At 33.6% G+C, this 144,179-nt stretch overlaps 3 protein-coding genes and 5 long non-coding RNA genes across 18 annotated transcripts; 6 read left to right on the plus strand and 2 right to left on the minus strand.

Annotated features, from left to right (window-relative positions):
• The first annotated feature begins 18 nt into the window (after nucleotides 1-18).
• On the plus strand, nucleotides 19-2,663 carry LOC105666664. The gene is made up of 2 exons (XR_001099483.3): nucleotides 19-383; nucleotides 1,526-2,663. It is a non-coding gene; the product is annotated as an uncharacterized LOC105666664 (long non-coding RNA).
• Nucleotides 2,664-10,190: 7,527 nt separating this feature from the next.
• On the plus strand, nucleotides 10,191-13,059 carry LOC125386753. Of its 2 annotated transcripts, none has more exons than XR_007227162.1 (3): nucleotides 10,191-10,882; nucleotides 11,112-11,268; nucleotides 12,547-13,059. It is a non-coding gene; the product is annotated as an uncharacterized LOC125386753 (long non-coding RNA). The 2 variants fall into 2 exon arrangements; XR_007227163.1 differs by having other exon boundaries at nucleotides 10,191-10,760.
• Nucleotides 11,262-42,678, minus strand: LOC100647323. Of its 5 annotated transcripts, none has more exons than XM_048413873.1 (3): nucleotides 17,863-18,206; nucleotides 16,892-17,728; nucleotides 11,262-15,287 (listed from the first exon to the last, which is right to left on the minus strand). In XM_048413873.1, exons 2-3 carry the CDS (start codon nucleotides 16,919-16,921, stop codon nucleotides 13,545-13,547), a joined length of 1,773 nt encoding a protein of 590 aa, XP_048269830.1. In that variant the 5' UTR covers nucleotides 16,922-17,728; nucleotides 17,863-18,206; the 3' UTR covers nucleotides 11,262-13,544. The 5 variants fall into 5 exon arrangements, with proteins under 5 accessions (XP_048269830.1, XP_048269829.1, XP_012173590.2 ...); XM_048413872.1 differs by having other exon boundaries at nucleotides 16,892-17,349; nucleotides 17,434-18,206; XM_012318200.3 differs by lacking the exons at nucleotides 16,892-17,728; nucleotides 17,863-18,206 and adding an exon at nucleotides 42,438-42,678.
• LOC125386754 lies at nucleotides 23,333-27,952 on the plus strand. Its single transcript, XR_007227164.1, has 3 exons — nucleotides 23,333-23,488; nucleotides 23,558-23,643; nucleotides 23,734-27,952. It is a non-coding gene; the product is annotated as an uncharacterized LOC125386754 (long non-coding RNA).
• A 159-nt stretch (nucleotides 42,679-42,837) lies between the features above and the next one.
• Nucleotides 42,838-67,933, minus strand: LOC100652263 (G-protein coupled receptor dmsr-1). Of its 4 annotated transcripts, none has more exons than XR_007227157.1 (5): nucleotides 66,467-67,933; nucleotides 62,988-63,234; nucleotides 51,230-51,619; nucleotides 44,371-45,461; nucleotides 42,838-44,246 (listed from the first exon to the last, which is right to left on the minus strand). XR_007227157.1 is itself a non-coding variant. In XM_048413876.1 (4 exons), the coding sequence occupies exons 1-4, from the start codon at nucleotides 66,788-66,790 to the stop codon at nucleotides 45,256-45,258; spliced, it is 1,167 nt and encodes a 388-aa protein (XP_048269833.1). In that variant the 5' UTR covers nucleotides 66,791-67,933; the 3' UTR covers nucleotides 42,838-45,255. The 4 variants fall into 4 exon arrangements, 2 of the variants coding, with proteins under 2 accessions (XP_048269833.1, XP_048269834.1); XR_007227158.1 differs by having other exon boundaries at nucleotides 42,838-44,295; XM_048413876.1 differs by having other exon boundaries at nucleotides 42,838-45,461.
• LOC110120024 lies at nucleotides 64,321-65,316 on the plus strand. Its single transcript, XR_002308576.2, has 2 exons — nucleotides 64,321-64,522; nucleotides 64,603-65,316. It is a non-coding gene; the product is annotated as an uncharacterized LOC110120024 (long non-coding RNA).
• A 63,112-nt stretch (nucleotides 67,934-131,045) lies between the features above and the next one.
• On the plus strand, nucleotides 131,046-134,549 carry LOC125386659. Its single transcript, XR_007227009.1, has 3 exons — nucleotides 131,046-131,207; nucleotides 131,341-131,459; nucleotides 131,548-134,549. It is a non-coding gene; the product is annotated as an uncharacterized LOC125386659 (long non-coding RNA).
• Nucleotides 134,550-135,372: 823 nt separating this feature from the next.
• LOC100647204 (elongation of very long chain fatty acids protein 6) lies at nucleotides 135,373-138,318 on the plus strand. Of its 3 annotated transcripts, XM_012318196.3 has the most exons (4): nucleotides 135,373-135,672; nucleotides 135,906-135,952; nucleotides 136,202-136,556; nucleotides 137,006-138,318. In XM_012318196.3, exons 3-4 carry the CDS (start codon nucleotides 136,231-136,233, stop codon nucleotides 137,511-137,513), a joined length of 834 nt encoding a protein of 277 aa, XP_012173586.1. In that variant the 5' UTR covers nucleotides 135,373-135,672; nucleotides 135,906-135,952; nucleotides 136,202-136,230; the 3' UTR covers nucleotides 137,514-138,318. The 3 variants fall into 3 exon arrangements, with proteins under 3 accessions (XP_012173586.1, XP_012173585.1, XP_003402069.1); XM_012318195.3 differs by lacking the exon at nucleotides 135,906-135,952 and having other exon boundaries at nucleotides 136,151-136,556; XM_003402021.4 differs by lacking the exon at nucleotides 135,906-135,952.
• The last annotated feature ends 5,861 nt before the right edge of the window (nucleotides 138,319-144,179 follow it).

Below are 144,179 nucleotides of genomic sequence, written 5' to 3' on the forward strand. Positions count from 1 at the left end.
CATTCCAATCCGCGTGGTTCCCCCATCCTTACCTCGGAACTTCTAACGAATCTTGGGAAAAACACATTTTACGCAGATTTACTCGTCTGCCGTCAACCGCACATAACCGAACCAAATGTTTGTCGAATACAAAACAATAGCTCATAGACTATATAGACGTATTTATGTTTTACTGAATTTTTACACGTTTTGGGCCTTTTCCCTCTTAATTTTAATTTTAGTACTTCGAATTCCCCGAATGCTGCGAAACGTGCGGAGAATGCTTCGGTGAGAAAATGTTTACGTCTACATCGAATGTAACAACAGTCGACATCGAGAATATCACCTGTATCACTTTCCGAAAGAAGACAATGCCCTTCATAAAGAATAAACTTGAAAGGGTGGTAAGTACATAGTATTCGTACTGTGCGTACGTGTGTTTTGTCTCTGTTAATGTTTTACATTGACACATTCGCGGCTGGTATTTTTTTGGTTAAATCTCGTTTCTGGCCACCATCCTTCCTAATCCTTTTGACATTTACCGGTAGTACTCATATGAACAGAGAACAGACTCAACATATGAATGTTTCTAATACATGAAACCAATGGTTCAAAAGCTTTGCTTTTTTAAAGTTTGGTATTTTTAGTCTACTGTGCTTACCTTTACGTGATAGCCATTTAAACGGTAAATTTTATTATTTATTCATACACATATTGTGTTCAGAATAGCGGAATGTCGCTTTGCGATCAATATTGTGAGATCGTTCCGATTAAAATGTGTTAGCAAATATGCTCCGAACTATGTAGTGTTAGATTTCATTTTAATCATAAGACTGTAATTAACGTGTTGATAAAAGTTTGATCACAAATCAAGAATAAAAAAATATAAATTTTGTATTGAACTACTCAGCTTCTCACAGGTCGTTCATATTTGTTGATTCTCAGTCCGTCCTTGTATTTCACTCGTATTGTCCCTTTCTATGTTCGACACGTCTAGAACCACAGTTTCGACATTTAGAATAGTTTATATATCTCCATTATCGCAATAGTTCGATCCCGATTTTCGTACAATTACAAAATGTCAAAACATCAAAAAACGCAATAACAGTTGAGAAAGAGTTGTGCCTGCAGACGAAGTTTAGCCAGTTCTTCAATTAAAATACATACACAGTAGGAACATTTTAGCATTTTGATGATATCCTGAGATTTACAATAAAACAATTATATAGCTTTTCTTTATTAAACATCTACTATTGACTATAGAAATAGTGGCAGGTAGTATTACTCGATCCGAGACCTAATATCGACGAGGCAACAATACAACAATAAAACATCTTTTTACCTAAAATGCAAATACATTGTAATTTTTTTTTATCTCAAATGGAAGTAAATGCCAAATAAAGTATTATATGAGATCTGTATCTGGTTTCCTTTCAGTCAGGCAATTTTAATATACGAGATACCTTGTCTCTTGAGATCAATGTACTATACTCGTTTTATCTATGTTACTTTCGCTTATTATTTATATGAAATATTCTTTTAACAGGTAACCACTTCCTAAAATATTATGCCAACGCCATTTTAAGAAGCATGGATGTCCGTGTCGATCATTATTTACCCGAAATCATCAAACAAAACCATACAAATATTCGAATAGATGGAGAAGCATACTGTATCCCAACAACCAACAACTTTATTACAAAATAAAAGAGAAAGAAAAGATGTACAAGAAAGACAGCACGTTATCGAAAAACAGTTGATCAGAGAAGGAGGGCAAGAGCAAGAAGAACGACATCAATGCAGCTACTGGCATTACCAACAATAGCAAGAAGCGGATGAAGGAGGGATAAAATAAGAAGAAGAAAATGAATTATTTGTTAATGTACCAATGCTAGACTATACAAGCGTAACATCATGATTCGCTGACAACGAGGATTCAATTGAAAGGACAACAATTGAATCACGGACAAACTGCGACTTTTAAATTGAGGAAAGCCTAGGGAGGACTTTCCGAGAAATAGAATTGCAAGATGAACATGCTCAGCTGTTGAAAGAAAATAAAAATTTGGAAGCACGAATAAAATATGTCAAATAAAATCTCAAAAGAACCGAAATGTCCAGAAATCAATTGCGTGTAAAGTTGAAGGGATTGCATGCCTTGAGGTGGAATCGTTTATGTAAGGTCAAAATACATGCTCAAGTTCGGAAAAGAAAAAGTTGCAAAAAGATGGACCAAGAGACAGAAACAAAAAAATATACTGCACCAGTAAAAATTGTACAATTACAAAATTCCTTGAAGATGAATCACGACATTTTCCTCCAAAAAGAGGACGCTTCGTCGTAGAGAGTGAAGGTGCGCTTTCTTGCTGGCCCCGGAAACTCCTTTATTCGTAAGATAAAGCAAAACGATCACTATGAAGCCAGCCTATGAAACAACCGTTTTCCGAATTCCATAGTTTCTGCAGAATCGATTCCTTCAATGATTCTAGGAACATTCAAAAAATAACATTTCGTTACAGCGGAGGAAGGTTCGCGGCTGAGAAGATATCAAGAAAGAAAGACGCAGGTCTCAAAAATCAAAAGAAAAGGTGTAGAGGAGTTCGGATTTCTTCGAAGACAGAAATCTACACTCATATAATACCCGTCTTTGACTGAATCATTTTGGATGATTTCCCTTTATAGAATAGTCTATTTGTGTAGAGATATATATATACATATTAGATATGTCCAATATTTTTAAATGTATTATGTATGTTCTTGGTCTCTTATTTTAAATTATTATATTGACAATTTGTACTATTTTTAACTCTAATTTATATATACCATCGTTCAAAAATATTATAAACGGTTAACTTCTCTTTCTTAGGCACCGTACGATTAAGTAGGTTCCGTAGTGTTAAACTTAACCGGTTCTTGTTTATGTTAATGTGCAACCAAACAGGGTAGATTGGGGTTAGGTTTAAGCTTAAATACATAGGTTTTTGTACATGGTAAATCACGACGAAACAGCGTAGATCTTTAATTTTATATATTCTTTTGTGCATTAATTTCAATTGAACTCCAATTTCATCTCTGTTCGTAACCATGGACTACACATGTAGCGACACGATACCATTCGTACGATGAACGAACAGCTTATTCGCGACACAGTACCATTTGTATATTGTTACGGAAAATGTTATCCTCCGACACAATATTCGTACTACACCATAGTTAAGGTGTCCCGTGAGTCTGTTTCTTTATTATAGCTTTATTATAATATATAAATGCACAAGATATCTGGTCCATGATGTATGTGACTGTGAACGATATTGTAGCGTAATCACGAAATGATTCAGTCACAATATCGTACCAACAATATCGCATCGTAATATGTCCTGTCCATGGTTAAAAGTAAATTAACGCTAACATTACCAGGCCCAGTCAAATGATCGTTTTCAAATTTTAATTTAAAATTGTATATTCATTGTTATTTATTTCATTCATCCAACTTTTACAAACATTCTTATATTAACACAAATTGAGAAATTGTTTGATCAGATAATATAAGAATGTACATAAAACGAAATGAACAAAAGAAGTCACAATGAACGTAAAACTTTAGATTAAACATTGAACAGATTTTTAAAAAGGATTGAAATCGGACAATGTAAACTTATGAATCAATATTTTTCAAAATTGTCGTAATTGGGTTTGTTTTCATATTTGTATTTAAATCCGGACAAATTTTACCAGGGACGAAAGGGAGATCATTTTACTTTTTATAAGAACACGTTTGTATTATAAAAAATGTAACAATTACGGTAATATTATAAATATAAGAATTAATAAAATTCATTATCGTAAACCTAAATAAATGAATAATTATGCTGACAATTATTAAGAGCATTTAATCATTTAACACTAAACCTACCGACACTTCGTGTACACCTATCTTACCGTGTGCGGTCAAAATTTTTTTTTTTTTTATTTTATTTATTAGAATATTTACAATCAATTCTCGTTGAGAATTTTCAGTAACTTCATTTGGCGTGATACAATGACATGGTTTATAATAGTTTTATATTGTTGGTTCTAGTAGGATCTAAGGATTTAATCTAAAGGGTATTTTCTTTTTAGTCTGCGGATCTGGTCCGTGGTGTCAAGTAGTTGGGTGACTAATGGGTTGTGGTGGTTGTTGACTCTTGTGTTGTTATATCTGCTTCTGGACTTGTGTATTTCATCTTTGACTGTAGGTATCTTGAGATCGGGGTGGATTGTTTCGTTGGTAACATACCAGGGTGCGTCTATTAGGGATCTTAGCGTTTTCGATTGGAAGGGTTGGAGTATTTCAATGTTGGAATTACTTGCAGTTCCCCATAGTTGAATTCCGTAGGTCCAGACAGGTTTTATTACGGTCTTATAAAAAAATGTGCAGGTATTCACCCCACTGATCAGTGCACCAAATCTCCAGAAATCCTTGCGAAGTGCATCCTCTGTCAAGGAGAGCATCCTGCGAACTATAAAGGTTGCTCAACCTACAAGATCCTGTCGTACATTCCCGTTACGATTGTAATAATTGACATCACGAATACTTCGATCCCTTTATTTCGGTTAGGATAATAGGGGTGGTTGTTATAGTATAACACTGCGATTCACAGGGTTATAAGAAATGTATATTTCCAACACTTTGTACAATCACACAAATTAGTAACGCCGTTGATTAAGATACAGGTGACGAAGAAAAGGATTATGAGAGAATCCGTGTATATATTGACCCTCCTGATGGCGTAGAAGCCGTAGAAGAAGTAGGAGCATTCGGAGCAGTAGGAGCAGTGAGAGCCGTAGAAACTCTCGGAACTATAGGCACTGTGAGAGCTGTAGGAACTCTCTGTGATTACGGAGAAAAGCTCGGTGTGGGTGTGCCCTTTGAACGAAGAACGCGGATTCGTTGCTTACATTTTTGGTTAGGAAAGTGAGGGCAATGAACCGCGATGCCGATTGGTTATGACCAATGTTGGGAATGAAGATAGAGGGAAGAAGCCTCCTACCAACGTGGTTCATGAGCGACATCCACAAAGGATATAACCCAGTATACGCAAGAATGATACCCCGCTGGGGGTAGCCACCTACATGATAATATAACTACTAAAAAATTCGACCTAATGTTCAAAATGGACAAATCGTGAATATTAAGAAATAAATTAAAAAAAAGAAAAAAAAAAAAATGGGCGACATTGTTTATGGAAAAATCTGGATTTTCCGTTAGGTAAATCTCCGCTTTTTGTATTAAGCCACCACCCGCTTTCTCCGTAATTCTTAAGAGGGCGTGATAAACCCAAGGACCTTTCCAAAAACCAGCCGAAAACGTTTCTAGAATTAGAAAGTCTTTTTCCGAAAACAGATTGACTTAAGCCACGTGTACGAACAATGCAGTTAGGAGATCAAATTTATGGTGGATCCTTGGGTCTTTGAGGGTTCGAAGGACGGCACGTAGACCGTTGGCTGTCAAGCCGCGCAGGATAGAATGCAGATGTCTTGCGCGACGAAACACTCACAATCAACAGCATTTCTGTAGCTTTGGAATGGTATACGATGGTGGGGTAGCGTTTGTCTTCTGGCAGACAATGCTATAAAACAAATTTTATTATTAAGATATCAAAAGCATAGGATTAAAAAAATTTTTTTATATAAAATAGCGACTTTTTGTGTAAAAATATAGCCATCTGCAATTTTTCCAGACTTTACGTGTTTTGAAGGCTAATTGAATTAGTCAGTTGCAATTTTAAGGTAACCAATAGACGTGAGCGTTCACCTTCTTCTTCCATCAATTCTTTCTCATCCAATGAATTTGCAAACATTTCAAACCGCGTGCTACCCCCATCCTTATCTCGGAACTTCTAACGAATCTTGGGAAAAACACATTTTACGCAGATTTACTCGTCTGTCGTCTACCGCATATAACCGAAAATAATGTTTGTCTTACATAGATCATTAACAATTGCCTTCTGTAAATTTGCTAATATTATAATTTATTCTGTTCATATTATCTGTTTCCACGTCATTACGTTTTTGCAACGTCATATTTCCGGATACCTGCATTTATTATTGTAGTTTGCTTCAGGTTTTTATATGATAAACAACAGAGATTGGTTCGGTGAGAAAATATTTACGTCTACATCGAATTTAACGACATCGAGAATATCATCTGTATCACTTTCCAAAAGAAGACAATGCCCTTCATAAAGAATGAATTTGAAAAGTTGGTAAGTACAAAGTATTCGTACTGTGCATACGTGTGTTTTATATCTGTTAATGTTTTATATTAACACATTAGCAGCTGGTATTTCTTCGGTTAAATCTCGTTTCTGACCTCCATCCTGTCTGACCTTTTTGACATTTTCTGATAGCACTGATATGAACAGAGAACGGAGACAACATATGAATGTTTCTAATATAAGGAACGAGTGGTTCAAACGCTTTGCTTTTTTAAAGTTTGGTATTTTTAATCTACTGTGCTTATTTTTGCGTAATAATCATTTAAACGGTTAATTTAATTATTTATTCAAACACATATTATGTTCAGAATAGCTGAATGTCGCTTTGCGATCAATATTGTGAGATCGTTCCGATTAAAATGTGTTAGCAAATATGCTCCGAACTATGTAGTGTTAGATTTCATTTTAATCATAAGACTGTAATTAACGTGTTGATAAAAGTTTGATCACAAATCAAGAATAAGAAAATTTAAATTTTGAGTTGAACTACTCAGCTTATCACAGGTCGCTCATATTTGTTGATTCTCAGTCCCCCCTTGTCTTTCACTCGTATTGTCCCTTTCTATGTTCGACACGTCTAGAACCACAGTTTCGACATTTGGAATAGTTTATGTATCTCCACTATCGCAACACTTGGATTACGATGTTCGTACAATTACAAAATATCAAAACATCAAAAAACGCAATAACAGTTGAGAAAGAGTTGTGCCTGCAGACGAAGTTTAGCCAGTTCATCAATTAAAATATATACACAGTAGGAACATTTTAGCATTTTGATGATACTCTGGGATTTACAATAAAACAATTATATAGCTTTTCTTTATTAATCATCTACTACTGACTATAGAAATAGTGGCAGGTAGTATTACTCGATCCGAGACCTAATATCGACCAGGCAACAATACAAGAATAAAACATCTTCGATGTTTGTCTAAAATGCAAATACATTGTAATATTTTTTTATCTCAAATGGGAGTAAATGCCAAATAAAGTACTATACCAAGGGTTTATCTGGTTTCCTCTCAGTCAGGCAATTTTAATATACGAAATACCTTGTCTCTTGACATCCATGTGCTATACTCGTTTTATCTATGTTACTTTCGCTTATTATTTATATGAAATATTCTTTTAGCAGGTAATCATTTCCTAAAATATTATGCCAGCGCCATTTTAAGAAGCATGGATGTCCGTGTCCATACAAACCATATAAACCATATAAAAATACGAATAGATGAAGAAGCGTACTGTATCCCAACAACCAACAACTTTATTACAAAATAAAAGAGAAAGAGAAGATGTACAAGAAAGTCAGCACGTTATCGAAAAACAGCTGATCAGAAAAGGTGGGCAAGTGCAAGAAGAACAACATGAATGCAGCTACTAGCATTACCAACAATAGCAAGAAGCGAATGAAGGAGGGATAAAATAAGAAGAAGAAGAAGAAGAAGAAAATGAATTGTTTGTTAATATTCCAATGCTAGACTATACAAGAGTAACATCATGATTCACTGACAACGAGGATTCAATTGTACGGCCAGCAATTGAATCACAGCCAAGTGGCGTCTTTCGAATAGAGGAAACCCTAGGTAGGACTTTCCGAGAAATACAGTTTCAAAATGAACATGCTCAGCTGTTGAAAGAAAATAAAACGTTGCAGGCACAAATAAAATATGTCAAATATATCCTCGAAAGAACCCAATTGCTCAGAGATCAATTACGTGTAAAGTTGAAGAGATTAGATGCTTGAGGTAGGAACAGTTACATAAGGTCAAAATACATGCTCAAGTGCGGAGAAGGAAATGTTGCAAAAAGATGGGCTAAGAGATAGAAACTAAATAATATACTGCAGGAAGACAATCACTACGAAATCAGCCTATGAAACAATCGTTTTCCGAATTCTATAGTTTATGAAGAATCGATTCCTTCAATGATTCTAGGAGCATTCAAAGAATAACGTTTCGTTACAGCGGAGGAAGGTCCGCGGCTGAGAAGATATAAAGAAAGAAAGGCGCAGGTCTCAAAAGTCAAAAGAAAAGGCGAAAATGAGTTGGGATTTCCTCGAAGATAGAAATCTACACTCATATAATACAAGCTTTGGCTGAATCATTTTGGATGATTTCTCTTTATAGAATAGTCTATTGGTGTAGAGATATACATACATATTGGACATGTCCAATATTTGTAAATGTATTATTGATTTTCTTTTTTTTCTTGTCACTAAATTATTATATTGAAATTTTGTACTATTTTTAACTCTACTTTATACGTATCGTGCTCCAAAAATATAATAAATGATGATTGTCTGTTTCTAAGCCAACGTACAATTTATTAATTAATTTCATTCTTGCTCCATTTTGTTATTTTCATATTTGTCTATCTCGGAGAGAAAAGTAGATATGAACTTTTTTGTAAAACCTTTTCTGTAGGATTAAAAGGGTTTCCATAGTGTGAAACCCAACAGGTTCTTGTTTATGTTAATGTACAACCAAATAGGGTAGATCCCTAACTTTCAGCTTAAATACATAGGTTCTTGTATATGCTAAATTACGACCAAGCGGCGCAGATCTTTAACTTTATAGATCCTTTCGTACGTTAATTTCAGTTGAACTTAGCACTTGGCCGCACGATGGAGCACTAGTACGGGAATAAGCAGACCATAAGTGCGAGCACTCCAATTTCCTTTCTGTTCGTAACCATAGACGACATATGTAGCGGCACGATACCATTCGCGCGATGACACGAACAGTTTATTCTCTACACAATACCGTTTGTACATTGTTACGGAAGATGTTATCCCCCGATACAATATTCGTACTGCAACATCGTTAAGATGTCTATTTTTCTGTAATTACAATTCTTGCTTTAATAAGCAAACGTATAAGATATCTTATCCGTGACGTAGTATAACTATGAACGATTTCTATCACAATCGCGAATTGTCTCGTTTGTAGTTGCGAAATAGTTAAAAGCATATTAAGGAAGTTTAAAAACTCATTGTTCTTTCATGTTCTCAACTAAAGTTAATTATTAGTGAATCTAAAATAAATTGCATTACAAAAAAAATGCGAGAAAGGTTTCGGATAAAGGGTAGTGTCCAAACTGCAAAATTTGTTACCTGAGCGATTCTTAGAACGATAGTAAATGCACCATGGTACGTTAGAAATGAGGAAATACAGAGGGACCTGGCAATCCCAACGATCAAGGAAACAATTAGCAGCTACGCTGAAAGATACAAGGCAAGAATAGAAACACACCCAAATCGGCTAGCAGCAGGAACGATAAACACCTTAAATATGAAAAGAAGGCTAAAGGAAAACACCCAGCAAACCTCACAAAGGATATAACCTAGCAAACGCGAGAATGGTACCCCGCTGGGGGTAGCCACCCAATACCGCTAAAAAATTCGACCAAATGTCCAAATTAGACAAATTGTGAATATAAATAAATAAATAAAAAAGAACTGAATGTGCCGTTTCGGAGGTACCTTAGATCGCTAAAGCCGAAACTGCGGATCATTTTTCACGGAAATGAACAGTTCGGAATATTCGAACTTATTAATATTTGGTGATCAAAGGTCATAACTGTAAAAATTTGCGTAAGATCGTGATTACATAAAGAGGCAAAATAAATGATGACACAACCAACGACGACGTTCCAAATGCTGAAATGCGTACAGGATAATCTATGTTCCAATCTATGTATCTAAAGTTAAAGGTACTAAATTTTCGAAAAAAGTATATCGTTGAAATCTATGAGTACGTCACACGTGACCAGGTTGGCGAAAATTTTATACGCGTTATTTTGTTGAAAACCGACCCTTATTTTCGACCGGAACAACTTCAAAATCTCCAATTTTTTTCATTAAAAAGTCTCAAGGTCATTTTTACATATTTCCTTAAATATGCATAATTATTTCTATCAGTTGTGGATAACGTTGAGAAAAATTCAGTAATAACAAATCAGCTTATCTTTTTTTTAATAATTTGCTTACATCATTCCGAAACGAAATAAGGCTTTTTATTAAACGTGCAAAATCATCTCGCTACTTAACTCAGGAGCAATGTCATCAATCAACACGCTCGTTTGCATTTTGTGTTCATGTATGTATATATATACTTGTTGTACACATATACAGCCATCTTAGTTCTGGTGACAGATCACGCATAAAGACTCGACGTTATCATCGTGACATGATTAGCAGTATTGACTTCTGAGTTGACTAGTGAGAGAATGAATACTTTGTGACTAAATGTATTATAAGGATTAAGCACACTTGTCATACACTTGTTTATAGCATGTGATTATATTATTATCGAACATCTAATAAGCATTCTCCAATTGCATGCCACCTTCGGTATAGACACGACGTAGTATTCTAAATGTTCTAATTCGTTCATTAAGTTCGGATGCGTAAAAGCAAATAAACATTGGACCACTATATAGTTCTGCATTTATCTAACTTCAAAGTTCTTCGATTATGTTAATGTGTGTTTTGTAAACGGCTGATTATAAATATCCTGACAAGTATGTAAATCGTTAACATCGACATAAATAATTGTCACACTGGCAAGTTGACAAGTATATACACAATTATTATAAACAGGAAATGTGATTACTATTTCAGCCAGAAAGTATCACCGAATTACGTTCGTATTTAACTTACGCATTTGTAAGAAATTATTTGATTACATTTCCAAGCAGGTTATTTAAAAGAAGCAACTTAACCTGATACATATTGCTGAACCTATACGTATTGACGTCTTAATATTGTCTATATTTTATTGGAACAAATTTTTTAGCAGCTTTTTTACGTTACAGTCAATTGTCATTACGATATTCTGATTAACTTTTACTTAAAATATCTTTTTCTTTCAGATTATTAGATAAAAAAATCATGGAGGTTAACACCAAATATCTTATACATATATTTATAATAAATTAATGGAAAAATGGATTTATCGTTTAATAAAATAATGATATTAAAAAAAATTTTGAAGGGGAAGTATAAATAATATTTCATGAATGTTTCATGGTAATAAATAATTCTTTAATAATTTAACTCATGTCACACTATACATTGTTATAATCGCAATATAAAACACATCGTAGGATTCGTTGAGTGGCAGTTTTCAACAACAAACATACTCTGTCGAATCAACTTTTAGAATCAGGAAAATCGAAATTAACTAACCCTTCGCAATCTTGCTACGTAATAACGCAAACATCGCATAATATTAGTAGCTACCACTTCATCGTCAATAAGAATTAAATATTCTACAGAATGTCTCGTATTTATGTAGTACTATGTACAGTTTAGGTAACTGTAAATTAATTTTACTTTGTCAACGACAATTCATGAAATACATATTAAGATAAGTATAATTGGCGGTTAATACGAAAAGTGATTCTTTTATGCTAGATTCTTTTTCCGAAATGGTCTACGAAGGGTAGATATATCGACAGATTAAAAGCATATCTCTAATATAGAGACAATGAACAAGAATTCCTATATTAATTTATACAGGGTGTTCCATCGAAAGATTATTAGTTATACGGAAAAATGCAGAAAGAGTTTCAAAACGATGCAATTCCTTTTAATAATTTTATCTAAAGAGGCACAGTTTTGGAAACATCCCGTATAATATTTTACATTAGAAAAATTGTGTCTGCTTTGAAATGGTCGCCGATTCTTACTTTAGAAAAATATATCAGTTATGTTTTTGAGTAACAATCGACATTCAAATCGCGTTTCCTATTATTCGTACATATACAAATTCATTTTACATACATTCACACATATGCGCGCGCACGCGTACCATATACATTCATTGAAACTCGCTAGTAAACGAAAATTAAATTAATTTAGCGTTTGATTCTCCTGCAAAGTTCAACTCTTCGTTTCAAATATTACTATTTTATAGATCGTCTCATTTTACATGCAACAAGGGTATCATCTCTAGTATTACATTCAATAATACATTAATAAGTCATAATATCGAAAATGACGTTACTCTTATTACTGCTAATTACCCTTTGAATATTACAGCATACATTGCATTCTATTAAAAGCTTCAAGTTCGCGGTAAGAAATCATAGTAAATGACTTTATCACGATAGAAAATCAATTTGCAAATCAATGGTATATTCATTGGCAATGAACTGTTTTAGAATTCTAGTACTATTGAAGAACGAAGAGTCAAATCGACGCTTTTTAAAATCTAATACTGCCTTACGATTTCTTCATTGAAGCCGATTTAATATCATTCTTGCTATTCTTAATCAGTTTTAAATTTGAAACAATGATTTCCAGGTTTCCAAAAGTCTACAAATTTGCCTCTATTAAAGAACGCTGTCAATCATTGTTCAAAAAATATCAAAACCGACCGAGTTCTATGTATATACAATTTAACAATCAATGTCTGAAAAATCTGTAAGACATTTTCAAAGCATTAAAAAGGCTATCATAATTACAAGAATATGGTTCTTAAATTATAACAGGTTGGTTACAATTGGTTACAATATTATAATAAAATTATCAAATTTAATTCATCTTCCTAATACGTCTTTTTAATGCTCCAAAAACTACTTATCAAGACTTACGATCAAATGGGGTTTCAGATCCAAGAAAAACTTAAAAACAAATAGTTTTATCGATTACTTATGAAGCGGAAACTCGTCAAAGACTGATTGGTCCGAGCAGGGTATGTAAATGGTACCCTGTCTTTCAAGAAAATTTTAAATAAGGAGAAACTCGGTCGAATAATCAATCTTACAATATTATGCTCTTTACTGACTATGAACAAAATTATACGCTTTCATCTAACTTTCGAATTCGTTGATTATTTCAACAATTCAATTTCATGAACCCTTTTAATAAAATAATAGGAGCTGCTTTTAATTTATAAAAGTGTAAGTTCTAGTATCTCACTAGTTAAACACTATATTTCATATTACTCCACAAATTCTGATATAAATCGTCTTAAAATGTATAAAAATAATATTTTGGAGTTTTTCTGACTTTTGGAACTAATACAATAAAATTTCTATTACTTTATATTGTACTATAAAGCTGAAATAAGATATTTGAATTAAACTATTTTATTAAATATTTTTATTTGTTGCTACAAATTAATAGAAATTGAGAGAGGAATTTTACTGGAATACATTTAAATTTATCAGTTCATAAATATTCGTCTTATATATTTATCTAAAATTAATTTATTAATTAATTTAGTACATAAATTTAAAAATTGTATGAAATACTGACAAAGAAAATCCAGAAATCAGAAAAACGTTATGCATCATTTTTCAGAGACTGTATGGATATTCTGCTAGATAATTTCTAATTAATGGTGGCAAGTGTTCTGTGGGTAATTTGTTCCTATTAACAACTAACCTGGCCAAATGACTAAGAGACCTAACTTCTTTAACTAAAGGCTTCGTCAAATAAATTTCACTATACAGTTGTCCACTATAATCTACCCAAACTTCCTTTCTATGTTCATCAACACTTTTTGAATATTCCACATAATATTCCAGCATCTTAATTGGACAATCAAAAAGAGGAATCGCAAAAGCAAGCCTAGGTTCAGCATCTAATCGAAATTGTCCCACAAAATAGTGAACTCTAACAGAGGTAGGTCCTCTAGCAGTCTGTACAGACACAGCAAACATATATCTGCTATCTGAACTATCTCTCATCAGCCATCTACCAATCGCAGCATTCTTTAATAAATTTTCACTCTGTTGCCAACTAAGACCTTCGTGGTACCAACCACAAATTTGTAAAAGTCTTTTAACTTCGCTCAGTCTAGCTGCATCCCTGTTCATCGTATAATTGTCAAAACTCCAGGGACATGGCATTAACCAAGAGACTGGTGTAGTTGGAGTTCTGTCTCTTCTTTCATCAAAATTTTCTTCGTTATTTTGAGTCTCATTTTTCTGCACTAAACCTCCACCATTAAAATTGTTTCTAGTTCTTGAAGTTATACCTGCCAAAGATTCAGGCGAATTTGTAGTAGTTGCAGTTATATTTACTGTACATTGTCCTAAACTTGCAGGAAGCTGTACAGTTGCATTTACTTGAATCTGTACTCCTGGATTAGAATTTAAAACCATGGAGTTACTATTTTCAGAAACTTGAAAGTTATTTGATTTAACATGATAAAGTTTCTGAACATTATTACAACAACAATTAAAATTTCGATCTTGATCTAATTCTTGACCATTTCCTTTCGAACTTTTAGCTTGTTGAAATTGCATGACCGGCACATTAGTCACTTGAAAATTTGACAAAACCGATTTTGCTTCACAATTTTCAAATGAAGTTCCCCCTTCTGCTTTTTGCGGTAGGATATTTCTTCGAGTCCCTGGTAATTCCTGACAACCACTTGGGGGTATTAAAAACATCCTTTTATCGTGAATCACACTTTCTTGTTGATTCCTTTGTTCATGAAATACACTAGAGGCTTCTTGATTTTCAGTTGATAATGTCTTTTGCACGAAACATCCACCACCAGACAATTTTGGACGGATTTCCATATGTGGTGCTTGCATAAGAGTTCCAGAATCTGTACTCTGAATTAAACAGCCTCCGGATTGTATACTTGGTGTTGTAATTGTTACACTTCCTCCAGTTAAATCACAACTTGTGGTGATTTGACATCCAGAACCATTTTTTTGGATTTCTTCATTAATTAACGGAAATCCAAGAACTTGTGTATTTTTTTCAAATTTTTGGAGGAAACCTTCCTTTTGTTTATCGATTCTTGGTTTTTCCAAATCAAGTGTCATTGATGGAAAGTTGAAGGAATTGATAACAGGTTGTATAATAGTTGGTGCATTTATAAAACAACCACCACCACTATTATAGCCTTCAGGAACTAACAGGCCACCATAATAACAGGTTGTTGGATGAATTACAGTATTATCTTTATCCATATTTTGAGCTCTGCAACAACCTGGAGCTGGAAATCGGTGACGACAGTTTGGGCACATTACTGTCAACATTTTTTGTAAAACTACTTTGTTTTCAGCATAACAGTCTTGTATCTGTAAACAGAAAAAACAAAGATCATTTTAATATTTTGATGAAACTAGAAACATGTACAGTATAAAAATATTCTAAAATATAAAGCATATAAAATATTATAAATATTCAATCTGAATATATAAGAAATATTTCTTTAATAACATTTGATTTATAATTATTAAATTATACAAAAGTCAGATTTAATAATAGCAAAAATCAATTTAAAATACGATAAAAACAAATTATTATAATTAGGAAAACACACATAATTATTTAGTAATATTATTTGAGCGAAATCATCTAGATTTAAGGTATATTATTATAAATTAAAAAAAGTTATTACTTCTTATAGTTATATTAATAAAATGGATTACATTCTTAATAAAAATTTATTAATTGTAAATATATTGTACTCTTATAGTATAGCTTAATATAATATTCAGAAGCACCATACATTACTTATATAATTTTTATAGAAGCATATTTTATAAAATATTGATTTATTTAAATTAATAAGATAAAAATGTTAATATGAATATAAATGAAAAAATATTAGAAGAAAATAAAGCTAATTGCCTTAAAATGCATTAAAATTTTTATAAAATTATACGGCAATGCTTTATAATCATTTGCTATACGCGATTATTTATAAGTGACTGGCATAATTTACGTAATTGACCGCATTGCGTAAGATATTTTCCATGAAAATCTGTTCCAACTAAAAATACTAACATGCCTCAGTAATTTTGTTTTTGTCTTCATTTTACTTCAACGCAGTAAATCTTGATTATATTAAATTTTAAATAGTATCTTGAACATTGGTTTTCGACGTTTTTAATTTACATGTTACTTTTATTTCAGCCGGATTAATTAATTTAAATTCTTAATTTTTAGGTTACGATGCTATTGCATACATGATTAAGTAAATTTAAACGTATTTCCAATGAGTCATGACTTACATAAAAAAATAATTTATTTTTAATTATAGAGCTATTTCATTCTACAAAGCCCTAGAGTCTTTTACAATCAAAATTTGATCTTTTTTAACAATGAAAAAGGAAAGAAGAGAAAGAGAAAGATTACGTTACTTTAATTCCACCTTACTTTATTAGCACATTATAATCAAGTCATAAAATAATTATACACCACTTGCAGCTGTTTCTTGTTCTAAGAATAAAACGTTTCACGTTCAACCCGTGTTCTTGCAAGGTTGATCAACAGATGTAAAAAAAAAACAGTGAATAATTGTACATTGCGTAGTAAACAAAGGAATTCGAACGGAATCAGATTATTCCCATTCTTCTGGATCTTCTTAATTACTAATATTTTAAACATTGCGTGGAAATCGTTTCTAAGATTGATGAATTTGTCCATGAGTTTGAGCAAGAAAAAGAAAATGAAATTTCTATAAAAACGATAAAATTATGCAATCCCGTTAATTGGTAATCTCTGTTCACTTCGTCAGGGATGAATGCATCTCTGTTACCATTCGATCAATACACACGATCGTAACGTCGTTATAAAATCAAACAAAGTACTAAGAAATAGTCATGAAACGCAAAATGAGAAATACAAAGAATTTGTCTAATGAATTTAAATCGATTTCTCATGCATATCCCCCTACCAACAGATCGGTCGAGTCACTCGTTGACATAAGAGTCCGTTAACCTTGTCAGTGTCTCACTGAGGTTATTTAAATAATCGACGAAACGTCAGGCGCAACTTCCACGTACGGCTTTACGATTCATAGTTTTAAGACCAGGTGTCGCATTCTCCCGTGATCCCGGCAGGAATAGAGACGCATCTTTCGACATCGTTCGCGCGCACCGCAGCTGCCTTCTTTTCCCATTGTGTTTTAATGGGCCACGTGGCAGAGAGATGTCCGAGTGTTAGTAAAGCGGCACGGAGCCGCTTTTCCACGAACGTGTCGCAACGCTAGAAGGCCAAGCCCCCATTTAGAAGTTGTTCTTGGCCTCTCCAACTCCCCACCACTGTACACCCTCTCTTTGCCCCACCACTGGCGCCGACCAACTGACAATACCCCTCTCCTCTCCTAACCTCGCAGCGACACTACTGGTTTCCCTATATCAATCATATTCAGAACTTTTACCAAATATTTGCTCGTTTCGTGCGAGATAAACTTCATGTTTGCAATTTAAAACAAACCTTGAATGATAATAACAACATACGCGTCGGTATTTGATTAAATTTGAAAAGCAAACACACAAGATCGCTAGGAATATTTTCAATTTTCAAATATCACCAACTGCGGTATTCGAGCTCGAACAAGCGTTTAATCGAAATACCACTAAATAGCATTCTAGTAATAGCCGGTGTTCTCGTTTTTTCCTCTCCATTTGTACCAAGAAAATGAGAATTATTCGCGTGGTAATGGTCCGATCATTCCGTGCCTCTTACGCTGGCTTCAAAATAGCCGATCGTTTCTTAAAAACAAAGGTATCTACGAACAATATCGATGAACGTTATAGCGAGCGTCGTAAACGCCGCGAAAAAAGAATCAATGTTTTTCTTGTAACGCAATATTCCAGCGAACAGAACACTTTCGCCAGAATCGTCGTGTCACGATTAACAAACCTGCAGTTACAATAAATATTCATCGTTGCGAATATAAGGAATGAGTGCCAGTGCCGATTTCGAGAAACGATTTCACATCACGTCATCGACGAATTGGTATTATCCGGAACCCCATAATCGGTTCCACCAAAAGGCTCTTCACATGTTTACAACCCCTTTTTTCCAGTCATCGATAAGTCAGGTTACAATGTGCTATCGGTATCGGTAAAGGTAATTACCAAGATAACATTTTCCACGAATGTACAATTCTAGATACAAAATCAATCGAATATAATATCCCTATAATGCATCCTGGGGAATAATAAGAAATATAAGTATGTGCACGTACGTGTTATCTATCAGACATGATATTAAAATTACTTGTTTCATTTATTTAAGATACTAGCGAGATATTTCAATAATATCATATACCGCTTTTTACAAATAAAAATTCATTCTATTTTTTTAACAAGAAATGTATTATCTTCGAATTATTTTCGAATGTTGTAACTAGAATCGTTCGAAGTTTGTGAGATTCATAGAGAATTCGATACCTCTAATACGAATCTTTTTTACACCGTTTAACGCGAACATTTTTATTTTTATTTTTTAAACAATAACACCAAATGTTTAGAAACATTTTCACCTGAATTTTATCTAATCTTTCCTCCATTCTAGAAGATAGCAATTCGAGGTTTTAGTTTCATCAAACTTTGAGTTTACAATTTGCCCAAATATTATCTATGGTTACAGGTTTGTCAAGTAGATATATGGAATGATCAAACAATTATTCTGTTTCATGACGCAAACTCACTTCCTTATCGAGTATTCCTTGAAGTAATAGTCGTCAATTGCTGACACGTACACGATATCGAAATTATGTGGTATTGAAATATATGTACAGTACCTTTATGAAAGTGGCTACTACGCATTCAAGCGTTGTCGTTCGCAACTTATTTTGGAATTCTAAGATTCCATGCTATTTGCCCGAAGAATGTTAATTAAAAAATCACTTCTGTTGAATCGCTTATCGCCGCTTAAATCGCTTCCTTTTTTTCATTTTTTTCTACGTAGCTTAACGCAGCTTTGCTCGCTCGCGTGAGAAATTATTTCTCTAAAATATTCGTTTCTTTCGCGAAATAATCCTTCGATCGTAGAATTTTCTAGCGATGCACTTCTCTTAAGAAAGAAGGGGGAAAAGAAGCAAGAAAGAATAGAAATTTGTTCAAAGTGAAAAAGATTGAAAACAAGATCTTATCTATCAATTAGTACCCATTACGCAGATTTGCTCCAGGTAATGTATAATTACATAAGATGTTATATGCGTTTAGCGATGCAATTTAAAGCTACTTTTCTTCGAGAATAATAATCAAAGAATGGAAAGCCGCGACACCGATATTTTATCTAACCGAACGAAGAAATCTACGAAAAGAATAATTAGGGCTCGTAATACTTCAATAGAGCGGCAGTAATTAAAAATTTTAATTTCCGTTTTCCCAAATTCCATCGTTTAGATTCTATTTGAATTTTTATCAATATAATGTACAGTAAGTAACAAGTAAAATAATATCTCGAATTTGTGTAGATTTTTTTAACGTCCGCCAGTAAGAAGAAGAAGGTGACCTTTAAACGAAACATCTACACACGCTTTGGAACATAATTAAATTATATTTTTTTTTTCTACTTTTTCGTTCTTCTGTGGAAGATTATCAAAGTACTTTGTATCTGAAAATATTTAATTTAAAAGATATTTCAACGTTAATTAGATCAAATCGAGTGTACGAAAGACAAGGAAAACATAAACATAAAAACAGCGAATTATCTTTCCTTGTCCTTCAGACGATAAGTTTTACAAGATTATGGCACTTTTAATTGAACTAATCATTTCTCGGTCCAAGTATCTTCAGACTATTTTTGTAGAAAATTAAAAAGTGCATCGAACGATGCATAGTCCCGTTTAAAGAAGCAAAGGTCACCTTGAGATCCCGAACACACATCCACCTAGACGAGATTTCCGACCGTCGCGAAGCGTCCCCCTCGAAACAAAGCGAGTTTCGTTTGAAACACTATTTCCAGTAAATGTATAATTTAGCAGATGTTTCGCACGGATCGATTAGAATGAGACAGCCTGTATTTCAAACGCACATAAGTGCGAAATACACGTACAAATAGTTGTTTAAGTGTATGAATAACGAGTTTGATAGTAGACGTGTAATTACGTGTTCTTAGAATATGCGCAAAAACACTGAACTCTAGTTTAAAAGGTTTCGGGAAAAAATGTATTTCAATATTCATAGAGTACATATTATGATTTTTTATTTATGTCTATTTTAATTTACTGCTTCAATAACATCGAGTTTTCCTCGGTACTGCTTTATAGTTTACATACATGCTTCTTGTATTTATATGTTCAATGATTGTTATATCACATCCATTTGCATCTAGTACAATAGCACTGCACATTTCGTTCCGCCTATAATTTCGAAGATTTTCTTCGTTTCTAATAAAATCCTGGCGGATTATTTTTATAAGGTTGCGAGTATTTAAATAGAAAAAAAAAAAAGAAAGAAAGAAGAGAAATAAAAAGAATGCAATAACATAAGAATCGAATTTGTGGATTCTGTAAAACAGAAATACGGCCATGTTTTGTTCATTAATTTCGATTTTTTACTATTCACAGTAGCCCTGATCTTTATTCTTCCTCGACCATCTGTTCTCTCCTGTCGTTGGAATGCTAAGGGGAGTGGAAACGGCCGAAGGAGAGAGAAGGAGAGAAAAATCTTTCTTCGAGCAACGAGGACTTCGCAGAATCGGACGTCGTAGTTTTATTTGAGGAAACAGAACGAGACTCTGATGGAGGGCCACAAAATTAGAAGAAATCTAAGAGAATATATTTTTTGTTCTATCACCGAGAGATTTAGGACGTAAAAATGCACCAGCAGGAATATTTATAAGAAGAAATAATTTCTTTCTTTTTTCCTTGTCATTCTCACTTATTAACCACATACCTGTTTATTACGACATGACATTTATCATTTCTGTAGTTATCGTTTTATTATTCGAACGTAGATGTTCCAAATATGTGCGAACGAATTAGTTAAAGATATAAGTAGATTACGTTGCACAATGTGCATAATAATAATTCGTTATTCGCGGTTTTTAACGTAAACGTAACTGGTGACTGTGTAATAAAGAATGTACAACACAAAATTGCTTAAAAGAGGTTAGGAAATACACATCGTTGTATAGGGCCGTTGTCGAATAAAAAGAAAGTTACTATAGTAAAAGAAAATTGAAATAATAAAGAAGCGGCAATAAAAAATTAAAGGATAAACGAATAAACAGCAAGAAACGATTATTACGTTCACGTGTGTAAGGATAAACGAAGAATGGCGGAGTGCATAAATTTGGCGAAGAAAAAGCAACGAACGAGTTTTACGATGCACGTTCGAAGTCATAAGGTGGTTCGAAGGCATCATAAATCGAGAGAAGGGTTTGGGATCTACCCTGTTTTCAAGGGGTCTGGCTAGAAATTCGTCTTCTTGGAAAACGACGAACTGGGCTGATGACCTATACGCCGGCGAAATACAGTTCGTCGTAGCGAATGCTAATTTTACTGGTCAACTTCATCGATGCCTCTACGGTCCTTTCGTTATACAGCACTTTTCAGAAACGGCGGCCGACGTTCGTGAATATCACAATGTAATTTACTTCTCAATTTTTTTTTTTATCTTAAAGTAATTATTTACGAACTACAGATAGCTGAATTGGGAGCGTAAAATATTCGATATGCAGCGCCAAAGAACGTAAATATACAGGATGAGAAAGTTTTAGTTCATTTCTTTTTTTTTTTTCTTTTTTATTATTATTATTATTAATAAAAATCTTCTATAGTGTCGAATAATAAACAAAGTCAATTTTTTTCAACCTTCTGCGGAACAATTTTAATTTTCAAAATCTTACTAGAGCTACGTGCACCAATCGGGATTTGAATTTGTAAATGACGAGAGTAAAAGACAATTCTAGGGAATTTCGCAGCTAATTGAGCAATCACCATTTATGAATGATACTGTAGCTGGCCTCGTTATCGGCAAGATTTCCAGCAAGTATAAATGAGAAGAGGTTCCTCGAATGAGTGGCAACACGGATTTTATCACTTACAGATAAGCGTGAATTTTATTTTACAAGCCTTCGCGGAAATAAACCTGCTTCCGTGAAAGAATCGGCTTTTGTTGTTGCAAGTATTTAGAGCATTACCCTCGGGCTATTAATCAATTAATAATTTCTTTTTCCTCCGAACTAATTTGAATTTTCCATAAAACCATTTTAAAGCAACCGTTACATTGATCTAATGACGAAATTAACGTTGGAAACTTTTCCCACGAAGTACGAAATTTGCAAAACCAATTATTCCATTTCTTACATTGCGAATTTGTTAAATATTAACGTTCGCAATGTTATTCGAATGCGCAGTGCCAATAGGTCAGTAAAACGATTTTACAATGATAAATTATAAATATCGAAACATTGCATGTGGTCGAATTTTTATTACAAACTGGTTCATTTCTTAACCTCTTAATGCTAGAACATCGTGCAATGCGTTGATAGAACACGAATTCTTCTATTTACTGCGGTTTTCTGTATTCCTTTTTCCTCCGTTTGTTCGAGTCATTTTCTGCGCGAAAGGAGGCCGAAAGGAACAAAAACTGATGGGAAATGTCATTCGTCTTATTGGCTAATAAAGCTTGAGATATATTTGTCAATCTTTTATGTTAAACAGAAGGAAATATTCCGGATTTCGAGTAAAAGAGCGTTGACAGTGTCCGAAGCAAACAATGAACTTGCAAGGAAAGGCCGAAAACGTAAAGCAAAGTTTCAGCCGCGGACCGCATTAAAATTCATAGGCCGACAGTTAAAACGGATGTAAATGTATCCAGAACGATGCTGGAAGGTGAAAAAATTAGCATGGAACGGTCGAGTTCTCGGTAAACGAGCGATAGAAATTGTAGAACGTCTAAAAGCGTAACTTACTGGAATATTTTAGTAATTCGGTGACAGCGAAGAAGAAGAAATCCCCCACGAAACTTTCTCCGAAAAGGCACTTCCACTTTCACCTCGCGTCTCTCGAAAATAAACCCGTAGCACTGCTAAAAATATTTCTCGTTCAATGCATGCGATAGAAACTGGCGAATTGTTTCGATTTCCCTTAAGGATCGGCAACAGTGAAATATTCGATAGAACTTCGATAATAAATAATACAGTTGTCTGGCGAATACGCGGTGTCTACTTTTCAAAGATTGCCGAAGCGTAATGCCGAGAACAGCTACCAGACCAACCGACCCAACGTAAAAGTCGGGATAGCACTGGCGCTGCTACTCACTGAATGAATCTATAATTGCTTTTGTACAGGAACATGGTGGGGGCGAGCACGTGATCCAGGGCCGAGTGGTGGGGCAGATCGTGGAAGACTCGTCGAGGGAGCATTAAGAACTCTATTTTAGCGATGGCTACGATACGGAAACGACTAACGAACCAATCCATTCAAACTTCGACTAATAGCTAGCGAATGACGCGGAATTTCAGCCTACGATTTGGTATCGTAACAGGCTATTCCACGACTATTCCACGAACGAGATGAATGAAAACGGTAAGGAAGAAATGGCAAAAATTGTTGGCCTAGACTATCGTCTTCTATGTTGTGTGTTTATCACCTTAGTTATATAAACATACAGCTACAAAAACATACAAGATCGAATAGAAGATACGTATCTAGCGGATGAATATTCTGTGTATTACGTAAAAGTAAGTTGAGCAACTGTTTCTTGGAATTTCATTTTTTTTTTTTTTTTTTTTTGTTATGCTAGTTCCTAAACTTGGAAACAAACGTTGCAGGGTACGATGAAAACAAACAAATTATGAAAAAATTTATAAAAGGAGCCTCCATGTATGCTTGTTGGAATCTGATGAACGAACACACTGATTACATGTGTATATTTTAGTAGTACACTATGTGCTATGTTAACGTAACACGGAGAACAGACTTGCAACGAATTTCGTGGTACATGCGCAGTTGCGAATCCAGCCCGCGGAAGATCTTCCGAAGAAGGATCTTAGGAGCGTGAATTTAGTTCTTAATTGATAGAAAACGCGAGTTCCGACTGGACTTTGAATCGTTAGTTTATTAGTAATTTATTGAATAGGGTGTTTTGAACGATGCCAATAATGAAAACTCGGAGTTGGAATAAGGATTCGGTACTAGTACATAAATGGTTGGTTATCTAACAGGTTATTAGATATTGTAAAATACGTCGGATTCTCGGTAGGTTTTCCTCTACGGTAAAGCATAATAAACGACCAAATTTTGTCTCCCACGTTTCGCTTCGAGATATTCTGACGGTTTGTTTGTAGCCATTCCAAATACATTAACACTAATGTATTTTGTATGTAACAAGTAACGTTGCACAACGTGTAACTCGCACTATATAAGTTAACTGCTAAATCGTTTTCTTGGTAATTCTTTAAATTAGATGCAATTCATAGAACCTGTTTATCGTTCCGATCATATCAATCAAATATTTTAGGATGGCATTCGTCCGAGAATAATCGTTCGCGTGTCACGCGCTATTGAACAATTTTAATTAAAACAAATTTAAAAATTCATAATAACAACGATCCGTACCATGCTTAAAGCAAATCTCCATTAAATCGTTGCCAATGACAATCTTTCTAAATTAGATGCAATTCATCGAATTTGATTTGCTAATTCTATTTATAGAACATTACCAGGAAGATAAATGTTACTCGTAACAATTGTTGAACAAGTTGGATAAAAATAAATATTAGCAAGGATTGATCGAAGCTGTCGCTATTGCATGTGCGACAGAGCACATGGCTCGCGGAAAAATGGATTCCTTTTAACTGGTTTACGTGCGATCTCGCCTCTGCTATCGCGTCATCGTTCTCGCTTACGAGTTCGTATTTCCGTGGGCCTCCCGTCGAAACGTCACGAATTCCGACGATTTGACGCCGTACACTTACGATGTTGGCTGCCAATCGATCGCCGCTGCCAGACTAGCTACCCCCTCCCCGCCGATATTCTCGACATTGGCAAACATTTCACGAACTGTTATACGATCAGAGGTTCGTAAAACTTGACAATTTTTACAAAATCGCGATACCGTAGAAATACATTCCAATCGAACGAGCGCTGTAACAATTTAATCGCCTCACGCAAATATTTACTGAACTATATATTATTGGGAAAAGTGTATCAAATGAAACTTGTTCTGTTTCAAGGGGGCCGTCTTACGATGACCATCGAATTTATCTGATCTGGGTGCACGCGTTTTCCAGGTCTCGAGCTATCGTTGTTCTTTTAAATGGAACTATACAATTCTTTTTATAGATTTTTATATAATTTTTTTTTTTCATGAAGTTCTTAATTCTTTACAGAGAAAGTATTAAAGTGCTTGTATGAAGAAATGTTTAATTTGAAAAACATTTGCACGTTAACGAAATCGAGCGTATGAACAAGGAAAACGTAAACATAAAAGCACTGCGTTATCTTTCCTTGTCCTTCATACGATAAGTCTTGCAAGATTAAAGTTGAAGTATCTTTTAAACTAGCCATTTTTCGATCGAAGTACCTTAACGACTTTTTGCAAAGAATTAAAAAATGCATTGCATGGTCTCTAGAAAAATGTATATTTTTATCTTATAAAAGCAAGATATTGTAACTGTTATAGAACAAATTTTTAAGGTTATGGTATAAGAGTTAATTAATTAATTTTTCATTACGAATAATCATTATCGATGGACAGAATTTGATTTTGGCTATAAATAACCGTTCAAACTAAATACTATCTTTGATAACCAGTAATCGTTACCTATCGAGGACAGGAATTTTATTTTGGTTATGATTAGTCATTATCGATGACGGAAAATTAATTTTGGTTACGAATAATTATTATCGGGAATAAAAAAGTTTTCTGTTTATATTTGGCTATTGTTAATTGTTGGTAGCATCACTGAGAATTAGCGCATATTTATTGGCAACATAAAAAAAGCTGATTATAAAATTTATTATATTTTTAAAAACAGCTCGAAAATATGTGAAACAGAGAATAAAATGAAAATATTGTACTACCATAACTTTTATCTCATTCGTTGTTTCACACATTTTCATACAGTTTCTTTACTTAATAAATAAATCTTATAATTAAGTTCTTTTATGCTGTCAGTGAATAGTAATTATCAGTAATATTAATGACAAATTGACAATAGTCGAATGTAATCAAAAAATAATGTTTTCGCAGCTGACATTGATTAGCGATAATAAAACAAATTTTTCGGTATCGATCATAGTTAATCAGGTGTAATTAGGTTAACCAAATTATAGTTAACCAAAAAGCTTCTGTTTCATTAATATTAATATTATTTAAATATTAAATTTCTGTCATCGATAATAGTTACTGGTAAAAAATATTTTAATCGATATAAGTTTCATTTGAAACATTATTTCGAGTAATGTATAGCGTGTGAGATATTTACATGGATCGATTAAAATGAGACACCCTGTATAACACCTAGCAACTGGAATTGTTCACTCAAATAAGAATTTCAAATTTTACGAAATATTACTTTTTTATTAAAAAAGTTCTATCTCTTCCATTAGTCATAACAATAAGTCGATGCTTGGAAAATAACACTTATCGTGTGCCATTGATATTTAATGATAAATCACTAGATGTTTTATGTATGTACTAAGATTGTCGACGTGGATAATATTAATTGATTTTCGCGGAAAGCTACGTAACTGTTACACTTTTCGCTAGCTTTTATTGCGCCTTCCATTTTCCTTTTTTCCTTTATATTTTTCTTAAAAACTGTCCACGTGGAGATAAACGAGATTGGGAAATATTACACATTTGTATGATTTACAAATAACGTATTTATTTTGGTTCTCTGCTTCGTCTCCATTGTATATTTGAAAAAGATAATGGCGAACGACACTAGTTCCAAAAAACGTCGAAAAACCAAAGAAACCGCAAACTAGCGAAGATACGATGATATATTGTGGTACTGAGATATATCATAATATGCTTATTTTAACATTAAGTATACTATGATAGAAAAATGTTGAAGTTATTGAAAATATTATAAATATAATATAAATATAAATATACTATAATACAGTAATAGAACACTTAGCGTATAGGTTATAAAAATTACATTGGCGACACTGCAATACAGATACATGTAGGTAACATGCTAAGAAGCAAGTGAAATTCTACTAAACGCGCACTTGTGTAAATGAAGATATACGTACTAGTCATTAAGACTCACTGCAATAAATAACATACATACATATTTAAAAAAGACAAAAAAAAAAAAAAAAGAAAAATAATGCAGGTAATAGTCGTACGTTGTATCTGACGATTGACGAAGAATTCTGGTAAAGGAAGGGACAAAAAAAGAGAAGAAAAAGACACGGACAGGAATCGAGAGGAAGAGAGGAGGGTAGAGAAAGAAAGAAAGCGAGCGAGCAGGCAAAACCCCACGGAGAAAGAGGAGGCGAGAGAGAGAGAGAGAGAGTTGCGCGTACCTAAGACACGTTATTCTTGTTCATTTCCAAGAATAAATCCGTAAGAATCCAGCTGGTCGCACAATACGAGTTTCTCTTAACAAAATACGCTGCTCCCTGCGTCCCTCTCCCTGTCAAACATTTTGCAAGCTTTCCGATTCACTCTAGGTCCAATATACCTGGCGAGCATTTGTTTCAAGGAAATTTTCACTGGAAACCGTGAAATCTTATCTGAGGACTCAATCTTCCTTACAGAATTCTACAATATTTATCGTGAAGATTTTTCACTGCCAATATGCTACAGACATGTATATACATTAGTAAAAGGAACTTTGCCATCTTTGATGGATCAAATTTTAATACTAATGTCCTAAACTTTTTGTACATTATGCTAAACTATTTTTATGAGAAGTCGTACGTTTTAAACGAACCTCGACTCGATTTTGTTTTGAATAAATCTTTGAAAAAGTTTATCAATATTCATACTGAATATACGTATTTTATGGAAGTACAAGTATCATTGAATAATCGGACGTTGAATAATGTACATCGCTTATATTACACATATATAATAATATGTGTATTAATGATGTATATGTATATATATACATATATATTAATAATCATTGAACTGCAAATTTTTATGAATTTTTATATTTCTATGAATATAACTAAAAAAAGAGAAGAAAAAAACAGAACGTGAATAGAAATTCGTTCCAAGTAAACTAAATATTATAAGTACTCTAGTTTGAATATTTTTACATAATTTTACATATCATATGAATTATGTGTGTAGTTTTGCGCTTTCAAATTTCCTAGAAATACAAATCACGCATCTAATAAAATATTGAAATGAGAAGAAATTAATTACTGTTTATACCACGATCATGATTCCTACTAACGAAATTGTTCTGTCCTGGAAATAAATATGTCATACTTTTATCTTCGACGATTACTGTGACATGAAAGTTTAAGCAATAACGACTACGCGTTACGTAATTCGAGCATGTGCATTCGTGGAAACTGCTATTCCAAAAACGTGTTGAAATCGAGCAAACTCACTGAACTCATAAATTTTATGAAACCTTTACCCATCATAAAAGTGTTCCCTACTGATGATACACGAAGTACAAAAGAGGAACACCTGGTCGTGAGTCACAATTCTGAGACCTATATCCTACCAGACCATGTGACGTTTCTTTCACAGTCATTCGTATCCTCTGACCGACGGATTCCGTCCGAGAACCTTTTATATAGTCCATTAAGTAGTTAGTTTGTTATTTATTTCTCTTTTGGAATACTTTGGTATAGAGTTTGCATGAACATAACCTATTCGCAAAAGATGGCGCTTGGAAGGGAAAGTCCCCTCTTATCGCCCAATGAATATTCCATTAGTTCGTTAAGTATTATATTATTAACCGTTTGATAATGTTCTAGGAGGTACTTTACGGTAATAAATTGTTTGCCAATTGTTCTTCGCGATATTTCTTCTTTTATGTGGAACTATACATTTTTTATACGTCGTTCGATTTAGTTCTTTAATTTTTGTAATTCCCTAGAATTACAAAATTAGGTGCTTGTATCTGGAAATGATTGATTTTAGAAAATATCTCAACGTTAATTTAGCTTCGTTAAGTTAAATTAGCTATCCTTGTCTTTTATACGATAAGTCTTGCAAGATTAAAATTAAGATAATTTTTTTAAATTAAAACTCTTTAACTAACCTTTAAACCAATATCTTTTTGTAGAGAATTAAAAAGCGTATCGAACAGTGTACGGAAAAATATAGTTTCATTTAAGAAAGCCACGTATCGTAACTGTTACAAGAATTCTAGAGGTTATGGTATAAAAGTTGATATATTTACTTTAAAAAATTTGGTTACGAATAACAACCATTGTAAATGATGAAACTTTTTCGGATTACGAGCAATCATTACCCACGACGAGAATTTTATTTTGGTTACGAATAACTATTATCGATAATGGAAATTTAATTGTATTTAGCAGTAACCAATCTAGATGAGCGGAAATTCTTTTTCCGTTACTAGTAATCATTATCGATGACAGGAATTTAATTTCGCTTACCAATAACCATTATCGATGACCCGAATTTTACTTTGGTTACGAATTACCTTCATAAAGAATTAACGACTTATCGATTATCGATAATCATTATCGACGACAGAAATTGTACTTTGGTTACAGATAACCATTACAAACGATTACAATTTTAGGGTTCCCTCTCTTTGTTCAACGAATCTTCGAATAGTCCATTATGTGTCATGAACTATCTAATAGTGCTAGGAAGTACTTTAACGAATTTCTAGGACTTTTCTGGCCTTCCTTACGAAGTATCTACATAATCTTTCGTGTTTGGATTTTACATATACAAGGGGTTCTTAACTGGAACCACCTCGGTTTCTGCGTAAGCAAGGACTTTCCTGAAAAATGTTTCGGGTAAGAGTCGTGTGATGTCGAGGAAGATAATTTGACGCGATTAGCTGTTTTATAGGAGGATATGCAGAGAACATACAAAACCTCGAAATCTCTTTAGAAAAATTAACATGAGAAAAAGTCCTTTCCAGTATTATACGTGCCTTTTGAAATAGTTCGTCCCGAGAAGTTCTTTCATACAATGAAATGAACAAGCCAGATATTTGAATGATCTCATTTAGCTGAGACAGCCTGTACATTCTATCTTGCTGTCCCTGCTTTTGGGCCCAGTAACGCAAGCCAATTTCACTTCCTTCCTGCTCTTTTACCTGAGATTCTAATCGTGTATCTAAAATCTAACACCTAATCTTGCATCTCTCTTTCGAATTTATATTTTTCTTCCTTCTTTTAAATATTACAGGTGCTTGTTTGCGAAACTAATAATTCTGATGTATAGTCCTTCGCCCACCATAGATACTTGATATTTTCAAATTCGTAAAGTATTTGTAAAGTATCGTAGAAAAATTATAAAAAATTTACTTGCAAGTTTACAAGCATTCTGCATGTGGTAGGCGATACGAAAAACTTTCTGTCCTCAAATCTGCAGCTATATCTCTGCCGCAGGAGTTTCCAGTCCTGTGTATACGACCGTGATACGCACGCTTCGTTGTTCTCAATTGTTTCGAAATTTCCTTGTTTACACGATAACGGTAAACACAGACAGCGAGAAGTTAAAAAATCATGCTTCCTTACTTTACAGTGGCAAATGCAGCAGAACGCATTTGTACGCGGAAAAGCTGCTGTTAGAAAGAGGACAGCAGGAAAATGGTTTTAACGGTTCAAGGAAGGAAATGATTCGTTAGATGACGTGCCGCGTTCAGGACGTCCGTCTGTCGTCGAAAATGAGGAATTGGATGAATATATGCGTTCAAACTCAGGAAAGAGGTCAGTTCAGTTGTGGAATTAAAACGGCGATTACATCATTGAAGAAAATTACCTTTTGAAAAAGATATTTAAATTTTCCTCGAAAAATTCTAAAGCGTTCCCGGTATTTGATGTCTCACGATTTATTGATTTTATAGACACCGTACCCTGATGTTTTATTGCGCGGAACGTTCGAAAGAGCCAGTTAGCGATAAGAAATATACCGATCGCTCGAAGAATAGGAATTTTGCTTTATACGAAACTGGACAAATACTGCTTTGTTCCGTGCGGAACTTCTGCCGTTTTCTTTAATACGTCGATTCTTGGAAACATTCTGTCTAGCAGAGCATGAAGACGCAATGTCAACAAGGTCGATAATTCGTGAGATATTTCAGATTTTTATATCAAGTATCTTCCCTTTCAACTTAAAATATCTCACGAATTGTTGATTTTTTTTTTTGATATCGTATCTTATTATCTTTTGACGTAAAATGTTTCCAAAAATCGATATGTGTAGAAAAAAGGAAAAAAAAGTTCCATTTAAAAGAATGAAATTGACCTTCATACGACCTACATTCTCCCATAAAAAAAACTAATCACGTCAAATCGCGTCCCTTTCGAAATCATCCAACTCTTATCTGAAATACTTTTCGTCAAAATCATGACTTTCGTAGTAATCGAGGTGGTTCCAGTTACGGGTCTCACCTTGCACATTTATCTATGTTCCTGTAATATTTACACATTTTTTTAAAAGAGAAATAAGATTGGTAACAAACTGAAATCTCAGTCACACTGTTAAAAAGAGATCTCTGCAGCAGATAAATACAGACACCGCAAATATATATATTTCAGAATTAAAAATATTTTTTTCTTCACTATGTTGCATTTATTTTCTTCTTTTTTTTTTTTTTTGCAAAGTCAGACAGTCCAAATTTAAAGGGCCGTCATTTTTTTTCTTTATATATATATATACATACATTTGTGGTGTCTGTGCTTATTTGCTACATATATACAAAGATATAAAAAGAAAGAAAAATGGCGGCCCTTTAAAGTTTGACTGTCTTTGCAAAAAAAAAAAAGGAAAATAAATACGAGTTAAAAGAAGAAGAACAATATTTTTAATCCTGACCAAGATAACAACACACGCATTGAAGGTGTAGGGGAAAATTTGAAGCTAATCAGTTGAACAGATTTCAAGATGTTATGGAAGCCGTTCCAGATAACACGGTTTTAAAAAAATTCCATCTAAATAACATGTGTCACGAGTCACCCTCAGAATTCCTAATTTTCCAGATGTATTTTTGAAATTATAAATCTATGCATTTTAAGAAAATGCAAAAAGGAAAAACAAAGAAAGAAAGACCAACCAATAACCAATTTGTAGATTTTTATGTCAAGAGGATGGTTGGTACGTGAGGTTTAATGACGAGATTGCTCGTTGTTGAAACAGTCGAATATATTTAAAATAATAAATTAATGTACAGCCGTATATGTGAGTCGTTAGTACAAATAGCAAAATAAAATCGCGGAATAAATACTTGTTAATGCTCGTCGCGTAACTCGTGAGATACTCGATATGTACTGTTCGATACTACGTGATTAAAAAAAAAAAAAAAGAGAAACGAATTTTTTCGCAAATCTGCAGTGAACAAACGCCTTTAACGATACCTAACGCTCTAAACGATCAAAAAGAAGAGAGAAAATTGGCAACATTGGCGCGTTTGAAAATATCACGTATTAGGTTATGTTGGATCTCTAGTGGGCAAAAAATCAAGTCAGAATTGTTAGTTTCGCAAAGAAGCACTTATAACATCTACAGAGCAATGCAAAATTAGTTATTAGATTTTGAATATATTATTATTATTATTATTATTATGCTTATATCAGCGTATTTCGTTTTGACCAAAATTTGACTCCTATGCCCTTAACAGACGCTAAGTTGCCTGAAGTTTGCTAAATAGCTTTGTTGGAGACATTGAGAACTAAGTCAACAAACACGAAAAATTACAGTTCTATTTACACAGTGAGCTATAGGTATTTATTCATAACAATAGCCTTGAATCGATTACGAAAGAAAACAATATTTCTGAAGTGTTTGTTATTTTATATTTTATGTTTATTATATTTATTATTCTTCGTCGAATGATTGAAAAATCGTGCGTATCGTTAAGAGTGTTCATCCTGCATGGAAGTTATTCGAGTTTATACCCGTCTGTAGCTACTCTTTTAAGTTTAACCGCTTTTACGTAAGCAAAGAAGATAATATCTGCGGAAAACGTTACAGGGATACTTGTACTCGAGCAATAATTTGAAAAATAAAAAATATTGAAAAATAGGAATTCAAAATTTGCAAAGGTTTTGCTAATTGTTTGCTACGTCGGTGAAGCATAAAAGAGGCTATTCATAGACGTTTATCTATTTTTGAATTCAGACGATACAATAATAGCAGCATCACATTGGCAGAAAATCGAAATTATGCATAGAAAATTGATTAATAGATAGATATATGTTTCTGCATGATAATTCTCAGCCTCACGCATCAAAAATAACTACAGCAAAATTACCTGAATATATATATATATCGCCAAGATCAATTTTGGTTGAAACTTTATTTATCTATTAAACAATAAATAGCGAATTAAACAATATTTTTATTCCGAATAAGAATTAAATTTATATAGAATTTATATATAATTAAATATTCATTATCTCTTACTTGCAAATAATATTTTATTTTTTATTTGCATTTATTTGGAAAACAAATGATAATATATAAATAAATATATAAATAATATGGTTATATAATATATAATAATAATATATAAATAAATAAATGGTATAAATATAAATATAATAATGGTATAATATATAAATAATATATAAATAAATGGTTTTTGGCGTTGTCCTATCTGTTCCATTTTGTACAACATGAAATAATCGTCAAATTAATATGTTTACTTTTCAATGGATAGATCGCAGTTCACGCTTGCGTTTAAAACTAATTGCTATTTGATTTTGGCACATTCATCAAAGCCAACAAACATTATTAAACATTACAAATTGTAATTTACGGTAATCTCTTTGATTGAAACGTTACATTTGTGTAAAAATAAATTTGCTCTACGACCGATAAATAATAAGTAAAAAATAAATTTGTATTTCTAAATAACAATCAACTTCGCTATTGTAGATACTTCACTCGTTTAGATAATAAATGATATGTTTCTGTTTTTTTATTCGAACTTCAGTTAACAAATGACTCTCTACTTGAACAATTATTTAAAGAAAAATTTAGACAATAACGCCCAACATTGCCATTACCTTTGGCTACATTAGCTACATTGGCTACGCCTTTCTCCAATAAACTAGAATTTCCTTTCACCTAACATCACTTAAAACTGTTTCTAAAGAATAAAAGACTTCCTATACGAAAAATACTAATTGCATTACTAAAGAAATTTCTACAGAAATAAAAATAAAAAAAGATATATATTAATATATTTAATAAGAAAATTAGTTATATTATAATTATATTTAATAAGTATATAAAACTGTTCCTAAAGAATAAAAAACTTTCTATACGAAAAATACTAATTGCATTACTAAAGAAATTTCTACAGAAATAAAAATAAAAAAAGATATATATTAATATATTTGATAAGAAAATTAGTTATATTATAATTATATTTAATAAGTATATAAAACTGTTTCTAAAGAATAAAACACTTCCTATACGAAAAATACTAATTGCATTACTAAAGAAATTTCTACAGAAATAACAATAAAAAAAGATATATATTAATATATTTGATAAGAAAATTAGTTATATTATAATTATATTTAATAAGTATATAAAACTGTTTCTAAAGAATTTTTTCTAAAAAAAAAAATATATATATATATATATATTAACATATTTAATAATAAAATTATTTATATTATAATTATATTTAATAAATTTAGTATATATATATTTATTATTTATTTATAACTATATATACATATCAATTGATATTCCGCCAAGATAAAATGATAAGCGATTCCACTGATTGGGTTAGATAAAGAATATATGTATCGGTTTGAAGATTACTAAAAATGGTACTGTCATCTGATTTTAAGATAAACGATATATCATACATAGTATACAGATGATTACAATTAAACAGATACGATGAAAATACATGTAACAAATATATGCATAATATATAATAATATTTTTACTTCAATGAAAGTCGATATTGATTTTATCAAAAAATTTACCTTCGTGTTTTTAATAATGGTAAACGTAACAACTTAGAATCTAATTGGTCAATTTAGTAGTAACGAAGTGATTACCAGGATGTTAAGTACTTTCATATATAATATTTAAACACGTTACACTCCTATCCTCGTGACATTTATTTCGGTAATAAAAAATGTGATGGTCGACAATGTTGGAAACGTGTCGTCGTAGATCGCACGTTTCCAGAAAGCTTTTATGTTTCCTGAACAATGGGTGGAGGCCGATTCCGTTATTAGGAATACAATGCGTCCCATTGTGTATTTACGGAGACCCTAGTGGGGGAGATTTCGTGGTAAATTGCCGGGTTTTGTAGAAATCGTTCTTTTCGAGGTTGAACCGTTCCAACGTATTCTTCAAACATTGATATACCTAGCTTTTTACATACACCACGTTCCAAAAAGTTTGAGCAAGTATATGAGTATTATTTATATATGTATAATATAAACATATTTGTAAAATACGTTTTTATTAAAATGTACTTTCTCCTGCTAAATACCTGATTTAAATATTCTATATGTTTGAGCACGTTATGTGCACCCGGTAGATTCTCGGAATTCTGAATTTCCTAGAAATGCCTGAATATGTATGTCTATGTATGTAAGCTTCGCGTCTCTAATCGAGTAAAAAAAATTAAAGTGTGTATGTTCATAACATTATTAGGATATTAATGGCAAAAAAGTAAACTCAAAGTAGGTGTTAAAGTATCCTCTGTAAAACTCGTGGCGTGCATAGACATAAATAGTCTCGCCATAAATTGTCGGACTCGTTTAAAAGCGACAGGATTACGTTACGTTAATATATTTAAACATACCATAAAAGTAACGATAATGTCTGTGAACCATAAACATTGTTAGATTAACTCTTTTCTCTCCCGTTCTAATTCGTCAAACGAACGTTCAAAATTTTCGCCAGGCTTTTTGAAACGCCCTCTACACTGTAGATAAATAATAGAATTTATTAAAGCAGCGAGTTCTATATTTAACTTTCCCGTGATTGTAAACGAGAATACCAGCGTGTGTCCTCTATTCATTTTTATTGAGTTTTTACTCTCTCGTGAAAGTTAAATAGACCCCTGGTAACAACCTGCTTCGTTTCAATAACAGAACAACGGGAAATAAATAACATATCCGCATTATGGCATTATGGAGTACCAATTATCGCTAACAATAAATACGCCTCTGCAACAATGCACTGGCAATAATTGAAGCAGCGATAGATCCATTGGAACGATTTCCTTGAAACGATACGAGGCCTGAGCACGATCGCAATTTCAACTCGAACGTTGAATTACGAAAGTATCGAACTACTGTCTAATCCGTATCCCACGGACGAAAATCTCACGTGTCCGCGCGTTTCAGTTTCCGCGGAGCGTGTCGATGTAATTTGTTACGATTAAACCGTAGTTTCACAGGAACGCAAATGATTTTATAATACGCGGCGCGTTACCGGGCGCAATCAAATTAGAAAGCCTAGCAAAGCGTAGGAATAGCAGTACGGGCTAGAATGATAAAGGTTACTAGAAACGAGCTGGCCGTTCATCGAGGTGGATCGAGGACTATTTCAGAGAGGATTCCAGGAACGTTTCGAACGGAGAAATCGAGAGACACGCTATGCTCCCATTTCAACTGGTCGCGTATATGGGCCTCATAGTGGCTGTTATCGTGTCTGTTACCTTGTGGTAGAGCCAGGCATCTTATCGCAAACAAACAAACTTCTTTATGGCGATTACACTCGGTTCTCTCGAATCGACCTTTCCTCGAATCGGCTGTCCAAGGGCGCGCCTTCCGATTAAGGTCGAGTCAGCGATTGTCCGAAATATACTTCACGCGACGCTAATACTGTTTTACATATCTCTGCCTCCTCTCTTTTTTCCTTTTCTTTTTCCTTTTTTTATTATGTTTACACTACACACTCGTGTCGCGTTCGATTATCACGCTTGTTAACACTTTACGATTAGAATTTTATGTACATGCCTCTCAGGGTAATAACGATACCACACAGACGTTTATCAACTTTTAGATGACAACGAAGAACTATGACTAGCTATTTCGAATTTTTTGTCCGTGAGAGGTAAATAGTATATACAGTTTGCCGAGTGTCTTTGACTTCTTTCAAACTGTAATATGTTGAAATGGATTATTAAGGTTAAACCTAACCTAAAGGTAACTATAAAAATAATGAAATTTATACAAATATTATAAACGAAAATTAAGTGACAGGAAGCAAATAGAAAACAGTCACGGAAAAAGTTTGATCTAACGTTTATTGGTAATAAATTCAATCAAAACTAACAAAGATTGAATAACAAGAATGAAACTTAGTAATCATCTGGGTCGCTATCAGTATCTAGTTCATGGCTAGTGCTGGTTAGCTTTTCAATTTCTGTATTATGATTGTACATCTCTTAACTTATGGCTTTAAATATGTTTTAGATTCTTATTTTCCTAGATTGAGGTTAGGTTCAGGTTTAGTTCTAAAGTAAGAAAGTTTGAAAAAATCGAAAATGTTCACCAAATTATATTACTAGATTGCAGATTTTCATGCAATTTTTATACAAATTTGTATTTTTATGGATACAATAAAAAAGTAGGACCTATTTAAATGGTTGTTTTTAATAAAATTGCTTACCAAATTGTATGCTATTACTATACAATCAACAGAATGGGATCTAAACAGAAATTTGCCTTACCTATTAAATATTATAAAAGGTACTACATTTTGACAAATGCATTCTATGTATTTCTCTTTAAATTTCTCACAGTTGTATAAAAATCCGCAATCTAACCATTACCTTTCTCAGAGAAGAAATTCTAAATAATTCTAGTTCTTCGTTGCCATCTAAAAATTGATAAATTATGGTATTACTGTAAGTAATATAAATAAATATAAAAAAATATAAATAAGTAGTAACTACTCATAACATGGAATACCTGATTTTAAAACCTTCCCAAGAAGAGAAATATACTTTCGTCAATCAAACTGACGTTAACGTACGGCGAAATTAGTAGACAGGGATCGAAATAAACAAATAAACTTCCGTTTTCAAAAATATTCTCTTCAAACTTAGGTGTTTCGTTTAAAACAATATCTGTTCTTATGGAATTTTTATGGAAAGAAATGTTACCCTTGGGAATTTCTTTAAAAAATGTTCTCGTGGAACAGGTATTTTAAAGTCTGTGTAATAAAAGTTCCATAAAAACGAGTTATTTTGAAACGTGTATTCCATAAGGTGACTAAAAGTATCGACCTATTAGTACTATTTTTATTCAATTTTACTTAACAATATAATATCATATCATTGATATGTTTATTGAATAAAAAATATGAAAATCATAATATAAGTGATTAATAGTTTTATAAGAAATATTTAACAGAAAAGAGTTTGTTAAAAATAATAAATAAACAAAATCTTGCATAGTTTAAATAAATTGAAATACATTCTACAGTATAATATATAGATAACGTTCTTATCTTCCTAAATGTACATTTTAAACAGAAACACAAAGAAACTTTCAACTACGAATCATCTACTTACATAAATATTACAAATAAATAACGTATTCAGAATATGAATTCAACTGTAATAATTCTTTAGTATTGTTGCAATTCTAACACCATTCATCCAACAGTATTCGGTATTTGCAATAGAGCTTTTTTATTGTTAATGTACAAAATACTTGTTCCTGTTATAGAAACATTTTTATTTTTATATTTCATAAGTTCTACCCGAAGTAAAACTTTTCTTTATATGTTCTCATAACGAGAACTTATAACGCGAGGACGTTTTCTAAAAAAAGTTCCACGGCACGTGTTTGAAATAGAACCTATTAAAAAGTTCCATAGCCCTATCGATCCCTATTAATAGATATTCGTATGTCACTAGTTAACTGTGTTCAAAGCTTGAGTGTCCTGAGGTCATGGTAAAGAAAGTTAAACGCTGATTCGTTTATGCAGACTTTTTTATGTTTTTGTGTCTTAAAAAATCCTCCCAAAATTTTTGAACGCTACTTCAAGTTTCTAGAATATTATCCAATAGTTTTCACATGTTAAGTTAATTTTTTTAAGTAGAGCAAAATTTAAACAAAAAGAAAGACGTCAAACTACTTGAAATTACTTTGAAAAATTACTTGAAAAATTTTCATGTGCAGTGAATAGCTCATACGGAATATCTAATATCAAAGAACTTTACTTTTACTATGAAAAATTAACATTCGTTTAAATAAGAAGAAAAAAACGATACTCCTATTTCTTTAACATATATTATACTAATTTCCTTTGTCTCGTACACGTTGAGCATGTGAATGACGCGTTTGAAGCACATCTTTGTGATCTCAATGAAAGCAGCGAATACATTACATACATTTTTCGCTATTGTTGTCTCTCATGTAATTGCTGCCACAAAATAAATATAGCTCTGTATCACCATCATCATTATCAGTAGCAGCTTCATTCACATGTTCCATATTAAGCACACTCAACGTGTTGCATATTGAATACATACGTACTTCGACAGACAAATAGTGATTACATTAACAAGGAAATGGCAAGCATTGTGAAATCTCGAATGAGTTGATTGTATGTGCATTCGATGCTTCATATTGACGATAAAACAATTCCAAAGAAATTTGAGTGCATTTGATTTCGACAAATTAATCTTCTAAAAAAAATTCTTGCTGTAGCTGTTTCTTCTTGCAAATTATTTTTATTTCAATTTCCACACGCAAAATGATAGAACTATGCAGGAGCACCATAATAAATAAAAATGATGAAAAATTTATCAAAATAAATCGGAAGTATTTAATATTTAAAAAAGTATAATATCAATATCTAAAAATGTATAAAGTAAGATGTAGAAAAAAATTTATTAGTTTCTGGAAAATAAACAGCCGCACAGGCAAATCCTTTTAGGGCTGTTTCAACACCAACCTAATACCTAAAGCATCGAATGCACATATAGCCAACTTGTTTGAAATTTCCTGTTATCTGCTTGAAAGAAAAAACTAAATTTAACGGTAAATTTCTTCTGAATACTCGGGAACAAGCGTGTATAATGATAAGTTGTGGAAGAATGGTATTTTTTAACTTGCTAAAAAATTTCACTGTTTGACTGGTCTGTCAAATTATGCGCATTCAAACACAACAGTCAACAACATTCAACGACAGATTTCCAAGTAAAGCTGAAACGTGAATATGCTTGTCTTTTGCCTTTTACGAAATATTTTACACTGTTGCCAACTGATTTTGTTAGTTACTTCCGGGATATTGCAGAGTTCCCTATTAAGTGCAATTATCCTAAATAAAAATGAACTTTCCATAGCGTTCTTAGATTTGCTCTGAAGAGCTTCACCGAGCACCAAACTTCACTTCTACATATCCGTCCCCATTTTTTATTGCTATGAATTAAAAATAAAATTCTCTCCTTAATAATTAGCTTAAATTTCTAACAGATACTGAAGTAGAGATGTTAGCAAAATTATATTAAGTTTGTATAGAATTTTTTGAAAGTATAGAACACTAAAAAAAGTTTAGGTGGACTCAAGGTTGCAGATACTATAAATAAAAAGATCCAAGCACTAATAGAAATATGGGATAATATGGTAGATGAAAGAAATAGATAAGTGGATGAGTATGTTACTGTATGTTACTTACAATGTACAGTTATAAAGGACTAACAAAGTTGATTACTGACATCTGTTTGTACAAAGATCTTACAAGAACAGATGTAACAGAAGTTATGAAAATTTCAACATAATTTTTATTTTCATCCTAATGTTAAACTGTATGTTATTGTTACAACAATTGTGTGTATAATAACGTTTATTAAATCATTTTTATCAGTGTCATAGTATTAAAATTATGATCAACCTTCTAAATAAGTAAGTAAAAATAAGTAAAGGATAAATTAAAAAATAGAAAATTAAGGTGAGTTTAATATTTATAGGACCAACTTCAATTATTCCTTAAAAGATTATTTCACAATGTAAACCACAATGGAATATATGTTATATGAAATAAGACGTACATTATTGCAGAGCATTACGCCCTCAAGGAAACATTTTCAAGCTCGTAAATTTTAATTTTGTAAGCTCATAATCTTCTATAAAGAGAACACGCCACTACTAAGTTTACATCCTGTAAATATAAAACGAAAATGTGCTAAATTAGAAATGAGGAGATTTGGCGCAAAGACTTTTTCTTAGAAAATGTTGTTTCGTAAATATTTGCAGTTGAGAGCGAAAAACATCACAGATCAAACAGAACGCTTATTCTGTGCGCTTTTCAGCATGACGAAAACTTGAAATAAAACTAATGTAATTACCAGTATCTCTCCTAAATAATTCCCCGTGCACAAAATATAATGTATTTTACGGGAAATTATAATTATATTATATATTAAAAGGGTTTTAAAGTTACAATATATTAATTTAAAAATTATTAATTGCAAGTAAAATTGCAATTTTTTAATATTTTTGCATGTAAACAAATAGCATTATCTCTCTGATACTTTCCTTTAACTCATATGTCGTTTAACATCTTCTATTGTAAAGATAAATTGCTACTGAATGCTACTGATTTATCTGTGCACTTTAGATTAGGTTCCCTATCGGATCTTGCAAGTATCATTAAATAGATAGTTAAGATAAAGGAGATAATTTATACGGTGAACAAACAGTAGTAAACAATTTACGAATTTTGCGATAAATACCTTTTTACTTTTTTTAACGATGATTATCATCACAATATAGTGCTAATAATATGTGTTGTACTAATATAATATCTTAGAAACGATAGAGATACATTGAGAAATTGGAAAACTTCCACGTGTAATTCTTAAATATACGATTGACAATTTAAACATTCGTGATACTAAAAGTAATGATAATATCGTTAAAAGTTAAGTTACATACTCAAACATAGAATTAATATGGCAAAAGATTGCGAACGGTTATTTCTTAAATTACAAAATATACATATGTATCTATTTGTAAAACTTCTAATGACATTAGCAATATATTCACCAAGTATATAAGTTTCTGTGTTCTGTACAATAAAATAATAGTAATTAATAAAGTAATAAGCAGTGAGAAGATTTTTAACAATTACAACATAATATATTATATAAGATCATATTCATATAAAATCAATGTCAATTTGGAACTTGTATTTTAATTAATTTAAAGAAATATCAACCGAAAAAAATATAATTGAAGAAGCATTACGCCATTCCTTTACGAATATTCTCCCTATTTAGAATTTTCGATTATATAAATTTATGCTATTTTAAGTAATCTACTTCCGGAAAGAGAAGTAACTATCGAGAAATTAGAAATTTGTATAAAAATAAACATTTAAAAAGGATAAAGGTGAACGTACCTTCTACATTCGTTCTCGAAGCGTCCTCCTTCGTGTATATACAGTTACGGTTGCACAGTATAGATTTCAATTTTAAGGGAACTCTGAAAGGTTTTTCACTAATCAAACTACGAATTTGGAAGGCTATCACTACTTAACTTCACTTATTCTACATTTGTAATAGAATTTGTGCAGAGATTTCGTTTCGGCAAATATGTTTTAGCGTCCCAAACGAGCTAGCTCCGCCATTGGCATTATTAGTTCTAAGAATCGACCACAGGGGGTGCTCAAAATCAGCAATAGAATTACCTCCAAAATTTAAATTGTTAATTTTACTCATTCAACAGTAGGAAGAGAATTAATAGATGAAATATGTTTTAAGAAGTAAAATTATATAACGAAAAATGGATACAACGTGATATACTACGTACAATTTATATTTCATATTTTATATTGTTATAGTCGTTGCTATAAATTACGGATATTTATCTATACATATACGTATGTCTCCGTAAAAATATTGATATTTACAATTTGTACAGTTATTTAGAACTAAGAAATATCATGATCACATTACATCATTACTGTTATGTTATTAATAGCAATAGAAAGCATTTACATTACGATTTATGATTAATATATATTAACTTAGCTTTAATAAATAAATGTATGCCTCTAACATGAAATTCGTATTTCATATTTTTTTAATTTCTTAATGTATAAATTTTTCGTTGAAATCACAGCAATATTTATTGAAATTCTCAAAGGAATTAAATAACGCATAAGTAAATTTTGATGAATTTAGGAATACCGAGTAGGCGTTTATCTTTTCACGTTTCTTTGATGAAATATCACTGCGTTATGCGTATGTAATAAGATTATTCGTCAGCTTCATTTTGACAGTAGTCTTTTACGGTCAAATATTCCTAAATTCATAAAAGTTTCAATCGTAACTAAATTATATCAGAGAAAGTATCTTCAGCGCCATCTATTAATGTAGTAGACAATATCTGATAGAAATTGCTTTCTCATAAGATAAAGTTTAAAATGTACGTAACTTTTCGTAAGAATAAATAAAGAACATTGTCAATATTAAATTCTACTAATTCACTAGGATATTCATAGATATTTCATTCTAGTTCCTTCCGCAAGACGATGCCGGCATATTTGTTTTATTTGAAAAAAGTACTTTCTGAATACAACAAAATTGATTTAATGTATTTCCTAAATTCGTACGGCTGGGTTGATCTCAGCAACAGTTTAAGGAGAACTAGACTAATCTAATCGGAAATAAAAGAAAATTTCGAATGCAAAAATCGATCGTTCGCACAGTGTTCGAGCGTCAACTAAAAAATATTACGTACGAAAAGAGACTTCTTACTTCATATAAGCGGAAGTATATACCTTGTGGTATGTTTTGTAATTCTTCTCTTAACAATATTCTACGAGGGGAAATAAGGGAAAAATATCATAAACATAAGTTCAAAAATGCTTTAGTAAAAAATTATAACAAAAATGCGGAATAACAGCGGACTAATTCTCGTTCGATGCAGTATAAGAACAGATTGGCGCTATTTACCTACATTGGTTCCTTTTGAAGCGTCATCTGTTCTTATAATTATTGGACTAACATCCATAAAAGATTTAAATTATTACATTCCAAATTGATTTCTTTCAATTTCGGTGAATTGTAGAACAAATTCTTTGATATTAATTTCTCATGTGTATTAACTTTTATCTGGTAAACCTTTTCTTTTAATGTTGTTAAAAATCCAGTGACATGATGTCTGGTGATTTTGAAAACCAATGAATTGATTCTCCTCGGTTTATCTATGATTAAAGATAATTCTCATTTAATTATTATCATTATTTTATATTTCTGAAATAACATTTTTGTAAAGTATTATTATATTTTATTATTGTATTGTATTATTGTATGATATTTTTCTCTTACCTTTAGTTTTTTCTCGTAGAATATGCTGGCACAGCTTTGTGGAAAAGACATTTTGTACGTAAAAACTAACTATTAAGATCCCTACACACTTTCAAACGTGCCGTGATGCACGCAGCGACACTTAGATTTCAAGAAATCTGTATCGGTTTCGATTTATCTCCACATTACCGATTGTTCTCAGTTTATGGTGAAACATCAATGCCGAAACACATATGTCAAAATGTTTGGTTATTTTTCAATTCCAATATCAGTATTAATATAATAGACGGTATGTTCACAATAAAAAAATAATGATTTAAGGCTTAAAAGAAATGGGCAAGAACATGGTTAATTGGTAGAAACAGATTTTCCAATTCCGCGTTATTAAAAGAATTAAAAACGAATGAACTGAGTGATTATAGATATTTGCGTATGGATATTTCTGCTTTTTAATATCTATTGGATAAAGTACGCCTAAAGATTGAAAAACAAAATAAAACGATGAGAGTCTGCTGTACATTATATTTGTTATCGGTGCCGCCCTCTACACTTTGAAACTTGCACCTCAACCGGATCTTGCTCACCTACTAACGCAGGATTATGATTTCTGCATCGATAAAAGCTGCTTCTGATGCCGATTCTTCGATACCGAACTACATTGCAAGATGTATCATGAAACCTAGGTGTCAATGCATGTCACAATATGTTTCAATGTGCATAGAGGCCTTTATATCACGTTAATGTCTATTTATATTTGCTTGTGGCCATATTGGCGAAACACAAAAGAACGAGTAAACACTAATTTTATTGTTAAATTATTTTACTTATTTGAAAATCACAATCATCAGATGTTCGTTTGGTAGACGAGAGCATCGCAAAAGGAGGAGTCCACCACCTCCTTCTTAACTATACTTGTGTTACTTGCGTCACTGTGTGGTTTGTGCCTGTATTTCCATTATTTTCTATACAAATCTGTTTTGCAGTGCTTCTGGGGATTTTACAGTTTTTGCAGAAAAGTTCGTTAAACGTTTTCCTGAATTGTCGACTCATCGTGCAATATAGTATGAAGTTGATAGCTGAGTTTACAAGCGTCAACATATCTATAACATCACCTGAAAATTGACAAATTCTTCTGTTAATATTTCTTACAATATTAGTAAATTCTTATATATATTATATATATCTTATATTACAAAAAATATTTTTCACGTTTTTCATACGATGTGTCCATTTTAGCTGAAAACATGTACAATTCATGAAATTTTAGTTACTTGAAATTTATGTTTCTCGCTTTGGTCTACTTCGAGCCAATAAAACTAGTAGGAACAGAATATCGTTGTCAATATCATTTGTTTCTGATTGTTCGTGCCTCCACTGTTTAGACAGGTTATAGGTTACAGAAAATGGACTTACACCACTTTCAAAATAAACCATTATGCAATTCCATTTTTTAAATTGAAATTTCATTGTTGATTGGAACAAACGAATGTTTTAAGTTTTAAATTATAAATTGTTTATAAATAAAAAGATCATGTTAAAGTATGTGTTTGTTGTTTTCTCAACTTGATCAAAACATGGACTGTCATCACTTCTAAAATGAACGATCTATGCTGTTACTGATACATTATGAGTCAGTATTTTATTAATTTTAAAGGAACGTTATTATTAATGAAACTTTATTTATGTTGTAAATGTCGTTATTAATAAAAATTCAGCAATCAACGATAATCGTGAATCCCTTAATAAAGCTGCCAAAATTTTTCACTTTCATTTGTTTTTCTGTTGAAGGTTATCTAGTGAATATTTCAGGCGCTTTTAAATTTTTCCTAACTGCATGGCGCTGTTAGTGCTGATACAATGGTCTATACTCCTTTGTGTCAAAGTGACGATAACTCTCTTTCATAGAGGTAGAAAATCAATTTTTGTGTAAAAAAAATTCTTTTTTTCTCTTCGACTATATATTATTTTGCTTTTCTATCCGACATAATGTTGATAAGAAAATTAATTACTAAGAAATTCCAGGTAATCGCCAAGAAAATATCTGAGTTAATTACGAAGTTAATTACTAAGAAAGTATTAAACAAATGTAGGGTAATGAATATCGCAAATTTATTCTTTGGATATTATAATTTGATAATATTGTATGATCTTCATTCGGTTAATAATAAATAATAATATTGAATTGCCCAAATGTTTATTTCGTTTTATAAGGATATAGTAGATACACAATATTTTTTGTTTCATGTTATTTTATTGAATTATGTATGATCCATTTTGTTCTATTGGAACAACAAAATTATATAAAATAATTCAATAAAACAATATACAGCAGAAAATGTTGTGCATCCATTGTTTCTCTATAAAACGAAAGAAACTTTTGGGGCAACCTAATAATTATTCCGATTTGTAGAAATAAATTCTGTACTAATTTAAGGAGAATAACATGTGTTTAATTTGTTAATGTGCAAAACTTAGATTCTCCTTACCATGCAGGTAATTAAAATGACTTTTGTATTTTAATTATTTTACATTCGTTGAAGTGAAAATAAATCTTCCTTATAGAAATAATTTTTAACCTATACATAGTATAATACTTTCATAAAAATAACTTCTCATGTACTTATACTGGGTGTAAAAAGTATTCGCACACTCTTTAGGACGTAATAGCTTTGTTTAAGATTTCATCAAACGACTTGAGATTTTTTCGAGGTTAGAATTTGTTCACTAAACCACGTATAAAAAATTTTTCAAGAAAATTGCGATTGGTCGAAGCGGCGAAGGGCACAGTAAAAGTCACTTTTTACAACCTTTCTATCTGAGCCTGAAACGAAAGCTTGAAAAGGACATTTTGTGGATTTATGTAAGTCACATGCAACTTGAAAATTTCATCGAAAAGTCTTTACATTTATTACAGTAATAAACTGTATATGTATAACAGACATAAATCTGTGAAACGTACTTCCTAAATTTTCATTCTACAGGTTCGGATCAAAATGTTGTGAAATGTCATCTTCGCCATTTTTATCGTCACTCCGACCAATCACAATTTCTCAAAATTTTTTTTGCATACTATCTAGTAAGCTAATTCTTCTAAATTACCAACTTCTCAAAGTAGCTCAAGTCCAGCTTTGTTCCAACGTTAAAAAAGATATTCTATTTTAAATATGTATTAAATATATATACAAATGTATAAATAGTTTTCTAATAGCTTTTGCGAATTGAAAATTATTGCATAATTCATTTGGTTATGTCTTTCTTATAATTCTTCTGAACGTCGTTTTAAATTACATTTTTTATATAATACGATATAAAGTGTGCTCTCAGAACATTTATTAATTAGAATAGTAGGTAATACAATAAAGTAATCTAGAATTTCATAATACTATTATCATAAGGCGTATCGAATACATTCAACATTTTAAAAGGTCGTATTTCTTTCAATTATACCTACAGATATTAAATTATAGTATTAATTGTATATACGCTTTTGAAGTAAAATACAACTTCCAGGATTCATTTCACTTTGTTTATCTCTTTGAACGCGTATTCAAATATTACTATAGATAATCCCATAAAAATATATGAAATTAATTTTTGCATAATTTAATTAATTATATTTTCTTCATAATTCTTTTCGACGTCATTTGAAAGCATTTTTTTTTAAATAATATGACATAATAGGTGCACGACATTTTTTGTTTTATATTATTTTGTTGAATTATGTATGATCCATTTAGTTGTATTATTACAAAATGGATTGTTTCTAACCTCAAAATGACTTTATAAGGAAATAATAGATGCACATTTTTTGTTTTACGTTATTTTATTGAATTATATATTTTGTAGTAATAGAACAAAATGGATCATACATAATTAAAAAAAAATAATTCAACAAAAAATGTTGTGCATCGATTATTCCTTGTATTTCCATGTACTTTGTAGTAATAGAACCTGGTAGGTCTATATTTCAGCTTTTTATTCTGAATAAATTATATGCACAAAATGTTATTTGTTATTATAGTCGATAAAGCACTTTTTTGTAATGACTATACTTTTTTGTACTTCTCCAATTTATGCATTGGTTTTACTGTTGTACATTTTTTGCGTATCGTACATTTGAATTAACTGCGGAGTTTAGTTTCAAAAATCCCTTACGAGGTGCGTAGTTAAAATGAAATTTTATTGGAAACAAAAACAAGCGCAGGGCAAATGCTGCTATTATAAATTTCACGAAGTAAATAAAGCAAAACGATGAAGGATTACATTTTTATTCGACAAAAAATGAGCAATTCGTTGTTGAAAAAGGTATTGTTATTAAAAACTTAGAAACTGCCAAGAAATAATAAAATAAATCACTCAAAACGATTCTGGGAATAGCTGATATACGTAGGAAAATACACAAATGGGGATGCATTGGGGAAAATAATCAACTGAATTTAGAAAAATCAACACACTATACGGAACATAACCGATATACCAAAGAGAATAATAAAAAAAATTAAATTTTTTTTAATAAAATACATAATAGTTTTACTGGAAGTATAAAGAAAACATAAAACTAAATATCATTTATATTACTTTTTACTAAAATTTCAAATTTTTATAGTAAAAGGTAATCTTTTATTTTACACGACGAGAATATACGTCAACCGCATTGAAATAAAGTTTTGCTTTGATATATATACCCGTCGAATGCAGTTATAACTGGTTAACTATCTTATGATTAAATGACTATAGTTTACTTAATGTGATAGCAATTAAGATATTTTAATGTTTCCTTAACACTTTCCATGTTTGTCAGCCATCCTGGTTGGTAGACTTATGGTGGACTGTATGGTGTAGATTAACTATAGGCATAACCAATTTTAACACTTTACTGACCGTTAGCGGATCAACAGCATACGCACGTCCGACCGGCAGCTCAGGCGTAGATTCTCCCTGTCGCCGGCTCTGTTTCGGTTTAGACTCTCCAATACGATTCTTTTCGTTCATCGCGAATGGTAAGTTTTTCAAATTGGTATAAAACTGTGGGAGCTTACAAAGCAACGCAACTGACGCAACTGAGCAAGGTACCTTAGTACTAAATAACAAATTACTGCTCAAATAATGAGAAAGATTGTCGACGACATAAAGTCAATTAATAGGTTATCAGTCGGTAAGTGTTGGCGAGAAAAAACCGATTAATCGGCTATCGGTAGGTAAAGTGTTAAGAAAATGTTATTAGCCCTCATCCTAATGGTAATAAAATTCCACAATGTCAACAAAAATTGTTTTGTTATAAAATACCTATCAACGAACATTTTCTCACAGTTTAATAATAAACTAGGAACCTTTTTCAACGAATCAAAGATAACCTATAATCTATCTACCTACTCGCCAGACATGAATTCCCTGGAGTTACCGTTCGAGGATTCCCGAGGCGGCGGTTTGCTTTAAGCCGTACAAATCGGTGGAGTCGCTAAAGCGTCATTTGATGAAGACATGGAAGCAAATTGATCAAAGTACGGTGCGTGCCTCTATAGATCAATGGAACGTCTCAAGGCTTGCAGCGACGCAAACGAAGGAATTTTCAAAAACAATTTCATCTAACTAACATTCTATGGTATTCTGATTGTTAATATGTGTTTTCTCATTTTTCTTTGATAAGATTTAGATATAAACAACTCTATCGCGACGTTGCCAAATTTGCAGTTTTTACGCTGTATATACGTGCCATTCAAAGTGCTGAATATTTCCACTCGTATAGTCGTGACAAGGAAGATTTAACTTATCACGAAGAACAAATTCTTAAGATTATACAGGGTGTGTGGTAACTGATAGTACAACTGATGATTCTGTTTCATTTTTTTTTTTAGAAAATCAAGTTTGAACATCCTTTCTATACACGTGCACTCAAACAAGTCTCGATTCAGTGAACAGTGTTTGCTGTTGGAGGCAATGACGAAGATCATCGGATCACCAGTCCATAGAAATTTAATTAAAAGAGCACGATTACGTATGCAAAAGCATGCACATCATCTGCATCAGTTTTTGAATGAATAAAATAAATAAAATTGTTGACGATGAAGCACTTTCTTTTATTCTGTGTTCTGGTGGTCATTCGAGTCATTTGGAATTGCCAACTATCGGTAAGGACGTTTACCGATACGAACTTAAATGACAAGATTTTATTCTTTCTTCCGATTTACTTTTTCACGTAGAATCGACGCCTGACCAATTGCACTATCACTTACCAGACACCCTGTATAAGGAAATATTCGCGTACTTGGGTTTTTAACTTGAACTGGATAAACATAAATCCAATTACTCTGGAATTTGCTATATAATGTTACATACGAAATTTTATAATTAATCGTATCTGAATTTGTAATTAGACTGTAAAATTGCAGGTAAAATAGAGCATACTGGTCGTTGAGAAATTGATAGTTACTAAAGTTATATTGGATATCTAGTTTGCCAGATGTGCAATCAATATCTGCGTTCATATATATTTACACAGCTACTAAAGATAAACAATTAATTTAATGAGAAATTATCATCGTTACAATATGGAAATTACATCCTCTTTATCGAATATTTTAACATCCAATACGAAAGTACTTTCCTGGCTAAATTGTTTCTCATTCTGGCCATAGAAAACTTTGATGCTGTGACATATAAAAATCTCCAAAATAAACGAATGTAAAATTCTCTGCAAATTTGACTAAAAAATAAAGCTAAATTTTATAGTGAAGCTAGAAAATAAAGCTAATAGAGTTAAATTTCAAAATGTGTATCCTCGATTGTACAGTCAGAGGATTCAACTTCCAGCCAGACTTTCTGTTGATCTTTTACTTAGAGCGATAGAAAATAAATATTCCACAAGTTTTGGCATACTGACCTAACATCAAGTAGCAAGTGGAGAAGAATCCTGGACCGAGAAGCACGCTGAAAAGCCCGAGTATTCCCTGTGGCAATTCTGTGAGTAGAAAAAGCAGCAAGACTGCTAGCAACATCATCGTAGTTCTATCTGTTTGTCGCTCTTTGTCCCCTCTTCGGCAACTTTTCTTTTTTTCCAGCTGTTGTTCTTGAATATTGGTTAACTTTCGCCTCCTTCGTTTTGCTTCCAATAGAACTTGCAGAAGCTTTAAGCTGACGACCGTTAGGACGAGGCAAGGCAGAAGTTTTATTACCACGCTATAAATCCAGAAATTTAGTTCCTTCAAAATGTCATGATTTTCTGCCATTTCCGTCAATCGAACAAAGTAAAGGGTAGTGTTCGTTGTATTTCCTATTGACAAATATAAAAACATTTTTCGTTGATCGAACCAAGTAAATCCAGCAGTACATACATCGATTTAAATGTTGGTTAAATCGGCGTTGAAAGTGATTATGTTATACATTTTAATGGCTATGATAAATTTCAAAATATCTCACACTCTCGTCCCTCATTAGTAGGCTGCGGATTTTTATGCATTTATGTGAAATACGAAGACACAAAACTATACAAAATGCGTATAATATGCAAAACTACATGAAGCAGCCGAGGTAGGTAGAGTTACAGTTTTTAATAGGAAAACCAAATTTCTGTTTAAATTCTGCTTCGTCAGTTTTGTTTATCTATAATCTCGTACGTAAAAGGAAAAAGTGACTGACACGCTCATTAACGCCCACGCTAAACTCCTGTATCTAGAAACGTGAAACTTGAACAGTATATTCCTTTTATAACGTAGGCATAGTATTTTTGGAAATACGAACCCTAAAAGGCTGAAAGGAGATAACATTTCTTTTTTTAATGTGATATCCATATTTCACGCGTTGTTTCAGTTGGGAACACGAATTTCGGCGTATCAACCTCACGTTAAAAATAAACAAACAAGTCTTTGAGCGTTTTTCGAAATACATACAGGGTGGACAATATACGCGTAACTGAGTCATTTAAAAGTCCCGCCATTCTGGAACGATGCGATATCTTTTGGCAATTGTTCTATGAATATGAATTGCAAAAAGGAAAATTGTTTGAACACTTTATCGAAGTAATTCTTTATTGAAGTAAAGTCGATAACGATGACCTTGACAATATCATCCGATTTAACTGCGCTAGACATCTTCTTATGAGATTTCTTTAGAGATAAAGTGTATGCCAATAGACCAAATACAATGGAGCCGCTAACAGACGGTTTTCGAGAAAATATAGGAAACATAGTTTTCGAAATGTGATATGTAATGGAAAATACGATTGGTCGTATTTTTCTGATGTTGTGTTCCATACATAATTCCCAAGTATTATTAAATGACTTGTATTAAAAAGACTGTTGATTTTTTATTCTGTTTAAACATAATTGACAATTGTAAATTGTTCACCTTGTATGTATATCTTTTTTTCTCGGTATCCTAGAGTCTTTTTATTTATTTATTAGAGTCTTTTTATTTATTTTTTTTATTTGGTCAAGAAGGATATTCGGTACGTCATAACAGGATAGAAGTATGTTCAATGAACGTGTCTGTCACTTTGGATGACGTTTGTACAAAATTACGTTTACGTGTAAGTATGTTTCACTGATAACTTTTTGTCAATACTAATGAAAATCAGTCAGCTGGGGAAGAGTCGTGTAGTACCGAACAATCTCTAAGTTATTTGTTACGTCTTAGGCTAGAGTGGGTAAAAGTCAAAATTTAAAAAAATGATTTTACAGTATAAATAGAGCTTGGTGGAAAAAAAGAAATTAATTTTGTGAAATTCAATGATAATAATTGAAATTTTGCACAAGTGAAAATGTTGTAATTTGTGGGAAACGAAAAATTGTCGTCCAGTACCGACCGATTATTTGATTAGTAGATGTTCCGGCCTAAATGATTAATAACGTTAAAAAAATGACATTTGGAGGTTAGAAGACACGTTTTTATTCAAATCGTATTCTTACGTATAGTGTGTCTGGCTTATCTCGAAACACATAAATATCTGGAAGAATATGAATCGTACGAAAAAATGTTTCAGACAGAAAATCCATAGCATGGAGGAGCACGTACTATACACTTGTGTATTTGACCTTGCGGTGACTTCCTGTGAAAGCTATGTTACAGTTTTTAGGTGAACACCTCCGTCAGGTATTACAATTTCTTGTAGCTGACATTCGGACGTTTTCAAAATACTACGAAGTCGTATATTTTGCACTATCCGCTATCAACTTAAAAAACAAATTCGGCGGACAAATACGAGGAACCGCCTAACCTAAAAACGATTGCTCGAAACTGACTGGTTGTTTTGAAAACGTTAGAAAACTGCGACCTTGTGTTTCGGCAACGCCATTTCAGTCGCAGCGTTAGGAAAAGCGCCTTTACGTAACTCTGTAATGTACATTGAGTAGCGCTAATACCGGCGAATAGATCGAATTTTAAAGTTCATATCTCCGTAACGAATGATGCAAAAGACGCGAGTTTGTATTATTTTGAAAATATCCGAACGTCGAAGGTAAGAATATGTAATAAAAAATGGAGATATCCATTTAAAAATTTTAACGTGGCCTTCGCAGGAGGATTCGAGGTCACTGCAAGGTCAAGTACGCAAGAACATAGTACATTCTTATCGATATCGTGCAATTTTTTTGTGTTATTTATGTTTCTCGAAATATTTGTGTGATTCAAGATAAATCGGACACATTGTATGTCACATTGGACATATGATCAGTCATAGCGTTTGTCATTTTTGGAATACTGAAAGCCTTAGTAGCCTGCTCTGGGTCATTTTATCCCTGAGAATTAGCTTCAAAGCCGCATCCACTCTCTCCTCAGACTATTTTTCTTTTTTCTCCTTTGGATTTTTAGATATTTTTCTGCGTGTAATGGTACAAGAAAGAAAAAACCAACATCTTCTAATTTAATTTCACCTGTCAACAGATTGAACTTTCGGATAAAAAGAATGTGGTCCGTACTGGGCGACATCTGATCGGCCGGTAATGGACGACAGTTAAACGCTTGGTATTTGACTACAAATACGTGGAAATATTTTTGATTGTATTAGGTTAGCTCAAAAGTCCCTTTCGTTTTATAAAGAAATAAAAGACTCACATTTTTTGTTTGAATGCAAAACGATAGCCAAAGGTTGACTGAAGATAAAGACGACAACATTTGGCACATTAAGTTTTACGTTTGAATAAACATTATCAGATAAAGCAGCTGCGTGCAGATAGCGAAAGACACTTTTAGGACAACCTAATATATAATATACAAATAAGATTGCAGAACTATTTTATGGTTGGTAATTACATTCTGCTAGATTACATATAGTATACACAGTGGAAAAAGACCATTTACTTACCTGGACAATAAAATATCAGCTCTAGAAAATAACTTCTAATATTAGAAATATCAACTTATACGCGTAACGTGTCAGAACAGCGAAAACGTTGAAATAAGCGTTAAAACTACGAAACATGTTACACAGAATTGTTATATCCATCTGTTCGTTCAAATAAAGTGGTAATATCTTGTGAAAAATGTCAGAAATAATTTTAGTCGATATTGTATAGCAGTCGGTACTGCAGGACTCTGTCCTAGACATATATATTGTTCATGCTGGATATATTTCATAACTCACGTAGGAGTGAAAAACGGGTACGTTTTCTTCTTCAATGATAACCGTATCTCCATATCGGCTAAAGCTGTAAATTCGCCAGTCGACGAACAAACTCAGCTTATTAAAAATAAACCATCACGTGCTCGAGCGTGTTCACACAGAGGTTGATAAACATAAATCACTAGGGAAACAAATAGTGCGCTAGCGAAGCTGCGGCGGACAGCTGGTAAAGATATAAATCTGCATAAAGATCTGCAATCTGATAAGAAGGAACGAAAGCAAGAAGTTGACTATTTTAATACATGTCTTAGCCATTAATACATGACGTAATAAATAGTTACGATTATAATACACATATTGTTGCGTGGTGTGGATAGTGGCGCGACTGAAGAAATGTAAATTTTAGAAGAGAGATTTCTTTTTAAATTTACAAAGAAGTCTTCGTGATTCATTTCAACAACATCATAAGACTGACTTAACGCAAGACAGCGGTTAAGATTGATAGCGGTATAAGTGGTAATTCCTTCGTCTGACGTGAAACTGATGGAATTATAAATATATCGTTTTGCATAGTAAAAATAGAACTACAGTGTAGATCTTCTATTCAATAGAAGCAAGATTGAAATATTTTTAGCTGTGCCATTGTCAATGCCACGCAGCCATATTAGCATTCTAATAGTTTAGATACGTAGGAAACAAACTAACTTATCGACGTCGTAAAGTTCCATTTCCTTAGCCTTTTAAAGTTCTAGGTAATATACCGGGTGTATGTGCTGTTTTCTATTTTTTTTTTCTTTCTCAACTATTGAACTAGCGACTCTGAACGAAACGATAATCGTTACTTTTCGGTTTTAACGCAAATTCTTAGTTAAAGCTGAAAACTGTGATCGGAGACGATCACAGCATCTTTGGTCAGAGCCGAATGTAGCGCTACGATCGATCCTAACCACAATGTGGTTTATCCCTTAATTACAGACTACTTGTCCCTGAGAGAAATTTGAGATCGTATTTCGTTGATAAAATCTGACTGAGTTTGCAAGTTTCAGCATTTCAGTAAACCGTAGAAATCCATAATAAACAGATCGTATATATCGGTAAAGAAAATCTGTTATGTTCGATTCATTTTTCTGGCACAGTGACGATAAATTAAATTTCCGAGTAATTTAAGGAACGAATAGTTTAAACTGTGTGCTATCAAAAAAGTTTTTGATAATTTTCATTGACTCGTAATTCGTTTAATTCGTTTTTAATTGACCCGGAATAATTTGCAAGTAATTTCACTTATTGCTTTTGGCTTTTTATTAATTATTTTGCTTATAAACATCAATATTATATATTTTCATGCGTCGTAATTCGGCCAAATAAAACGTACTCTGAGTATTTGAAATTACAACTGTGTTGCTTGTGTTCCTACTTTTCATTGGATTGAATTTTCGTATATTTATTTATTTATTCGTAAGCATAAATGTTTCATTCGCATTTACTGTGATTTAGCTGAGCAAATATTACGATTTTTGAAATTTATAATCGTGTTGTTTCTCTTTCTACTTTTGATTGAATTCGATCTTCGTGTATTCGATTATTTATTTGAAAATACAAATATTTCAATCTCATTTACCGTAATTCAACTGAATAAATATTATCATTTTTCAAAATTACAATTGCGTCACTCTTGTTCCTACTTTTCATTCGATTGAATCTTCATATCTTACTTCTGGTAAAGCAAAACATTTTTCCGAGTTTAACGATGTTCCGGATATGCAATAAATGTTTGGAGTATTAATCATTTTTGTAAATTGCATTCCAAAGGCAAATAGCCATTTTCGATCTCGGTTCACTTTACTGAAGAAACAAGGGAAGAAAACAACAGAGTTGAACAAAAACACAAAAATCTATGTAAAAATATTATTATAAATAAATATTATTAAAATTATTATTATTAACTCTGCAACGGTGCTCGAATTCCTACATTTGATTTACGCGATCGTTTTACGAACGCGTCTTCAACAAAATCTTTGGCAAAGAATTGAAATGAAAAATTGCACTTTTACGAACGTAAGAAATTTATTAACGAATTAGAAAAATACTATCGAAACGAAAACGACTCGAAGAATATAACAGGGCTAATTTTAATAGTTATTGATGAATAACCTTACCCTCTGTACATTAAAAATTTTATTTAAATATACATCCAATTTTTTTTCTTTTTTTAGTTTTAATTTTCGTGATAGCAAAGAAACATAATGAATATTCAACAAGTTCGTTAAACTAAATTTTTACGTCATTCTATCTTTTTTTTTTATCTTTCCTCCCTGACTTTTTAAATTGTTTTCGGAGACCTTTAGCTATTAGCTTATCGCTAAGCACGAAAGCGATCGTTTTACATCGCCATATTGGTTACCATATTCGATATGCAATATCGTAATAGTAGGAAACGTTCAACATGCAAAGTGTCTCAAGTAAATACGTAACGTACAACGAATTATTTACATATGCGAGAATTTGTTATCAATGATAGTAAAATCTTTGATCCTTTGAGGCTCGACAGCTTTCTTCATGCAGATGTAAACTCGCTGCTAGCTACTTCGAACGAGGAAATAATAGCCCCTTTCCTTTTCTACAGATACGTAGCATCGATTCAAGCAACTTTAAATAGATCTCATACTGCCATTTATAACGCTCGTTTCGAGCGTATAAGTAAAATATATAAACGTTTAAATGTGATAGGCAGAGACGTACAGTGGCGGCTAAGTTTCTGTGCTGTAATCACTATACTGTACTATACTGTAGGTAGTCTTGACAAGGGTCAAATTTGAAAGAAAGTAATTTGCGGTGCAAACGATGTTCGATAAACGGGGATAAATATGGTTTCCTTGAAATTTGATCGTAAAGATTAATCATAAACGAAAAAGATCAAGAAGCTCATAATTCGCAGCGAACGAAAAATTGTTGGCGAATTTTTTAGTTAGCAGATTTTAAGATCTAAGTATTAATTGCCAACGTGTAAATTGGTAAAAAACATTTAAACAGAATAGGATTTATTTTTAAGCGCGTCTACCAATGTCGCAAGTAAAACGATCAACACTTTCTTGGTATTTCGCTCTATGTGAACATAACCTATAAATCTGACGCACTGCGTTCAATCTTCGTGGAATGATTTCTTGCAAACGGTGCACTCAGCGATTTATTCATTGAAGTTTAGTTTCCTCCTTGGCGAGCTATTCTTTTCTTTTTCGAGCTTGTTCCCTCTGTCGGAGGCTTTGGTTATACGAAAAGATCTAACAAAATCGCTACTGGGCGATTAAAATGTGGTGGCCACTGTATGACAAGCATATGGGAAGGTGTCAGATTTGACGTGTAAAGTAAACAGCAAAAAACCGAGGAATTTATGTATACCCGGTAGTCTAAAAATAATGTACGTAATATGACAAAATTATTTAATTACCTGGAAAATAAAAAGTCAGCTAAGACAAATTAGAACGTCTTAGACTCCTGGTAATACAGAAATAATAAGGAAATCTCGGAACATTTTGTTTTTCCCATCTACAGTGCAGTTAATTAACGATAAGGCGAAAACAAGCTTTAGCCGCTACTGTACAACTCTCCTTTAAATGTACAGTACTTCATTTGCAGTATGTTAATTCATATTTTTATCTACTACAAATACTCGTTTTATTCTTATCTTCAGTTAAGAGTCTTTTACAATGTTATTAATTGGAAAAATTATGAAAATGTTTTAGAATCTCTTTGCCATGAGACAGGACAATAAAGTTTCATATAAGACACTTTGCATAATTGGTTACACGATATTTTCCTACTAAGCGAAAACGAGCTATTAGGATCAAACTTTAATAGCAGAAATTGCTCATAAACGTTAAAAAGCTTTCAATTGTAGAATACATAAGTATCATTAACGTTATTAATTTGTACTAATGTAAACATCTTTTTCATAAGATTAATAACATTAATAATAAGCGTAATAAGAAAAGAAAGAAATAAAGACGTTAGAAGAATGAAATGCTTTCATGCTACCTGTTTCTGTAGCATGTTTCTTCAAGTGCAACGTACTGATTAAGCAACTGGTATGAATACAAATAAGGCGTTCGTGATACTACTTTTATGATCGTCGGTGAAATGGAACAAAAATCTCTTAGCCACTTTCTGGTGTACAATGATATACTTTTAATAAGAATATTCAAATGTAACGTAAATTATGGATTTTTTGATATTGATACAAATTCAGAAGATTTAGGCATTAAAGGACTATATACATAATAGTTACTGTATACAGAGATACGTACAACAGTCTGATTGGAAAGAAACATACAATTCTACTTTGTTAATTTACATCTTCAAAAAAAAAATTAGGTTCTATGGAAATTGACATAATGAGATTATTCAACTTTTTCTGTATCATTTATTAACACAGTTAACCTTGCAAGGAATACACTTCTGGATAAAAAGATAATATCGAATGATATATAGTAGAACCTCGATTATCCGAACTCCTGTTATCCGAATTTTCTACTATCCGAACGATCCATTATTGAAACACGTTGCGTGTGTAAAAAGTTCAATCCTCTGCAAGAATTTTTGTTAACGATCAAACAATTTAAAGAACTGCTGTTATGTAGTGGTATACGCTCGCTTAGGCATGAAATGTGTGATACTAAGAGGAGCACGAAGCAAATTAGCTACACTGAGGACACCACACAGGAAAAAGTGGAAGATTATATCATAACAGACGTAGAAGAAACTCTATATCGAATACAATACCAGGGTTCGGTAATTGTGACGACGCCGACATAATAGAATGCTTTCAATGTGATGAATCGTCTTCAATTGACCGTGATAATGATGTAATGTGCTCTTCGAGGAATATATTGAAACATGAATAGAATGGTAATGACGATATTCCTCAACGTTTTCAAGTATTTGAGGCTTTAGAAATAGAGCTAAGATGGCAAGTGAGAAAAAAGAAATGTAACTGGTAATCTGGTAAAGAAATTCGGTCATTTATATTACTATTAATATTTTTTTTTTATTTACTATTTTGCTATTAATATTTATGTTCCTTTTCAAAATACATATATGACGACGAACATCAGGAAAGTAACTGTTCCATTATTCAAAAATTTCCTTATACGAACACCTGTGTCCCCCAACTATTTCGGATAATTGAGGTTCTACTGTATAAATTTCGGGTACCATTGAAATACCCGATATACATTTCACCGACAACTATTCATCGACACCAGACTTGACCTACATGCTTGACTGACACCAGACTTGATCCACATCATGCTTGATTGACATCAGACTTGATTGACATCAGAATTGACTGATACCACATTTGATTGACATCGGAATTGACTGATAATAGACTTGACCAATAAGAAACTTGACCGACAGCAGACTTGATTGACACCAAACTTGACAAATAGCAGACTTGACCGACACCAAATTTGATCATCATACTGGATTGACATCAGAACTGACCGGTATCAGACTTGATTGACATCAGACTTGATTGACATCAGAATTGACTGATGCCACATTTGATTGACATCGGAATTGACTGATAATAGACTTGACCAATAAGAAACTTGACCGACACGAGACTTGATTGACACCAAACTTGACAAATAGTAGACTTGACCGACACCAAACTTGATCATCATACTGGATTGACATCAGAACTGACCGGTATCAGACTTGATTGACATTAGAATTGACCGATAGTAGACTTGACCAACATCAGATTGAGCGATACCAGATTTGATTGACACTAGACGTGACAAGTGGCAAACTTGACAAACAGCAGATTTGACTGACACCAGACTTGACCAATAGTAGACTTGATCGATAAGAAACTTGACCAACACCACATTTCACCGACAGTAGCCTTGGCCAACAACAGCTTTGACTGGCAATTTTGACTAACAACAACTTTGAAGGGTAACAGCTTTAATTGACTGGCAGAAAATTGATAGGATTAAAAAAGTTGACCTAAACCTAATACCGTGCATAAGTTGGCTAGCAATTAAATATTTTGGTTTGATTTCAATTAATTTATGGTAAGTTTGAGTGTAATTTTAACACAAATCAATATGAAATTCATGGTCTGCATTAGGTTTGTCTTTGGTCTAGTCTTTTTAATCCGACCACCGTAAGGCAGCCGGCCATTAATTATCCGCAGTAATAAATCTACGTGAATAAGTAAAAATCCTCTTTCATTTCCCTGTGCTAATACTGCCAGTCGGTTAAAGCTGTCGTCGGTGAAATCTGGTGCCGGTGAATAGCTGTCGGTGAAATTCCTGTCGGTGAAAAGATAATTTCAATGGAACGCATAAATTTCATCTTTTCATGTAATAATACATACTGTGTATAGTTATAAATTTGGTTTCTGTAATTTGTATCTCAACTTATTGAAACAATTCAACTAGATCTATAAAAACATCAAGATGTCTATTTAGGAACGAAAATGGAGATTAGAATGTAACTGTGACTCGTAATAATGCAGTTTTTAACAAAACCTCCATTGTTTCTAATTACTGTAGTCGTTAGCAAAGAATTATTTCAGACGCTAGATTATCTTTCCTTGAGTAGCTATTTCAATCCATTAACATGTATAAAACAGCGTTGCTTTGTAAACATTTTGCCTTTACAAACAATTTACCTAAGTCATTCTCAACAATTATTTATAAAAACATTTACAAATCTGAGGGGCTAATACAAGGGTATATTTTCGTGTGGAAAATATGCTTCAACGATCTTGTCACTACGCTATTAAAATCACTTGCTTTCAACTTTGCGCTGCTGCATATTAGATCAAGACATTTAGTGTAATAAATTTAATTTCAAATAAATGCAACAATAATCGTTTCGTAATTGTCGTTGCTCATTCAGTTCATGATGCTACTTTATAAATCTGTGTGACGACGTATCTTTGCTACCATCTCTTTGTATACACGAAGATGACAATTTAATAACCAAAATTATGGAGACAATGATATGTAAACTATATTAGTATGTAATTTTCAAATTTATTTCTCCTATAATGCTTTATATCTACTCTACGTGTTTCTTAATTTTGTTTTTTGTAAAGAGCAGAAGATTGCGTTTATATAGCTTTTTTAAAACATTTATTGTCTCTAAATATCTATAGCACACAAGGTGTCTCATTTTAATCGACCCACGCAAATATCTCCTAGATAACACGTTATTTGAAAAATTGCTTCACGTAAAACTTGTTCTGCTTGAAGGGGAACATTTTAGGATGATCACCAGATTTGCCTAAGTGTTTCTTTAAATGAACTATACATTTTTTTGGTACACCGTTTGATACAATTTTCAATTCTCTATGAGAAAGGCATTAAGGTACTTGTATCTGAAAACTAGCTTAGTTTAAGAGATATCACAATGTTAATTTCGTATCGAGCATATGAACGACAAGGAAAGCATCGCGCCATCTTTCCTTTTATACCATAAGTGTTACAAGATCAGAGTCGAAATATTTTTTAAAATAAGCATATTTCCATCCAAGTACTTTAAGAAGAAGAAAACGTGTATAAAGACAACAAATGGCCTGAAATTGCTTTAATGCTTTCTTAATGTCTAGATTAATCGAATACCAGAGAAGGTTATTATTAAAAATCACAGTTGCAATTTCATTTTTGTTCCTAAATAGATATTCGACTGTTTCATCGTTTCGTCTGCTCTTCCTCGCGAATTATTTCGACAAATTAGTGCTAGTGGTACTACATCGAAGATATTAATTTAAAAGATAACAATCATACTTCGTTCCTTCAACGTAAGAAATCACACGAATATATTGTTAAGAATCGAATGATAACATAAGTGCGCTATCTCTTTATCCGTGATTGTAAATCATGTTAATCAAACGATCCATCCTATATAAAATATCTTATTACGTGTAAATCTAATTTGAATTTTTCTTTTCAAAGGCGTTCGATAATCGATCGTATTTAAACAGCGTTGAGAAAATATTAACGATAATTAGTCGTTGATGTTTCGCCGAATAATACAAATTCGTAAGTGACATGCATAAAGTGCTACTTACCGATCAAACTTTCATTTCGAGACTTTATGCTCATTCCATTGGAATCCAAAACTTCTACTTGCTGTCTTACTTCTGTTGTGATATACACGGGTATACAAAGCACAGGACAGAAAATATACGCGATCGAAATCGCAAAAATAGTTCTCTTGTAACTACACCACTCTCTGTTTTGTTGCGGCCTTGCTACTGCCACGTATCTCCACACAGCCAGTATCAAAGTTAAACAAATTGAAATGGTGTGACAAACCTGTGGATATTACATTGGAATTCTGTGAATTGATCTGCATTGTTGCTCCTTTTTGTTAAATCGATATTTTCCAATTACGAATCGTATGCTTATTTCCTCGATTGATTTATGTTGAAGAGAAAAATGTTTATGACAATAACATTCGCTATAAATACCGAGCAAACTTCCACGAGTTCTACTTTTTTCCACTCTGTTTAAATCACAGTGAAACTTCGCAGAACTTTGGTTGGTTCGTATGGACGTATGGTAATGCACGTATAGTAACTGCTTTGGTTAGAAAAGTTAGGCCAAGCATTTTAAAACTAGTCTACTGCTAATGCTAGTGTTTTTACTAGTTTATTACCAACACTGGCATTTTAATACTAATATATTACCAATACTAGTAATTTTAATATCAGAGTTTAATTTGAAGGAAATGAAGTTAACATGAAATAAAACAAAGATAAACAATGTTGGACTGCAATTTGGTTTTTAATTAAAGAAGAAGACAAATCCAATATATTGTATATTGGATTGATTGGTGTTCAAACATATAGGTCGATTCTCATCAAACAAAGCAAGGAAACGACGGTTCTGAAAGAATGCGATGAGCCATAAATACCAAACGATTTTATAGGTCACTAGTACGATAAACACATTGCATTATTTAACACGTATTTTCAAAATGAAATTTTAATTCCATATGACAAAATTACCTGGAACCCACGCATTATTAAATCAGCCTCAAGTTAGTAAGTTAAATTTCTACCAAATTTTCTAATTTTGTTTAACTATGTACGTAATACACAGACAACTGGAAAAATTTGGAACTTTCTTCATCCTTCCTTTTCCTTCCTTCGTAATAATAAATTGTTACGTTGCGTGGAAACCTACAGTAGAAACTCCAGCATCCAAACATCTATTATTTCGAATATTACACTATCCGAACGTTCCATCAACGGAACGATATTTCTTGCTCGCGTTCTTTACTATTACACGTATTTTCTCCAATTTCCTGTTACTTTCCTATTGTCTTAATACGAAACTAATACGCGTGTAATATATTGTGTATAGTGGGATCAACGAGAAAACGTGTTGCATCGAGTATTGAAAGGAAAGGATAAGCTACTCGAATAGTTAGATAAACGTATGAAAGTGTTGCCAAAATTACAAAAATTTACAACGTTGGTAGACCCGTAATTAATGATATCAAAACAAAAACATGTAATTGAAAATTATCCAGGTGTTTCAGGAAGAAGCAGAAAAACTTTAATGCACGTGAAAAATAATAAAAAGTAACAAATCAGAGGTAATGGAATGCCAGTATCTAGATATATATTATAGGTGAAAGTTTTGGAATGTAGATAAAAATTACTATCAACGTTTTAGGTCCTTGTGCTGGAAAATAGAAGATTATAGCGAAAGTGACGATGCGGAACCTTTCTATTGAATTATACGGAGAGTTCGTTCCGTTTTTCAGTTTCAGGCCATACTGAAGAACGTGTTTTCTTCTTTACGTGCATCGTTTTCAATCAATGTACGCACCATTCCTTTCGATAACTTTTCGCCTTCCGTGTGGTAATTTCGTCATGCCATCGGTGCACAAGTGCTTAGTCTTCCGAGGAAAAGAAACGTTCCAGTTCGTTTTTCCAAAGAATGATAAGTTCTTGTCGTTGAGGTAGTTTTATAACAAGCGAGACAAGCGATAGTCTGAGCGTGCAAGATCGTGAAAATATGTTACACGCGATAAAATATCCTATGCAAGTTGCGTCATCATTTTTGTCGTGTGCCGATTGACGCATTTGGTCTCGCGTTGCTTGGTGAACCATGTTCGAATTTGTGCCAGATCGACAAGAAATAAGTTGTTCCAAAAATGTTCGTTTCACATTCGACTGTTAATTAATCGACAATACCAGGCTCGACCGATTGAATTGTGGTTAAGGATCATTGTCTAAACTCGGATCCATCTGGCTAAGAAAAACGGAACGAACTTTATGTTCGGCCCAATATTTCTAACAAATGTTTATGGCGTTAGAAGCGTTAGTTTGAGGCATATACAGACTGTAACTCAACGTACTTCAATTTATTAACAAAATTTGATTTGGTAGCGAAAAAGATATAGGATTCATAAATAATTTAAAAAATATTATACTTTTTCGTTTTATAAGGAAATAATCCGCAACATTCTTTGTTTTATATTATTTTATTGAATTATGTATGATCATAATAATAGAAATAGAACAGAATTCAACAAAATAATATAAAACAAAAAATGTTGTGGATTATTTCCTCACAAAGTGAAAGAAACTTCTGGGATAACCTGATATTATTGCAATTGAAATATAAAATAATAATGAAAATATCACGCGAGTTCCGTTAGTCAAAACTCGAACGGTTATGCCTCCTCATTAATTCGGATACTGCAGGTTCCACTGTATTTTATTAAATGCAATCATTCTTCACTTTGTGAAAGGCTTTCAAATTTTCTAACAAACCATCGACATTTTCAGCGACGAATTTGCTCATCAGACAGTTCATAGAATTTCCAGGTAAAATTATCTAAAGGCTAGGAACATGAAGTGGAAATTCGTATTCTTAAAAAGAAAGCAGTTTTAGCTTTCGTTATTTAACTAGTTTCTTGTTATTGTTTAATTTGAGCGCCGAGTCGTTTCAAGACGCTGCTCTCCAATTTATCCATCAAAGAGCAGAAAACGATGAACGATTTCTTTTCAAATAGAAACGAAACGAATGCCACGCTAATTTATGAAATTTACTTGGCAGATACGATCAGTCGACGGCAAATAATAACTTCTCCCTTTCACACGTTACAGAAATTCGTCGAACCTGGTAAATTCTTCATGCAACCTCGATCGGACTGGACCTTATTCCTACAATCAACAAACGAGCAAGCCAACTGCCATTCTTTTCAAGATAGGAAAGCTATACCGTTCCAAGCGAGAAGCCAATTTCGTCCGTTGGTTAACCACGGGCCTAACTCCATGGTTTATCATTAGATCTCGAGCACGCGAATCGCTGTAATTTACGATATATACAACAATTGGGCAAATGCGTTTTTCCTACATAATTCGAGAAACAGACGCTCGTTCTATCGCCCGAAAAGTAATGTCGACCCATCATCAATTCGCGTACCGGAGATTACCCGGCCTAGTCGAACTTGCAAGCAAAAGCAACTTCTTAACGGAATCTGTTAATCTCGATGTTAATTAATGTAATCGTGTTAATTGTCCGTTACCTGTGCGAAATTCGAATGGAACAGCACAAAAATCGTCCATCCGTAGGTGAAGGTGTCCCTTCTTGATCGCCGATACAAATAGAGGTGAAACGCGTACGGAATGTAATCGATCATGACGAGCAGATCAGCCACGGCCAATCCCGTTAAAATTATATTGGTTGGTGATCGCATTTCCCGCCGGGTCAGGACAAGAATGTTTAAAATGTTGGCGATCGAACCGAAAATACAAACGAAAAGAGAAATCCAGCCGTGCAGCCGTGAGTAATAGGAATGAAACGACGATAAATCGCAAACGTAGTAGCTGGTCGATGCGTTGAAATCCATGATCGTCTGAAACGCACTAGCTATTCTTTTATCTCTCTCGTCTTTTAACGGCTCTCGTCGTTGCTCGTCTGCCGGCTGGTCTTCGATAAGTAATTATCCTAATGGGATATCTTCGATGATCTTCGATTTTCGAGTATTCTGCTCGCAATGGTAATTCCGCGTAAACGAACGTGGCTCTTCTTTCTTTTCCAGGTACAGAAATGTTTCCCGAGGGAAATCCCTTAAATATCGCGATATCGATCCTTCGAATTTCCTTCTCCCAATTTTCCCGCTAATTAAGACGATAATGAGAAAACGAGAAAAGAAAAGCGATACATTTTTGTACGTTTTGCCGATGCTGTTTAAACCATCAAGAAGAAAGAATTAATCGTTAAGAAGAAATGATTATGAACATACGTATGGACGAATATTTCTGGTACTTTGCGTTATTGTTAGGAACTTTCTCTCTCTGCGGTTTATTGTTCTTTATCTTTAGAACCGTGCAGAGAGTTATTTGAGAATTTGTTGCACTCTTGTGCTTAGTCCTCGAAGAAATCCTCTTTGGCCTTCGTTTACGACTTCCGTTCTTTTATCCTTGAGACTTTAGAATCTGTCGGGAAATCGCCGCTTATCCTTAATGATGTTCTTCGAATCAAAGGAAAATTAAGACTCTGTGTGCTGGTGGATTAGTCAGCGGCATATTTTGCAATTTCGATCTTCTCATAGGAATCGAACGAAATTATCATTCGATGACGGCTCGATCGAATCGAACAGTTTACCTTTCATTTATATGGCCGTTTCTATTTTCAAATACGATTTACCATTTCGATCGTGCGTTTTCAAGCAAGACACTGGAAAATTCCTCTCGTTTCGTACGATTGTTCTAGCGAGCACATTTAACGGACCGACAGTTTTTACTTTTTTTATTTTCCCTTCTTATTAACAAAACGCGAACAGTTAATACACTACGATTAATTTAAATTTTCATTTACGTAATTAAGTATCTTTTTTTTTTTTTTGTTTCTCCTTTTATTTTGTAGCTGTTGGAACGATTGAAATTTTAACCGAATGGAAGACACACAACGAGATGCAACAAGCGAGCAATTGGAGAAACGAACGACGCAACCGTGACGGAGAACGTCGGAACCGAGCGACGTCGGCCAAGCTAATGTCGCCGCGACGCTATCCCATGTTGCAGCCGCCCCGAAATTTTAACGCAGACGCAGATCATTTCCCTGTCTCTCGTTCTTTCTCCCTTCCTCTTTCATTCCGATTTTCTCTTTTTCCCTTCCACCCTTAGCCTTCTATTTATCACGCGATTCATCTACTTAATAATTCCTTGTCTTATTCTTTTATACATTCGTATTCATATTTCCACATGGGTACATTCGTTTGCGCCTAAGATAATTGCGCCAAATTTGGAACACCTGATTTTAAGAGCGGCCCAAAGATAGAAACATTCTTCTCTTTCAACGAAACTAACGTTAACACACCAGGGAATTAATAGATATTCGTGCGTTAACCAGTTAGCTGACCTCTTTGAAAAGTGTGTACCTGAAATGAAACCATCGCAGAAGACAAAGATAGAGGAAAGAACAACTACTTTGTTCACTCTATATACAATTTTTTCATAAGAATTAATTATACTCTTTTGTTTGTTCGTTTTGTTTCGCCTTGGCCTGTAAATATTCAAAACATCTTAACATTTACGAATACATTTTAGCTTCCTCTAAAATTGCAATTTAAACAGTAAATTCGAACTACTTTTTACGCATGACGAGTATACTCGTCGCAACGCAAAATAGTGCCGTTTCTTCGTGACGAGTATACTCGTCGTAGCACAAAATAGCGCCATTTCTTCGTGACGAGTATACTCGTCGCAACGCAAAATAGTGCCGTTTCTTCGCGACGAGTATACTCGTCGTAGCACAAAATAGCGCCGTTTCTTCGTGACGAGTATACTCGTCGCAACGCAAAATAGTGCCGTTTCTTCGCGACGAGTATACTCGTCGTAGCACAAAATAGCGCCGTTTCTTCGTGACGAGTATACTCGTCGTTGCACAAAATAGCGCCGTTTCTTCGTGACGAGTATACTCGTCGTAGCACAAAATAGCGCCGTTTCTTCGCGACGAGTATACTCGTCGCAACGCAAAATAGTGCCGTTTCTTCGCGACGAGTATACTCGTCGTAGCACAAAATAGCGCCGTTTCTTCGTGACGAGTATACTCGTCGTAACATAAAATAGCGCCGTTTCTTCGTGACGAGTATATTCGTCGTAGCACAAAATAGTGCCGCTTCTTCGTGACGAGTATACTCGTCAAAAACAGCTAACTGGCTAATAGTTAACTGAGGGCAAGAGTCTAAGTATCTAGATGTAAAAAATATAAAAAATGTCCAATCTGCCGAGTTAAAAGAATGGTACTTAATTAATATGGAACTGCTAAGAAATTTGTACAGAAGTCTCAAAGAACTTTATTTTCGAGCGAATGTCTGAACGACGAATGAATATTTATTTAAATAAAGAAATTAAATGAACAAATATGTCTTGTTTTTTTATCTAATATCATATTACAGAAGTGCAGCACCAACCAAAATTAGTTCTGGCATTTTTCACGTAATATTAGCACTTTATTTGAATGAAGCGATGAATATAATAATTCTGTGTAACATATAATGAGCCATATTGTTTATTTAATTATTTTCGCTGTTCTGACACTTTAAACGTATACGTTGATATTCCAAGTGTTAAAAATTATTTTCCAAATCTGATATTTTGTTTATTGTTCATTATTTTTATTATATCTAAACTATTAAGTGTAATTACTAGTCGCAATTTTGTGATCTTCTATGTTATACACACTATAATATAAAACGTTTCCACGTGTTTACTGTCCAGACAAGACCGACCGATTGTCGTCCAGTATCGACCAATCAAGCGTCGACTAGTACACACCACATCTTTTTCATCTGCAAGTTCAATCTGTTGACGAGTGAAATTAAATTAGAAGGTGTTTGTTTAATCTTTCCTGTATCTTTTCACGCAGAAAAATATCTGAAATTCCAAAGCACAAAAAAGAAAAGTAGGCAGAGAGGAATATGGATGATCTAGAGACAGGCTACTGAGGGTTTCAGTGTTCCAAAAACAACGAATGCGAAGACTGCACATATATCCGATGCACACACCACGAAAATAATAATTACTTTCCTTGTGACATACAATGTGTCCGATTTATCTTGAATCACACAAATATTTCGAGAAACATAAATGACACAAAAAAATTGCACCATATCGACAAGAATGTACTATGTTCTTGCGTACTTGATCTTGCGGTGACCCCGAATCCTCTTGCGAAGGCCACGTTAAAATTTTTAAATGGATATCTCCATTTTTTATTACATATTCTTACGTTCGACGTTCGGATATTTTCAAAACACTACAAACTCGCGTCTTTTGCATCATTCGTTACGGAGATATGAACTTTAAAATTCGATCTATTCGCCGATATTAGCGCTACTCAATGTACATTACAGGAATACGTAAAGGCGCTTTTCCTAACGCTGCGACTGAAATGGCGTTGCCGAAACACAAGGTCGCAGTTTTCTAACGTTTTCAAAACAACCAGTCAGTTTCGAGCAATCGTTTTTAGGTTAGGCGGTTCCCCGTATTTGTCCGCCGAATTTGTTTTTTAAGTTGATAGCGGATAGTGCAAAAGAGACTTCGTAGTGTTTTGAAAACGTCCGAGTGTCAGCTACAAGAAATTGTAATACCTGACGGAGGTGTTCATCTAAAAACTGTAACATAGCTTTCACAGGAGGTCACCGCAAGGTCAAATACACAAGAGTACAGTACGTGCTCCCCCATACTATAAATTTTCTGTCCAAAACATTTTTTCGTACTATTCATGTTCTGCCAGATGGTTGTGCGATACGAGATAAGCCAAACACACTGTATGTAAGAATACAATCTGAATGGGAACGTGTATTCTAACCTCCAAATATCGTTTTTTTAACGTTATTAATCATTTAGGCTGGAACATCTACTAATCAAAAAATCGGTCGGTACTAGACGACAATTTTTCGTTTCCCACAAATTACAACATTTTCACTTGTGCAAAATTTCAATTATTATCATTGAATTTCACAAAATTAATTTCCTTTCTTCCATCAAGCTCTATTTGTACAGCAAACTCATTTTTAAAATTTTCCTTTGGTAAAATTCTCTAGCAATAAGAGTTTGCTAGAGATCTACTCTAGTCCAAGATATAAGAAAGAAACTTAGGACGGTCGGTAGTGCACGAATCTCCCCTATATTAATTTTCTTTGTCTCCTAAACGTTGAACACGCGAATGACGCATCTGAAGCGCATTCTTCGTGATCTCACTGAAAACAACGGATATATGAGATCCATCTTTCACTATCATTCTTTCTTATCTTATATCTTATTCTTACACTATATCTCTTTTGTAATATCCGCTACAAAATAAGCGTAATTCCGTGTCGTCATTCGTAACAGTATCATCGACACGTTCCGTTATTACGTACATAACTCTCAACATGTTCCATATTAGGCACATACGTATTTCGATAGGAAGATGATAATTACCCTAAGAAGAAGATAAGTTCAATCGTAAATTTCTTTCGACCATCGAAAAACAAACGCGTTTTATGATAAATCACCACAAGAATATTTTGTAACTTGCACTCTGTTTTTCATTTCACTGTTTCGCTCGCCTCTCGAAAACCTTCATACACTTTCAAACACGACAATCGACTACGTTCAACGACACAGTCTCAAGCGAAGCTGCTTCGTCTTTTGCTTTTCACGAAATACTTGACACCGTTGCCGATCGATTTGGCTAGTTTCTCGCCAAGATATCTCAATGTTCCAAATTATTAAGCACAGTTACTCCAGATATACGTAAATAATTCTGTTAGCTTATTTCCTATCGTCCGATCTGTCGATTATTCGTGATCGCCATTAGTTTCCAGCATCGACGCTTCTATTCACAGCGCGATCATCCGAGATTTCCTGCAAGATGTAACGATTGAAGTGACGGCCCATAAATCCTGAATTTTATTAGACTTCACTGAATCCCAGCGAAGTTCAACTACGCTGCATGCTGTATGTTTTGGTCAGCTTGTCGATACCATCGCTCGTACTCGTTAGCTTCGTCTGAACGTAGAAAGTTGCAGTTGCGACTTTACAGTTCTGAGCGTTTAATTATATATTTCTCTGGTGGGAGGCGACAAAGCGCTTCTGGCGCAGAAGGTTAATCATCAGATCATCTTTCGTGCAATTTCGATCTTTACTTTGACTATAGTTGAGATAATTATACGCGCAACCGTGGACAGAATTAAATGAACGTTTTTCTAAAACAGAATAACTTTCCTTAAAATTTGATCAACCGATTTGATTTCTTTTTATAAGTTAGAAGGAATAGTTTACTAAATGATGCGCGAATGAAATTTTGGAAAAGTTACGGTTGGAATCCTGCAGGAAAATAGTGCACCTCGCGCTTTACGACTTTTTTATCTGAGAAATGAAAATTTGGACGACACGATTCGAAGATTTATTAATAATTCGTGAGTTGTTTGTATGCTGAAGACTTGTTTCCATTAATTGACGTTTCTATGAGCTACAAACAGTTAAATATGGGAAATATTACCGTTCATATGTGTCCAGACTGCAGACACTTTGGTCAATTTGTAGTATCAATATATGAATATTATTAAAATACATAAATTAGTAATAAGTTAATAACTAAAAACGATACTTGCCACCTTCTCAGATCAACAAGTTACTAACGGTGTATTGAGAAATTATTTCGTTTATATACCAGTGCTCAAAATATCACTGACTTGGTCACGATAGCCTTGTTCATTTAAGATTTTAAAATCTTCCTTCGTTGGATCAACAATTTCCAGAGTAAACGATACGGGGATAAACAATTTTTCACATAATATGTGGTGGACGGTGAGACGTGTTGTTGGTTAAATTAATAACGAGACGAGTTGATTGCGTTAACTCCTTAACCTACTATTTACGTTCAAGAATACCCGTAATATTTACGTTTGATCCAATCATTCACTACGGGCTATGCCCGTAGTTGTAGGTTAAGGGGTTAACTATATTTACAGATATTTTAAAATGTAGAGTACGAAGTTAATCGTAAGCGTTGCTCGCTCGATGATATTCGTTAGAAGATTGCGCGATACTGCGGTACTAATACTAATTGTTATGCTGATCCGTTAGACTGATTCGTTATACTTATTCGCTTGCCTGATGATCTCGATGACTCAATACTGATATTGATTCGCGCGATTGACGATGTCCGGAGAACATGGCCGTCTATTTGTACTGGTCGGGGGGGTATCGGAAGGTTTGAACTTGGCTCCGGTTGACGGATGCACGTAGCGGCGATATTGCTTTGTCCAGAGTTTGTTTATCACATTATGTGCGTCGTACAGTGTTAATCCTCTGTGGCAAAACAACTACGTGAGGCATCTTCGAATCGAAACGTCTTGTGATGTATACGCCGCTACAAATAAAACTATCCCATAACGTTTGACATTTACGAATAAATAAATTTTGCTGTTGCGTATTAGTTATTATAAATCAATTATATCAGTTATAATATTCTATCATATCAGAACAGTTATTGTTATTGTTATTGTTATTGTTATTGTTATTGTTATTGTTATTGTTATTGTTATTGTTATTGTTATTGTTATTGTTATTGTTATTGTTATTGTTATTGTTATTGTTATTGTTATTGTTATTGTTATTGTTATTGTTATTGTTATTGTTATTGTTATTGTTATTGTTATTGTTATTGTTATTGTTATTGTTATTGTTATTGTTATTGTTATTGTTATTGTTATTGTTATTGTTATTGTTATTGTTATTGTTATTGTTATTGTTATTGTTATTGTTATTGTTATTGTTATTGTTATTGTTATTGTTATTGTTATTGTTATTGTTATTGTTATTGTTATTGTTATTGTTATTGTTGTGTCTCAGTAACTTTTACTCGATAAGTATTTTACGTTCTTTATAAAAATGCAAATGAATGGAACAAAATGTTGCTTATCACCCACGTGACTTTACATTAAGCCGCTATTTCTCAATAAAATTGCCCAAGTATCTGCAAATTGTAATGTCGAGGAATCAATTTACTAATTGTGTATTAAAAGAATTCACATCTAATTTTCCGATATTATTTTTAGGCTAGTTAATTCGTTTCATTATCTTCTTTTCACATGATTTTCAATCGTATCGTTGTACGTTTAGATTTTATAGGTATGTGCCACATTGCTACTGCAGAATGATAGGTGCGCATTACATGATGGATATTCCCATTATTCCCATTGAAATTTACATAACAGCCCTTGTGTTAACAAGAGACACAGAATGGGGGCACCCTTCCTTTGTGACATTCATCACTAATCTTCTTAATCTCTCTATGCTAATAAACTCTACGCTTCGAATGCTTAGCAAAATGATTGACGACTCGAAGTAATTTCTGCTGACATACGCAGATTTTCATATCTTCATATTTTATTTTTAATATTTGTTATATTTTATTATCATACGAATACCAATACTTTATTACTAATTATGCAAATTAATTGGGAACAACCTGTTTGGATAAAGGAATTTTTGCATAACAGAACTGTTACTTTCCTGATGTCCACCTTCAAAAAAATGTTCATCTTTGCAAACTTATCTTTGTTCTATGTATTTAAAGAAAGAAGATAAATGTTATAATAGCCATACAAATTATAAAATTAAATGAAAAGATGTTCATCTTTGAAAGTTCACTTTTGTTCTGTTTCAAGGGAGAACCTAAATTGTACTAATTGCAATACAAGTAATGAAATTATACAGAAACATATACATCTTTGAAAGTTTATCTTTGTTCTATGTATTTTAAAGAGAAGACAAATGTTATAATAGCCATACAAATTATAAAATTAAATGAAGAGATGTTCATCTTTGTAAGTTCACTTTTGTTCTATGTATTTCAAGGAATAATAAATTACAATAATAGCAACACAAATAATAAAATTAAATAAACAGGTTCATCTTTGAAAGTTTACTTTTGATCTATGTATTTCAAAGAACATAATTTATAATAATAGCAATACAAATTTAAATGAAATTAAATATGATTCGACTAGCGAATTACGCAATTTTCTTAGGAAATTTAATTCGGTAAATTGCATTCCTTTTGTGTTATTTTAGTTCTATTTTGGGAGACTGCAATACTTCAAAACGTTGAGGAATATCATCATTACTGTTATACTCATGTTTCAATTCATTATTTGAAGCACACATTAGTGCATAACAAGCATAGCTAAGCATCACATTAGTATCATGGTCAATTGAAGAAGATTCATCACATTGAAACCATTCTATATGAGTCATCCTATACCACAACGTTGACGTTGTCACAATCACCCTATTCGATATAGAAAGAGGTTCTTCCATATCTGTCGTAATATTATATTTCACTTCTGCCTTTATGGTGTCTTTAATGTAGTTCACTAGCTTTTTTCATGCTCTTCTTAGTGTCACACATTTGGCGTCCATCCAAGAAGCATATACCATCATACAACAACAATCCCTTGAATTGTTTGCGAAGTTGTACCATTCTTTCGTCAGTAGCATCGTTGATCGTTGACAAAAATTCTTATAGAAGAGTGAGCTTGTTAAGTGCGGAACGTGTCGAATGAAATGTTCGGATAAAAGAGAATCCGGATAACAGTATTTCGGATAATCAAGGTCATACGGTATGATTATCATTGCGCACCGTGAATTATTTTTATCCATAACATTCATAGGACAACGCGTTTCTGAAGTTTGGACGCTACATTTTTTATAATATTATCACAGTTAATTTGTTGAACATAATAATAAACGCATATTAGGCGCAATTACAATATATAAATAACGGCATAATAAATGATAGTCTACCTAATCGAGTTGAAACTTTCTACGTATTAACAATGTTCTAATTATGCAGCCATCCACCGGCTATTAATAGGTGTAAATATAAATTCTTTCCGATTGAATTCACATAAACGATACGGCCATTCGAATCGAAATATTCTCCCGCTCTCCTTTGTGGTTTTGCAGCGTTCGCAGACAAGTTTGTAGTCGTGCAACAACGTCGTATAGTCATGCAGTAAGTCGCAGCAACGTACAGCAGAACATATTACAGTCGTCGCACCATAATCTTATGAATTACTAGTACACACCATGGCTGCCAGTAAACAACGTACACGGCACGCTATATTGTTTGCGTTTAATCTGAGGAAAGCTACGACAGAAGCCACAGAAACATATCTTTTAGAATAGGAGATAGAACGAGGGAAGGAATTTACTTAATCACTGATCTAAGCTTAGACAGAAGCTTACGCTCGTCCACTCAGCCTCGTAAACTTCGAAGAAAACAACCTGGTGACCTTCTACTTTTTCTACATATACATTTGCACACTTTGTGCACATATACATACAAATAAATTAATTTCCCGCCTTTTGTTGGGTTCTGTTTGTTGCACAAACTCATTTTTTTTAATTTTGAATTTTACCCACTTTAGTATAGCAGTTACTTAAGACGCAACAAAACAACTTACAGCCATCGATGCTATACGACTCTCCCCTAGTATTCGGCGATCAGTTATCGGCGAAATATACTTCTGCATAAACAGAATTCAAAAACTCATATCAAGAATCCATAAACAAAATGTAATTTTTTACAGGCGCCAAGATTTAGACATGTTCGTGGCACGTGGTCCCATTCTCTTATGCCAATCTGGGGTTAGAGGTTAGGTCGCAAAGAGGTTAGGTTGCAAAGACTCTAAGGTGTCTAAAATATACCAAGAGGAAAAATATACATACAGGATGTACAATACGTGTATAACTGATTGACTTTCATTGTCAATAGCTTTCAAACGAAATGAAACAGTCTTTTCAATATTAGTCATTTATTAATACTTGAAAATTATATATTATTTATAATAAATTATTTGATAAATAAATAAATAAATTGTGAAAGTTATGTAATATTGCTTCTCATCTTTTAGCTGCTCGATGGTGTTTGGTATATCGACATATGCTTTACTTTTGAGAAAATCCCACGAGAAGACGTCCAGCATAGTTAAATCACAAGATCTATGCGATCTGATGATATAGCGAACGTAATTTGCGCGAGGTCACTGTCATCGACGAATCGCTTTGATAAAATGTTCTATTTAAAATCGTGATTCGCTCTTGAACTGTGCTACGCTCTATGCTATTAATTTGCCACGAATCCGTGAAACAATTGCCGAAGTGGAACAAAAGATGACGCGTCGTTCCAGACTCGAGAGAGTTTCAAATTAGTCAGTTATATATTATCCATCCTGTAGTATTATTATTATATGTGTTATCAGGTATTATCAGTATATCTTAATATAGTTAATGTAGTTTGTATCTATGTGTATGCGCGCGCGAGTGTGTGTATTTTAAAGCTTCCCGATGCGGTTTTCATAACACAAAGATTCTTCAATTCAAATAAAATGCTAGTATCGTTCATGTCATTCTTTACAACGTTGTAAGAAAGCTAAGAATATGTGCCGGAGACCCATTGTACCTATCGTGCGCCACGTGAATTGAAGAAAAACAATATTTTGCGAGGTTATGTAATAAATTCGTTCGCATTTCTTAAAAATAGGAAACCTCAAACATCGTTACTCTTATATAAGAAGTATTTAATTAACGATGTATATGTTATTTTATAAGAAATGAGTAACTCATTCGCATTATTATCTCGAAGCTTCCGTTGTTTTCTTAAAAATGTTTCGGTACGTGCGTTTTTAAATTCTTGGAATTATTTAACGATTACTCGTGAAAACAATTAATATCCCAATATTAATAGCACAGTTACTGTTCCAACAATTTCTAACATTTATAGAAAGAAACTAATAATTATATAATTTGAAAGAAATTAATAATTTCTACCGTACGATGGAAGAATTCCCAAAATTGAATAAACAAGGTAAAACTGCTGTTTAGGTCCCGCTTCTAACGACCTTCACCTTCACATATGCCATCAAAGTCAACCTCAGATTATCGCATCAACCTGCAGAAGATTTCAGTCGCCGTTTGTTCAGCGATTGTTGTTTGTTGAGAAATTATTAATGAAATAATTTTAACGAGTCGAACGTACCTTATCGACGCTAAATACATGTTTAATGAACCAACGCATAGTACGTGCATACGTGTTGTATACTAATATTACCGCACTTACGGCTCTGTTTGAATTTGAGGTTAGGTTTGTGTTAGTTCGTTGGTTATCGGCTGCGCTGTTTAAACCACTAGCTAGCCTAAACGATTTACGTATTCGCGGGAAGAAATGCGAAGAATTCTAGGAATTGGGTCGAAAAAACACCGGAGTAAGTCGAAAAGTATTCCAAACTTCACCCGAAAATAGGATGTGACTTCTGCCCAAGTGTTCCGAATATCAACGCGGAGAAATTCAAGAAAGCGCGAGTTAACTGCCAGAGTAACTACGGACTTTCTTAACTACGTTATCATGATTAGGTTTGGGTATTTTTACCTTGTCTATTCTTTTTTTTTTTTTTTTTTACGTGGAGGAAATCCACACGGACACCAGGCCGCTTCTGGAGGAAGGCGGTGTGGTAGTGTCGGACTCCAACCGACTAAAACCTCCACGATGACCGTGAATATAGGAAATGATTTTTGCGAATTTTAAAATTGTAACGTTAAGCGAAATAATGAAAGAAGGTCCGATCTTTCGTAACGATGTAATATACGAAGCATTGAGATATTAAATATTTAACTAAACACGTTCAATTACTGAACAAGTAGCAGAAAAAGTATAATATTAATAAAATGCATTCTTCGCAACGAACAGTCGGCGCGTCGTTGCTAATTCGTTTTGATGAGATCGAAAATAATATCATCCGTTTCTCGACAAGATCGTAACTGGGGATGAAAAATAGCTTCTGTATAAAAGCTGCAATCGTAAAAAGCAATGGCTATCGTGAGGTCAAGGAGCAGTGCTTACTGTGAAATTTGATTTTCGTTTTAAGAGAACTTTACTGTGTGTTTTACGCGATATAAAGAATCATTTACTGCAAACTTTTCAAACTAATTAAACGTTAAAACAAAATAAGACCACGACGGTTGCAGTTTATAGCGAATAATTAAATAGATTAAGCGTAACTTCGAGAGATAAATGACCGGCAGTAACAAATAGCAAAAAATGGCGCGTTTCTTTTTTTAATCGACGACGCTCAGACACGTGCAAATAGAACGATAGAGAGAATTAACGAATTCAACTGCAAATTGGTATCGCATCCGTTACGCTCTCTCTTCTTCTGGCACGTTATGATTTATTTCACAAAACTTTCCGCGTAGCAGCGACTTTAGCGGCACGGGTCATTTAAACGTGACGTTGGATCAATTTTTCAATCTAAAAGGCGAGATTAACAGATTTAAAAGTGAGAAATTCCCGTCGCAAAATCGCCGATGTATCGTCAATTGAAGTTGAATATTGAGCACTCCAAACGTAATCGCAGAAAAACATTAAGCTGCTACGCATGAAGCGACGGCTTCGTAAGTACACGTTTAAATTACTACAATTTTGCGCGATGTCTTTTAGCTGCAGTCGCACCAACGGACAATTGTCCGCAGACACGTGTCGCAGCAAATCAGTATCTTTCTTTCACGGAGAATTCACAGACGACGATGAATAAAATTCAAGTCCAGAGACCATTCGCGGATTAAAGTCACTTCACACTGACGGACAATTGTCGACAGATACACACGGCAGGGGTAGGGGAGGGGGGGAGGTAGAGCTCCGTAAAAAGCACGTCTGTAGACAAGAATTTCGTTTTCCGTTCGAAATGTAAAACAACGGACAACGTCTGCGGGCGAATATAGAAAGAATGTGCTTTTCGCCCCGTTTGAGAAGCAGCGATCCGTATATGTATTGAGGCAAGGAAAGGCGAAAACAGGAAATTTGAAAATGCATGCTGTTCGTCGAAATCACTGCAAAGTCACGCACCACCTTTTCCTGGATATGTCGTAAAGAATTTTCCGTAAATCGAACAAAGGTCAACTTCGTTCTTTTTCATGGAACTATATGCTTTTTTTTTTTTTACTAATCATTCCCTATAACATAACCTACAAATTAACCTTTCTAGGTCGGGAAACTGTCAGTATCGAATAAGAAGAATTTTTTGGCAGAGTTGAACAACGAATAAAATCATTAAATTCTGGGTTTCTGTTAAATATTGTAAACCGAACGTACGTGTGGCATTTTAGGGTGGACAGTTCTTTCGTTGTTATAATATTAATTATTTATATTTCTATGACACACTATTTATTTAAAAGATACAATTTCGAAAGTTTAGGGTATTCTTCTTTGTATTTGAGAGGGTTCGACTGGTTGGTAATGGTCATATTTCTACAGAGATCGATTTCAATAATCCGTGTGTTTCATCCCCAACACATCGATAACCAGATATACCCGGATGCCTTAATAGAAATTTATTAACTTAGCCTGTTAACTGACAGCTATGTAAGACAGTTCCATTTGAAAAAGTAGAGATGACCCTATTGTCACTTTAAAAAATTGAAGGTAAAAATTTTCTCTTTCACAGTGACATTCTACGTAAGAGATGACAATGAGAATCTCCATATATACCTTTGTCCCGTCGTTTCTGCAGGCTCAGTTGTTATATCAAACGGCGTTCATGGTGGGACACCCTGTATAACGTTTATTATTATCCGCAGTTTTCGATATCCGCGAAAGGAATTTGTAATTTTCTGATAGTCACTGATTGTACTAACCGGTAGCTATATAGCTGTAACACACCGCTATTCCACTATACATTTTAACACAAGTAAACTTTTCAAACTCGACATCAACACAAAACAGATCATCCATTAAATCTTCCCTTTTCCTATTTTAGGTTCTAACAGCTCCAGCGAAACAACCATGCCTCCTCCCTTCCCTTTTTTCCTAGAATCCTTCTAACGTTGGTCTGTCATCCTTCTTCTTATTCCTGCCAGACACCTGCCTAACATGTTCCCACGTTTCTTCATCCAAATCCACAGCCTGCAATTTCTGTCCTCCTCACTCACCCAATATTTGCTTTCTTTCATTCCATTGCCAAAGTAAATCTGGCCACCCATCTTAAACTTTCTCCGCTCCAGCCTTGATCGAAGTACTTTGAAATCCCCTCTCCTTTTCACCATCTGTACTATCTGTTGTATCTTGATTTCTTTATCCTTTGCCATCTCTCTCTCTCTCTCTCTCTCTCTCTCTCTTTTGGGCTTCTCTATTCATCCCTACTAACTCTTCTTAACTTCCTTCTTAGCTCTTCTTAAGAGCCTCTTCCTCTTCTCTCATAGCCAACATATGGCTCCCTGTTCCCTTTGTCAACATAACCTCTTCCCTTTCCTTCTTCTATCCTCCCTTTATTTTGCTTCTTCCAACTTTTTTCCTATTCTCTTGCGAACATTCTCCTACAAGCTTGCCATCTTTTTTCTGTCACAGCTTCTGTTCATAGTTTCACCCTGCATTCCCTGTTCGTGTCCTCATCACATCCCTCTGGAACTCTTCTCTAATCATAATATAAAAACATATACACTGGTGTCCATCAGTCCACCTCAACGTCCGGCTCAAGAAACTTTCAGTCTAATCTTGCACTCTTTCAATCTTCCTTCTCTCTTCCCAATCCGAAACTTCCAGTCCGTACGCTAACACTGCCCACGCCAACTTGTCGAATGACCGTAACCTCATTTACCATTCCATTCCAAATACTCTCTTTCCTATCCTCTATACTGATCTCATAACTGTTACCGTCTTTTTCACTCTTTCCCTTATTTGTACTCTTTCACCTCCGTTCCTCATCATCTCGTTCCCTCGAGTAAGTAAAATCCCTTCCTTATTCTATCTTCTTCTCTCAGTTCATTTTCTTCGTCCTTACTCCTACTGTTTTAAATCATATTATTATACAAAAGGAACGAAGAACAAAGTAACTCTATACATTTAATTACATTAAAAGAATTATGTGACTTATCGGCTAAAGAGATTGGGGATCTATAAATATTTGAAGAAACGGACAATTAATCTTCATCTAAATTTGAATAAATGAAATTTCAGGTCGCGAAAGTAATTGTTCTATTATCCGAACAGTTTTGCCTCCCCATCAGTGCGGATAATGGAGGCCATACTGTAACGAATGCTCGTTAATATTTCGCATTGCTTCCACAGCACCATGTCTCAATTTATATTCGTAAAGATAAATTATTCGAATTTCATCGGAGTCCATCATTCACCTTCTCTTGTTGCTAAACAAACATAACCTCACTTTATCAACCAATGCGAAACGTGACGAATGCTATAGGATATGAGCTTTAACACGTCACGTGATATTTGATATTTACCAATGATTTTATTTATCGAAGATTTAGTTTAAGTAAAATGTGTCAGTTTGAGGGAACCACGTATTTCATGCGTAACAACTTAATAAATTATATGTTCCTTTCACGGATATCGAGAACCGCAGATAATAAATATTATACAGGGTATCCCATGATAGGTACCGTTTGACATAATTACTAGATGACAGAGATGATAGAACAAATATGTGAGAAAACTTTTATCACCATTTTTTTATGTAGAATGTTACCGTAAAAATGTAAACTTCTATCGTCAATTTGTCAAGATCGTACTGAGGTCATTTCTACTTTTTTTTTTAGGTGCAAGTATGTATACATTTTTTTATTCACCACTTGGTGCATTTTTTCATTCAGTACAAGTATTTGTGTTGGAAAGTGAGATATTTTAACTTCAATGTTGTCAGACTTATCGTATGAAAGACTTTAATATGAAATGTAAATTAAGACTGTCGTAGGATATTGTATCTAACTTTTTCCTTTATGTTTTCCTTATTATAACCTTAAAAAGTTGAAGGTGAAAGTTTGTTTCTTCGCAGTGACATTTTACATAAAAATTGATATTAAAGTGCTCTTACATTTTCATCCTATCATGTACTATTTACTAATTACATCAAACGGCACCTATCGATGCACACCCTGTATATTGTACATGCTGAAAGTACATACTTACGATGCAGATTAGTTTATGAATTAAGCATAATAAGAAATCAACGATCGTAATCAATATCACAATTATAATTTTTACAAGCATATAATTTATACAAGTTCTGGAAAAACATTTACAGGTCTGTAAAATAGATGCCAAATGTATCTTTTACTTAAATAATGGAATCGTTATTAATAGTTTTCACTTATTTCATAATTGCTGCAAGTTGGAGCATGGGCGGCTACGTAGTCGAGGTCCTTTTAGGTTATGAAGTTATCAAGCAATTATGAAGTAAATCCAATGTTGTTGATCGCACTAGTTGTTAAAAGAAATAAACGTGGGGGCGAACCGATGTATGGCTAACGTTGGCAGCTCCAAGAGTTTGGTTATCGTGGACAAACTGACGTATGGTTAACGCCAGAAGCCACAGGAAAGGTCAAGATGTGGGAACGAATCGGCGCATGGCTAACGCCTGGAGCGCCATGAAAGTGATATGGGAACGAACCAACGTGTAGGTAACGCTTCGAGTTGCAGGAAATCCTAATAGTACACCTCGTAACGTTTAACTAATCGGTACACCTCGAGCGGTAAAGCTATACCGGGTTGAACAGAAAGTTCGTTCCGTTTCTCGTAGCGAGATAGATCTGAGTTTAGACCAAAGCTATTAACTTTAATTTAATTGACCTAACTTAGTTGACCAATTGCCGATGGGGTAACACTCAATTGAGTTAACACAACAGAGTGTAAAACAAACAATTTTGGAAGAATTTGTCTTTTTCTGGCCAGACACAAGCACACACATGCTTCGCCAAGGCAAGACAAGACTTTATGCTATGACTATTAACCTCAATTTAATTGATCTAACATGTTATTGTGTTATGAGTTGCCAGTAAATTGTAGAGTGTAAAGCAAACAATTTTGGAAGAATTTGTCTTCTTCTGGTCAGACAGAAGTCCACACATGCTTCGCCAAGGCAAGACAAGAGTTTATGCTATGACTATTAACCTCAATTTAATTGATCTAACATGTTATTGTGTTATGAGTTGCCAGTAAATTGTAGAGTGTAAAGCAAACAATTTTGGAAGAATTTGTCTTTTTCTGGTTAGACACAAGTCCACACATGCTTCGCCAAGGCGAGACAAGAATTTATGTTATGACTATTAACCTCAATTTAATTGATCTAACCTGCTTTATACCCAAAGGGAATTATACCCAGAAGAAATCTATGCATAACACGAGATTTTCGTGGATAAAGTTCTTGCTTTCGTGCAGTCTCCAAAAAAAGGGAATTGTATGATACGAACGTAACATAAATATAAAAAGGAGAAAATATTATAGAGATTTACGTATCCAATTCAAACAGCGATATTTCAAACCGCTATATCGATGAAGTCGTTTCAATACACTATTAATATGTTTATAAATAAATAATTTAAATTATCCATGTGTGTATATATAATACACACGAATTCGTGCGTACGTGGGCGTGCATATGTTTAATATTTGGTCTTTTGTTGTTTGTTTTTGAAGCTGCGTAGTGTTTTAAAACCGCGGGAAATTCAAAATTCTGAACTGCTTTTTATTACACAGTTCTTCTAGTTCTTTGTAAATTACCAAATCCTTAAGGGTTCATAATTAGACTATTATTTACTTATGTTAATTGTTTAAATAGGATACTATGTAGAGTAATAAATAAAAAATTTCTATCGTTTTAAAAGATCGAGCAATTCAGGGTCAAAAGGAAAAAGACGTATTGGCATGACATGGCTGATGAGCAGCCATGGAAAATTCAATACAGATAACAAACTTCTCGTCTACGGAACAATCGTCAAATCCACTTGGACGTACGATATCGAGCTGTAGGACATGGCCACTAAAAGCCGCACAGCTTAATTAGGTGCTTTACAATCTATTGTGCTCAGGACCATAGTAAACGCACCGAGGTATGTGCACAATTACGAACTCCGTAAAGACTTGAAAATCGGTTCAATAAATGAGGAAATTATACGCTTTAGTGACAAGTACAAAACCAGACTAGACAATCATCTTAACGACCTAGCCAAGGAACTCTGTACAGATAACTTGCCTACAGAACTACACAAAAGGTATTCTAATGACCTTCTGCCGCATTAATAAAACAACACTTTTACACGATTGCAAACAACAGTCACAAATCCATTACACTAAGAATTGTTATATGCACAGAGATGCTCTCCAATGAGAAAGTGTTATATTATTTGTAATAAATAGGCTGCGCATGTTTATGCAAATTCATATTTTTAAAATTCATATTTTACAAAGTGAAACTTAAACAAAAATTTGTTTTACCTGTTAAATACTGCAACACGTGCTTTACTTTGTACATCTGATACATTTTTTTAGAATATTCGTGCATTCTGCAAATTTTTGTGCCTCTAAATTTTTCCTAAATGCGTGAACATCCGCAGCCTAATGATACGAGTGTTATATTATCAGTTAAAAAATTGTTCAGGTATCCTTATAGGAGAAATTGTAAAGTCCATTGAAATTAAATAAATGAACCGTCTTAAGGAATACCATTTAGCCATCGATGTTTCTTTCTCTAGCAGACGGTGCTATCCGAAATGAATTATTTTCGTGGATTTCGTGGAGGAAGACGCATGGCTAAGCTTAGCAACAGATAGATTGGAAAATTTGATTAGACGACCAAGCACATGCAGTTAATAGCAGCCAATTTTTTAATGCATGCATTTTAATATTTTCAGTAAAATTCAATGCTTTGATATGGTTTGGTCAACGTTTCTCTTTTACTTTATACCACACATTCAGTTCCTTGGTTTCTCGTGAAATCAAGCGCTGTTTTGTGCAACTTTTTCTACAATCTAATTTTGAAGTTCGCAGGCACTAGACGCTCCGCGGAGAATTACAATGGAGGAAAGAACAAAAAGGAATCAGATATCGAGTAGCAATTGTTTCATAAGCATCGATTGTTCGTCACATATTTCGGCAAGCACAATCATAAAACATTATAGGTCAGCGGTTTTCAAACTTTCGCTTATCACGAACTCATCTTAACCTCTTAGGTATGATGCGCCACTATAGTGGTCCACTCTACTGACTAGTCTTTGTTTTTGATATGCCAGTGTCGGGTACCAATTTTTGCTTTTCGTTAAAATAAATATACCATTATTAGATGCTCTTTTTAACATGCCGATCCGTATCCTTATAATTTTTTAGAATCTTCAACTAATTACTATTATTAATTATTAATTATTAAAGTAAATTATTAAAGTTAAAGTATGTGCATCGTATTTTTAAGAAAAATTATAATTTAGTTATCAAAAACTTCATTGCAATGTGCTTGCGTAGAGAACAGCGTTATCCGTCATTGCAGTGGTGTATCGTTTACGCGTAATCCGCGTCAAACTCTACCAACAGAGGAACTGCCCCGCGCAAAATTCAGCTGTACCTAAGAGGTTAAATAACTTTTGGTTGTTCCGGAGTTCTAAAATCTAACTCAAAATTTACATCCTTAATGCGCCGAATATGTACACATTAATATGTATATTTGACTAAAAAATATTGTACAGTATAGCGTATACATTTAACTAAAAAATATAAAACACTAATCTACTGTTCGTCAACAATCTTTCCGGAAAGAAAAAATTCGTTATAAATGATTCGTTATAAATAAATACACGTACTAAATACTTTTCATTAGAATAATACAATAACAATCGGGCTGTGTGCAGACTTCGTGATCCCGGGAGTTCGTGTACAGCGGGTTGAGAACCGCTGCACCGCTGTTATAGGCAGTATAATACAAGAAAAATGTTCGAGGGAATTTGTGGAGGACTTATCCAATATGCTCTTGATATCTTCAGATATGATATATATATATATATTAGGTTGTCCGAAAAGTGTCTTTCCTTTACAGACACGTCTTTTATAACGACGCATCTTTATATAAACATGAAACCTAATCTGTTGAGCGTTGTGATCTTTATTTTGATAGAACAAAACGGATCGTACGTAATTCGATAAAATAATATAAAACGGGAAATATTGTGCATCCACTATTTCCTTATGAAACGAAAGAAACTTTTCGGACGACCTAATATATATATACGGATTGGACCCCTTCTTATATGTATATGTATATGTCTATATGTATGATATATAACAGGTGTTTCCATTATTTTATTCAACCTCTGTATATTGATGTACGAGTATCATCAGGTTTTTACGTAAATAATCCAGTTTTTGTTTTGAATATTTAGAATTTGGTATACATAAGCATATACATATATGACATATATGACACATATGAGATGTTTTCATTGTTCTGCTCAACCTGTACTTTGATGTACGATTATATTATACATCAGTTTTTTACGTGAATAATGCAGTTCCTGTTGTAAATATTATAATTAACAATATATATAATATTATAATTAAATAAGTATATAAATAAAATATACACAATCTATGATATTATTATTAATAACGAATAAAATATAATTAATGTAAAAAATACAATTATCAGCAGTCTAACTAATTTTCAATTGTCTACGCAGTTTTAAATTGGAACAGAGCTTTTCGCGGTCAGGCCAGGTCAGGTAGGTGTCAAATCTATGAGATGTGCAGTATTGTTTTTTATCAATTGCATATTAGTAGTAGTAGTAGTATTTTATTGCACTATCTATACATTTCAATACACGGTACAGTCTAATGATATAGCATAGTAGTAGTAGTAGTAGTAGTATTTTATTGCATTATCTGTGCATTTCAATACACGGTACAGTCTAATGATATCCAGAGAGGCCATAAAAATATGTAAAAAAGCCATAATACTAATCACTAGTTTATTATTAATTTTTTACCTTTTAATAATCATTATGCACTATTATTACATGTTAACCAAAATGTCTGGATACTACCGAGTAAATTACTACCTGTACAAAAAACAGGAGACAGTTCAGACAGAAATTGAATGGTTTCAAAGGGAACATAACCTGTATGGATATGTACGTGTAATTAGCTTTGCTGTAAATAAACGCGTAGAGGTTACTCGACGGTGATATATGTTTCCTTAAATGGAATCTTATAATTTCCAATGCATCAATCGATTCATCTTGACATTCTCTATAACAAATTATTAAATTATTCATATTGAAAAACCATTAGTTTGACGGATATCTCAACATTTATTTTGTAAAGCCTATTGTACAAAAAACAAAGAAAGCATACGGCATACCTTCATACGGCAGGTCCTACGAAATAAAATCTATCGGTAATTATGCACGAAAGAAGCCTCAACCCCAATGACCTTGATCTTCAGATACGTTGTAGACGAGAAGATCCTGAGTGACATGCATTTTGTTGGAGGAGTGGGACGATCGTGGTTGAAAAATTAAGTTAGGTTAGATCTTTTGGAGGGTCAGCCATAGAATCTGACCTAACCTAACCTAACTTACATATGCAATTTCATCTTCAGCTATTAATATTGGAGTAAATGTAACTTAACAAGTACTATCTTCTTTTTGTCAGAACTTTTGGATCACGATCCCCTACAACATACCTGAAACTCAACAAAATTGGAGTCCACGTCCACTTTTGTACATAATTACTGAAATATCTGCTAAACCAATGACTTTTCGACATGAATAGGTTATTTTTATATGAACTTCTCCTCTGGTCACCCAGTTGTCTTGATGGAGACCTACATTTACTGAAAGTAGGGACACTTTTCGCTCATCTACCAGAGAGTGTCCGTTACGACGACACGAAAAGCTTTTCGCCACTACTCGAATTCTCAGTTCTTGCTACGAATGTAGCTTCCAAAGTATCCTACCCTATCCTAGTGTCTAGGACAGGGGCTGCTAGATAGCCTCACTAACGAGTCCTCTGGTAGGTCTCTTTTCGTCTCCCTCCCTACACGCCCTTTTCTCTTGCTCTTATTCAAACCTCCACAATCCATTACTCCAAGGTTGTCGTGAGGTGACCAGTTATGCTTGTACAAACTACCTACATAACTTTCCACTAACAAGGGAAAAGGACTCCAATTTGTCGACTTCGATTTTAATGAGCTTTTACAACTTGTTAGTATACAGGTCTCTACTGATCTGTGTAAGATGTTAGGTGTAACTATTCGGTAACGTTAAAGCACATAAATAATTAAAGTTATTGCATGTATTTAAATTTCCATACGTAGTACTGGCACGAGAAACACTTATATGAATATTATTGGGGAAATATGATGAGTAAGTACGTTACTGGTAATGCGAAGATCAATTTCTCGTTTACTCACGTTCCTTCTTTTTTTTTTTTTTTGTTTCCATCATGATAATAGAATACATGATTGCGGATGATAGTTATCGTATGTACGATTTAAGCACGGTATAATAAGTTCAGCATCACGAACGAATAATCGAATTTTATATCTTATTGATCACAGAAGTTTCAATAAAAACTTGCTTTTATTCTCGAGCAACTTCATTTATCCAAGTTTTTATTCCAAGTATAATTTATGCTATTATAAATGCTATTCGAATGATGCCCAACCTTTGTGCAGACAATCAAGCAGATACACGTAACCTAAAAATACTTAGTTTTGCATAGCTTTTGAATCAGCAAATTCTGTCGTATTGGCAGCAATACACAACATTCAATAATACGACGAGGTTCGTTACAATATTATAATAATGGCTAGACATTCGCTATAGAATGTCTAGCCATCCTAACCTCTTGTACGCTCACGTCCACGTTTATGTAAACAGGTCTTGACACTCACTAGGGAATACCGTTCGAAGATTGAATTGGGACAAATCAACATGGAGAACAACAAAGTTCGCGTTCTCGCGAAACAAACAGAGAGAGGCAGAGTGTCTCTGTCTGAAGCATTCGTAGTATGCCACGCATGCACAGAATGAGAACATTCTTGTCCTCCACGTTAATTTTTCGCCACTCAATTTTCCTGTTTAAATTATCGAGCTCACGTCCACACAGACTTTGCTTTGGTGTCCGTCAAAAAGCCGTGCTTTTTCATATATTTCTCGCCTTAGAACTTTTATTTCCGGATTCTACATCTTTAAAACCAATTGATTTTCCAAAAAAAGAAAGAAATGAAATCAATAATTTGTTATCCCATTTAGGCTGAAAAAATTGGATGTTCAGAGAAAAGGTTTACTCTAATTTTCTATAGAAAGTGTAAAACAAATCGATCAGTGCATTGACGATCACATGATTCCATTGGGATGAAACGTGTATCACCTTCGTGTGACCTCTATGCATTCATCTACACGGAAAAATTAAGTACACCATATTATGACAGCCTGGAAATCACTCACTTTCAGTAATTTGCATTCATAGATTAAAATTGAACATCCAGTATATACATGTATATGTTATTACAATGCAACGATGATGTAGTGTTTATGAAGTGATGAGATGAAATGAATGATGTGCACATGTATTATGCTGATAGACTATTACTGATCTTGGCACGGTACATCAAGCGAGTATTATGCGTACGATCCAGCGGAAATTTTGGACTTAACGCGAGGATTTTCTATTTAATTTGCGAAATCGTGGTAACTGACATAACAGGCCCTGAGAGGATTCTGAAATTCAACTTCTGGGATAGCTCGATACGTAACTCGATAGTTTAGCCATGTTTAACTTGTTAAGCTTTCATGCACAATTATAATAGCGGGACATAAATTTTCGGGCCAGGCATATCTGTCTTACTTAAAAAAACCTACCGTTGAAACTCACCTCTACCATAAAATACATTTTCATTTAATCCGGTCACGCCACTTACTGCATATTATTTATCCTCGTTAATAAAATTTCGTATATTAAAGTCGTACCCATCATAACTAATGGCCGGGTATCATTAATCTCGTGCAGCTATAAACGTTTTGCAATAACCATTTATAATGGGTTGTTCAGGAAACAGCTTTTCAGACCAAAAGTATCGACGAAGTTATTGTTTTCCGGGGTAGGAAGAAAAGCAATATCTTGACATGTCGATGCAAATTTTTATTTTGTTACATCCTTTTCCACGTTTCCAATTAAAGCCATGCATACTCACAATCCCATCGTCATCGTTCAGAAAATATAAGGTTGAAAGACTCGCCTTTTTTATATTAAATAAGTTTCAAATGTAAGAGGCTATTCCCATTTTGAGTGTAATAAATTTTGGGACACTGCCTTAAGACGATTTCTTCCCCTTTATTCTCCTCTTTATCTTCTCATCCAGTCTTCTCGTGAAACGCCTTCTCCAACATTTTCTCTGCTCCTTCTCTCTTTGTCCTCATCTCCTTGCATCTATTTCTCAAATGATCTCACTTTCCCTTTCTTCCTCACACAGCCTGCACTTTCTTTCTTCCTCCTTCGACCAAAATTTCTTGCTCTACCCTTCCTTTCCACATTTAAACCTCGCTATTAATTAAGTATTCTGGAATTGTCGCTGTTCTCATCTTTTTGTACTCTTCGTTATATCTGGAGCTTCTGATTCTTTCATATCGTTCTTACCCTTGCAATCTCTCCCTGCCTCTATCTGTTTGTCTGCTTTATGGTGCTATGTCCTTTCCTCTTTCTTCTCTCTGTTTTCTGTGGTCGTACCGTCGCACCGTCTCTCTGAAAGAATTTTCCTCCCTTCCTCCCACCTTAACTTTTTGTTCCTCCCTTTTCTCATTTCCTCCGTACAACCTTCCAGCAATTTCTTCTCTATTTCTCTATTTCTTCTTCATATTTACGTGCTCTGCTCGTTGCCTCTATCCCGTTTTTGTCCAATTTTGTGATCTTTTACTTGGTGTACGTTGGTATCCATTTATCTAGTTCCAATATCCATTTCACATACATACCTTTATGTTTTCCATTTTTTCTTGCTCCGTTCATCCTCATTATTCCAATGCTTCGCATTACTGATCAGTACATCATCATCCCTGTTTTAAAATGTTTATCAGATTCCTTTTTCCCAGTTGCCAACACTTTCGCCATTGCTTCCCTGCTCGACTGCTCCTCCAGTCTTCAGCATAATAAGTATTTGTACTCTTTTATTTCTTTTATACTCTCCCCTTCTGTCAGCTTTACTCTGTCTCCCTCTTTGACCTCCTTCCCCTGCCCGCAATCAGAATCTTTGATTTCTCTCTGTTCAGTTGCAACTTCTTCTCTTTTAGCCAGCTCTCCAATTTCTTTTCAATCGTCGTACTTTTCAATTCTTTTTCTGTCCCCACCGCCAGCACAACGTCGTCTGCATATGCCAGCACATGCATTTTAACCTGCCCATTATTATCCCTTCTTTCTGCATCCTTGCACGATCCTGTACCAAGTCTGCTGTGTCCAGGACAAATAGCGAGGGTCTTAATGGGTAATCCTGCCTTGTTTCTTCCTTCGTCGAAAGTACGTCTCTTCCTCGCTTGTCCTTATTTTACTTCTTCTTTATCCTGTACATTTCTCTTATTCCTTTTTTTAGTCGCGCCGAGATTCCATTTCTTTGCATTATCCTGTTCAGCTGCGTTCTGTCAAGTCAGTCGGGCACAGCCTTTAGTGAATGAACTCTTAATTCTACATTTTACATTAATTCTACAAATTGTGTCCTTTGTTATTCTATGTCCTTTCTGTAATTTCATGCTACCTTACTGTGTTACTTTAGTTAGAACAGTGTTGATACACGTTAACGTCTTGCGTACAGTGGCCTGAAATATGAGACATGTCGCATCGAGCGTTAAAAGTGAAGAGAAGATGCCTGAAAAGTTAGGAAAAAGTGTGGAAATTTCGTGCAGATTGGTTGGAAAATTTACAACGTCGAAAGATCTACAGGGTGGTTGGTAACTGGTGGTACAAGCGGAAAGTGGGTGATTCTACGCGAAAAAAGAAGTCGAAAATATAGAATAAAAATTTTTCGTTTGAGGCTTTGTTTTCGAGAAAATTCTACTTTGAATTTTCGCTCGGTACGCGCGCACTTTATCGCGTTTCGTTATAACGAATCTCACTGTAGATCGTTGTCTCGATTGACGTTATGTTGATGAACACTTCCAATTGTCTATTCTGAAGAAATCGCAAGTTGCGAGCAATTGAAAGAAAAGATTATTGTAGCCTTTCGTACTTTAAAACAATCGAATACGTCAGAAAGTATTCGTAGAAATTTAATTAGAAGAGCAGAAGTATGTGTTCGGCAGAATGGGCAACATTTTCAGTAATTTTTGTAATAATAAACTTTATGATTACTTCATATTATTTCATTATGTATTCCTAATTTTCCGTTACGGCAAAAACAAACTTAAACTGTGATAATATCCATCGAGACAACGATCTACAATGAGATACGTTATAACGAGACGTGATAAAGTGCACGCGTACCGAGCGAAAATTCAAAGTCGATTTTCTCGAAAACAAAGCCTCGAGCGAAAAATTTTTATTCTATATTTTCGACTTCTTTTTTCGCGTAGAATCACCCCTTTTCCGCTTGTACCACCAGTTACCAACCACCCTGTATAATTAAAGACACGAACAACGAGGAGTAGACAAATTTTAATAGAGATAAAAAATAAATATCTATGCTCTGTAGTATAATAATATAATAATACTCATGGCAATAAATGAATGCCAACATCCAGATCTGTATTGTACGCTAGTAATGTAAACAATGTTGGAATTTGGATAAATATTATCATCAACGTTATTAGAAAAAGGACCTCCGATCAGATTATTTGAGCCACAGAGTATACTCAACGTAGATGAACGTATTAACAAAATTTCATTTAGCAGTAAAACAGATGTAGAATCAACAGATAATTTCAAAAATATTGTATTTAAATTATATATAAATTATTCTCTATGATTCTTCTTGTATATTGTTTCTGAAATAATAATTATACAGGGTGACTTGGATTTTATTATCCGAAAATCTTCTCATCCAAACAGCTGCTATATCTCTCCATTAATTCGTATACTACAGGTTGTACTGTATATTGCACTTGACCTTGTAACTCTTTGTTCTTTTTGGTCATTTTAATTACGTCAAATTCCTGTTGCCATACATTTTTCTACATCTTGTTGGCTGTAATCATTTCTCCAGAAGCAGATTAAAAGTTAGTGGCTCCAGTCTTAACTTGTTTCAATAAACGAGGTGTGGATGAATGAAGTTATGCTGTACTTAATGCACCTATGAATGTAGTAATCAGTTTGATTTTTCCTGAATTTTTATTTGTCGGTTTTACTTTAACTTGCATTTGCTTCCGAGAGCGGTGTTTTGCATAAAACGATAAGAAAAGGCGGAGGAATGTTTAATGAGTTTCATGATCCTAGATTATACCTCATTAATCTTTGTCTTATCATTATTTAAATAAGGCCGGAATTTAATATCTATGTAGGCATGTACACAACCGTTCAAATATGTATGAACGCATAGGTATCTGTTTGTAAGACAGTGTTATTTTATTATTTGCTATCTTTGTAGTTATATATCGTATAATATGATGAAACGATAAAATTAATTTTTTTGTCTGAACAATCTTTTATTCACAGATTACTTTGTCCTTGAATCAGATGAGGGGGATTCTTTTATGCTAATAAATAAGTCCATTTATTTAGTATAATGAGATATAAATGATCATAATTGAAGGGATATGAAAAACATTTCATCTTAATGAAAGGCTATTTTATCCCATTAAGAGCCAGACAGTAATATAAAAGATAATGAATAAAAGCGTAAATAAAATAAATTGTGTATTGTTCCCTGAAGATACAACAAAATATATTCCAATAATACTTCTGCATATATTATTATTATTGTTATTACTTTATACATATATATATATATATATATATATATATATATATATATATATATATATTATTTCATATTTATTTTATATATACAATAATATCTTTAATATTATTAGAATCAAACTTGCACACTATAAAAGTCAAGGATACGAAAAAATGATCAAAACAATATAATTTATCATAATCCTATATTTGTTCAATTTCTTCAAACTGTATATGATTGCAAGATCTATGCATGTGGAGAAAGAAACAATAATTAAAAAAATATATGTAATATATATATATTATACAATACATATTATAATGCATTACATAATACATAATATATGATATATATAATATATATTAATTTATTTATTAATATAAAACAAATTTCAATAATTTACTTTACATATATGTATAGTTAATATATACATATAATATTTAATATATGAAGCAATAAAAATATTTATGAAGAAAATATATAGAATATATAAATAAATTATATGTATATATATATTATATATATTATTAATATAAATATATTTATAAAACAAATTTCAAGAATTTACTTCATATATATATATTTTCTTTAATATCTATATAAATATATTTACAGAAGAAATTTCAAGGATTTATTCGAGGATATGAAGTAAATTCTTGAAATTTCTTTTTACTCCTACTGCACAATGTTAAAAAGCAGAGCTCGATAATGTAAATTAGCAGCAAAAGAGATTACAAATGAAACATTGCCTTACCATGACGTTGGTCCTGATTGAATCAATACTGGTCCTTGCATGTTCTTAACAATTGTAAATGGAAAAATCGATCAGTGCAGTGGTTGTATACCTATAAACGGCAGTGTATAATACGATGATTATCATAAAGATTAAATCGGTAATTTTCGCAGTCATAAAGTTTGTTAGTTTACATTATCGCGATAGAATGCAATGTATTGAAATAGGTAAAATTTACCTGAAACTATGGTAGGTCCTTTTGCTTCGGTTCTGCTTTATTCGACCCTCGCATTAACCGGCTACGTCCTCGTTGCGACGCGCAGTGAATAAGAAAACTCCATAAAAGAAATTTCAATCAAAGTTCTAAGTAAAAATAAGATAAAAGGGAAAAGTTAAAAGTGTAAAGAACTTAACTCGAGTTCTCTGCTTATAGCTAAATATGTATTGTAATCCGGTTGCTTTTCATCGCGTCTCAAAGTTCTCTTCAAACTCTTCAAATTCTGTTTGCAAACGGCACGTGTCCAGAGATATTAAAAATACGAAAACAAATATGAAATATAAAATATTATTTAATACAAATAATAAAAAGAAATTTAATAGGAGAAATAAGTGGCCACTTAAAACGCTCTTGGCGTTTCACTTGTCATTTTTATATCGAGAAAGTTAGTCAACGTGAAGTGACGCGAAATAAAAACGTAAAGAGCTGGCAAACTCCCGGTGAGGATAGAAATTAAAAAAGAAGAAGCCATTTGGATAGAAAAGGAGCGAGTGCAACTCCGATAAGACACATCGAACACTATAATCTACGATATTTGTCGTTAATGTATTTTTGATGAAAAAGATTCTACGAGTTTGCTTCGCTAAATAAATAAAAGATTATTATCTATGAAAATATTCAGACGTTATTTACCCATGTAAATTTGCCATAATAAACCGAATTTACATCCCACATGCATGTACAACTGGCATATATTTTGACATTATCCAACCACTTGTTTGCTAATGTAGAGCTAGAAATTTATATCTGTGTACAACGTACTTACACATGTACGTGATATTCCCATGAGAGGTCGTTTAAAAGCAACCTATTTTATTTGTTATTACGTTATGAGATACGACAGTAGAGTTATTAATTAAACACCTTAATGTTTCTATATACAGGCTATCTGATTTTAATATTATTAATATAATATTAAATATTTCTGAAAAGTGTCTCAAACTTGTTCTGTAAAACTTGTTCTCTTTCAAGAATGCCTTGTGACGACCACCAGATTTATCCAGGTGGCCCACCTTTTGTATAAAAGGTGGTATAGTGTATAGTGAACCATTTGCAAACACAAAGGTCACCTTGAGATCTGGGAAGGACCTTCCCAGACCTTGTGTTTGCAAATGGTTCACTATTTTGTACATCATTCGGTGAAGTTCTTAATTGTATACAAAAAAGGTATTAAGGTGCTTGTATCTGAAAATGTTTCTTAATTTCATCAAATTGAGTGTCTGGAAGACAAGGAGAACATAAACATAAAAGCACTTTGATTGAAATTAAAGTGTCTTTTCAACTAATTATTTTCCTACACTTGTACTTTAATAGCATTAGAAACAGTGAAACTAAATGTGATATGATAATAGAATCACGGATTCCAGGTCTCTTTAGGATCTTCAATCTGCTAAGCTACATAATTTTCTTAGCAGAATTAATTCGCTGAAGTTACATTCCTTTTCTGCTTCCTGCAATCTTAATTTTATTTCCAAGGTCTGACATATTAGGTTGTCCCAGAAATTTATTTATACTATATTTATATTATTTTTTATATTATATTTATTTATATTATATTATATTTATATTATATTTGTTTTATTATATAAACTTTTTATTATAAGAAACTTTTGGGACGATCGAGTACTACAAAATGTTGAGGAACGTTACTTACCATTGGCACCTTAATACCTTTTTGTATAAAATTAAGAACTTCGCTAAATGATGTACAAAATAGTGAACCATTTGCAAACACAAAGGTCATTTGTGTTCCAATTCGTTACTCGAAGCACAGATAACATTGATAACATGGCCACCTAAAGAAGATTCATCACGTTGAAACTATTCTATCACGCCGGCGTCATTACAATCCGCGGATCTTGCTATCGTATTCAATGCATAAAGAGCATTTTCTTCATCTGCGCTAACATTATCTTCCTCTTCTTTCCGTATGGTATCTTCAATGTAGTTCACTAGTCTTTTGCACACTCTTCTTAGTCTCGCACATTTAACGCCCACCGAGACATATGTCATCGTATAACAGCAATCCTCTAAATTTAATTGTTTGGGAAATTGAATCACCTTCTCGCCAGTAGTATCGTTGGTCGTTAACAAAAATTCCTGTAAAGGATTGAGCTTTTAACGTACGAAAAGTGCTCGGAGAATGGAACGTTCGGATAATAAAGATTCTACGGTATTTATAGTGGTAAATGCCATAAGATTGATGTTATAACATTTTATACAACATACAATAAAATAAATAAATAAAATATATAATATATATTTCAATATATTAAATATATTAATTAAATATATTTAATAAAATAAAATACAATGTTTATTACCTGATAGAGAATAGAGAATCGTACGTTACGGTATATGGTACTTTCAACAGTCGTGATAAGTTAGGATTGTGTCGAACAAATTTGTTGATCTGAAATATAATACTTATTAGAGGCAGTGCGTCTTCTTGCTGCGAATAAGTATTGCAAGTTCTGTAGGTTTTTATTTCACGCATACAAAATTTATGTCACTGCGTATTGATTCTTATAAAATCAATTATTTCACGCGATAATACTTTCAATATTACACATCACTATCGTTATCGAACACTATAACAGCACTTAACGTTGAACTGAAAGCACCGAAAATCGAATTGTATTATTGTCTGAAAATATGATATTTGGTAGAGGTTTAAGTTACATTGAAGAGAGGTTTCATACGTTTACCATACGTCCTCAAAGCAATCTAATTGTAACTTATTATTATTTATACACCTACGTAATTTATAATAAATAGCCTTTAACAAACAAATTATTATGGAAATTTGTATAATTTAATAAATTCCGTTTAAGTGAATAGCCAGAGCTCGTCAGACCACTTCGCGCGATGATGTCAGAGATGCTGTGTATCTAAAGACGTAAATGAAACTAAAAAAATAAGAACAATAGCCAGAAAATATTAAATCGATAAAACGACTTTACTGAGATACAGTATTATGCCTCCCTCTACCATAAATCAATCCTTTCATAGATAGAAAAGTTTGAGACATTTTAAATGTTGTCATGATATTGATTTTCTGGAAGCTATCTTGCTTGCTCTTTGCACTTTCCACTTATACTTTGCATTTGTACATTTACTTCCACTTACATTGTACTTTGCACTTGCACTTTATATTTGCACTTGTACTTGCACTTACACTTGCACTTGTACTTTGCACTTGCACCTTGCGCTTGCATTTGCACTTTCCATTTGCCCTTAAACTTGCTCTTGCACTTTACATTTGCATTTGTACTTGCACTTTACATTTGCACTTGTACTCTACACTTTTATCTTGCACTTGCACCGTGCGCTTGCATTTGCACTTTGCATTTGCACTTAAACTTGCGCTTGCATTTTACATTTGCACTTGTACTCTGCACTTGTACTTTGCACTTGTATTTTGCACTTATACTTTGCGCTTGCATTTGCACTTTGCATTTGCACTTAAACTTGCTCTTGCACTTTACATTCGCATTTGAACTTGCACTTACACTTTCACTTGTACTCTGCACTTGTACTTTGCACTTGCACTTGGCGGTTGCATTTGAACTTTGCATTTGCACTTGTACTCTGCACTTACACTTCGATCTTGCGCTTTGAACTTGCACTTTGCGCTTGCATTTACATTTAAGCTTGCTCTTGCACTTTAAATTTGGAGTTGCACTTGCACTTTACATTTGCACTTGTACTCTGCACTTATACTTTGCACTTGTATTTTGCACTTATACTTTGCGCTTGCATTTGCACTTTGCATTTGCACTTAAACTTGCTCTTGCACTTTACATTTGCATTTGTACTTGCACTTTACATTTGCACTTGTAGTCTACACCATTATTTTGCACTTGAATCGTGTGCTTGCATTTGTACTTTACATTTGCACTTAAGCTTGCTCTTGCACTTTACATTTGTACTTGTACTCTGCACTTGTACTCTGCACTTGTATTTTGCACTTGTACTTGCACTTTACATTTGCACTTAACACTATGTTTACGGGACTAAGTAACGTCAATTTGACGGATTTCAAATTTCAAAATGAAATATTCCCAAACCATAGCATTAATTTTAACCATTTTGTGTCGTAAATTAATCATTTCATCTAAGGAATTTATACGCACAAGTATTTATTCCTAGGCTTTCTAATTTTTGAAATCTGTATGTAGTATACCTACCTCTACGGTAGCCGCCAAATTGACGGGCTAGCAGATTTCATAAACAAACCGTTTTCTAAAAACAATGTGCAATAGTTTCAGTTATTGTAGACATTTAATGGAACACATAAAAGATTGCACTGAAACCGAGGCGCATCTAGTTTTGAAAAAATACAGACAATCACAGTTGCTGTAGACATGCTGTACTTATATGAAGCGAGATCATTGAAAGCCTCTGAAAGATTACAAACAAATAAATATTGCGCTGATAACGAAATATGGAGCAGATTTACAAGCAATAGCCAGGCTTAATAGTATGGCTTATTACAAGCCACATGAAAATATCTCAATAGATGAACAATTATTTCCAACGAAAGCCCGATGCAGGTTTACGCAATATATGCCTCATAAATTTGACATCAAAGCAGGGACTTTCCGATGACCCCTTCAAGTTATTTTTCAATATTTTAGATTTGGCATAAACGCGTGGATATTATGTAAAGAGTGCACCGGATCGAAAATATCCAGAAAGGAGTAAATTCAATCAATCGCGAGGAAGCGCGTCAACGGGAGTCGTAAATTCCCGTTACGATTCTAGGAATCGACACAGCGAGTGGATCGATTGGACCCTGATTTCCGTTAAGATAATCGGAGTGGTTGAGGTGGTTATTGGACGTAACATAATGTAATCAATAAAATGATCATAAATGTTTGTTCAATTTTGAGATTGTAATGGGTGAAAGTCAATCGCAATAAATGAATATTAATACTAACTGATAGTAATGGTACAATATGCAGACCATTGTTCGTAGAGAAATAGATCTAAAATATAAAATATAACTTTTTACGTAGCATGTAGGCGTATGAGTTTTCATAGCTTGCGTAGAACCAAGCTTTCGCCAAACAATTTCTCCATAAACGAGAAATTTTATTTAATATTCGCTGCTGTTAAAAAATACTGCATTGTTAATATCAATGAGAAGATTTTTTAGATGTTGCTTTTTCTGTTAATTAATGTCTTGTTAAAAATAATATCTATTTTATCATATGTATGTACACACAATAAAGTTCCTACATCGTTGCCTTTGTGTTTGGAAGTACCAAATCATTAAAAACACTATGATGTACCGGCGAATTTGAAACTTCAATTTTAAAAACAATTTTGTTAAAACTACAATTGAAGGTGTTAATAAAAACTTTAAATAAAAAGTGCAAAGTTGTATTAATAAATACATGACAAATAAAGTATAACAAATACTTTACAAATACAATATACGAGAAATATAAAGATTCGTGAGTTTAATCACCATTGTGACATATTACTGTTGTTATTTCAAGAAATAAGTAAAGTTATTTTGCCTGGTTTTGAAAATGGTAAACATTTTTGGAATAATTTATTTCTGTTGACGAATAGCCATAATGATCTCTTGCATACCGTTTCCGATAAATTTTTAAATGGAAGCATCCCAGACCGCGAGAAACTTTCTTCGCGGCTTGATATGTAAAAGCGGTTTCGAAGAAATATCAGCGTTTATTAAAGTTTCACGTAAAAGCGATTGGAAGCGAGAAAGCGGAGAAAACCGTTTACCATCGCTCGCATAACGCATAGGTCTTCTAAATTTTAAATTCCCTAGTTTTCTTGACTTATCATTGTACTGCGCTGCATTATCATAGAAATTTCCGTAGTTTGAAAACAAATTAAAAGAGGTGTTCACGAATGCAAAGGAAAAATATACTTTAAACGTCTTTATAGCTCTAATTACAAAGAGCTGAAAGAACCAAGTGGAATGAGCAGAAAACATTATATGTAGAAATGTATCTTCCAATTAAACTGCAAAAATCTTTAGCACAATTAATATTTTATCTACCGGAAGCCTCGTGAATGCTTTTCGATGCGATCGCTTATCGACCGATAGCTTATTAATCAACTTTTCGATGCGATCGCTTATCGACCGATAACATATTAATCAGCTTTTCGATGCCAACACTTACCGACTGGGAGCCTTCATATTTTGTGTTCACTTGTTAATAACTGTACTGTAAGCTTTCGATATCTATACAAATTTTCATCGTTTACAATGGATCAAGATAATGAAGATGAGGAGTTTTGTTTAGATAATTTTGTCTCAAATTGTAGCTGCTGTTTGAAACTATTATGCGAATATTAGTTTGTAAGTAGCACTATTACATGAAATAAATATAATAATGGTGTCGTGATAATTATAAATACCGACGAACGACGTAATGAATAATCTCTCACATTTTGATTTTAGAGTGATAGAGCTTGTCAAATAGGTACATACATTCCTCCGCAAAAACAACCCCTCCCCTCCCCTCCCAGTCCATCCTCTCCCATCCCCTCCCTAATAGGCTAGCGAACTGTCCTGTTTTTGCGTCCAGGCTTTCAGGACATAAATTAAAATATCGTACATAAGCACAGCGCAACAGCGGCTTAAATTTAAGTTACAATAATAATCTTAAAAAAAAGAAAAAAAAAATGTAATAATGCATGGCTACGTCGTACCGTCGCGTATCGGTACTTTTGCCTGTACCAACCTACAATTAGAATTCAGCGTTTATTCTGGAAAAAAAATCATGTAAAAAAAAAATATGTAAAAAACCTGGAATTAGTAAACAAAGATTAAAAAAAAAAAAATTCCTTCGCAAAAACTAAAGTCGAGCCGGCATTAGCGCCGAACTCGTGCCCCGCAATTAAGTTGGTTGTTTGTAAATTGTAACCTCAATAATGAACCTCAAAAATAACCTCAAAAATAACCTTAAAAATAATGATAAAGTGTCAATAAGAAGTAGGAAGAAAACAATGGAAAATCAGCAGTGTAAATTCGACCAATCGCGGGGAGATGCAATCGCGAAGAAACACATCAACGGGAATCGTAAGTTCCCGTTACGATTATAATAATCGACACCGCGAGTAGATCGATCCTCTGATTTCCGTTAAGATAATAGGGGTGGTTGAGGTGGTATAACTCTGTGATTAACAGTGTTATAAAATGTATATTCCCAACAATTTATTACAGTAGCACAAGTTTTGGTTGAACTGCTTGATTGTAAGTGTCAGAACTCCCTGAATGTGAGTATCAGAACTCCCTGAATGTGAGTATCAGAACTCCCTGAATGTGAGTATCAGAACTCCCTGAATGTGAGTGTCAGAACTCCTTGAATGTGAGTGTTAGAACTCTTTGAATATGAATGTTGGAACCTCTTGAATGGAACTCCCTGAATGTGACCTTTGAATTGAACTGACATATAACTGCCCTTCCGCTCTTATATACTTACAGAGGGAAGCTCAGTATGGGGGCAGTTTTGGAACAAAGGAAGCTGATTCGTTGTTCTTAGTTTTCGTTATGAAAAGTGAGGACAAGGATCCGCGATACCCGAGACAACAATCTACAGTGAGATCCGTTATAACGAGATGTGATAAAGTGCTCGCGTACCGAGCGAAAATTCAAAGTCGATTTTCTCAAAAACAAAGCCTCAAACGAAAAATTTTTATTCTATATTTTCGACTTCTTTTTTCGCGTAGAATCACCCCCTTTCCGCTTGTACCACCAGTTACCAACCACCCTGTATATTGAGATAAGTTGCGTGTAAGAATAGACTACGAAAGTAGTAACGTAAGAAACAATAGAATATTATTATATCATTAGATCCATATGTTGCGATTAAGAAAGTTTCTTGCTGTGTTTTAGCTTTGTGGATAGCTCACGTATTAAATAATAGCAACACTTAGTATAGGAATTAAAGTTACTGTCTTTCTATTTCGATAAGGTTAGACTCTTTAAAAATTGAATCATATGTAGGTAATATATTAAATAACGTACCGTTAAAATTTCAAAGAATTTGTAAGAACGTCAAATTACACTACAAACATCTCAAAAATATCATAACATCTACAGAAATCGTAAGTGTTATAAGATAAATGTTAAAAGTTATAGTTTAAGAAGTAATATCTTTAATTAAGGAAGTTTGGTTATGAATAACCATTATCAATGATGCAAATTTTATTTTGGTTGCCAGTAACCAATATAAATAAATAGATCTCTTTGATCACAAGTTTGGCTCGAATTTTATTTTCATTACTGATGAGCATTATCGACGAAAATTAGCTTGTTTTATCATATTCGAGTATTATCAACTGTCATTTGACTTCATATTTATGGGTAGACATAAAAACGGTATGAAAATATATGAAAAAAAGAATAGAATAAAGGTTACTATCATATAATTTTAACACAAGTATTAAAAAAGTATTATACTACAATAGTACTTATCTTACGTATTTTCAAGCTGTTCTTTTTGCTTAATAAGTTTTATAATTAAATTTTGTTACATTGTCAATGAATACTAATTATCAATGATCTTGATAACAAACATAATCGAATGTAGATAAAAAAATATTTGTCGTTGATATTAGTTAGAGATAACCAAAAAGCTGTCCGCCATCCATAATGGTTATCGGTAACCAAAATAAAATTCGGGCTATCGATAGTGTTTACTAATAACCGAATATAAATTCTGCTTATCTATATTGGTTACTGGTAACCAAGATTAAATTTCCGTGATCGATAATGCTTGCTGATAGAAAAAGAAGATCGTAATCATTCATAATGACTATTCGTAATCGGAACGATTAAAAACTAATGCTTTTTAATCATTTAACTTTTTTGAAAAATTTCTTTGAGATTCATATCTTTATTTATATTTATAATTAATATGTGGCTCCCATTTATATAAAAGTTGATACTTTAAAAAAGAAATGTTTAAGATAACAGCTATTTTGAATCCCTGATCTTAAGCGAGAAATAGCGCTAGGGCAAATTTACTTTCATTTGGAACACCATTTCTCTATCGATTTATCGTGAATTATTATCGTCACATAATATCCTTCGCAACGTTATTGTCGATCGCACTTAAGCAGATGGCACAGTTTTCCCTCACTTTCCGTGAACTTTTTCGTTTTATTCCCTTTTTTACTCAGAATCGGATTTTGCGTCACAGAAAAACCCTTTCTCTATTTACCCTTCCCAATTGCATATTTATGAGGTGAATTATTATCATTAACAGCTTTTAAAACACTATTGTCGATCGTACTTAAACAGACGGCACACGCTTTTCTCACATTCGCAGGACTGTCCTTTTTGTTCCTATCTTTACACAGAATCGGATTTTATGTCATAGAAAAATCCTTTCCATATGTATGTACCTTCTTGTTTTCTGTTCACTTCGTTTCTCCCGTTCAATCGAAAGTGATTTATTTCTCTCTTTTTCATTCGGTTCGCGTTATCCCAGCGACGTAGCATTTTGTAAGCAATATCGAAAACTGTCCAGATAAAAATCTGCTACCTATTACATGAAAAAATGAATTTTTTTTTTTTACAGATTTAAGTGCTTTGCTCGATATCAATAATAATAACGTTATTTAATAGAAGTAGTCATTGTTGTTATTAATTATTAATCGTCTTTGTTATGCAAAATGCAGGATACAAGTAATTAGAATACAAATTAAATAGAAATTAAATTGTAATTATAGAAGAATTTTAAAGTAAAGGCGAACTGTTATTAAACTTAACTCGAATTATTAAACAAAGTGTATATTTTAATGTTAAATATCGATAGACTAATTTAATATTAAATATTATAGTGTACGTATGCAAATATATTGTTACGTTAATGTTTGAACGATTGAAACAATTTCCAAATAAAGAATAACATTTTATTTGCAAATAAGAAATAATAATTGAATTATTTCTGATATCATCTAAATCAGTTTTATTTAGAGAAGAATATCCACAGCAAGAATATTGTTTCCACTTGTTATTTAGTATTTTGTAGATAAATAAAACTTTGCCTAGCACTTTATGTAGTTACTTGTTCCAAGTACCCTTTTTTCAATACTTTTATTGGCTCGTTTCACTTTTGTAGCAGAGGCAACATTTTGTGCGTTTTATCGCATTTATAGAAACTTCAAAATTCCATGAACGCACACATAATACGCAAAATATATAAAATACGCGAGTATTTATTACAATACTCTGTGAATGAAACAAATTTTTACTTACACCCCATTTGTTTAATTAGATTTATAGGGATAAGAATTTGCATAAATATCCGCAGCCTGCTTATTAACGCGTTATTGGGCTCGAATAATTTTGTAATTCGATTATTCTAATAGGAATAAATGTAGTATCGTTGAAAAGAGCCTAAGAAAAATGTCTAGTTAACCATAAACAATGTCGCGAGAGCCGAGACACCGTCGGGTCCATCAATGTGTCCTCGGTCCTTTCAAGTGAATAATTTCGTAGAAAAGGCCTACGTGACCCTGGCCACGGGCCTTCGCGGAACACATACGCGGTGGGGCTAAGAAAAGACAAAAGGATGCTAGCCCAGGGGGTATTAGTTAGTTGGGAAATCGTACAGTGTTAAAACCCTTTGAGTGCTGAATACTCGCGGCCTGTCGTCCGTACGGACAGCGCGCGTCTAGCGCTGACGATCGCTGTGGACAGAATACTTTTTCGTTAGACTGAACTCTGTTGATTGACTATTCAAAGCGCAAATCGTAATAAGTTATAGTAATTCTTTTACACGAAATTAAATGATTCAAGAGCGTTATTTTTTAGTTATCTTTAATTATTTATTATAAACATTGAAATTTACAGTTAACTAGAATTTGGGTAATAAACTAGAAAACAATAAACTAGAAAACTAAATTTAGTAAATATAACACAAGTTAATAATTTAGTTGTGTGTGAAAAATTCAGTGCTTGAGAAAACTAAAAAACCAGATGTAGAGTTTTCTTACAAGTGGTGACCACTTCAACAATAACGAGCCACTATTGGCATTTGTTTACTGCCGTAAGCAATGCATTTATATTTATTTCACACAAACGTAATAGTATTACTTCTGCGTAGGTGTTCGGAAAAATTGAAAAACTCATACATGCGTCCTTAGTCCATGCCGGGCACTTACAGAACACGCATATATATGTCCTTAGTCCACACCGATAGCTTTCGCCAGACACCTATATGCGCCCACAGCACTCAAAGGGTTAATTGAGAAGTCAGAGAGAGAGCGAGTGCAGAAGCCGGAGAGTGTGAGTGGGGGAGCCGGAGAGTATGAATCGGGAAGTTGAGAGCCGAGTATGATAATAAGACGTACGACAATATTGTAATCAGTTCGTTGTTTTGAATATTATTTGTTAAACCAAAACATTATTACTTGTCCTTACTCTAAAGACCCATTAAGTTACAACATAAATATTAAAAGAAAATTAATAACGATATAAAATGTCGAAGTAAAACCTTAAAATTCCAGACTATTCTCCTCAAATTCCGAGCAGAGATAATTTGAAGCACAAGAAACTCTTTTGTGAAATCTGGAATCGATCTATCACATAGTTGTCCGGGAACTGTTAATAAAAGTTGATGCATCGTAACACAGTGGCATATGGCGTATTTGGAGAAAGAGGATTTTACTTTTACTTTTTCCTCTTGAAACATGAAAGCTATATGCAAAACCGTAGCAAAATTGACAAAAAAATTATACCGAGATATCATGAAACAAATTTATTAGTTCCTGTAAAACTGTCTGTACATTTATTTTTTTCTTAGATGCTAATGAAGAAATAGGTTTGCGCGCGAATTACGCAGAGCAGTCGACGTGGCAACATCGCAGAATAGATACGTCCAGACATATAAATAACGAGCGACTGTTAATTGAAATACATCAATTTCTTTATTAAAGCTAATTCGAAAAAGAATAGTATATTATAAAAAATATGATGTATAATTGCTTCAAGTTCATATTAAGTCCGAATCGTATAAATTATCTGACGTTAAGGAAAATGGTATGAATGGCAGCGGCGTTGCCAAGTCTGGTGCTTCAATTAACCACAGTGGTCAATTTAACATTGCATTTTCGTACTGCAATTATTTATATTAATATATAACTTTTGAAAACAAATGTAAATGAGGTTAAAAATTATTATTATTATTATTATTATTATTATCTCCATAGCCACACACTACCTTTATATTTATCATTTATTAACCAAGTTCAATTGCAATAACATCATTGGCTAAGAATCACTTTAATAAAATGAACGAAGTAGAAAAATAGCCAAAGAACGAAGGTGATCGGTGTGAATGAACGAAAAACAAATTTCGATGGCTAAATTTATTATCTTTCTAGAATCGATCGGTTACTTTGGCTCATAGTTCAAGGAAAGTCGATCCCTCGTGTGAATTAAAATGGCCCAACGACAACAAAGCGTCCGATTTATTTGACGTAGAAGTAGAAAATCGATATCTCTAGAATTACCTCCATATATTTTTCTTCGAGTCTCAAGCTTCCATTTTCTCGTACCTTTCCTACGAACACGAACGAATTTACTCGTTACATCAGGTTCATTACTCAATTTTTAATGACTTTTACTTTTTACTCTAGTACGTCGAGTTTTCGCATCTTCAAAGTTTAACTGCTTTATTTTCAGTCGAATCACTGTGTTTTCCTTCGTCTCTTTATTCCCTGCACTCCGTTATTCGAAGTTCCCTTAAAACCATCAACGTCGTCTTCTGTTATTTCGCTATTTTTCCGTTATGTTATTCCACTGCTTCTGTTATTTTATTGTGCTTCCATTGTATAGCTTCTGTATTTTTTCATCGATATCCTTCTTAATTCTTTCGAAGTATTCTTTTACGTACGTTTTACATAGATCCTTTTTCATTTACGTCAGAAAAATGTCTATATTTTTTATCTTTCTCTCGTGTGCGCCATTTGATCGTGTTTTCGTTAGTCCGCCGGAAAAAGTACATAGGGTGTCAACGGATGCCGAAACTTCGATGTATTTTGTTCTTCTTAATGTCTTTGATCAATTTTTCAAAACTTTTCAAATATCCCTTTACTTTTCGACTTGATATTACAAAATGATTAAACTCATTTTTTTGAACTTTAAGATTATTAATCTTTGCCTTATTGAAATGCTGTTGTTCTTTCGGGATACATGAATTCTACGCTTGTTTCGTTAACTTATCGAGCCCTCCACTTGCATGCTGGGTGGTTTTCGACCAGTAATTTGAAGTGGTCTTTTCATTTTTTCCACGTTTTTGTTTAAATTTTGCTTTGCTCAAAAAATTAAAGTAACGATAGAAACTATTGGATAATATCGTAGGGACACGGAAAAATATCCAAGAATTTCGGAGGGTTTTTTAAAACACAAAAAACTAAAAGGAACTGCACAGACTTAAACCACCCAGTATGCAAACGACGTCAGTAAAAATAAGGTTGCAGGCGGAGGGTTAACTATTTTCGCATGGATTGTTTTCTATATTTTTATTATTTATTATTATTATGTATTTATACGTAATCCTTGCCTCGCGGCTTAGGACAGCTTCTGGTTTCTACGTCCATTTTTTCGACATACCTGTATGAGCTATATACAGGGTGTCCCACTAACTTCATCCATCCGCAATATCATCGTTGTTTCAAACAATAAAGGACGATATTACTTGTAAAAGTAGCAGTGTCTCAAGAAATACATAGTATCTATATTAAGTAACATAATAGTTATCTATAATAATACTATAAATGATATAGTATCAATAGTTTCTTTACTGGTGGAGGCATAGAGGAGATTTAGAGGTTAAGTTTGTCTTTCTAAGTGGAATGTCCAATTTTGTACACTATACTTTGGTAAGAGCTTCCTTTCCATTTTTGTATATTGCATTGAGTGTGTCAAGAAGTCTCAAGAAATACATAGTATCTATAATAAGTAACATAATAGTTATCTATAATAATACTATAAATGATATAGTATCAATAGTTTCTTTACTGGTGGAGGCATAAAGGAGATTTAGAGGTTAAGTTTGTCTTTCTAAGTGGAATGTCCAATTTTGTACACTATACTTTGGTAAGAGCTTCCTTTCCATTTTTGTATATTGCATTGAGTGTGTCAAAAAGTCTAAAAAAAAAAAAAAACAAAAGAAGTAACTTTGGGTTTCAGTCTCACTATATTATCACGCCCAACACCGAGAAGGTCCTCAAGCGATTGGGAATCGCTGATAATGACATAAAGACTATCCTGTTGAATGTATTGAGAAGCTCGATAGAGCTGTGCAATATATTTATAGATGATTAAAGAATACAAGCAAGAAATAAGACAAAAGGAACGTCCCAGAGAGTACTTGTCTATCGTCCTATTTATTATTTATTTATTTATTTATCGAATTGTACATATGAATTTATTCAAAAATATTTATTATATACACAACATTTTGTTTTGTCCTTTGTTATGGTGTTACCGGAAATTGTTTATCAATTGAGGTAACATTAAATTTTAAACCTTACGAGGGGGTACCTCGGAAGTGTGAGCCTTGCGAATTCTCGAAATTCTCGTCATGGCCATTTGACGGGGTCTCATTAAAATCACCGACACAGACTTCACAGACACTGGTTTTATCAACAACAATTCCCCAACTCCGGACTTGATCGACATCGGACTTGATCAGCGCTGGACACTTGATCGACACCAGACACTTGATCGACACCGGACATTTGATCGGCACCGGACTTCGTCGATAACAACGTTGACCGACCACGCTATTAACCGACGAGGATAATAAGATACATATTCTCTATATAAAACTAGAACGCAGACTGATAAGTATAATGCATAATGAATGTAGTATCTGAATGGGTCTTAGAGGAAAGGACAAGTAATGATGTTTTGATTTAATAAATGATATTCGAAGCAACGAAATGATTACAATGCTGTCGTACGTCTTATTCTCATAGGCGGCTTCCGACTTCCCGATTCACACTCTTCGGCTTCTACGCTCGCTCGCTCTCGCTTCTCAACTCACACTCTGCACACCTTTTGCATCCGTCCTCTCCGGCTTCTCAACTAACTCTGCCTTTAGCATCTCTTTGTCTTTTCCCGCCCTATCGCGTACGTGTCCCGAAAACGCCCGTGGCCAGGGTCACGCAGGCCTTTTCCACGAAAACTATTCACTTAAAAAGAAGACCGACGACACATTGATGTACCGACGATGCCGCGGCTCTTGCAAGTTTGTTTACGGTTCGGCCGATACCTTAGGCCTTTTGGCCCCGATACTACATGAATATGCTTATTTTTGCATAAAGAATTATATCTTGGCCGAATATTTGATATAACAGAGCATCTTCAACATTTTTCAGGGTTAATCGACATTTCGATTTTAAACTCGTCAATTATGAAGACATCGCTTTGCGACAGATACGCCATAAGTATGCCATAAGTATATGCGTTGCGATTTATAATTTAAGAAATTCTACTGTAAACCTAACTTGTATTAGGTTGTCTTAAATGTTTCTTTCGTTTTATAAGGAAATAATTTTATATTATTATAGTGTATAATATAGCATATAATATATTAGTATATAATATAGAAATATATATATATAATATATATAATATATATATAATATATATATATATATATATATATATATAATATAGTTTAATATTATTTTATTAAATTATATATGATCCAATATTTGTTCCAATAGAATATTCGATAAAATAATAGAAAACCAAATAGTACGAATAATATAAAGCAAAAATGTCGTGCGTCTATTGTTTCCTTATAAAACGAAAGAAATTTTTCAGACAGTCTAATACTTTGCTCGAGCACGATGCAAACAATTGGTTCGACTCTGCGTCGATTATTGTTGTTGCCAATTAATACTGTTGCCGATAAAAGCTCTTGCCGGTGAATTGTTTTCGGTAAAAGCAGTGTCGATGTACACCCAGTACATATAAATTTTGGTTTAAAGCTTTCTTTGTTACGTAGTGGTAAATGAGAAATTGTTCGAAGAATCGTATGTTGTATTACGCAGAACACCCGGTATAGTTACAAATCTACCTTACGGTGAAGAATTATTTCTCAACTCGCAGCCACCGCGTATATAGACCCGCGTATCACATGCGTATTCCTTACACGCAAACCATAAAAAGTTATTATGTAGAGGAATTCACACCGCGTAGGAATATGCGAATTTCCAACTTTTAACGCAACACAGTGAAGGAATACCGCGTTCGCCACGAGTACAAGAGTTTTCGATCTTGAGAGGATGCGTGGGGAATCTATACTGAGTGGACCATAAGTCATTCTGCCATTTACAACTTATATAACTTTCTTTCGTTGTATATTTTTAAGTTTCCATTTCCAGATTTTTCAGGTCTGCCTTTTAGAAATATACAATGAAAAAATTTACAATATAAACGAGTATAAACTTTCAAATGAAGATAAGATCTGATTTGCTACTCTTTGTGACATAACGTCACAGCACACTGTAATTTTTATGGGATGCAAATCACGCTGATGAGCTACTTTTGGGCTTTCAGTACTGCAAAACTTAGTGTTCCATTTATTAACATAAGAAAATTTGGGGGGGGGGGGCGGGGGGGAGATGGCTGAAGTTTATTATTAAACTCATAAAAAGTTTACTGCATATATTTCTATCAAATCAACAAACTTTATTTGTTATTCTAATCATACACTATTAAACGAAAACTACTAAATTTAACAGAAACCAAATGCTAACCCATGCAAGCATGAATTCTTCTCATACACATTACGTATACGTTATAGTACATATTCACACATTACATACATTACATATACATTTGCAATATAAAGAATTTATTCGTCAGGCATATTAATCTCATTTTTCGTCTCATTTTTTGACATCATATCGATGTCGTTTCAACCTGAATCAATCGTTGGAAAAGACGCAAACGAAACAAGAAACCGTGTGGTATTTCCTGTTTGCACTTCTAGCTTTATCCTTCGATGTTAGTACAGCAGATCAAAGATAATCCTCCGCCCATCTTCCTCTGTTCGGTTTTCTCACGTAGATTTGCGTCGTTTACTAGATACACAGGTAGATAGATATACATTGATTACCAAAATAAATAAGTTGCAATCAATATAACATCGGCATCTTACGTCAACACAATTTATGCGTCCTACCGAAATGTGTTGGGAAATCCTAACCTAACCCTAACTCTAACTTCCCTCACTTTTTTTTTTAAACGTGGAGGAAACCTTCATGGACATCCCGCGCCTTCTGCGGAAGGTCGCTCTAATGCCGGATTCCTAGCGCTTAAAACTTCCACAATGGCCATCCCGGACCCGTGAGAAGGGGAACCTGAAACCACAAAGGCATCCATCATCGACCCCCTCGTGTATGGACTCGCACACGAGTGAAGGAAGATGTAGACCCCCACCCTTATATCTGTCCCAGGGGCTACGGCACATTGTGCGGCCATCGCACACCGGGCTCCGTCCTCGGGGAATCCTTTTCTTTTTCTTTTTTTTTTACGTAGAGGAACCTTCATAAGCATTTCGCGTTCTCTGAGGGGTCTGGGGCGGGGAGGAGGAAGGGTAGTACCGGAAGGGAGACCTTAACCTCAACCTAACCCAAACCTAACCCTAACCCTAACCTTCGTTAAGTAAGTCAAGTTGCACGTCAATCACCTGCGCAGAAGTCAAACTAAATTAGAAAAAATGCAACGACTCACTGCTGTTGATATCGATTTTTTTTAATTACAATATAAAGTATCAAGTGGCAGCAAAAGTTTTTACGGATGTCGCAGCATAATCTTTTTCGAAATATAGGTTATGTTGCATGTTAAAACAAATGCCAAGTGATGTCCTTTACCAGTTGACATAACAAAAGAGCTCGAAGATACAGTCGTGCTAATGTATAGTGAATAAACTTTGAATTATGATTGTTTGGCATCTTCCCCTAATTATCGTGCCCACTGAGGTGAAGGTAGGTACAAATTTGGAACAGCATTAAAGAAGTTGAGCCATTGATTTTGGAAGTAAAATTCAATTGTTTTTATTCGCTGCTCCACTGTGAATTTTCCAATTATAAAATTCCAAAAAATAAATTTTAAAAGTGTATAAAAAATTGTAAAATATAGAATAAAAGAGTTTAGAGTTATATAACGTCTAAACGAGAAAGCGACTTACAGGCCACCCTGTACTTAAGATTTGTCACGTCAGACGGTTTGAGGTCGAAAGACAATTTGCGTCGCTCGTAAAACCCTTCTGTAGTTTCATCCTATCGGATCACTAACTCCTAGTCCACCGGAGTACGAATCGCAATCTACAGACTCCAGATATTTGATGACTCAGACATTTTGGCAAATGTGTGTCATCTTCATGTGCAGCGCAACGTGTCATTGTCGTCAGTTCACGTAACATAAACTACCATTTATTATCGCAAATGTAGAACACAAAATGCAGTTTAATACTAATCTTATCAGGTCAAATGGCCGGTTTCAAAATTTAATTTAAAATTGTACATTCATCGTTTTTTCCTTTGTTCATCTAACTTTACATAAACTCTTATATTATCTGGTTAATCAATTTCTAAATTTTTGTTAATTTCTGTTAAGTTCTGCCAGTGTGTTTTATAAGTTTAAAAAAGAGGCTAAAATATCGTGTAGCAAAACGTCCACAAATGCCTCATTAGAAGATTATAACAAAAATATAAAATGCAACAAATACAGCAGCACTGTGTGACTTTTCTTATTCTGTATCAACTAACAATAAGAGAAAGGATATCGACGTACGTATACGTTTGTTGCATTTGATATTCTCGTTATAATTTTTTAATGAAGAATTTATGGACTTTTCGCTACGAGATATTTGAGTCCCATTTTTAGAGACTATTCTTCAGAATATATTTAAAAACATTTCTTAGAATACACTGGCAAAGTTCGTACACTAAACTGCAGGACACCTTGTATAATTTAATTGTAAAAGCTGAGTTGGTTTTTCCTTGACTTTCTTCAATTTAAAAAATGCTAAGTCTTACATAAATTCTCTTCAAGTCGTTTTTATTTGTTAAACCTGTCTCCCTCCCTAGAAGAATTGGTAGGATCTGCACAACGCGAGATTTCAGTGCTTCCCTTGAGGTTCAAGTTGGCGAGGTTCAACAGGATATCATTTTTATCGCTAATGCAAATGAATTTTTTAATACATAGCTACATTGAATTTTATTCTGTCCAAGCCTTGAACCACCTAAATGCTTGAGGTGGTATTAAACGTGTTAGTGTATTAAGGAGACGAGTGGTAAAATGTAACAGTTAATGTACTTTAAAATCACGTTAAATACAAGTAGAAAGAAAGATCGATTCCACCGTAGAGGTCGCTGTGCAGCGATAATTCGCTATGCAGATCGCTACGAGGACTCTCGTAATAATTCGCTATAAAGACTGGTTATACCGCTCGTAATGATATTGACTGATAATAGTCGATGAGGATACTGATACTCTAGAGAACACGATCGTCTATTTGTAACTACAGTTGTTATTGTAAAAAGTTCGAGTGTAATTCCGGTTGGCGATTACAAATAACGGTGATGATGCTTTGATCTGGAGTTCGTTACTTCTTGAATTCACCAAATCGAAACAGCGTTAACACTCTAAGGCGCAACGATATGAGTCATTCCTGATTCGAATCGTCCGATGACACATGTGTCGTTACATGCTCTTTCTAATACCATAAACACTTCAAGGTTAGGAGGCACATCTTCATTGTCACTTGCATTGTGATCTTTTTCCAATTAGAAAATTTAACACGTTAATAACAATATAATATTTTTTCAAATTCCAAAACTATTTTGTACGATATTGGCCTAGATATTAACATTTTGGTAATTCTGCATATAGAGGACATACCTCACCTATTTTGATAAACTTGAAATATGTTGTCAAGGTCAATGTTCGTCTCCGGGCTATGTATTTACGAAAAGTTTCAATGAAAGATCATAGTCGAACAAGCATAGTAAACATGCCTCTATATCAATTTGATCTGACTGCGTTTCATTCAATAGATTTCTCGGAAAGTATCGAGTCACTACCCGTACTATAAGGGTAGTTACACAACGAAACGCGGTTTACAGTTTAAGCTCCATTTCTTTCGTTCTACTTAATGAAAAATTCTGAGGAAAATCAGGGACATTCTACTCGGTGGCGTGCACGTCTGTGAATTTTTCTAGAATTTTTTTGCTACAAAATCGATTTTTAAAAAATTCGGAAAATTTTCAAATGCTGAGTTTGTATCGATATTGACGTTAGGCCACGTTTATATTTTTACAGTACTAGTGTCTTGTTACGAATATTAATGTGTAATTTTTTCAGATTTTTTGACACGCGGGAGTATAGGTAAAAAAACATTAGAAACCGGTATTTGTTTATATCATTGCCTTAATCGTACACGTAACCATGCTAATATTTTGTCAGTTTTAGCAGCTTGTTGTGATCATTAACTATATATTTTATGACAATTTTCCCAGATTTTTCCCACCAATGCATCATAGGTAAAAAAAAATTATAAATCGAGTCTTCCCAATTTTCTGCACAAAAGAATGGCCATCCCCTGTAATCGACATACTTTGTACATTAAATGATCATTATATGCGATTATTATATTAAAACTGGTTACCTCTCTCAGCAATGAGTTAAGTTAAAATTGGATTATATGAAAATGCGCTCGCCTACTTCAGAATTAATCAGAATTAATCGTAACATAAATTGTATCGAAATTTTTAACACGTATAGGAAAAAGTTGTTCAGGATATTCAGCTTGACAACATGTTCCAAGCTCATTGAAATCGGCCAGATGCGCCCTTTTTTTTATATAAATACCAACACCTTTTCATCACCGATTTGTGGAGACCTATATTGCAAAGGTCAAATATTTATTTTTCAATTCCATCAAAATTTGTGTATTTATCGAGCCATCTCAGTACTTTCAATTGGACGTTTCTGTTTTTCGAAGCCATTGCATGGTAGATCTCTCAACGTTGTAGATTTTTGTAATTATTACGGCAGTTTCACACTTCTTCCTTTTTACTGCTGAAGTGTCTCTCGTTTTATTTTAACACGTTGACCACCGGCACGAGAATTTTATTTATTTTGCTCCGAGAGCTGGGACAGTCTGAAATATACTACACCAATAACATTTAATTCTCGCAAAATATTACATCGTATTTGCGTATTTTAAATTACAACCACTTTTCTATAATCAGACCAAACGACTGGAGCTTCTTCTTTTTCGAGAAGTTAGGAGAACTAGCTTATTGGATGAGGTGCAATACAATTTTTGTTAAATAAATTGATAATTTGTTGATTAATTTTGTTCGATTAAAATTGGTCGAAATCGAGAGAAAAGTGCAGGACGCTTTTTATTATCTACTTTAATCTAAGACTATAATGAATATTTAAACAATACGTTTGGTAGATTTATGTCAATTACACAAGGTGACAAATAAAAGGAAAAAGGGTCTTCAATCATGTCTGCGCGCTTTTTGAAAAAAGCTCAAGTCGTCTGGTCCAATTTTTTAAAAATTATTCCGTTTCCAAGATGTATTAACGAATATTAACAAATTCTGACGCGGGAGCCTCAGCTGGATACCGCCTGCAATTCCCGTGAGTCTATAGCTGATAGCCGCAAGGTTCTGCTGTTAAAACGACAGTGAATTTAATCTATAATCATTCTTCTATTTTTCATTTACAAGCGTTTGTCTTGTTCTATCCAGCAAATTCTCGTTGCGGGTAACTGGTGAAATCATCCGTCTCTGATTTCATCTTCCGGCTTCGAATCTTCTGGGTCCATGGCCAGGAAGCTGCACATGAGATTTCCCGCCCATACACTGCCTATCTATTTCCATAGAACGTTGTACTCGACGGAAGGCGTTTTCTTTATTTCACAATATCATTTTATTTTACAATATTAGAAAAAGCACGTTCAAGTACGGAAACACCGGAAGCTACACGACATAACGTGTAGCGAATTAAGTCCAGCAATCGCAATAACGTGATCACCTTGCATTCCTTGAGCGGCCATTAGGAGGAGCAGGTCATTGACCGTACAGCGAAATTGTGTCGCGAAATTATCTCAATTCGCATTTCCTGTGAATTCGTTATCAAGCGAGGAATATGCCCGGAACTGTTGAGGATGATAACGTGACTAGAGGAAAGAAAAAGATTTTGCCAGATGACGTGAGTTCACATCAGCGGCAAACAAGGATAGCATTTGAAATGACATGACATCAGGTGGATGGTAAACAGGAACAGATTTTCAATTGACGTGAATGCTCGCCGGTGGCAAACAGCAACGGAATTCGAAATGACGTGAATGCCAGCGGCAAACGGAAGTATAGCATTCGCAAGGATACGAATCCACGTCAACGATAGCGAGCCTGCTAATGTCAGCGACTGTATGTCATTCACACGTTGAAAAATTTTCCGTTCACGGAATTTATCTTATTTTAAGCTAGCGCAGTGCCAGATGAGCACAGTGGTAGTCAACCTGTTAGCGCTTGGTACAACACATCTCCTCTTTGACGTCATTGTACATGAGAAATTACACGTGCAATATCAGCTTCGCGCTAAGGAAGTAGAAAAATATGAGATTGCAAAAGAAGAAAACAAATATACAAGAAAACAAATATAGGTCGAAGCACCTAAAACAGGCCACCTAAATATCTCGACTGTTATTGGTGACAGGAAGAAATGTGTCCGACTAAATTGGTACAGTGTCCAATGACACGTAATTTGATTCAGTTTCAAATACGTAGCTGTTTGATAGGTGGACCTACAAAGGTCATATGAAGGTTAACTAGTAATCTGGGTTTTCAATGAAATCGTACCATCTACTGGAGCCTCTTAAACACGTACAATGACCTCTATGGTTAAAGGTCATTCAACTAAATAAACTAAAAATCAACAAGAGGAAATAATTTAATTTATGTAAGCGGTGGAATATTGAATTTTATGTATTGGTGGTTCATTAATTTACCAATACACTGCTACTTTTTAAACATTCAAAGTGATGTCCTTAAACACCGACGAATGCCTAAAGCGATGCAAGTGGTGGATACCACGGCGTATGGAATTTCGTTCGGATTAATCGCTGAGCGATCTACTGTTACGCGCGCCTTTTCATCTCTTCTCTGGCTGTCGATATTTCACTATACATTTGCTGCTTTAATTTTCATCATAAATAAAAATCCGCGAATAATCTTGAACGTAAATGCAATACGCTGTGATATCCCTCTTTAGAGTATCGCTTTAGGGCATGCATGGTGGAGATCATCTCTTTGAATATTAAAAGAAGCGGAGTACCAATACATTCGTAAATTATCGTATAAAATAACGTGTCCGATCGTTCACATAAAGCAAATTATTTTCTTCTGCCATTTTTGGTCCTTGAGCGACCTTAAATGATCTTGAGCCATAGGTGATTGTACGTGTTTTAAAACGACCTAGATGGTGTGAGAAAAAGCCATTCCATTTTCTATTTTATATTATACATCATTTTATGTTATTCCATTTCAAAGAATTACGTTGACCTTTATACGACCCTTACGCATCCACCTATCAAAGAACTATTTACATAAAATTAAGTGCCCCTCGATAACGTGCCAGTTTGTACTGACACGTCTTCTTCTATTTTCTGCATGACAATAGAGGGCACCAACAGAGACTATTGTTTGGTTAATAAAACGTTTGAATAGTGGTACATTCGAATAACAGATTTTCGACCAGTGGAGGTTCCATTATATTCGCCATGAGATACGATATATGTAAATCTATTGAATTGGAAAAAATTATACGACTATACATTGTAAAGAACATGTAAGTGTGATGCACGTGTTTTCTGCAAAAAAAAATATTGTCGCGGGCTTCGTAGCTTGTTCGTAGTTTTTGTAAGTTATGTGCTCATTGATCATAGTTCACTCAGTATTTTAAATTAATATAACGTGATATGTATAGTAGCATAATATAATATAACTTAATGCAATACCGTGTAATATAATATAACGTGTTATAACATTATAACGTAATAGTATATAACATAATATAATACAGCGTAATATAATACAACGAAATACAATATACCACGTAATATAATATAACGTGATATGATATAACGTACTATAATATAACGTGTTATAATATTAAAACGTAATAGTATATAACATAATATAATATAGCGTAATATAATACAACGAAATACAATATACCACGTAATATAATATAACGTGATATGATATAACGTACTATAATATAACGTGTTATAATATTATAACGTAATAGTATATAACATAATATAATATAGCGTAATATAATACAACGAAATACAATATACCACGTAATATAATATAACGTGATATGATATAACGCACTATAATATAACGTAATATAATATAATGTAATATAATACATTGTATTACAATACCACGTAATATAATATAATCTAATATGATATAACGTGATATAATATAACGTAATATAATATAATGTAATACAATACCACATATAAAATACGTATAATGCTAACGAAGTGACAAATTTGATAATTAATCGGAAGGATTAATCAAAGAGGATAAGATAAACACAAGATAAAAACAGCAAAAAATGCTCGATTTATACTAAATATCGATAGATGTCGTAATGTGTAACTTATGGTCGTTTGTGTTTTTATTTCTTCGTTATTAAACCAAGAACGTGGATTTTATTCAACACGTGTATGCATAGGTGATTATGATGACCGAAAGCTTACTAAAAATTATTTCTTTCTGGATCAATATATCAAGCTACGTTGCACATTGACGTTTCTGTCGAAGAGGTTCGTCCCAAATTTCTCATATACGATAAAACAACCCAGTTTTATACTACCCGTCTATTCGATGATACAATACTGCTCATCCTGGCAACTGGATTTAATACGACATACATATGCTGATTTCAATACCGTAATACAATAATGACTTGATTCCACACGAGTATAATTATTGCTCACTGATAATAGGGAAAAAAGTAACGACAGTGTTTCCATTTCATTCTATATACACGTAGGCACGTTTGCTTTATTTTGATCGATTTGTAGCAACACCATATGAACATCAGTGGAATGTATACAAATACAGTCGATAAAATCTCTGGCAACAATACTTTATATTATCAGCTGATGCGTTAATGAATATTCACATTTTTAAACTCCTAAATCTAAGAAACTAATTGTCTACCCAACTTGATAATTTATTATAATTAATGTTTCACTTTAATTAGAAGGTTTCATTCGGCATAAAATCCAGTTACAAAATGGGACATAAACATTTTTCTCTTTTTGTAGCTCACCATTAAAAAATCTGTCTCTGTCAGTTAACAATCCTTCTTCCAATTCCATTTCTTCTCGGTGTTTAATTTTTTCTATTCTTGAATCAATATACTTGCTATTATTGGTAATAATACCGGAGTTGAGAAACGATCAGCTATTTTGAAACACGTGTTTCGATGTTGGTGTCACACCATAAACTGAGGGGTATCGATGACGTGATGGTAAGCTGAAACTGATGCAGATTTCGTGAAACTTACGCGTCGTCGCATGCATCGCAACGTGTATCAACGAGGCCTTAAGGTTTGACGTAGACAATTGAGTTTTGTCACGCGAGCGTTTCGATATTAGATTATACTGTACATACAGGGTGTCTCACATAATGTGGTCAATCCATTAGAGGAGTAGGAAAAGAGACGATTCTACGTGGAAAAATAAATCGAAAATGTAGAATAAAATTCGTTTTCGAGAAAATCGATTTTGAAAATTTATCAGGTGCATTTGAACATAGCTAATTTCTGATTGGAGAGAAACAAATAATCGATAATAGGTTATCTTACGTGCGAAAATAAATGAAAAGTGGAACACAATTTCCCCGTTTTATGCTTCATAAAAAAATGCAGTTCGAACACGTTTAGATGAAAATTAGCGCCTAGTACTCGTCATGATGATAAATTCATGTTCATCTTTCTTGGAAACGAAATGTATCGTGTAATGGAATGAAATATTTCATTCTACATTTTCGCCTTATTTTTACATGTACAATAACCTCTTGTCCATTCCGGAATTGGTTATGTTCGCTTATAATTAATATTTTATATAATATTAATATTTTAATATTAATATATATATTATAATATTTATAATATAATATTTTATAATAATTTTCAAAGTGGATTTTCTTGAAAACGAAGTCTTGGATAAAAATATTAATATTTTATTAATTAATAATATTAATATTAATTTATTAATTAATAATATTAATATTTTATAATAATTTTCAAAGTGGATTTTCTCGAAAACGAAGTCTTGGATAAAAATAATTTTTATCTTATGTTCTCTACTTATTTTTAGTGTCACTTCCTAATCACTTAACCACGTTATGCGGAATATCTTGTATAAGGGAACGTATGCGAGCAGACGAGTTCATGATTATGCTTCTCCAATTCACATTGGATACTACCAGTTCAACGCGATATCGCATTTCCTCCTACAATCGTATATTCTATTGCTGAAAATGGAATTTCCTATAAGTGAGAGACGTATGTGAGCTGCTAGTTGTACTTACGTATTTAGACCCCAGAGTGTACTAAGTTGCACTTTTCAAACTTTAAAGGTGGGCGACCCAAACTTGTAAAAGTGTTGCAATAAGATATGGACTTAATATAATTTGTAGGTTATTATGTACGTATCATGTGTGTATTCCTTATTGGAATTTAGGTTCTCAACTATTACAATTTCTCAGCTATATGTTCTAGCGCTGGGTGATTTAAATTTATTGCATCGTTTCCTTACTTCCTATTTACTTTTCTATGCTTTAAAATTACTTAAGTTAAATTTACATTTACATTCACACGGACATTTACATTTGCATCTACATTTACACCTAGCTTATACACCTGTATAGTGAATACGTGTATAAACTTATTCACTAGGTTGCTTAAGTTACTATACTTAGTACTTTTGCTAGGAACATCATACAATATAACATACATATGTTATAAAATGTAGAACATTATAAAAGCTGAACGATTCGGAACGAAAAAGTTTTTGTCTTCGGGAAAGGTGACAAATTTGATACGAGAAACATGTAGAGTGTTGTATTTTAGAAAAAGTGGGCTTGATACATCCTAGCGCTGGGGTCCAGATACGCGTTGTTTTCGATTAGCAGCGTTCGTATTAGCAGGTGTATTCTGCGCTCCTTTGTTCACTAGTCCTCGTCAGTTGATGTGTGTGCAAAATTCCAGTTTTGCATATTGAGGTTAGATTATTTTAATCAACGTTTAATATGTCCCACTTACCATTCTGAAATTGTAGAAAATTTATCTTTTATCATTTCTTTTGTGGTTCCATTGCTATTCTTTTCTTCTTTCTTTTAATTTAAAATATATAGTCACCATTTCAGCCAGTCTAATATAACGTTGCTGAATAGATAAAAAAAAGGGTAACTTCAAATATTTCAACATACTTTAAAAAACAAGAAAAATGTTACATACGACGTTTTATCTGAAAACGGCAGTATACAGGGCGACCATCAAATAATGCCAGCCACCCGAATAACTCTTTCAATTCTTGAAATACAAAGAAACGTTCGAAACAAGAGTTGTTTGGTCCCGATGGGGCTATTATGTGATGGAAAAATTTTTTTTCGGGTGGATTTCAGGTTTAGAAGGTCACCTTTACTTTGTTTAAATGAAACTAGAAACTTGAATGAAAAGTGGATCCTCGGCTTTATCGACAAGAGAGACATCCACGATGTGCAACGTATGTTGTCCGTTCAAAGATCTCTTTCGCCAATAAAGCCGAGAATACACTTTTCCGAAGCATTTGCAACGAATTTTTATTTTTCACTTTTATTTTTTTCGCGTCATCGCGTCCGTGACCTTGAGTGATCTTAAGTAACCGTGATATTTGAATTCACATTGAGAAGAGCTACACGATCGTAGATGCTCAAAGATACATGGTTCCGTTTAAGAAAATGAAGGTGACCTTCAAAAACTGTAAACACGACCACGCAAGAAAAGATTTTTTCCACCGCGAAACAGTCTCCTCGGAACCAGACAACTTCCGTTTCAAACATTTCTCTATGTCTAAAAAAATTGCACGAGTTATCTAGCTGACCTCCTTTTGGTGACTCACCCTGTATATGACAAATGTGTATGTTTGAAGTCTGGGCACATATTTCGTATTAAAGGCAGATTACTTCCAACGTGAAACATATTTTTATGCGTTCATTATTTTATACTTTGTTGTCTATCAAAAGAGATTGTGTACACGGCGACATTTACCTCGAGGCATGCCTGCAGACTAGATTTCATGCGTGGCGAACAGAATTTCATGAGATCCACTTATAAGAGTAGTATGGAGTATAGTATAGTACATTTTCCAAGCATGAAATAACATTTCTATGGAAAAAAATTTGCAATTTGTTTAGATATAGCAGTTCTCTCTTGCAGGTCTGTATTGAACAACAGAGAATACCATATATAAAAAGGAAACGGTCTCAAAGAATTGGCTGATTGAGGTTAAGTTGGAGTTAGGTTATAAGTAATATTATACTGCATTTAATATGAAACATTTGATCTTGTAAGCCCGCCAAAAAGAGAAACGTACTTTTTTTTAAATGAAACTAACGTTAAAACGCGACAAAATTGATAGATGTTCAAATACGACGAGTTAAAGAAATGATATCTAACATGGAACACTTAGAAAACTATAGAAATATCAAAAAATTGTATTTTTATTATGAAAAATGGATATTCATATTATAAAGAAGACAAGAAAACAAATACATTATATTACATTAATTTTCTTTGTCTTCTACGCGTTGAACATGTGAATGATGCATCTGAGGCACATCTTCGTGATACCAATGAAAACATCGAACTCAACCAATTTTTCACTACTGTCTATTTCGTAGTTGCCGGCACGAAATAGATATAATTCTATATGATCATTATCAGTAACAGTATCATGTTCCATAGTGATTACATACGTATTTCGACAGAAAAATAATAATTACACTAAAAAGAAAATTAGTTTAACGGTAAAGTTGAACACACAAAACAAACATGTTTAATGATAAATCATGCAAGACTAATATATTTTAGCTTGCTTTTACTAAAAAATGTTCACTGTTTAACTCGCCTCACAAAAGCTTTTATGCGCCTTCAAACACAACAATCAACTACATTCAACCGTGCTCTGAATACACTTGTCTTTTGCTTTTAACGAAATATTTTACATTGTAGTTTGATTATGACGTAGATTAATTTTGTTAGTTACTTGCCGAGATATTGCGGTGCTTCATATTATTATTATTTATTGGTACCTCGAAACGATTTTACATCCCAATATTTGCATTGGTAGTAGAAAGGAGCTTACATAACCTTAAAATAATTTCATTCGTCGCTTTATAATATGTGGTTGAATCGTGGTTGAATAAAGGAAAATATAAGGTGACTGTTAAAATACTTATGGTCTCCTTGATATCTCAGAAAATACAAAATATCGAAAAATCAAAGTGTATTCGTCTGATCAGGCTCTTTGAATATAACAAATTTCGCTTCAAGCATTTCTTTCATAAAATCACTAAATAACGAATTATTTCAGGCGGTAGTTTTTATTGACTCGCCTTGTATATTATTAATGTATGATATTTTTTAAAATTCTTCCCAACATAAAAATATGGATTTCTGTTGCATATACACACACACACACATATATATATATAAATTTTCACAAAAGTATAAGTTGTTTTTCTTCACCTCAAAAACAATTTTCATCCCTACTTTAATGATTTGCGTATAAAAAAGATACAAAGATGTATGACGATCCGTGCAATCCACGGTATCCATGAGCCACCGTAATTCAAAACGACTTGAGGTTTTTGTAGCTTTTACGTTACCTTCGACATGACATATATCCGATACGGTAAAGTTACAATATCACGTTACAGGTGATATACATACGTCCGTTAAGAAAAGGTTAACAAAGTGCAGCCAGCAGCTTAACTAAACAAATAATCACAGATTTCGTATAAATAATTTTCTATCGCTATTAACGTTGAAGTGTTTGATTAAAAATAAACTTAATAGAAATACAGCGGAACAAATACATCGTTTGTTCAAATCGATCGTCGGTTATTTTGGATAACAGAGGCTCTTTCGTTACCACCGGCAGCTGCTGCAATGAGTTTCGATAATAGAGGTTGACGTTCGAATAATTGAGATTGAACGACCATTTCGACGCAAACTGTGTTAAATTATGCGTCAGCTTAGACAAAACACGCGGACGTGTACGACTTTAGAGTACGCGTCCGCATAACAGAAGTACGTTACGAGTAATAGAGGCTCAGTTACGAGCGTATATAACTGATAGCGAGCAAAAACTGGTTTGTATAAACAGGATTTGGATGAACGAAGTTCTACTGTATTTTTCATAATTAAATGCAATCCGATCAATTTCTGAAGGCGAGTGTCATTTCTTGCAACGAGAAGTATTTATTAATGTGATTTCGTTCCCTGTTATATGGGTAAGGTTGTTGAGATAAATGTCAGGTTGGTATGATTACTAGTTCCTACTGCAGGGTTGGTACGCCTACTTGCGATTCTCCTCTGTTTTTCCCTATTCGTCGCGTTTTATTTATCTGAGCATCTGGTGTGTCGTAAATGGCTATACAAGGTGGTGAAATACAGAACATACAAAACTAATCTGTGTGAATGAATTAAATATCAAACTCCAAACCTATTTAATAACAAAGGCCTCGTCTCCGTTGAATAACAACGAGTAACTATTTGTCGCTAGTTGTCTGCTGCATGTTCCAAAACATTTTGAATAAACAGCAACTTGTAGAAATATTTTGCCCCTGCTGAAAATGAAGCAACGATGTGGCGACATTTTACGGATATATCTACAATAACAATAACAAAAAAGCTTGTCAACGATTATTCAAACAATTATTCGTTTTCGTCCAAAAATTTTAACCCTAAAACTGTAAAGGTGAGCATTTCGACCGTGCGGAGAATCTTTTGCAAGCTAACAGGTAGAAATCCTTTCCTGCCAACTTAAAGGGAATTATTGGGCAAAAGGTTTATGATAACTTCGGTCTAAAATGTTTGAAGACGCGAATATGTGAAATTTTTTAGATTTTTTTGACAAGTATTGCTTACTGAAAAATACACGGATAAGAAAGAACCATGCCTACAGTTTGAGGGTACCGTAAAAACGTTTACAGTCTAAGAGTTAAATATGTGTTATCTGAATTGTCATGGTGCTGAAAGTAACATCTAGCAAACCGACAAAATGTGATATTAAGAGGTAATTTTGCAAAAAAGAAAATTTTTTGAAATATGTTGTCAGGGTCTTTATTTTGATTAATTTTTTTCTATAGAATACACCCTTGCACGATTTTACTTTGCAAGTTAAACACAAAAGTATGTTAGGTAAAATGTATCGTATTTCTAGCGTTTGGAATAGATTTGATTTAATTTGAATTAGGTTTAGATCAGCTTTACTTTAGGGAATTACGGTAGCCGGATTGGAAGTGTATCCTAACTTAAACCAAACCCGATACCCTAAACAGAAATCTAGTTAATTAATTATTTTCGCAATTAATTAGTCATGTAATTTGTACGTTGGGATGGAGAATGGCTCTATACGTCAAAGTGTAGCGCAATCTTAACCTACGTTTAATCTCCATTTCTCGCCGACATCTGGCAAACTAAAACAGAGTAGCGGTAATATGTACAGGAAAAAGTTACTCAAACGACATATTTCAAGCTCATTGAAATGGGTAAGGTGACTCTTTCTCTACATCATTACTTATTAAAAGCCAAAATTGAAGGTTAGTCTATAAGTGACAACTTCCATACACACAAATCTTAGGCAACTCTTACATTAACACAGTTGTGTATATTGTATCGGCTACAAACGTAAAAATTTTAATAAATGTTGTTGATCATAATGTTCAACAAATGCCATTCATGATAATATAAAGTCATATATCAAAAGTATAGTAGAGACCGTCCCAAAATTGAGTCGTGAGAAATCAACATAAGAGATAAGAAAGTTCTCTGCGCATGCGTGATATGTTATGAATGTCTCAGACGGACGCAGAGACACTCTTTCTGCCTATGATCTCTGCCTGCCTTTCAAGAACAAGAACTTCCTTGTCTTCCATGTTGGTTTTTTACGATCCAATTTTCGGACGGTCTCCCCTAGCGAGTGTCCAGATTTGACGTTTATGTGCCTGTATTTTCATCCGATTATGGAACTAAGCAACTAAGTAACCGCTAGGGACCTCGGTGTATTGCTGAAATATAGTCGTTAGTAGCTATGGTAGTCGATGCGACTTTGAATATAGCAAAGAAGGGAACAAACAAAAAGCTTATTTCAGCGCTGTCTCTGGTGGTTCAGAATCCGCTTAAAGAATGTAGTCTACCAAAGACAGAGATAAGAAATGAGAAACGGGATAAAAAGATAAATAGGCCAAAATGGCAAGGAAAGAAACACAAAGAAAGAAAGCACTGCGAAGAAACATTTTCGTTGGGCAATATAGATAGTAGGTTAGCTCTTGTAAGCGACATTTCCTGAGAAAAAATTCTAAGAGAAAATCTTGAAACTGAAACTATAAACCAAATTAAATCATAAAAAGTTGCTCGATGTTGCTGTCAGTGGAGACGCAGCTTAAAATATTTGTAGCGTAAGTTGATTTCCTACGATCTTTTTGAAATTTCGACGATACATTATTTAGTATACTATCTATACGTGATCCAATTTTTGGAGAGCCAGACCTTGCCAAAGTGGAAATATTTATCTTCAAAGTTAAAAGTTTCAACGCGTAATCCCTATAGTAAGCCAAAATGAGTTTCACTAATTTCGGAGAAAACATTTTTGCAAAGTCATTGAACGATTAATATATTGTGTAAAATGGTTAGAATACTTTTTGTTTGAAGGAAAAAAAGCTCCTATCTCACCTTTTTTGAATGAAAGTAATGTCAAATATGTAATATTGAAAATTTCGGTATCTCAATTGCCGAATATTATAATATCACTGCTTGGCATTGATAGTGGCACAATTAAAAAAAGTGTAAATTTCAGAGAAGAGGCCTTTTAAAATTTTCAAAGAATCCTTCGCCATGAATTTTGCCGTCTGATGCAAAACTGATGGAACTATAAATATACTGTTTTACATAATAAGAATAGTAACATAATGTAGCCTTTACAAAAGCAAATTTGATATTTTTTAAGTTACGCCACTATCAATGCTAAGATACTATCGATACCAATTTCTGAATTGTTTATTAATACGCGTAGAAAATACAGACAGCCAAGGGATTTATTTGTACAGGGAGAATCTCAGACATGCGTAATATGATTTTTGAGTGTCAGCATATTTTACTTTTAAGAGATATCTATAAGCTATAAATACCTTAGGACACGTACACTACTTCTGACACAATATTTGGAAGAGATATATAGGGAAATTGAAGCATGGCTTTTTATAGTATGGATACAAATGCGCCTAATACTTATAGAAAATCTTTTAATTTTAATTTGCAGTTAGTTTTTTGGCAATACTATATGTACTATTGGGATTGTAGATTTTGATAACACGACCTAGTCCGCACATCACTTAGTTGGCAACCCAATATATAGTACGTAGATCTACGTCTGTTAGGTCGTATGATTGCCAGAGTTGCCAGATGATTCCCTTTTGGCGATATAATGTCGCATTATGCCACTGCCACTCTACAGTTACGTCGCGGGACATGAATTTCGTCTTACGTTTCTCCGCGTCGCTTCAACAATGTTGTCACCCGCTTCCATTTGTCCACAGTATGAATCGAAACGTCACTGGTCCACTAACTATACTACTTTCGACATTATCTGAGAAATCTCCTTTAATTCTCTCAATCATAAGTTACACCGTTGAACTTAGAAGTGAGAGAGTTGAACAAGGGTAATCACGGCTACCACAAACGTCGCATTTACAAAATATAGGTTAGTTTACGATACGGTTAGAACACGTATTCTTCTCGCAAAAAGTTCACTGAAGTATATTTGTCATTACGTGTATTTAGCCGTGAGTTGATACCTTTTAATACTTTTCTAGACATGAGTTTTAAACTTTAAAAACAATCTCGCCACTAAGATTCGAAAAAGATCGTGCCGCACGCGACTGAAAATTACGTTCGTTGTGATAAACAATCGTCGATCATACATGCTTCGCTGTGTGTTAGATGCTTCGAGTTGGTAAATATTGTCAGTTTTTGTGTCAATTGACGTTACTACAAAATTGCTGTAGTTTCGTTGTATATAGAATTACGTTACCAGATTAGATTAGGTTTTAGGTTAAGTATTCTAATACTTTCTGGGTGGGACATTTGCCGTGGCTGTGACCATGTTCCATGTTCTATTCATAAGTTTTCCAACTGTGTATCATACGAACCAGCAGGTATGAACAGTATTACATAAACAGCTCGCGATAGTCTATATACTGAATCCTAGGGAAAACCATCTGGAAATTGAGTCGTGACTAGTGAAAAATCAACATGCAAGGCAAAACGGTTCTCGTTTTACGCATGCGTAACACGCTGTGAATATCTCAGACAAAGACGAAGACGCTCTACTCATTTCCGTCTGTTTCACAAGAAGGCTGGCTATGTTGACCTTGCATGTTGATTTTTCGCGACTAAACACGACTTCATTTTCGGACGGTTTTTCCTAGCGAGTGTCGAGACTTGTTTTACATGAAGTATATAGCGTATCGTAAAGTATACACAAGTATACGTAAACTATAACGTGGGCGTGGGTGTAAATGCATTATATTGCAGCCAATTTGTTTTCGACGTAAGCAGGTGACGCAAATCTGAAAAGTCTTAAAATATTATAATATAAATTCACGTGCAATAGAATTAAATTTTGTTTATTCCATATTTACTGTACTTTTCTATCGCTATTTTAACAAATCCTGGCATTTCTGTTATTATCGTCTTTATTGTATTTACTATTACTTGCTTTAATCCTTAACACTGATGGCCGCACATTTTAGCGTAGATGCTACTGTCAATTGCCGGAATTTTTCGCCCATTTTGTCTATTATTGTACAATGATGATACACTATTTGAGGAATTTGCATTGAATCCATCATTACTATTTCTTAATCATTAGAGTTTTTATCACATTATCTCGCTCTATTTCGTACACTTATGGGTTATATGAATTTATTTATTTATTTCCTGATTGTCCCATGCGGTTACAGAAATCGGGATTACAATTATTTTCTGACCATTCACTTCACAATGTGTTAACATATTGAACGCCACGTGAGTTACATTTAACTCGCACCGTGTTTGGCCAAGAGGCTGTATGAGTTGAGTGTAAGTCCAACCCTGGTCTATGAACACCACGATCTGCGAGTTGGATACGCCTGACATCTATGAACCGTATAATGTAAGTGCACATATTTATCCAACATTTGCTGAGGATTGTTTAATTCTTTTTCAAAACTAGCGAATCTTTTCGCCACGATAAAACATAGAAGAATTTTGAAAATAATATAAAACGGAGTTTTTTCCATGTTTAGACAGAAAGCAAAGCTCATACGTGTTAGTCTGACGATATAAACCTTTCGACTGAATTTTGTTTCACTCTCCACGCGGTCAGTTATGGCGTCCCCTGTTCTCTCCGTACATTGCATAGGAGGTAACGGCAGATAAGCAATTTCGTATGGTTTACATATACTACGTAAGAGCATAGTTTTTTCACGTGTCGCTGACGTCCACGGCAACAGGTTGTAATGCGACGATGGTGATTCGAGGTATCTTTGAAATGTGAGCCAACTCTGACGATGCAAAAAACGTTGGTTAACTGCAGTTGTGGCGCAGACACCGGTTATATGGTCTGGACATCCCGTTTGTTTTGTGTAACTCACGGATGCAAATGAAGAAGAAGAAAAAAATAAAATGAAATGATTTATATTCAAATATTCTGGAAAATTTAGATTCTGAGGATCTAATGGATATTCAAGAGAAACCAAGGATAGAAATATGTGCGTTCTACCTTGGCGTTCGATATGTTAAAAGCTACCGTCGTAAGGGGCACGTTTATGCTGTCATTGGTGAGACTCTAGGTTGATGTATTTTTGTTATTTCAGTAATTGATAGAGTCACACAAATGAAATTACACATTTTATTATTATTCGGCATCAGGAAAAACATTGAAAAGTTGCAGATTGTGATAACAACAAATAACATCGCAATGGTGTTGTTAGGGGAGTATGACATTGTGTTGAAACACAATTTGCGTGAAGTGAAATTTTGTTCATAATATTCTTTAACGATTAATAAATGATATGATAATGATGATATCATAGGGGCTAGAAAATGATATAAATTTGTAGAGAAACAACTTTTCGGGAAGTTAATTTTCTGCGAAAATTTGGTATTGTAATTGTTTTAACCTGTGGTAACAATGTTTCTCTACTTTTTATTGCAACTCAGTTCTTTTGCCAAGTGCTCAAATGTCCAACGTCCTACGATAGACACATAACTCTCTCGCTAATCTGCCTTCTAACACGCTATTCATATTCTCCTACCATTTGTCATTTCCTATCGTGTTCCACACCCAAATCTCTGTCCCCTAATAAGCTATTCATATTCTCCTTCCATTTGTCATTTCCTATCATGTTCCGCACCTAAATCCTGCCCCCACATCCTCTTTGCACACTTTTCACCCCTGCATTCCATTGCAGACCCAACACATGATATAACTTAAACGTGACATTTCAAAAATTATTTATGGATCCCGTATCTTTTCTACTACTGAATCAAATAAATTTGTTAACATCTTGGGTTAGGTTGAATCACATTCTGCTCGTGCCTCGGGCCACCTAAATCCTTTGATGTCATAACCCCTTTGAAAAAAAGGGGGCACACATTCGCTGTCGCTTTCATCGTTATTTTTTTTTTTTTTTTTTTTTTTCTTAACACGACGGCGCAAAATATTCGGCTAATTGTGCACAAAAAAGGTCTCATTTTCGATTTTATTAAATTTTTTATTGAATACGTTGCAGAGGGGAGGGTCCTGAGTAGTATTCACTTTGTTTGAACCGTAGGACGATCGTGATTCAAAAGTTAGGTTACCAACCTCCAACGAATCAAACCTAACCTAACTATATCTTACCAATATTAGGATCGTTATTTTACGCAAATGCATATGGAATTTCATTTGTAACTTATATTGCAGTAAATGTAGTATAACAATTACAATTTTCTTTTTGTCATAAGTTTTGTTACCGTTCCACCAGAGTGTATTTTCCTCAAGACTTGCTTGAAACCTATTCTTTCTACGATATGGACTGATCGTATTTATTTTTGTAACAATATCCTCCTAAATAATCAATACTGACAAAAAGTGTAGAATGCGGGTCGACTTATTTTTGTCCTAGACTCGTCAGAAAGAATTTTATCAAAATCGATGACCCAACGACTGTGACCTCTCCTTGTAAGATATATCAGAATATATACATAACAATGCTAAACACAATGTGAGTGAGCCCGCAGTGAACCGCACTGAAATGTGAACAGAATCCCATTACAACGTTTCTTCCAGGATTAATATCCTTTAATATCCTTCATCAATATCTATCTATGCTGTTCTCAATGTATCATCGATGTCATTAACCCTGCCCATATGTGAATCGAATATAATGAATGTACAAAATTGTTCATAATACGTTGATTACTACTATATATCAATTTCCTGTTATGTATAGGTCTACAATAATGATATATTATATTGTTATCTTTATCTTGGACAAGGCCGATGCCATTTGCGTAAATAAATGATTAAGGTGACAGGTCACCGAACTTCCTGGTTTTCTCAAAATACTCCGGCTGAAGGTAAATTATAGATTTAATTAAATCATTAGTTTGTACTGATCCGCTCGATGCCTAACAATTCGTTATAACCTTTAAAATAGACAAATGATTTCTCTGCATTTTAGCTACATTATACAGAAGAAATGAATTAATGTATTTCTTTTAATTAGACGAAGTTAATATAGATAATGCAGTACGATGACGTAAAAATTTGAGCTTAAATAAACGCGAACTTTCCATCTGACTTGTAAAGCTTCAGCTTTGACTGAGCCGATGCAATATTTTAGAATTTTTATCTTCTTATTCTGTTCAACAAGAAACCCTCGAACGTTCCAAGAAAAAATATTCAGAAAATTTTAGAATTTTTATCTTCTTATTCTGTTCAACAAGAAACCCTCGAACGTTCCAAGAAAAAATATTCAGAAAATTCAAATGCTACTGTGATAAGGAAATTTCAAATTTCTGAGCGATAACGATCGCATTACAACGGAAATGTGGCGATCTAATTGATGTGTCTTATGCAACAAACTTGGAACATTTACAACGTGACGGGTACAGTTCAACAACGATGCTCATAAAAGCAAAGTATCATTGCAAAAGCACAATAAATGTGCTTATATCGTATAACTGTAGGAAGGTATGTTTACGATTTTTTAACAATCCTAAAAAACTGGATGAAAATGTTCCGATATTTCCTTTAACAAAAATTTCTTAATTATTATTTTCTAAGCAGTAACAAATGTATTAGGTTATCGCAAAAGTTTCTTTCGTTTCGTAAAGGAATAATCGACGCAATAAAAATTTAGATATAGATAATAATATCCCCTTTATTCGTCTTGAAATATCGTTGTTATTTCTGTATTCAGAGATAGGACCATATTAGGTATTATTTTATTTTTTGGATAAATCTATCACACCATTCTGAGCTAAAAACCCTTTATTGCACTTTCTTACCATGGACTAGGGATAAAAACAAAAGAACATCTTAAATCTATCGATTAGACCTATCGATTGTATCTAGAACTATTTTCTAGTTACTAGTTATTGTAACTAGTTAGTTATTTATTGTAACTAGCGCATCTGCAGATGGATGGCGAGCGTTGTCATTTTTAACAAATATCATTTTTTATACCCACTGACAAATTGTTAACATTTTCTTTTAAAAATACGTAGAATTGAATATTTAATGAATAATATGTTAAAAGAGATAGAAATATTCAGAACAAAGTAGTAAGATATACAATAGAGAACATTTTTTGTTTCATATTGTTTTATTCAATTATATATGATCCATTTTGTTTTATTACTGCAAAACACATAATTCAATACAATATTTATATTTCAATGTAATAGAACAAAATGGATCATACATAATTCAATAAAATGGTATAAAACAAGAAATGTTGTGCATCTATTATTTCCTTATAAAGGGAAAGAAACTTTTGCAGCAACCTAATATTTCAAATATTATTTTCTAATAGGTTTCAAAATAAGAAATAATAGCTTTCAATCGTGCTAAGAATAAAATACGCACAAAAGTTCTACTTTTAGAATTTTTTAGCAATAAGACACAGACCGTAGTTTTTGCCTCGTTTCTTATTTCCCGGTCGATTAGCTCGTCGCGTCTGTTTTTCTAACACTTAAAAGTCAACGGTCTCGTTCGGCAATTTTCGACACTGCTAGCGCCTGTGCGCCGGCCGGATCGGCAAACTTCGGGCCGTCATACTTCATCGACAGGTCATCGACTTATCAGAGCGAGAAACGGTGGATGGTAATCGTTTACATTTCCACGTTAACCGTTGACTTTTTGTCTTCTAACCACCCAAACGGTTTAGACTTCTGCGTGTTTCCAAAAATACAAAGGAACCAATGGCAGAAGAACACGCAGAGGTATAAATCAACGAGCCACGCTCGACTCGTCAGGATGTCAGTAAGTGCACGCGTAGTATCAATAGCTTGTGTCTACTCGTTTCGTCCATCTACTCAACCTAATTCTCATAGTCACCACTACGTGTCGTGCTCTCCTCATCGCTGCTGTTCGTACCACGTTGAATTTCTAATAATACCAACCAGTTAGCTGTTTTTGACGCGTATACTCGTCATGCAGAAATGGCAATATTTTGTGTTATGATGAGCCCAGTCAGTAGTAAAATAAAAAAATAAAATGGTCATTTCACTGCAACTTAATTCCATATTATCACAGCCATGTAACATATTCTGTGTTTGACGAGTATATTCGGCATCGCTTACTTTTTGCGTCACATTTTAGGATTACACGCTTTTCAATGTTTCCAAAGAAGCTGCAATAGCTAACTGGTAAACAATTTACGATAATATTTTGTGTGAAAATTTAGTTAAATACTATATATAAAAATGATTAATTTATTATTTTGTTTGTATTATCTTATTACTTTGCTCGGGATATTTTACATCACTTTGAACGTATTATTTATGAAATATTTTTAGTTTACATATTTCTAAAAGAGAATGTTAACGATTGTTCTTACGTTTTAGTCAATTGAGAACATGACGGGAAGACTACGTATTTTCTTTCATTTTTTTAAGGCCAGTGGATATAAAGAAGATATTTCACAATGCATGAAGACGATTTTATAGATGTCGTTACACCTGAGTACTCATATATTTTCAACTTCGAAAAAAGCTACTCTTATCTAGACACACAAAACTGGTTGTTGAATAATTTAGTGTTCTGCTTCTCCTGCGTTATCATTTACGTCATCATAATTGTTGGCGGGATGTTTTACATGTTAAATAAACCAAAGTACAATTTGAAACGTCCACTTGCATTATGGTATGGAGTGATGGCACTGTTCTCCATTATCGGATTTAGTAGAACAGCACCGGAGTTGTTCTTTGCATTGGGCCATCGTGGCCTTTACTATAGTGTTTGCATACCTAGGTAATGCCACTTTCATATTTTATCTTTTAATGTATTTCCGGGTGAATGGCGACTTGAAAAATAATTATTAACGAAACATTATTATATGAGACAGTTTCTTATGCTCGGTATTTAGAGAACATTGATATGTGAAAAGCGTTAGTCAAACAAGGAATACATTTTTAACAGATGTTTATGGTACTATTATGAAAATAGTTCTATAAATTTGTTTCTGAAATGAGCTTTATCTTATTAATTGATATAATCAATTATACTCACCAATTTGCAGCATATCGATATATACAGTGTACCTACATCGTATAGTAATTTTCCAAATCAAAATAGTAAAATTTTTATTGTTTCATTATAATACGTTACTTTAGTTTACACGCGATAATCAAGAAACGAGCCGATATTTCAAATATGTTTATTAATTACGTATAATAAGAAAAAAATTATTTTCTTTTCAGTAACTATTTCCAAAATCCTGTTTCTGGCTTTTGGACATGGGCGCTTGTCCTATCGAAAATTGTACAATTGTGCGATACGATGTTCATCGTGTTACAAAAAGAACAACTGAAATTTCTGCATCTCTACCGTCATTTATCTGTTATTCCTTACTTCTGTTTCACATACCTGGGGACTACAGCAGCCATGAGATGGTTTAGCGTAATGGAGTACTTTATTAATTCCTGCATGTATTCTTATTATGTATTGAATGCAATGAAGTTCAAATTACCAATATGTTTTATTACGATGTTTAATGTAATGCAGATAGTACAAATGATAATTAGTTACATTATAACTAACATGGCTTATAATCAGCGAAGCGCCTATAAACTTGACTGCTATATTACGTATGAAACTTCAGTAATTGGTCTCACCTATTACATCACCTCTTGTTACTTCTATCTAAAATTCTGCTGCTCGACTTACACATCCAAGAAACAGAAAAACAAGGATATAAAGATTCACTGAAAAGTGTATCAAAGTTTTTTCTTTTTCTTTTATATTTCAAATCTTTTTCTACGAGCACTTCTTAAATAGCATTTCGTGAAAGCATTTCTAACGTATTTCAGAAGTCTTTATTAGTTCAGAATGATAGAAATTTTTTTTTTTTTTGTTTTGATAAAATGAAAGTGATAAGGATTATTTAATTACTATAAAAGAATTAACGTATTTAATGTTATGATATGAGATGTGAAGACTTTTAAGATAGTTGCTTTGGAAGAAACTAGAAACAGTGGAAAATCAAGGGTGAAACTTCGTTAAGCGTATCTTCAAAATATTTCTAGGAAACATATTAGTCGGAAAAAACGATTGTTACTTGGTATCTTTTCCTTGCAATATATTCGAAGGTCAAGCTCGTTGGAGTTGAGGACTACCTCTTTGCATAATTACTAATATGGCTAACGATGTTCAAATTTCAAAATTTTTCCACATAATATATTAATAGATTTAAATATCGACGTTTCTTTAAAGCTAATTTACAAATATCGCTATGATACCACATAGGTTAAATATTTCTTCAACTCCACTGAAATTTTTGTCTACTTCTTGAAATACCTGAAGAGCTTTCAGCTGCATGTTTTTAGTTTAGTTTTTCTGGTTATACCTAATATCTTTTTATTTTATTTTTATTCTATTATATTGCTGCGGTATCTGCAACTTTTACAAAAACCGTTCTACACTTTTTTCTCAATTTTTTAAATCATCTCTTGTTTCCTCTCGTGCTTAATAAAATACGTTTCGTCTTTGATACCATTATATACGAGATATTGGTGCATACAATATGAACTTCGTATTAAATTAATAGGGAAGATATGAAATTGTAGGAAGGCTGTGTAATAGCAATGAACACAAGCAAGAAATATTGTACAACTAACAGAACGTCTGGATAATGGAATGTTCAGGTAGTAGATGGTCCAAAATTTTCACATGATTCTTTTTGCATCTTTGCCTCAACACCATGAAATCAAATAATAACAACGTAAATGAAATGAGACGAAGTGTAACATTCAAGGTCAATTTTTCTGTAAGTCTTTTTCACAAAACTTCATCGACCCGGACCTGTAAAATTATTATATAAACAAATGCATAAAAATTACGTGCACGTATAAATTTAATAATTTTCATATGTAACAATTTTTATATAAAATAATTTTTATATATCTTGTGTATAAAATATGTTACATCTATACGTACCTATCTCCTTAGCCGCAACATTTTTTGTACACCTTGTGTATAAAATATGTGTGTCCTTTGTCACGACTGCCACCCTTCAAATCCGATGGATTAGTGACGGAGATAAAGATGTGGCGGCACTCGGCGATAATGTATATCGCCAAAGTGCCTAATGAGCCATCGATATCCCAACGGTCCTTCCGCCGAATGTTCTAGAAGAAGGCGTGAGTGGCAACGGTCGCGGACGCCTAACAAACGCGTGGATAGTGGGGATATTGAGGGGTGACAAAGAAAAAAGAAACAGATCCGATCGAAAGTAAAATTGTAAGAGCTTTAGTCTTGGAAAGTCACGGCCGGAGTTCAGAAGCAAATCGTAATTAGTGTAGACCAAGTGTTCAAAAATAAATTCTCCTTTTATTTTTTTCTTTTCATCTGAGATTTCCTCTTTTTATTTTACGTGACACCTTCGTCGTAACGATTTGATCGTTTCGACGACGAGTTTATTCATCCGAATATGCATTTAGCCTAACACGCTGTTTAGTCCGATTTTAATAATGGTAGGAAATAAACATGAATTTAAAAATTCTTACCACTTTCTTTTACAAATAATCGTTTATTAAAAATCTTACCAAGAAATGGTAAATTGCAAGACAAAAATAAAATGTTTTCTTCAAATACGTAGGCGGGCATTACCGTCGATAATGTAGTATCGCGGGAAGTATTAGATATACAATTTCTTTGATGCTATTTATTTTATTTTAAATTAGTTATACAGATATTAATGAGACAGGCAACGATGCTTGTTTAATATGTTACTAATAGTAACAATCTTATTCTAACTTGGCTACTCACGCAACTCCGCAACGCTAACAACTCTACTCTCAACGACGCAACGCGACAATGCTAACTCTAATAACTCTACTCTTCGACTCCTCGATTAATTCTAACCTCTCGACCTACTCTCACTTTTCGATTAACCGTTCCTTGGATTCGAATCGCTCCCCTTCATTAGCGTTATTTTTTCCTTTGTCTAATTCCGTCCTGTTAACGCTTCGCAAGAACTAGGTGACTTTGATCACACCGGCTTTTTCTATGTAAATTAAAACCCTTTGAGTGCTGACTACTCGCGGCCTATGTCGTCCGTACGGACGGCGCGCGTCTAGCGCTGACGATCGCTGTGGACGGAATACTTTTTCGTTAGACTGAACTCTGTTGATTGACTATTCAAAGCGCAAATCGTAATAAGTTATAGTAATTCTTTTGCACGAGATTAAATGATTCAAGAGCGTTATTTTTTAGTTATTTTTAATTATTTATTATAAACATTGAAATTTACAGTTAACTAGAATTTGGATAATAAACTAGAAAACAATAAACTAGAAAACTAAATTTAGTAAATATAACACAAGTTAATAATTTAGTTGTGTGTGAAAAATTCAGTGCTTGAGAAAACTAAAAAAACCAGATGTAGAGTTTTCTTACAAGTGGTGACCACTTCAACAATAACGAGCCACTATTGGCATTTGTTTACTGCCGTAAGGAATGCATTTATATTTATTTCACACAAACGTAATAGTATTACTTCTGCGTAGGTGTTCGGAAAAATTGAAAAACCCATACATGCGTCCTTAGTCCATGCCGGGCACTTACAGAAAGCGCATATATATGTCCTTAGTCCACACCGATAGCTTTCGCCAGACACCTATATGCGCCCACAGCACTCAAAGGGTAATAACCGAAGGACAGGCGACCTTGTTTTGCTTAGTTTCTAACCAGGTTTTTTCCCCACGATACTACAATAATTCGTTTCAGTATTTTCCGAGTCGATCAGATGAATCCAATGGTATGGTACGAATAAACCCTGTAACACTTTTCATATATTCGAAATATCCAGGCCACGTATCCTCGATCGCAATAGATGGGACGAACAAATCAAATTAATTGAACGTGTTCGAACAAATGCGGGCGACGAAAACGCGTGCAACACTAACGACTTCCGTTTATTTTAAGGCGTTCGATCAGCTCGTCCAGTACAACTGTAACTATAGTATAGTATAATACCACACCACGTGTTTATTGCATCGCGACAAACGCACCTTTTCGCATTTTCAGTGTGTTAGTTAGAAGGAAAATCGTAAGAGCGTGCTACAGTATCAGTAACTTCTTTCTATTTCTTGTAATTAAAAGTCATTCGAAAGGTCATCTCTTTCGTATTCGATTCGGAAACGCTTGAAAGGTCAACCAAGCGAATGTTCTACGGGATTAAGACCTGCAGCATTGTTTGAAGAAATGGCAAAGAAAAAGAAGTTTCCATCTCGGTGTATCGCTCGCAAAGAGAAATTACTTTGAAAGCAAATGAAACCTAGGAAAGCTTTTATAAATATAGATTTCTTCACTTTTGCAACAGAGATATGTATATTTGAGTGTATTACGTACAGTAAAAAAAAGAAAAAATTAGAACACTTCGGATAATAGATCTGCTCTTGTAGAATACGTTTTTCAGTGCCACCTTATATACTTTCCAGCCATTCACAGAGCCATGACAGTGTCACGTAAAATAAAAAAAAAAGGAAATCTCAGATAAAAAGAAAAATAAAATATAAAAAAAATAAAAAGAGAATTTATTTTTGAACACTTGGTTTACACTAATTACGATTTGCTTCTGTACTCCAGCCGTGACTTTCCAAGACTGAAGCTCTTACAATTTGACTTTCGATGGGATCTGTTTCTTCTTTCTTTGTCACCCCTCAATATCCCCACTATCCACGCGTTTGTTAGGCGTCCGCGACCGTTGCCACGCACGCCTTCTTCTAAAACATTCCGCGGAAAGACAGTTGGGATATCGATGGCTCATTAGGCACTTCGGCGATATACATTGTTGCCGAGTGTTGCCACATCTTTATCTCCGTCATTAGTCCATTGGATTTGAAGAGTGCCAGTCATGACAACAGAGCCGCTTTTCATTTGTTGAGAATTGTGGATCGTAATCGCCGAAATAATTATATAGAAACACTTTCATTACATGCAGAGATGTTAATAAAATAATTTTGTATTTATTTAATATATGATTTACAAGATATTCACAGATACCTATCACACGTGTTTCAGCACTCTTCTAGTCTCACTTTTTGCCATGCGTAGAGAACAGTGACATTCTCTTGTTTTATGCGACGCTGCGCGCGCACATATCACACACATGCTCACACACATACTGCATACATACTCAGCATATATGTGTATTACTACTGTGCGGCTGATCCGGTATACCGCACAAAATTACATATATTTCAATGCGTACAATTCTGCGAACTTCGTGGTACGTCGTAACATTGCGAACGTTTTTTCGCGAATGAGTATTTCTCTTTACCAAAGGCATCAATTCTGCGAACTTCGTGGTACGTCGTAACATTGCGAACGTTTTTTCGCGAATGAGTATTTCTCTTTACCAAAGGCATCAATTGGAAGAATCAGAAAAATAAGCACGTAGCGAAGTTAAATCGAATCCTTTATCAAGTTTCTCGTTTTGAACGCTGTCTCGCGAATGAATTGCAAAGAGTGATTTAAAATGCATCTAAATGCATTTCAAATGGATATCGCGAGAACACTGGCCAATCCGTCTTATTGCTTACTAAACTTTACCCATTGTAGAAATGTATTCGCAATTCTTAATACGATCATTCAACTTTCAACAATTACAATTATTCCACTGGGCATAAAAATTCTATTCGCGTCAACCACCAGAGGCAGAACATCGTTACAGAACGCGCAAACTTTGATGATAGAATAATCACATTTGTCTTTTGATTTGCATATCGCGTAATGGTAAAACTTGAACGATGCTTCGTACGAATTTAAAAGTGTTTATGAATTCAAATTACCCGCCAACCGGCATTTTTTTACTTTTGTTTTGTTTTATCGACAGCTACTTGTTGAATAGAATAGATCACGAGAGAAGAACGGTAATTTAGGACTTAGAAAATCGATTCTCGATTTCCCAGATAATATTTGTAGTAGATTTGTTATTAACTGTTATTTTATTTAATTTAATTATTCCCAAAATAATCTCAATTTTCCAGAATCGATCATCTGATTTACCCTAACGTTACCCTTTACGTTATTACATATTCAAGGAGTTCATATTATGGTGGAATTTTTGCAAATCAAATCAAGGTATTCTATATATATTATTTATATTATTTATATTTATTATATATATAATAAAAAGGAAAAAATATATATATACACAATAAAAATATTTTTATAACCTCAATAACATATCAGACAAGCTTAAAGTCTCCTGAAAAATGACCTTGAGAAAAGATTCCTCCCACCTAATATGTGCCCCTTGAAGTAATCTGACTTTGTTCCAAGGAAGATATTTAGCTGATCGCATATAATTGAGACACCCTGTGCAGAATGAAAAAAGGAAAAAATATAAAGTCGACTGTAATCTTAATAACATGGCCGCACCGATCCCGCCTCAACAAGTAATTATCAACTTCTCAAAAGAAATTGAGGTATTGCACATTTATTGAACAATTTAATAAGCCACCAAATGGAAAAGTAGTCGCTAATAACCATAATAGTCGATACGACTTTAAATAAATTATCCAATCGATCTCATTATCATTAATGTTATTATTATTATTATTTAAGATAGTTCGCGGAACCGACGAGTTTGTATAACGAAGATCCGCTCGCTGCGCGTAGTTTGGGGAATAAAGGCTCAGTTATGGGTTCATGGAATTGACGCCAAACAGAGGCTGGCTCGTTTAAACGAGAGTGGGTAAGCGAAGTTGCACTATGTTTCATAATAAAATAAATTGCAATACGTCAAGGATTATGCAACTGTTTTAAAATGAAGAGGTATATTTTAATACGTGCATTTCCCATACACATTTTATTATGGATTGGAATAAATAAAATAAATCGCTGAATTACGGACACGTTAGTAGCATTTTGAAAATTTCGCGCAGCATTTAGCATCAATTGGCAATTAATGATTTTCCGAGAGATTCGAGATGTTTCTCCCTAATCCTTACAGTTGTTGTTGTGCGTTATAAAATTAAGGAGCATTTTCAAGTTAGACATATTTTTTCTAATTACGAGAATAAATATCTTTCTCGCTAAATTCTATCGCTTTTTCCACATTTTCAGAATATTGTCAATGGAATGCTGATGTTTATGCAAGTTCATACTCGTATCAAAATGATAAAACAAACGAAACGTAAATAGAAATTTGCTTCTTTGAAACGTATTAAATATAATAAAGTGTCTTTTATTTTGGATATTTAAACAATTTTTTCATATTGTGTGCATTTTGCACGCTTTTATACCTTCGAATCTCCAATAAATACATAAATTTCCGCAGTGGAATTATTAGTAATCCTTAATATCGTACTGTTAACATCGTTGCTTTAAAAAAACAAATTGAACGAATTTCTTCCTCCCTTTTTTAAA

Source organism: Bombus terrestris, chromosome 17 (genome assembly GCF_910591885.1).
Source record: "Bombus terrestris chromosome 17, iyBomTerr1.2, whole genome shotgun sequence".
NCBI lineage: Eukaryota > Metazoa > Arthropoda > Insecta > Hymenoptera > Apidae > Bombus > Bombus terrestris.

What these genes read in the sequence shown, in the direction of transcription:
- LOC100647323 (XM_048413873.1), bottom strand. Translation starts at nt 16,921, where the DNA reads ATGTCAACGAGTGACTCGACCGATCTGTTG. An exon ending in GTGACTCGACCGATCTGTTG is followed by an intron (nt 15,288 to 16,891) that starts GTAGGGGGATAT and finishes TTCTGTTTACAG; the next exon opens with ATACAAGACTGTTATGCTGA.
- LOC100652263 (XM_048413876.1), bottom strand. Translation starts at nt 66,790, where the DNA reads ATGGATTTCAACGCATCGACCAGCTACTACGTTTGCGATTTATCGTCG. An exon ending in TCCATTCGAATTTCGCACAG is followed by an intron (nt 63,235 to 66,466) that starts GTAACGGACAAT and finishes TAATATCCACAG; the next exon opens with GTTTGTCACACCATTTCAAT. An exon ending in TCGAAATGAAAGTTTGATCG is followed by an intron (nt 51,620 to 62,987) that starts GTAAGTAGCACT and finishes ATTTGTCAATAG; the next exon opens with GAAATACAACGAACACTACC.
- LOC100647204 (XM_012318196.3), top strand. Translation starts at nt 136,231, where the DNA reads ATGCATGAAGACGATTTTATAGATGTCGTTACACCTGAGTACTCATAT. An exon ending in TATAGTGTTTGCATACCTAG is followed by an intron (nt 136,557 to 137,005) that starts GTAATGCCACTT and finishes TTTTCTTTTCAG; the next exon opens with TAACTATTTCCAAAATCCTG.